This window comes from Geotrypetes seraphini, chromosome 12 (assembly GCF_902459505.1).
Source record: "Geotrypetes seraphini chromosome 12, aGeoSer1.1, whole genome shotgun sequence".
Taxonomy (NCBI): Eukaryota; Metazoa; Chordata; class Amphibia; order Gymnophiona; family Dermophiidae; genus Geotrypetes; species Geotrypetes seraphini.
In genome coordinates, this window is record NC_047095.1 from 69,303,197 (window position 1) to 69,419,194 (window position 115,998).

General features: G+C 45.1%; 1 protein-coding gene across 3 annotated transcripts; it reads left to right on the plus strand.

Moving 5' to 3' along the window:
• Window positions 1-3,081: 3,081 nt before the first annotated feature.
• CCDC24 (coiled-coil domain containing 24) lies at window positions 3,082-109,003 on the plus strand. 3 transcript variants are annotated; one of them, XM_033917180.1, is made up of 9 exons: window positions 3,082-3,100; window positions 13,415-13,625; window positions 26,760-26,938; window positions 43,042-43,209; window positions 51,393-51,479; window positions 82,305-82,359; window positions 92,386-92,446; window positions 93,873-93,987; window positions 107,171-109,003. In XM_033917180.1, exons 2-9 carry the CDS (start codon window positions 13,464-13,466, stop codon window positions 107,706-107,708), a joined length of 1,365 nt encoding a protein of 454 aa, XP_033773071.1. In that variant the 5' UTR covers window positions 3,082-3,100; window positions 13,415-13,463; the 3' UTR covers window positions 107,709-109,003. The 3 variants fall into 3 exon arrangements, with proteins under 3 accessions (XP_033773071.1, XP_033773072.1, XP_033773070.1); XM_033917179.1 differs by lacking the exon at window positions 3,082-3,100 and adding an exon at window positions 3,253-3,629; XM_033917181.1 differs by lacking the exons at window positions 3,082-3,100; window positions 43,042-43,209 and adding an exon at window positions 3,247-3,629.
• Window positions 109,004-115,998: the final 6,995 nt, after the last annotated feature.

Below are 115,998 nucleotides of genomic sequence, written 5' to 3' on the forward strand. Positions count from 1 at the left end.
TTGGGATACTACTATTATTAATTATTTTCATAGTGCTGAAAGGCGTACACAGTGCTGTACATTTTAACATAATACAATAGACAGTCCCTGCTCAAAAGAGCTTACAATCTAATTTAGACAGGGCATTTCCAGGTGGGGGAGGTTATAGTGGGTCTAGGTATATGACAGCAGTAAGGGGGAGTTTAAGAGTTGAAAGCAGTTTCAAAAAAGTGGGCATTTAGCCCATTGTACTATTACAGATTTTTGCACACACCACAAGGTAGCAGAATCGTTCACCTCAGTCACGTAGGCAGAATACGGACAGAACCTCACTTGATGAAAAAGAGGGGATCACAAAATCTGAAATAGAGACCCCACTCCTCTCCTCCCAAGAAAACCAGATTCTATAACTACGGCACCATTGGAAAAAGAGAAACAGATACGTATTTTCCACTGTACTTTGCAAAATGAAAACAGAAAAAAATATATACATTTCACAAAGAAGACATATCTGTCCTTAAAACGTAGGGGGGATTTTTGCATAGGGTTTGTGGGGGGGGGGGGGTTGTCGGGGAACATGGGGGACTGACGGGGGAGTGTTGGGGGTGGGGGTTTACAGGTGGCCTAGATACACAACTGGGTTGCTGAGGCAGGAGGGAGTGGGCATATCTCCTATTTTGCGGGGGCAGCCGTCATCATAAGAATACTGGGTCAGACTAATGGTCCATCAAGGCCAGTAGCCTATTCTCACGGTGGCCAATCCAGGTCCCTAGTACCTGGCCAAAACCCAAGGATTAGCAACATTCCATGCTACCAACCCAGGACAAGCAGTGGCTTCCCCCGTGTCTTTCTCAATAACAGACTATGGAATTTTCCTCCAGGAACTTGTCCAAACCTTTCTTAAAACCAGCTACGCTATCCACTCTTACCACAACCTCTGAAAATGCGTTCCAGAGGTTAACTATTCTCTGAGTGAAAAAATATTTCCTCCTATTGGTTGGGGGGTTCAGTGACCTGTGGTTGTCGTTGCGGTGGGGACAATGGCTATGGTTATGGTCAAGAGGGGGGACTGGCACAACTTTTTTTTTTTTTTAATGGAGCCAGATTTTGTGCATGTGTAACACGCACATTTGTGTCCATTACAAAGAAAAAATAAGATTTCCTGCCTCTCAGTTGTTTGGGCTTTCCCTGCCAGCTCTGCACGTGTGAGAGTTGCTCTTAAAGTGATTCATCGGCAGGATCAGACGAGGACTATGAAGAACCTCCACTCAAATAATTTGCAAACTTGTTTGAGCATCAGTGGCTCTTTTGTAATTGGCCCAAAAAATTGGACCGCAGCGGACCCATGCGGACTTATCGACCCAGGGCAGTGCATCTAGGCCTCCCTTAATCAGTAAAGCCATTTAAAAGCAAATTAAAAACCCTTTTAAAACAAAAATGTAGGTGCCTACCGATGCCTAGAAAAATGGCACCTTCATTGCGTCTATGGAGGCGCCTTAGAATGCCTGTCAAAGTAGGTGTGGTTAATGCTGGACATGAAGCGCCTATGTAGACACGATTCTTGTTAAAGGTAGACGCCAGAAATGTAGGTCTTTAAAACCCAGGCCTACATTCCCAGTGCCTACCTTTTGACAAACGCTGAGTCTCTGTAAACGGTGCCATTGTGTGATTGACATGCGATTGGTGGCAGTTTTTTAGGTGGCCACCGATAACAGCGCCATTACAAAATCCAGTCTTTAGTGCGGCGTTTCAATTTTTTAATATCGTAGGAAAAATAGATTACAGAAAACTTGGAAACTTGCTGGACTATGCAGGGCTGGATTAATGGGTAGGCCTAGTAGGCATGTGCCTATGGCGTGAAATAGTTAGGGGGCCCCACTGAAGGGTGACTTACCATGCCAATTTTATTTTTTGAGACGGCGATGGGCCCACCCCAACAATAGGGGCACACACACACGTCAACAACATTGGTCCTCACCCCCCCCCCCCCGACATTGATGAATGGCAACGCGGCCTCGCCCCGGCACCAACAGCAACATGGCCGGCTCTGCTCCAGGAAAGTCCCGCGATGACTGCGTCTGCCGGTCCAACCCCTTTGACGTCATGTTAGTTTGTGATTACATATTCCATACTAGATGAAGGTAATTTCTGTGTTCTGTGTGCATGAAAGACCTGTTTTTCGGTTAGCGTTGACTAGCCTTGTTTGGCGAAATGCATCAGGCATGGTTCTTGGGAGCACCTTGAATAAACCTGATTTGAATCTCCTTATTTTCTGCCAATCTTCTTTTGTTTCACGTTGGATTCTTTGGTGGACCGCTTGCCTTGTTGTTTCATTGCAAGTTAGCATAGATGAAGTGGAACGTACTAGAGGAGTTACAGATTTGGTTGTTTATACATACATATGGGTTACAGTTGGTTGACGTAGATTGAGGCAATTGAGAGGCGTTGCAAACTTGGTTATTAATATAGATTTATATTTCGGATAGTATTGCTGCTCTACAATATACTTGAACACATTTATTTATGTACAGAAAGGGTTCAGAGTTAAAGTCCTGGGTAAGTAGGTGGGAAGGGGGAATTTGTTCAGAGATGTTTGGGGGTGGCATAGAAGAAAAACTGCACTGGTATGCTTAATCTGTGTTTGTTTTGAATTTAAAAAAAAGAAATACAAGTGGAAGTAAAGAAGTAAATAAGAAAACAGATAAATGGGGACGAGACATGGGCGGGGCAGGACCAGCAGGGCCAAGTGTACTTGTGTGTCTAGGGGCCCTCAAAGAATTAATCCTGCCTTGGGACTATGTGTTTAGCCCTCAATGAAGACTACTGTTGCTTTTTTAGCAAACTTTTCATACCACCCTGTATTTATTTAGGCTCTGTGGCCAGTGGTGCAGCAACGGTGAGTGGCGCTGCTCCCCAATCCTTCCCAGCCCCACTTTCCTTCCCCAATTCCTTTTTTTAATTTTCCAGGCACCAGCAACCTCACAAACTTGCTGCCTGCATTGCGTTGGCTATCCCCCTGATATCACTTCCTAGGCTGGGACCCGGAGGTGACGTCATTAAGAGGCGACACCGATGCGGGCAGCAAGTTCGTAATGCTACTCGCACAAGGGAAATTATAGAGGTAGAGGGAAGGGGCGCACGTGCGTGGCGTGGAGGGGTGGCGGAGAGGAGGACGGGTACACTCCCTCCCCTTTACCACAGCCACTGTTTGCTCCCCGGGCTGAACTGCAGATTGTGTGGTGGTGGCTTCTAAGGGGCGGGGTCAGACCAAAGGGCAGCCTAAACTCCCGGCAGAGACCCGCCCCCTGTGACGCCTGCGAACGCCAGATGACGTCACTCGGGGCTGCGGCAGTTGCGAAGTTAAAGCAGGGCTAAAGGCGTAGCGGAAGCCGCTTGAAGAGGCGGGGTCAGGAGGCCGTTGCCGCGGAGACAGAAATGTTTATCCCCCGCATCCCCGCCCCGCCCCCTCCTCTCCTCGTTCCCACCAGGCTTTGGAACGGGAGAAGTGCGCGCGTGGGCCGCTGCTGCTGTCTAGGATGCGCGTGGCGATGCCACTTCAGGAGGGCACGTGCCGGCGGTGTGTTTGCGCGCCGAAACCCTTCGAGGTGGCGGTTCCCGATAGCTGAAGAGCAACAAAGGACCCAATAGTGGCAAGTTCTGTTTCTCAAAAACACCAAACAAGTCCTTAAAACTGTATTAGAAACAATATCAACCAGAAGTAAATAGTCATTAGCCATTCAATCATTTAGCATTCTTCCTGCACTTCTTTCAAAAGTGTCTTCGTGTAGCCGTTCCAAGTTTTTAGAAAATACCACAGTTTACCCCAGGTTTCAGGAATCTTCTCCAAGCATGAGTCTATAAAGGGTGCTGAGTTTGGGAGTGCCCTTTATAGGCGAGCGCTTAATAGAGTAACAGAGAGGGACATAGTCAAAATAGGCATCTAAATACGCATGCTAATTGGTTAGCGCACCTTAGTAAAAGAGGGGGTAGATCTAGGTCGACCCACATCCCGCCCTAACCACTCCTCCAAAAACGCCCCTTTCGGCTCTGTGCTGTATAGCGGGATTCAGAGGCCTAAAATGTCTCTGGATATGTCAAAAAAGCCATTTTGATTATCAGCACTTGGATGGACCTGTCTTTAGATCTTTAGATTTCTGTTAAATTGCTGTACATTTTCCCTTCGTTGCAGACTACTGTAAACTGCTGTAACTTCCTTGCTGACTTCTATAAATTGTTGTAATCTATCGTAAATCTGATTGTAATTTGTTGTAAATCTGCTTGTCAATGCAGATCATTTGTTAATTGATGTAAACCGCCTAGAACTCGCTGGGTATGGCGGTATATAAGAATAAAGTTATTATTATTATTATTATCCAAGTGCTAACGTGGGTGGGGTTTTAGACTTTATTTAAGTTTTGATTACAGCCCCATAGTAAATGATGGCAGATAAAGACCTGAATAGTCCATCCAGCCTGCCCAATAGTTACACGCATTATAAATTCATGATTACATTAAATTGTCTTTTTTTCTTTTCTATTTCTGGGCCATAGACCACAGAAGTCTGCCCGGTAGGTTCCAACTACTGGAGCTGCCATCGAAGGTCACTCCAGCCATCTTGTCTTTTGAGGGATCCAGACCATAAAGTCTGCCCTGCACCATCCTCGTGTTCCAAATTACTGGAGTTGCCATCAAAGCCCTTCTCAGCCTGTCTTAAACCAAATTGCAATTCACAGGACACAGTGCAAGTCTGCCTAGTCCCAACCTTAGTTCTTCTTAGTGTGGATTTTGCATGGTGCTCAAATTAAAAAATTTGGCCCTGTGTGTATAATTTCTCAGGGGTGTTCAGCCTGGTTGACAGGATCCCTGCCTTTAAGTTTCACACAGTTTAGATGTGCAGAGCCCATTTTTAAAAGCAAACCAAGTTTTGATAAAGCAGCTTTCAATTTATTATAACATGGCACTAGGGAATGTCTCTTATTAAATGAGTGTCACTTGTCTATTGCCTAATAACATTTATTCTGTATGTGCCTGTCCTAACACTCTTACATGACTGAAACAGGCAGCACACACTAACCTACGGTATATAGTACCCTCCTCCCCCCCCCCCAAAAAAAAATGCCCATAGTATTTATTTATTTATTCAGTTTTCTATACCTTTTTCTCAGGGGAGCTCAGAACGGTTTACATCAATTTATTCAGGTACTCAAGCCAAATGCTAGTAGATGACAGATGGCAAACAGAGACCTGGAAGCTGGGCGCCCTAGTAAGACAAATAGAAGCCATTTTAATTTTAGATGTGAATTTGTTGGGTATGAGCAGATGGAGGAGCAGGTGTAATGGCTGACTCTACATCTGGGAGTGGCTCAACTTGCATCTCTGGGGTGATTGCCCTACAGCTCTGTTGTAGCTTTCTCATCTGCTATATATGGAGATTTCTTTAGGAAAACTGCATGGAAAAGTCTCTCGACTGCTCTACTGACTCTAGACAACACAACGAACCCAGGAGAAATCACCTTCTCACAATGGATAGGCAAAAAGAACAGTGGAGGCGACCTCAAGGTGCTGTAAAACTTTATTTGTTCAAATACACGACATGAAGGTGTTTTGGCTAAAACAGCCTGTATCAGAAGTCTTGATGTAATGTGACTCTGATCTTGCCAGCACTATGTGTCACCTCAAATATTACATTCACTATTGTCTCTTAAAATTCAACTCTTATGAATAATGTTTTCAGCACCTTGAGGTCACCTTGACTGTTCTTTTTGCCTACTGACCCTAGATCCTCATGTGAAGGTTACCAGTGTAACTAAAATGTGGTATGAGTAAATGGTCAGCAATATACCTACTCTAAAATGTCCTGTTACAGCTTAATTAAGTAAATGTAGTTTTATTTTTGAGTAATTAGACATCTACCCCCCTCTTTTACCAAGGTGCACTAACCGTTACGTGTCCATAAACTAACATGCACGCGTTAGCGTTTAGCGCACACTAAATCGATTAGCGTGCACTAATCAGTTAGCATACCCTAGTAAAAGAGGGCATTAGCCTTGTAATTGTGTTGTACCTGTTAAGCACTGCAAGTGTTTCTATAAGATAATTCTGGTTTTTGGTTGAATTAACAATCTATCCCCAGGATCAATAAAGTTGCATTTTCAAATTTCTGATTAGCATTCACATGTTGGTATGCAAGCTATAGAACAGTGCCAGTTGTATGCATAACTTTTAATTGTTAAATTAACTACCAGTTGCCTTAAATAATTGGCATTAGTTGGTAACTATATGTGTAACTATACTGAGGTGCTATTAAACCTAACACCTCAGTGCTATATTGCACAACTACAAAGGGGGCAGATCTTACATTTGCACACATAGGTTATAGAAACCATTAAGTGCATAGCTCCTAACTGCAGGCCAACATACACTCTGTTCAATAATGTCAGTTATGCACATAATATAGAAACATGACAGCAGATAAAGGCCAAATGGCTCATCTACAACATCCATTATCTCCTCCTCTCCTTAAGAGATCCCAAGTGCCTATCCCACACTTTCTTGAATTCAGTCACAGTCTCTGTCTTCACCACCTGTTCCGGGAGACTGTTCCATGCATCTACCACCCTTTCTGTAAAAATGTATTTCCTAAGATTACTCCTGAGCCTATCACCACTTAACTTCATTATCCCAGGACAAGCAGGCAGCCTATTCTCACAGGTGGGTGACGTCATCCACGGAGCCCGGATGCGGACAGCCTCGCAAGCAGACTTGCTTGTAGAAATGTAGAAGTTTCGAGTCTGCCGCACCGCGCATGTGCGAGTGCTTTCCCGTCCTGCACAGGGCGAGTCTCCTCAGTTCTCAGTTTTCCGCGGAGCCGAGAACTCTGTCTTTGATACTCTTCGTGAAACTTCATTGCTTCGTGCCTTCTCTTCACCGTGGTTTGTCTTAGTTCTTTTGCGAATCGCTGTGTTCTTTTCTGTTAAAAAAAAAAAAAGACTTATTTTTTTAATTGACTGACTGGCGGGGCAGGTCGCTCGCCCACTGCCTGTTGGCTTTGACTTTGCAGCGGCTATCTTCCTTTCTATGTCCCGGCCAGCAACGGACTTCAAGAAGTGTAGCCAGTACCAGCGTGCGATTTCCCTCACGGACCCACACCGCTGGCATCTTCAGTCTCGGTCCTGACCACAGTCCGAAGTCGTGCCCGCGCTGTGCTACTCTTCAACCTCAAGCCCTTAAATGTCGTCGAGTTCAAGTGGAAAAGCTGTTCAGGATGGACTCATCGGCTACACCCTCGACCTCGGCTCCTGACTCGGTCCAGACTTCAACTGGAGGTCCTCCTGCTTCGACGACTCCGGCCTCGAGTCTCATCAGACCTTCCTCATTTGGATCGTCTTTGGCCTCGAGTACACCTGCTTTATCTTCCCCTGAGCTTCCCTCAGGTCAGATACCTAAGCAGAAAGTTCCTGCGGTGTTCCTCAAATTATCCAAGCACAAGTCTAAGCATGCTTCTACTGCCACCTCGGAGCCTATAGCCTCAGCAAGTGGTCCAGTTTCAGACTCGGATCCACAATTGCAGGCTTCTCTCCAGACCATATTAGAGCAGCAATTTGTTCAGTTACTGACCAAATACATGCCTGCCTCGATTCTGTTTCCTACAGTCCAGCCTAGGCAATCAGCAGTCTCCCGCAAGGTCGAGTCCCTGCCTATGCAAGGAGCCGAGTCTTTGCGAGTGTCTCGATTGGAATTTTCGCACTCTATGCAAGGAGTTGAGTCTTTGCGAGTGCCTCGACAGGAATCCTCACACTCCATACAAGGAGCCGAGTCTTTGGGAGTGCGTCGAGACTCCTCGATCCAAACCACTGAGTCTGTGGAGTTTCGATCTACAGCTTCTAGCCCTATTCATTCACCAACAGCACTGCCCGTCTCCAGGTATAGGGTGACCTCTCCTCGACCGAGACCTACTTCCAGGCATCACTCTTGTCATAGATCGAGGCCCTCATCGAGGCATCCATCGAAGCGCAGGTCTTCTGCAGAAAAGCCTTCTTCGTCCAGGCTTCCATCCAGACCTTCCAGCTCTTCGAGGCCTCCAACTCCTCGACTGAGGTCTCCGATTCCAGACCCCGAGGACTCAGCTGATTCCAATGCCTCCTCCAAGTCTGTGTATTCATTGGGATACCAGTACTCTAGAGCGGCTTCGCCTTCCTTCTCCACTTGAGGCGCTTCAAGGTCATCGAGTCCTGCACGAGGCCAGGCTATAGCAGATCAATTATCTTTTTCCTCCTTTCTTCATCAAATGGCTGACGACATGGAAATTAAATTGGCACTGGTTCTAAATATTCTAAGGAGTATTTAGAGGAAATGCATCTGCCTCAGCCTCCTGTGGAGTCCCTCAAACTTCCTCTTAATAGGCTTTTGTCTCAAACTTTCAAAAGAAATTTAGATTCCTTATGCTATACTTGCTGTTCCAGGTAAATTGGAATCGAGGTATAGTACACTACATTGCAAGGGATTTGAAAATTCACAGTTATCTCATCAATCCCTTCTTGTGAAATCTTCATTAAAGAGGACCCATCCTTCCAGAGTCTATGCCACGGTACCTCCTGGAAGAGAGGGCAAGACCATGGACAAGTTTGGCTGTCGCCTTTACCAGAATTCCATGATGGCCTCTAGAGTCCTAAATTACAAGGTTATCTTCACCACTTATTTGAAATTTCTGATTGACTGTCTTCCAAGTTTCATGAAGAACTTTGATGAACATAGGCATGTGGAGTTTCTGGAGCTGGGTGCTAGCTTGGTGCAACTCCGACTACATCTTCTCCAGTCATCTTACGATGCTTTTGAACTTTCTTCCAGTGTCACTGCTTTCTCAATAGTGATGCGCCACGTGACCTAGCCTCGCACCATTTATATGGACCCTAATCTTCAGGATAGTCTGGCTAATATTCCTGGTGCAGGCAATGACCTCTTTGAGTCCATAGAGGCCGCCACCAAGAAGTTGTCTGAGCATGAAAAATCTTTTGCTTCCATTGTCAGACCAAAGCCTAAGCCAGCTCCTGCAAAGCCTTCTCGACCTCTTCCAACTTTCCAGAAGCGTTATCCCCCAAGGGCGGCTCCTTATACTCGAGCACCCGCCAAGAAACAACAACAGCAGAAGCAACAGAAACCTCAACCTTCTGTTGCACCTAAGACTACTCAGCCTTTTTGACTGTCTCACACAGAACATAACCTCCATCGTTCTGCCTCTGTCCTCCCTTCCCCCCATAGAAGGTCATCTCCATCATTTTTACCATCGATAGGAGACCATTACATCCGACCTCTGGGTGTTGTCAATAATCATGGAAGGATACTGTCTTCATTTCTCTCAGATTCCACCAAAGCTTCCTCCAAGAAAGTATCCTTCCAATCCATCCCAGACCGCCCTTCTTCTTCAGGAAGCTCAAGCTCTGCTTCATCTCCGTGCCATCGAGGAAATTCCATTGGAACAGCAGAGCAGGGGGTTTTACTCCCGTTACTTCTTAGTTCCAAAGAAGACGGGTGATCTGCGTCCCATTCTGGATCTCAGGGCTCTCAACAATTTTTTAAATCAAAGAAAAATTTTATATGTTGTCCCTGGCATCCCTTTAGCCCCTTCTAGATCAGAACAATTGGTTGTGTTCTCTAGATCTCAAGGAAGTTTACACTCGCATCCCCATTCATCCGACCTCACGTCGGTACCTCAGATTTCGGGTGGATGCTTTTATTCAGCTCTGTCACAAAGTGTTTTCCCGCTCTTCACTCTCAGCTAGACACATGATGGTACTACTAGGTCACATGGCCTCCACAGTACATGTGACTCCTTTTGTCAGACTTCATCTCTGAATTCCTCAGTGGACCCTGGCATCTCAGTGGATGCAGGCTTGCGATCCACTATCTCGACACATTACAATCACTCCTTCGTCTCTTCACTGGTGGATGCTCTCTTCCAATCTCTCCAGAGGTTTACTGTTTCAGACGCCATCTCATCAGAAGGTCCTCACGACAGATTCTTCAACCTACACCTCACCTCGATGGTCTCCTTACTCAAGGCCATTGGACCAGCACAGATTGTCAGTGTCATATCAATCTGTTGGAACTCAGAGCGATCTTCAATGCTCTCAAAGCTTTCAACATCTTCTTCACGACCAGGTAGTCCTCATACGAACGAACAACCATGTCGCCATGTACTATGTCAACAAGCAGGGAGGAACGGGATCTCTCTCCCTTTGTCAAGAAGCTCTGAAGGTTTGGGACTGGGCAATCCTCCACAACACCTTCCTGAAAGCTGTTTACATCCAAGGGGTGAAAAACTGTTTGGCGGACAAATTGAGTCATCTTCTGCAACCTCACGAATGGACACTCAATTCCTCGCCTCTTCATCACATTTTTTCTCAGTGGGGAACTCCTCAGATAGATCTCTTTGCATCTCCCCACAACAAAAAAATGCCTCAGTTCTACTCCGGGATATATTCTCATCGCCTTGAGGCAGATGCTTTTCTACTGGAATGGATGAATCTCTTCTTATATGCATTCCATCCATTCCCAAAACTAGTCAAGTTGAAGAATGATCATGCCACCATGATTCTGAGAGCTCTGCGGTGGCCGAGACAACCTTGGTACTCCCTTCTACTTCAACTCAGCAGCAGGAAGCCATACCCTCTACCAGATTTTCCATCTCTGCTTACACAGAGTCAAGGATCTCTACTTCATCCCAACCTGCAGTCTCTACACTTGACAGCTTAGTACCTCTCAACATAACTCTAGAAATCAAAATGTAGTAAAAATGAGCCAAGTATAGGACAATCAAGCCATTTGTGACATCACTGATAAGGGTGGCTCTTATTGGTGGAATGAGGCATTATGATGTCACAATACCAGCTCTGGTTAACAGAGGCTGAAGCTTTTCACACTATCAAAAGGATGTGAAGAGGATGGAGTCGATTCAGAGAATGGCCACTAGGATGGTCTCGGGACTTAAAGACATCCCATATGAAGAACGCCTGATCAGACTGCGCTTATATTCTCTGGAGGAGCGCAGAGAAAGGGGGGACATGATAGAAACATTTAAATACATCATGGGTCACATCAAAGTGGAGGAGGAAATCTTTTTTCTGAAGGGTCCCACGGCGACAAGAGGGCATCCACTGAAACTTAAGGGGGGAAGATTTCATGGTGACACCAGGAAATACTTCTTCACCGAACGGGTGATTGATCGATGGAATGATCTTCCCCGCCAGGTGGTCGAGGCCTGTAGCGGGCTCGACTTCAAGAGACGATGGGACAAACAGGTGGGAGTACTACGGAGTTATGCTCAAACGATAGATACTCCAGGGAAGAAGGGTTCTTGAGTGGGAAGAAGTGTTCTTGAGTAGGCAGACTAGTTGGGAGGGAGGGTTCTTGAGTGTGCAGACTTGTTGGGCCATTGGCCCTTTTCTGCCGTCATATTCTATGTTTCTCTGTTTCTAACTCCTCTCCAGTTTTCTCAACCTGTAAGAGACATTTTGGAGGCTTCTAGAAAGCCTGCCATTAGAGAATGCTACCACCAAAAATGGACTAGATACCTCCTTGGCTTCTGTCTTGGATTATCTTTTGCACTTGACTACTTCGGGCCCATCTCAGTGCAATTGCTGCTTTTCATCAGCCTATTGAAGGGAAACCCCTCTCTGCTCATCCGATGGTTTCCAAATTTATGAAAGGACTTTTCAATGTCAAACCTCCTCTCATACCGCCTCCAGTGGTTTAAGATCTCAAAGTTGTTCTTGCTCAATTGATGAAGCCTCCATTTGAACCAATGTCTACGGCTCATCTGAAGTATCTCACTTGGACAGTGGTGTTTCTCATTGCCCTCACATCTGTTCAAAGAGTCAGTGAGCTGCAAGCTTTAGTTGTTAATCCACCTTTCAGTTTTCCATCATGACAAGGTGGTTCTCTGTACTCATCCTAAATTCTTACCTAAAGTCAATTCAGAATTTCATCTTAACCAATCTATTCTACTTCCAATGTTTTTTTCCAAGGCCTTATTCTCATCCTGTAGAAACAGCTCTTTATACTCTGGACTGTAAACGTGCTTTGTCCTTCTACTTGGAATGCACCAAACCACACAGAACTGCTCCTCAACTTTTTGTCTCCTTCAATCCAAACAAGTTGGGACATCCAATTTCTAAGTGTACCATTTCCAACTGGATGACTGTTTATATATCTTTCTGCTATGCCCAGGCTGGACAGAGTCGAGTCACAGCCCACAAAGTCAGAGCCATGACGGCTTCAGTAGCTTTCCTCAGATCCACTCCTATTGAGGACATTTGCAAAGCTGCCACCTGGTCCTCGGTTCATACTTTCACCTCTCACTATTGTCTGGATGTCTTCTCCAGATGGGATGGCCATTTTGGACAGAGAGAATTACAAAACGTATTCTCCTAAGTTGCCAACACTCCCACCATCCCATTATGGTTAGCTTGGAGGTCACCCACATGTGAGAATAGGCTGCGTGGTTGTCCAGGGACAGCAGGCAGCTATTCTCACAACCCACCCACCTCCCCTGGTTAGCTTGCCAGATTTTAAGGCCAGATGGGATAGACATGTGGGATCTATCCGCAAAGATAGATAAGGAGGGTCACTGGAGTGGGCAGACTTGATGGGCTGTGGCCCTTATCTGCCGTCTATTTCTATGTTTCTATGTTCTTAGCTAGCTATCTAAACTGAGGAGACGTGCGCCCTGACTCGGGCAGGAAGGTACTCGCGAATGCGCAGTGCAGCACTCGCAAACTGTTTCAAAGTTCTTCAAGCAAGTCTGCTTGCGAGGCTGCCCGCTGCGGGGCTCCGTGGATGATGTCACCCATATGTTGAGAATATCTGACTGCTGTCCCTGGATAACAACTGTTACGGTAAGTAACTGTGCTTTCTATGCCCTCTCATTCCAGAGCTTCCTTTCCAATAAAAGAGACTTGACTCCTGCACATTTATATGACGTAGGTATTTAAATGTCTCTATCAAATCTCCCCTCTCCCGCTTTTCCTCCAAAGTATACATATTGAAATCTTTAAATCTATCCCTGTACGCCTTATGGTGTTTCTCCACTCGGTCCTGGTGTCCCCCCCTGCCAGTCAGGTTTTCAGGATATCCACAATGAATAGTCATAAACTTCATTTGCATACACAGCCTCCATTATATGCAAATTTCTTTCATGCATATTCATTGTGGATATTCTGAAAACCTGACTGGCAAGGGGGGACTCCAGGACCGAGTGGAGAAACACTGATGTAGACCACAAACCATTATAGAATTGATGTTTAAAACCCAAATTTTCCATGCCTAATTTTCGGTGCTCTTTTTTGAATCTATTCCTTAGAATGTGAATCTGATTTAATTTTCAAGTAGTTCTATATTGAATGGCACATGGGATGACCAGGACCTTTTCCATTGGCAGGTTGTATCTAGAAGAGCCAGTGCCTCAGAGCGCATTACTGCTAGTCTTTATGTCTCCTGATGACAAGGACAGCGGCTTTGGGGAGGTCTTTGAGCCTCCTTTGTCCCTGTGGAAATTGGTAGAGGAGCATGTGCCAGCCAGTGAGAGGCTGGAGATCAGGAAGATACTGGGAGAACACGCCATTGACCTGAGCCTGGAGTTACACAGAGAGGTAATGCACAGGGCTTCATTATTATACTTAAGTCTTGTAGATTTTACATGGCATCTTCAAAACCCTATTTATTAAATAGCTTAAAAGCAAATTACATCACTTCCTGCAAGGTCCTGCTTCCTGCTTCCTGCTTGCCTCACTGACTAGTCACATGACATTCTAAGACACACCCTCTTACCACTTCTCCCACCCAACCATTTCCTGTGAAAATGTGGAAACTTTTTGAAGAGCCCTTATATAAACTTTTCAATCTGGTCCTCGTTTCCCTTCCTAGGTTCGTACTGTAGATTCTGCTTGTTCTACACTACTTTTGTTTATCTGAGCTGAGGATCCCTGGTGCTTATCGCATGTGTGCTTGAATTTTGGATGGGTATAAGCCAGGGATCTCAAAGTCCCTCCTTGAGGGCCGCAATCCAGTTGAGTTTTCAGGATTTCCCCAATGAATATGCATTGAAAGCAGTGCATATACATAGATCTCATGCATATTCATTGGGGAAATCCTGAAAACCCGACTGGATTGCGGCCCTCAAGGAGGGACTTTGAGACCCCTGGTATAAGTAGTTGCTGTTTTGGTTTGATACTTGGTGGAAGAGGAAAGCGTCTGGCAGGTGCTGGGGTTGTGAAGGTTATAGAGGAGACTGGGGTACTCCAAAGGTGAAACTGCTTTTATATGAGAAAGCAGAATAGATAGTGAGCAGTGGGGGAGGTTGTCTCAAGAAAATGCATCTTTATAATGGATTAAGGGATAATAATAATAACAGTTTATATACCGCAGGACCGTGAAGTTCTGTGCAGTTTAGAATGATTAAAAAATGTTACAGATTGAGTAGTACTAACAGAGTTAAAGTTTAGCGGTCAGTTGTTGTGGGGAAAGATTGTGTAGTGCAGCTGCCTACGTACTTTAGGAACAAATATGTTTTTAGGTGTTTCCTAAATTCCCCATAAGTATTTGCAAGCATGAGTTATTGTTTCAGATCTTTATCCCATAATGCTGCCTGATATGAGAAGAGATGTTGATAATGTCTTTTTTAAATTTACATCCTCTAACTGGTGGGGAGACAAAATTCAAGTTTGAGCTTCTCATATGTTGATTGGTTGAAAAAGAGAAAAGGTCAGTTATATATCTGGGGGCTAGGCCAAAAAGTACCTTAAAGCAGAAACATCCAAACTTAAACTTCACATGTGCCTCCATCGGCAGCCAGTGCAGGAGTCGGTAGGAAGGAGTTACATGATTGAACCTCTTCAGCTGAAAAATCAGCCCGACCGCTGCATTTTGCAATAGTTGTAATCGCTGCAAGTTCTAGGTAATTGCCAGATAAGCAATATTGCAATAGTCAAGTTGGCTTAGTATAAGGGATTGTACCATAATTCTGAATGATGAAGCATCAAAATAGAAACATAGAAACATAGAAAGATGACGGCAGAAAAGGGCCAAGGCCCATCAAGTCTGCCCACTCTATAGACCCTCCCCTTAAGATTAGCCAATGTTTTGCCCTGACCCACGTAGTGATCCCACATGGGCGTCCCATTTATTCTTAAAATCTGGCACGCTGCTGGCCTCGATTACCTGTACTGGAAGCTTGTTCCATTGATCAATCACTCGCTCCGTGAAGAAATACTTCCTGGTGTCGCCGTGAAATTTCCCGCCCTTGAGTTTGAGCGGGTGCCCCCTTGTGGTTGAGGGGCCTCTGAGAAGGAAAATGTTATCTTCCACTTCTATACGTCCGGTGACATATTTAAACGTCTCAATCATGTCTCCCCTCTCCCTGCGTTCCTCGAGAGTGTAGAGCTGCAAATTGTTTAGTCTTGCTTCGTACGAGAGACCTTTAAGCCCTGAGACCATTCTGGTGGCCATCCTTTGGACCGACTCAACCCTCTGCACGTCTTTGCGGTAATGTGGCTTCCAGAATTGCACGCAGTATTCTAGATGAGGTCTCACCATGGTCCTGTACAGTGGCATTATGACAGCAGGCTTTCTGCTGACGAAACTTCTACGGATGCAACCCAGCATCTGCCTTGCCCTTGAGGAAGCCTTCTCCACCTGATTGGCAGATTTCACGTCTGCACTAATGATTACTCCTAAATCTCGTTCCGCTGAAGTCCTGGTCAAGGTCTCCCCGTTTAAAGTATAAGTTCTGCACGGGTTTCTGCTACCTAGGTGCATGACCTTACACTTCCCAGCATTGAAGCCCAGCTGCCAGGTTGAGGACCAGCATTCCAATGCACGCAGGTCCTGCGCCATACTATCTTGTAAATTGCTCTCGCTTACCATATTACATAGTTTGGCGTCGTTGGCGAATAATGTTACTTTACCTTGAAGCCCTTGAGTCAGATCTCCTATGAATATGTTGAAGAGGAGCGGACCCAAGACCGAGCCCTGCGGCACCCCGCTGGTCACCTCCGATGTCTCAGAGAAAGTACCGTTAACCATCACCCTCTGAAGTCTGCCACTCAGCCAATCATTCACCCATGCCGTTAGAGTCTCTCCTAACCCCATCGATTTCATCTTGTTTAACAGTCTGCGATGTGGGACGCTGTCAAAAGCTTTACTGAAGTCTAGGTACACTGTGTCCAGTGAATCTCCTTCGTCCAGTCTTTTTGTTACCCAGTCAAAGAAGCTGATGAGGTTTGATTGGCAGGACCTACCCTTGGTGAATCCATGTTGATTGGGGTCCCGTAGATTCCCTTTGTCCAAGACCGTGTCCAATTGGCGTTTGATCAGTGTTTCCATAAGTTTGCATACTATCGATGTCAGACTCACCGGTCTGTAATTTGCAGCCTCTGTCCTGCAACCCTTTTGTGCAGAGGAACGATGTTAGCTGTTTTCCAGTCCAAGGGGACTATCCCTGTACTCAGTGAGAGATTGAATAGCTCGGCCAACGGTTCTGCAAGGACATCACCTATCTCCATGAGCACTCTGGGGTGCAGATTGTCCGGTCCCATGGCTTTGTCCACCTTGAGTTTTGTTAGCTCAAAGTAAACCTCGCTGGGTGTGAATTTAAAATTCCGAAACGGGTCTTTTGTGTTTGACTGTGGCTTCAATTGAGGGCCGGACCCTGGCGCCTCGCAGGTGAAGACCGAGCAGAAGTATTCATTCAGTAGTTCAGCTTTTTCGGGATCCGATTCTGCGTAATTCCCGTCCGTTTTTCTCAGGCGTACTATCCCGTCTGTGTTTTTTTCCTGTCACTGATATACCGGAAGAAGGATTTGTCCCCTTTCTTAATGTTGTTTGCTAGAGTTTCTTCCACTCGAAGTTTGGCCTCCCTGACTGCCGTTTTGACCTCTGTGGACTTGATCCTGTGTAGCAGTTGATCTTCGCTTTTCCCCGTGCGTTTGAAGGAAGCAAATGCGTTTTTCTTCTCCTTAACGAGACGTGAGATCTCTGTGGTGAACCACTGGGGTTTGTCGTTTCTTCGCCGTTTATGTGATGATTTTATGTAAAGGCCGGTTGCCTCATGTATGACAGATTTCAGGGATGACCACATATCCTCCACATTCCCTGTCTTAGTTTGGTCCTGGAGCGCCTGATGGACGAAAACTCCCATGCGTGCAAAGTCTGTTCCTCGGAAGTTGAGTACCTTTGTTTTAGTGTTTGATCTATGGAAACCTTTCCTCAGGTGGAACCATACCATGTTATGATCGCTGGAGGCTAGCTTATCTCCCACGAAGACTTCTGAGACGCTTTCCCCATTGGTGAGTACTAGGTCAAGGATCGTTTGGGCCCTGGTGGGCTCCATTACCATTTGATTGAGGAGTGCTCCCCTTATGGAGGCTAATAGCCTCTTGCTGCCGCTGGTTGTTGCTGAAGGTGTGCTCCAGTCTACATCCGGCATATTGAAGTCTCCCATTAGTACAACGTCCCCCCGTAGAGCGATATTTTCTATGTCTTCGATTAGTTCCGTGTCCTTGTCTTCCGGTTGTCTTGGAGGTCTATATACTACACCAAGATACAGGCATTTCTCTCTCCCTCTGGCCAGGTTCACCCAGAGGGATTCCCCGGTGTACTTAACGTCCGTGATTCTGGTGGTTTTGATGCCTTCTTTAATGTATAGTGCTACCCCTCCGCCTAACCTGCCCTCTCTGTCTCAACGAAGTAAACTGTAACCCGGTATAGCCATATCCCACCCATGAGAGTCCGTGAACCAGGTCTCGGATATCGCCACCACATCTAGGTCGGCATTCACTATCTCGGTCTCCAATTGCAGAATTTTATTTCCTAAACTGTGTGCATTGACATACATGGCCCTCCATCCCTTGTGTTTGCTAGGGCTGTCATGCGTATTATGGGTGCTTACCTTGGGCTCAGAAGAGCGGTTGTGTCTCGCCTCCACAGGATGATTCCTTACTGCTCTGGAATGTGAGTGGATACCCTCCCCCAACTTACCTAGTTTAAAGCCCTGCAAAGTAGGCGGGCTAGACGGTGGCCAAGTACGTTTTTACCTCTTCTGGTCAGGTGAAATCCGTCCGGTCCCTGCAGTCCCTGGAGTGCCTTTCCATGGTCTAGGAATCCAAAGTTCATCTCTATGCACCAGTTGCGAAGCCACTCGTTGGTACGTTGGATGCGTTCTTCCCTGGCTCTTCCTCTGTCTCTAACTGGGAGGATGGATGAGAAGACCACCTGTGCACCTGTTTGCTTCAGCTTCCTACCCAGGGCTCTGAAGTAATCGGGTATGTTCTCTGAGGTGTTCCTTGCAGTGTCGTTCGTACATGGATAAGAAGCATAGGGAAATGGTCATTAGGTTTTAGTAGTTTATCGAGACAGGTGGTGACGTCACGAATCCTGGCTCCAGGGAGACAGCAGACCTCCCTTGACTGCAAATCTGGTCTGCAAATTGGACCCTTGGTTCCTCGCAGCATGGAGTCCCCAATGACTACCACTCTGCGCTCCTTCCGGGGGGGCTGATCAGCGTGTTTTGGAGTCCAAGTTGTGTGCTGGGTGTCTACTCGAGCCTCTTCCGCTATCTCCTCGGTAGTAATGTCCTGCAAGATGTGATATCTGTTTTTCAGGCTAAGTTGTTGTGAAGAAGTAGAGCTACCCTGTTTGGGACAAGAAGAAGAAAAAGGAAGTGAGAAAAGGGGGGGGGGGGGTTTCTGTGTTTTCCCGTGGAGGAGGTTACCAGCTGCCAGGGGCCGGCATCCCCTATCATTTCTTGCACCCCAATCGTGGAATTTAAAACTGGAGACTTGGGTGTCTCGAGGATGGATCCGTCATGGGTCAGCTCTGCCAAATGGGAAATCTCCTTGATGGCTCCGTCGATGAAGGCCTCGTCCTCCCTGATGCTCCTTAAGCGCTGCACCTCCTCCCTGAGGCTCCATAGTTCCTGTAGGATGTCTTTGTTCAGCTGCTCCATTAGCGCAAAATATGCGCTAATGGACCGAAGCTTCTGACCAAAGAGTCCACCTGGTCTTTCATGGTTAGGCCCTTGTCTAGTATTACTCCCAGTACCTTCATAGTAGATTGGATAGGGTAACTAAGTTTGTTGATGCGCAGTGATGTTTTAGTATCAAGTGGGTGTGGCGAGGCTTCGAAGAATTTTGTTTTTCTGAGTTTAGCTTCAGTCTAAATTCCGTCATCCATTGTTCATCGCATTTAGTACTTCTGTTGCCATAGGAGTAACTTCGGAGAGAGAGGTAGTGAATGGGATAATGATCGTGAAGTCATCTGCGTAACTAAAAAATTTTATCCCTAGTTGGGACAATTGCGCACCTAGTGATGACATGTAAACATTGATAATGGGATAATGGGAACTCCTGTGGAACGCCAGATGGATTATTCCAAGTGTCAGAGAGATTGTAGTTAAAGCGTACTTGAAAGGTGCGGGACGTAAGGAAACCTCGGAACCAGTCTAACACCTCATCTTTGATACCAATTACATCTAAGCATTGTAACAGTTTCCCATGGTTCACTAAGTCAAAGGCGGAGCTCATATCAAATTGCATAATCAGAGCATTAAGGCCTGGTATAGAATAGAGAGTTGCGCGGGGACAGAAATCTCACCCGTCCCCGTGAGGAATCCCTCCGTCCCCACACGTCCCCATGAGGAATCCCTCCGTCCCCTCTTGTCCCCGTGAGGAATCCCCTTCGTCCTCGCCCATCCCTATAAACTTCAGAAATAGTTATTTCATTTAATTATGCTACTGAATTAAAGGCTCTGGTAGAGACCCATTTTCAAATAAGCAAAAACACTTTATTAATTTGGAAAAATACATACTTTGTAAACGGGTTTCTACCAGAGCCTCTAATGTAAATATAAAATATAAATACTCAGCTGATGAGAACCCCCAAGCTGTCAGCTGAGGACTTCCTTTGCAGTTGGCCGAGGGTCCCTTTTGCCAATCTTGGCAGGCAGCAGTAGTGTCCGAGTCACAGATGCTGACACCTCAGTGGCTCATGGATGCTGCTAGCGACTGCTGTGCTTGGTGGAAGGGAGTTCTGGCTGTCTCTAGAGGAAGTACTCTGCTGGCAGTGCTTGGGGATCCCCACTAGCCATAGCAAGGGTCAGCAAGTACTTCAACACTGTAGAAATAAAACCAGAAATGCATTTCCTTTTCTATTGAACACAATACAAAAACATCTGCTATATACATTTCCCAAAGCTAACATATTTTAGTCGATAAATTCAGTTTTTTACCTTTGTTGTCTGGAAATTTATTTTTCCATCAAATTGGTCCCAGTTTCTTATTTCTGCTTTCCAATCTTCTGTAAATTCTTGTCCAGCATTTATCCCTTTCTCATCTTTTGTGCCTGCCCACCAGCCCCATGCTCAACATTTCTCCTTCTGTTCTATCACCCCTCTCCAGCACCATGCCACATCTCTCCCTCCATTCCCTTCACCACTGTCCAACATTCCTCCCTCTTGCATTTCTTTCAGTGTGTCCCACTGTTCCCTTGCCACCACGTTTCTCACTCTCTTCTTTCTCTTTCCTATCATATTCTGTACCTCACTCCTTTCCTATGACCAAAAATTCTCCTCTTTCTTCCATTCCCCCTGTGTATACAATCATCTCTCTTTCCCGCTCACTGACACACCCACACCCAATGCTCCCTTTCTATTCCCTCACCCACCTCAGCTTCTCTTTCCCTCCCTTCCTCTCTCCCCAGTTCATGCCTTCTGTGTTCAAAAACACAATCCCTCCCCCACTTCAGCAACTCTTTCCCTCCCTTCCTCCATCCTCTTCATCCCACCCCTTCATTCGAGTCCAGATAACAGCAGGGTTGGTGGCAGCCTGCAGCATGCTATATGTAGCCGACCTGGACGTTTTCCCCCGAAGTCAGAGCAGACATCAGAGGGAAGGCTTCATGTCAGTCTGGTGACTGCTGAGGTGTCAGGTGGGAGGGGGTAGAAGTAGGAGGTGAGAGGAGACAGATTGTAGATAGAAAGGGGGAGGGATCAGACACACTGGATGAATAGGAAAAGATAACAGACAAGCTGGAATGCCTGGTGAGAGAAAAAAAGACAAATGATGGATGTAAAGGAGAGGGGAGGAAGACACTGAATGGAAGGGAGGAGAAGGGGAGGATGCGGATGGAAGGGAGGAAATAGAAAAATGGGGCAGACACTGAATAGAAGGGACAGCAATGTTCTCCCTAGGGCCTTTTAGCCGGGCGGTCCGCCCAGCTAATTTAGATGAGCGCATGGCTATCTTCCGCTCGTGAATTCTGCTGCTGCCTGCTGCTCAACATTAAAAAACAAATAAAAACCGCTTGGAGATTTCACGCCTTAGCCCATAGCGAACTTATGCTCCAGGGCTCTAACGTGTGCGTGCCGGCTTTCCTTCTCTTCCCTCCGAAACCGGAAGTTATGTCCATGGGGGGGGGAAGAGAAGGGAAGCCGGCACGCACACGTTAGAGCCCCAGAGCATGCGATCGCTATGGGCTAAGCCGGCACTAGCCTGCAATTTGTATTTGGTGTGTGTATGCGATGGGCGGCTCCCGTTCCCGATCAGGAAGACGGGCCTGGGGAGGTAAAAAATTGCTTTGGGGAAATGCAGCGCCGGCATGCTTCCTGCCTTCCTGCTGCCGCTGTCATTTTCTATGCTCTATATCTTGGACTAGCAGCAGCACCGCTCTCTCCTAATAAAGAAAGTAACACCCCCCCCCCCCCGACAAAAACAGGCGATTTTCAAACCCTCCCCGTAACACTAGCCTGCAATTTATATTTTGTGGGTGTATGCGCTGGGCGGCTCCCATTCCCGATCAGGAAGATGAGCCTGGGGAGGTAGAAAATTGCTTTGGGGAAACTTGTTTCAAGGTAAAAGAATGTGAAAACGTCACTTATCAACTCGAGGATATTTCCGTAAAGGAAATTAAATGTTTCCAGTGTGGTGCCAAGCTGATTTGGATCGCCTCTCTTCACGTCTTGAGAGGCGAAACGTTTTTCACCCGCCCTGGTTTTTTTGCGTTACCTGCTTGTGAAGTAAATCTTAAAAGTAGTGCCCCTTGCTTTCCCAGGCAGGGGAAAAAGTTATAAACCAATGATGAGGAACTGTTTGTATGTTCATTTTCAGTCCCTTAGTACAGAGGTTCCCAACACATGATATGTAGCACTGGCAAGCTTCCTGCCTTCTTGCTGCCACTGTTATTTTCTATTCTCTATACCCTGGACTAGTAGCAGCACCGCTTTCTTCTTATTCTAATTTGCCTGAAAGCTGCAGTAGTGTTATCGAATCGATTCTCTTCTGCAGCCTTGGGGATTTTGCTAGGCCGCTCCACCTCCAATGATGTAACTTCCTTCTTCCTCGGAGGCCCCGAGGCTGCTGGAGGGAATTTACTCGCTAAAGCTACGGCAGCAGTCAGGCAAGTTACAATAGAGAGCCTGTTAATCGGGAGGGGGGAGTGGTGCCAATGGACCTGAGAGATAAGAGGGAGGGGTGCTGATAGAAGGAGACGAAAAGAGGAGAGGAGGGAGTGGTGCTTCTAGACCTGGGAGGTGAATGGGTAAGGGAAGGGAGAGGAGCCCTGCTAGTCATAGAAGAGAGGTGCTGCTGGCCCTGGGGGTGGAAAGGAGAGGTGTTGCAGCTAGTCAGTGGGGGAAACGGAAGTAGAGGGGAGGGGGAGGTTTTGTTGGAGCTGAGTGGTGGAGGGAGGTGAGAGGGAGAGGTGCTGCTGGATTGGGAACAGAAGAGAGTGCTGCTGGACTTAAAATGGAAGAGTGAAAGCTGCAGCAGGACTGAGGGGAGAGCAGTGGAGGAGGAGAGTGGATAGGGGAAGGGGGAAGAGCAGTGGAGGAGGAGAGTGAGAGGGAAGGGGGAAGAAAAATGCTGCTGCTGCACCCAACTGGGGAGAGAGAGGGAAGGAAGGAGAAGAAAGACCAGGAAGGGAGAGGAGAGGAAAGAGAGATGCCAAAACCATGGGAAGGAGGGAAAGGAAAGGCGATACTAGACAATGGAGGGAGAGATGTCAGGGCATGGGGGGAAGAGGGAGATGCCAGACCAGGGGAAAGGAAGGAGGGAGGTTGAGAAAGGAAGGAGAGGAGATGCCAGATAATGAAGGGGGAGAGGAGAGAGATGCTAGAGCAAGGATGAGGGAAGGGAAACTAAGGAGACAAATGTCAGACCAGAGGGAAAGGAAGGAGAGGAGGTGCCAGAGCAGAGAGGGAGAGATAGGAGAGGGAGAGATGCCAGAGCATGGGGGGGAGGGAAGGGAAGGAGATAGAGATGCCAGACCATGGGGTGGAGTGGACAGGAAGGACGGAAAGTAGAAGAGAGAGATGCCAGAGCATAGGGGAGGGAGTGGAGACAGAAAAATGGAGAGGGGATGAAGCTGAAATGAATCATGTATAAAGGAGAGAAAGGGCACAGGATATACAGCTTATTGAAGGGACATAAAAAGAGGGAAGATGCCGTATGGAAGAGAGAGAGGGCGGACACTAGATGGAAAGGGCAGAGAGAGGGTGGACAGTGGATGGAAGGGGCAGAGAGAGGGTGGACAGTAGATGGAAGAGGTAGAGAGAGCAAAGGCTGGGTGGAAGGGGCAAAGGTAGAGGGCAGATGTTGCATCAAAGGGAGAGAGGACAAATGCTGTATAGAAAGAAAAGAGCGAAGAGAAGATGATTAAAGCAGAAACTACAAAAGGTAGAAAGAGATATTTTTTGTTGCTTTACATAGAATCAAGTAGTATTGTAACTGTATTGATAAAATTTTATAAATAGGAAATGGAAATAAGGCTATTTCTTTTGGACTAAACCCCTTTCCTCAGGTCAGGACAGGATATCATAACAGCTGCATATTGTACTGTCTTGAAGAAAGATTTGGCCTCTGAAAGCTAACTGAAAAATGCATTAGTCCAATAAAATTGTATTTTCTTATTTCTTGTTATTTGTTTTATTTCTATTTGTTTTTAAAGTGGTGATTGTTATGTATCAGTTTTTTTCAAATTTACATCTACTGTCTTTATATTTTGTACAGTATTAGGGGACATATGTCACTGTTTCTGTGGTGTTGCATTAATTTAACTTTTGTCTACATATTTCTATTTTTAAATTGTGATTATTCCATATTGGGTGAGAGTGTTTCTCTGTTCTGTGTGTATGAAAAGGACATGGTTTTCTGTTAGCACTGACTACAAAATCAATTGACTGTGCAGGATCTGACTTGTTTAGTTTTACAATTCGTGTGTTGGTGCTCTAGTGCAGTGTTCTTCAACCGCCAGTCTGTGGAATGGTGCCGGTCTGCAGAAATTTTCTGCCAGTCCGCAGGGCTGGCACCTCCATCGGGCCCAAGACAGTGTTTTGCAGTGATCAACGCAGCGTCTTCGGGCTGGCTCCCTTGGTGCTGCAGTGCACAAAGCCGTGGGAAAAGGTTCCTACCCACATCCTACACCTCAACCAGAAGCCTTCTCTCTTGTCATATACTAGGTACACCACTGGATTTAATGACCCTATTCTAACCACCAAATTTCCCTGTCCCACCCCACCCGGCTACTTTTTCATACCACCCGGCTGGAAAAAAATTCTGGGGAGAACACTGGGACAGAAAGAGAAATGAAGCAGATGCTGGGCTGAAAGGGGGGAGAGAAAGATGGGCAGATGCTGGATGGAAGGGGGAGGGAGAAGGGTGGATGATGGATGGGGTGACAGAGGGGGCAGAAAGGAGGAAGAGAGGAGACAGATCAGATGCTGGGCAGAAGCAGGAGAGCGAGGGGCAGATGCTGGATGGAAAAAGGGGGAAGGGCAGATGCTGGATGGAAAGGATAAAGAGAGAGAGGACATATGCTGGATGGAAATGGAGGAGCGGGAAGTTCTGGAGAGAAAGGAACCTCAGGTCAGCATCTGAATGGCCGTGCAAGTCTACATGGATCCAAATGGTGCCATATGCGGCTAAACACCCCCCACTGTCCATTGTGCCTTCTGGAAGCCAGTATTGTGGTTTTCTCCCTCTAGAATGGGACAGACTCCGTGCTTTGCCGGCAGAGTGGTGAGCCAGCACGATGGCGCAATCAACCCCCCCTCCCAAGTGTCCTCCACCCAGAACAGTCCCGAATCTGGGTTCCCAGTAGCTGAGCGGTGAGCCGGTGCTGTGAGGGAGTCCGGCCTACCAAGGCATCCCCTACTAAGAACGGAACCAACTCTGCATTCCCGGCCTTTGTGTGAGGAAGGTCTGGTGCCCCAGAGAAAGGAGACCTGCAGCCATAGAGCAAACAGGCAGCACGTACATAGCTGAGAGCTTTGCTTGCTGATCTCGCCCCGCCGTGCCACTGGAACAATCAGCAAGCAAGGCATTCAGCTGTGTACTGCTGAGCTCATTGCTGAGCATGGCTGTTTCCGCCGTGGCACCGGACTTGTCTCTCAGCTGCATCGCCAGAATTTAGGTAGGCCTCAGTAAATCAAATCCTGTTTCCGTCCCCGTGGGAATCTCGTGGGCCGGGAAGCATCTGCGCACAATCCCCGTTCCCGTGCAGACCTCTAGTATAGAATTCGTGGATGGGACGGAAGGATGCCCTTTACTGATAGCGGCAGGTAGGAGACTCTCATTTGGTGTGGCACCTAGAGTGTTTGCCAGGGCTGGAACATCTTGAGCATTATTAGATGCCATGAACTTACTGTATTTTTCGCTCTGTAAGACGCAACTGACTATAAGACACACCCACATATAGAGGAAGAAAACCCAAGAAAAAAAATTCTGTCTCCCCTCTGATGGTCTAGTGTTAGGCCTGGACAGGGTACAGGGCACGTCTAGTGGTGGGCATGTGCAATGCCAGCCAGCCCCCCCTCCCCATACCTTTTTTTTCATAGCGGCTTTTTTTTCATAGCGCGCTTTTTGCGCTCCTGCCTTGCTGGACGGCTGCCTCCTGATCGGTTCCCCTGCTCTCTTCTGGCAGAGGCAGAGCGGTGCACGAGGCAGGTGCATGCTTTTTGCGTGCCTGCCTGGTTCCGCACCACACTCTGAATGGCTGCTGTTAGTTCTCGTGGGACTCGTGACAACTGACGGCACAAAAGCCCTCCAGATGGACCCTGAGACGTCAGTCCCCACTGCCAGCAGGGAAGAGGGCCGGAGAGGAGAGGCGCTGACGCCAACTGATTGCCTACAGGAAATGCCTTTCACCATGAGAGTCACGTCCTGTAGGCAGTAAGCCGGTGCCTCTTCTCCTCCCCAGTGTGCCGTGGCACACCTGAAATCTCAGGAGGCACACAATTTGCGATACACTGCTTTAAACAGCTGTACCCCTCCGATTCAAGACCAATAGCAATAATATGAACATGGAGGTGAGCGTGACCAGCACCAGTACAGGACCACTTGCACAAAGGCTGGAAGGACTTTGGATAGTGTCTGTGTGTTCTTCTGCTGTCTATGAAGATCCTTTGTTACCGGTAAGCAACTCTACTTTCTCGGGTCATAACTCACCAGGGAGCTGCTGAACCCCAAAATAACCAGCTAGTTCTAGTCTGTTACCTGTGGATGAACTTACTGTTATGTATGTTGTAGTTCTCTACCAACATTCCTTATGCCATAATTTGACTCTAGATGGTATACAAAGTAATTAAATACATGAACTCATTTTGTGCCAGACCTAACTGAAAGTTTGCTTAAATCCAGCCAGTCATGCAACTAACTTCTCCTCCTTGTCCCTCCATGTGTGCATACTGCAATTTTGTTGGCACTGCACGAGTGATAAGCGAATGACCTCTCTTTCAGGTAGACACCTGGTTAAAGGTGCGGCATGAACTGCGGTCAGGTACATTCTATGGAGATCGGCTTCCTGGGCCAAGTAGCAGACCTGCCTTAGCTGATCCGCCGCTGATCAAGGACATGTTGAAAGAAGAGATCCGGCTGCTGTTGATGAGTGTTCGGCAGAGGGCTCACAGTGAGGGCAGGTAAGAACAAAGAAGGGGTAAAGAGAGCACCACAAACCAGCACATTAGCCAAATTGAGGGTACAAGAGAACGCCACAGGGGAGAGCTGGTGCAAGGATGGTGGGGGACCTAGCCTTTTAGATTCTTCCTTGACATTTGATCTTCAGGTTAGTAAATTTGTATAAAAATACTTTTTTAAGCTTAAGCCAATGAGAGCTATTCACTTTTATTTTATTTGAAGTCTGTTTTCTGTATTGGCACAAGCATTGATTTGTCTCGATTTGACTACTGCAATGCACTCTGCATTGGTGTTTCTAATACACTTGGGAAGAAGTTCCAACAGTTACTATATTATACTATAGGTTACAATGTAATTTTATAAATCTAAGTGTTTTGAAAATACACCTCTAAAGTCTTATATTCTGCTTTTATGCCTTTAGAATGCATAGTGGACCACAGTAAGGGAATTACAAATAATTTCATTCAAGAAGCTTGCATTATCTTAGCCTTTTGGAACTCAATTTGGGATCAAGTAAATTGTTTATTGGAAAAGCATGTGGCATTATCTTATGATACAGCATTATTTGGTATGTCTATGAGGAAAAAGAGCCAAATATCATCACATAACAATAAACTTTTATTGATAATGACAAGAGTCGCCATTCAGCATATCACAAGTAATTGGAAAAATTACAGTAGACTCAATTACAATTTCTGGTGGAACTCATTATATCACATATATAAAATGGAAAGAGAAATAGCTATACAACAAGGAAGCTATAAGAAATTTCATAAAATTTGGGAGCCATTAACTTCTTATTGTATTGAGTAAACACCATTTTCTATTGTAATATACACCGTCTAATGATTGGGGGGAGGGGGTAGTATATTTTACATTTTTCTTATTGGGGAAATAATAGAGGAATGATGGGAGGGGAGGGTGGTAATTTTATGCATTGTAAGATAAATCAGAAAGATTGTCAAGTGATGTGTTTAATTTTTTTGTTTTATTGTTTGTGCACTTGATGTAAGTTTCTCCCTTCTTGTCCTTCGTCCCTTCAGTTGGTCTCTGTTCCCTCCCCTCTCCCTCCTCGAGTTCAGCATCTCTTTCCCTCCTTGCCACCAATGCAGGACCTCTATCCTTCCTTCCTCCATGCCCCACCCATCCAGTTCTTCTTTTTTTCTCCATGCCCCCATGCCCAACCTCCTTCCCTCCCCTTGATGCAGCACCTCGCTCCCTCATTGTTCCAAGTCCATTGCTTCATTCCCTCTCCTTACCCCCTCCCCATGTATCTCCTATTTCTCTCCTTGCCCCCCTCAAGGTAGCAACTCTTTTCCTCCATCCATTATCTTCCCTCTTTCTCTGCCCTTCCATCAAGCATCTGCCCTTTTTCTCTCCACTCCTTCCATCCAGTGTTTGCCCTTCGTACACCACTGCCCCACCCCATGGTCTGGCATCTGTTTCCTTACCTTCCATCTGTTCTTCCCTTTTTCTTCCTCCCATGCTCTGGCATCTCTGCTTTCTTTCCTTTTTTCCCTCTCAACTCCACCCCATCCTATTGTCTGGAATCCCTATTTCCTTCCCTTCCATCTCTGTCTCCCCTCCCTCTATAGTTTGACATCTCTCTCTTCTCTGCTTCCCTTCCCGCCATCCTCCATGGTCTGGCATCTCTCTCTCTTCTCCCTTCCTTTCCCTGGTCTTTCTTCTTCCTTCCTCCCTCCCTCCCTCCCAATTTGATGGCTTTCTCCTTTACCCTAGCCTCACCCCAGTCAAATGTGACATTTCTTCCCCCCTCCCCCCTTGGGATGGGTACCTCTTTCTCTCTCTTTTGAGCTACTGACAGCATCAGTCAGTTGTTCATGCTGTCTTCGTTGGCCCTGGAATCAATCCCTCTGCTTCATCTTCCTGTCCTGCAGAGGGAAAGCTTCCAGGGCTGCCAAAGGCAGCGTGTTCATCTAATTGATGCTGCTGGTGGCTTGAAGATTGCAGGCAGCAGAACGGGAAGGGACCAAAGCACCCCCAGAGATGAGGTAATTGCATTAATTGCAATTAATTTTATCAATTGGCATTAAAGATACCCCTCATCGGAAGGTCCTCACGACAGATTCCTCGACCTACGCTTGGGGAGCTCATCTTGACGGTCACTGTACTCGAGGCCACTGGTCCAGCATGGATCATCAGTATCATATCAATCTGTTGGCACTCAGAGCGATCTTCAATGCACTCAATGCTTTTTAGGATCTTCTTTGGATAATCAAGTTGTCATGTACTTCGTCAACAAGCAGGGAGGAACAGGATTTCTTCCTCTTTGTCAGGAAGCTCAAAGGGTATGGGACTGGAAGATCCATCACAACACCTTGCTGAAAGCTGTTTACATTCAAGGAGAGAAAAACTGTCTGGTGGACAACTTGAGTCGTCTTCTGCAACCTCACAAATGGACACTCAATTCCTTGCCTCTTCATCACATTTTTTCTCAGTGGGGAACTCCTCAGATAAATTTCTTTGCATCTCCCCACAACCACAAACTGCATCAGTTCTGCTCCAGGATATATTCTTCTCATCGCCTCGAGGCAGATGCTTTCCTTCTGGAATGGATGAATCTCTACCTGTATGCGTTCCCTCCATTCCCTCTTATTCTCAAGACTCTTGTCAAGCTCAAGAACGATCATGCTACCATGATTCTAATAGCTCCTCGGTGGCCCAGGCAACCCTGGTTCTCCCTTCTTCTTCAACTCAGCAGCAGGGAGCCATACCTTCTACCAGTTTTTCCATCTCTGCTTACACAGAGTCAAGGATCTCTACTTAATCCCAACCTGCAGTCTCTACACTTGACAGCTTGGTATCTCTCAACATAAGTCCCCTTCAGTTTTCTCAACCTGTTCGGGACATTTTAGAGGCTTCCAGAAAACCTGCCACTAGACAATGCTACCACCAAAAATGGACTAGATTTTCTACGTGGTGCATCTCTCATGACAAGAAGCCTCGAGATACCTCAAGTCTACATCCGTTTGAGTCCATCTTAGTGCAATTGCTGCGTTCCATCAGCCTATCGAAGGGAAACCCCTTTCTGCTCATCCCATGGTTTTCAGATTCAAGAAAGGACTTTTCAATGTCAAACCTCCTCTCAAACCGCTCCAGTGGTTTGGGATCTCAATGTTGTTCTTGCTCAATTGATGAAGCCTCCTTTTGAGCCAATGCATACAGCTCATCTGAAATATATCACTTGCGAGGCTGTCTGCATCCGGGCTCCGTGGATGATGTTTGCTTGTAGGCCGTTCTGAGCTCTGGGAGAATGGGATATAAATCGAAATAAATAAATGTGAGAATAGCTGCCTGCTGTCCCTAGATAACAACTGTTACGGTAAGTAACTGTGCTTTATGGTATGCTAAACAGCTTTAGACCAATTTCTGGGATTAAACGGTTTATAAGAGGTTAGATTAGATTAGAATCAGACTTAACTTCCCCTAAACATTAAGCTGAACTGTTATGATCATCACACAAATGGGCTGTGGCTCACTTGTTGAGTGGCTGCCTCTGCACCCAGAGGTTGTGAGATCAAATCCCAGTGCCAGATGTTGTGAGATCAAATCCCAGTGCTGCTCCTTGTGACCCTGGGCAAGTTACTTAATCCTATAGTGCCCACTGCTTTGAATTCTAAAGTCATAAAAAGGTGGTATACAAGTCCCCATTCCCTTTCATCAAGCCCAGCATCCTGTTTCCAACAGTGGCCAACCCAGATCCCAAGTACCTGGCAGAAACCCAAAGAACAGCAACATTCCAGAGCTGAGATTGTGATGTCCTAATGCCTCATTCCACCAATGCCTAAGAGCCAAACCCAGTGATGTCACAATGGCTCAGTTGTCCTATACTTGGTTCACATAAGAATATAAGAGTTGCCATACTGAGACAGATTGAAGGTGTGGCTCACTGGTAGAGCTGCTGCCTCTGCACCTAGAGGCTGTGAGATCAAATCCCGGTGCTGCTCCTTCTGACCCTGGGCGAGTCACTTAATCCTCCAGTGCCCACCACTTTGAATGTCAGCTTTGAAATGCCAAAGTCATAAAAAGGCAGTTTACAAGTCCCCATTCCCTTTCCCTGTACAATTGCAAAGTTAAAGTCTGTGCTGATGGAGTTTGTGTGGCTGTCAGGATCTTGACCGAAGCTTTTCTTTGCTGCTCCTGAGAAGCTGTTGCCCTAGGTGACCGCCTGGTCCTTCCTAATGACCTTCAACAGTAATGAACCGTAATGGCTGGGGCAGGTGAGCCATGAGAAGTAGGCTGAATTAGTCTAAGCAGGTGGTGATGAGAAAAGAAGGAACAACAAGTTTTAACACAGGTTTAGATTGTATCGAGGAGCATTAAAGATGACCCCCCTGGAGCAGTTGTAAATCTATGCGAGAGGACTTGCACACTATTGAGGGTAATTCTGAGAGTTTGTTTTATAAAACCTTATGTTCTCATGTTGCCTTTTTAAAATAAATGATGCATGAATGTGCTCAGAAATCATAATTACAAGAGACCTTTTGGCTCAAAGGTGAGAGTTATTGCTGGCCACAGTTTGACCTGTCTTTACAAAGGACTGCCTCTGAGGGTACATTGTCAGTGTATGAAGATCACTTCCTCCTTTTAACCCACTAATCTCATCTCCAGTATAATGGGGGCCTTAATGTCCCATTCTGCCCTTTCTCAGCAACCCTGCTGGGTTGGAAGGCAGCAGCTGGGGATGATAAATGTTGCAGCATCCTCCATTAACTTTCTTTTGTCCAGTGAGGTTACATCCTCTGTGACCTTTCCCATTGAGCCCCCCTGGAAGTGGGGCCAGAGGAAGGGACTGTTTATGGCCTCCTGATTGTCATCTTGGTGTGAGATGGCCTTATGCCTTTGTGCTGCCTCTATCTGAAGCTCTTGACACTGAAATGCAGAAAGACATGAAGAGAGGCCAAGGCGGCAGAGAAAAAGGAAAATGCCAAGGCTTCCATTCCTGCTTGATTTCCGATCTGTAGAAAAGAGCCTTGCACAGGCTCAATCAGAGTGATTCTCATTTATCTCGTAGAGAGAAGGTGTCAGCCCATCTGATGGCTTCATTGCCTGGTACATGGCACCTATTTTTCCGCCAGAGGAATTGAAAAGGACAAAGCTCCTGTAAACCTCACATCCTGCAGAGGGGAATTCTGTCAGACCCTCTTGCTTGGCCAGGAATGCTCTGACATTAGAGGTGTATCTAGGTGAAGGGTACAAGGGGAGTGAAATGGTGGCTGTGGGAACTGGGCCTGCAGCCTCGCACTGACAAGAATTTGAAAAATATAAACTACTCCTCTCCCCATGTCTCACCCAACCCCTTAGAAACCCCCCTCCCTTCCCCCAAATGAAAACCAAAAGAATATACAGTTATATGATCCAAGAAAGAACCTGGTGGACTCTTATCCAGGTCTGGAGAATAAATAAGAACTAAAAAAGTAGAAAACCTTAAATTAACAAGAAGGATCCAGCTATGTGCATGACGAGGCATGACTCTCATCCTGGGTGATTACAACCCACCTTATGGGGTTGAGCCACTTAGTCATATTTATTTATTTATTTTGTTTTCAATCCCATTGTCCCCCAAAGAGCTCAGAATGGCTTACAGGTTAAACACACATATTATATAGTTGACAGTGTAGGCAACGGAACACTTTTTTGTTTGGGGAGGCCCAAAAGCTCCATGGTAGGAGGAACCAATGGACAGCAACAGAAGAATTTACAGAAGATAGGAAAGCGGAAAAAAGAAACTGGGACCAACTTTATGGAAAAATAAGTCTCCAGACAACAAAGGTAAAACACGGAATTTATTGACTAAAATATGTTAGCTTTGGGAAATGTATATAGCAGATGTCTTTGTATTGTGTTCAAAAGAAAAGGAAATGCATTTCTGGTTTTATTTCTACAGTGTTGAAGTACTTGCTGACCCTTGCTGTGACTGGTGGGGATCCCCAAGCACCGCCAGCAGAGGACCTCCTTTAGAGACGGCCAGAACTCCCCTCCACCAAGCACAGCAGTCGCTGGCAACATCCATGAGGTGCCAGCATCTGTGACTCAGGGACGCTACTGCTGCCTGGCAAGCTTGGCAAAAGGGACCCCCGGCCAACTGCAAAGGAAGTCCTCAGCTGACAGCTTGGGGGTTCTCATCAGCTGAGTATTTATATTTTATATTTACATTAGAGGCTCTGGTAGAAACCCGTTTACAAAGTATGTATTCTTCCCAATTAATATTTCCAAATTAATAAAGTCTCTTTGCTCATTTGTAAATGGGTTTCTACCAGAGCCTTTAATTCAGTAGCATAATTAAATGAAATAACTATTTCTGTAGTTTATAGGGATGGGCGGGGACGGAGGGGATTCTTCACGGGGATGGGTGGGGATGGAGGGAATTCCTAATGGGGACGGGTGTGGACAGAGGATTCCTCGCGGGGACGGGTGGGATTCCTTATGGGGACGGGTGGGATTTTGGCGGGGACAGGTGGGATTTCTGTCCCCGCGCAACTCTCTACCTTCCAGTGGTCTGACAACTCTCTCCTTCCATCACCCTTCTCCAGAATCTGACATCTCTCACTTCTTTGAGTTATCTGTCCTCAATCCCAGTGTAATATTTTTCTTTCCCTCTTCTCCACCACTATCATGTCTAACAATTCTCCCTCTTCTTCTTTTCCCCATGTATACCATCTCTCTTTCCTTCCCTCTCCATGCACCTGTGTACAACAATTTGATATTCTGCCTTTTTTTAATCCTTCCATCACAATTCCCAATTTCAATTCACCCGAAGAACAATTACTAACTTGGAATTCTTCTTTACAATCTCTTCTAGATAACAAAGCACCAATAATTTCCAAAACTCTTCCCCTCCGCAGACTCTCTAACCCCTGGTATATGGAAGAACTCTCCCTCTTGAAAAAACAACTACGTTCATTAGAAAGAAAATGGCGACTTTGTACCAAATCCTATACAAATTTGCAACACTACAGAGAAAAGGCTTCTCTCTATAAAAATAAAATTAATCTTGCTAAAAACAATTACTATTCCAACAAAATTTATAAAGCAAAAAATCCTTCCATCTTATATACTATTCTAAAATCCATTACCCCTGAGACCAAAAGAAGCAACACTAATCAAAAGTCCACTCTCAAAGCCCAGGAATTGGCAGATTATTTCTGCCAAAAAATCAGCACCATTCGAAATATTTTCTATCCTAACACATTAGGTAACCCTATGAACAACTGCGAAATTGAACCTATACCTACAGCCAAATGTACTAATTTTAAGATCCCTTCCTTAAGACATAGAATCCCTTTTTCAAAAAATCAATATAAAAGGTTCATGTTCTGAAATTATTCCCCCGTTTTATCTAAAAAAATTATTCTCCTGCTTTGGTACTTTCATTCATTCTCTTGTCCTAAAAAGTTTACTTACTGCATCTGTTCCTCTTCTTTGGAAAACCGCCATTATCACCCCAATATTAAAAGACTACAAAATCAGCCCAGATGAGGTGTCAAATTATCGTCCAATTGCCAATATACCTTTCCTTGCCAAATTAACTGAAAAACTGGTATTCGATCAACTTTCAGATTTTGTTGAATCCACAAATGCACTTCACCCAAATCAAACTGGTTTTTGAAAATTTCACAATACAGAATACTCAATGATAGGACTAATAAACAATATTCACTACTATTTAGGTCATCACAAATCAGTAGTTCTTTTCTCATTAGACCTATCTGTAGCCTTTGATACAATTGATCATGATTTATTACTCATACGACTAAAATCCTTAGGTATCGACGACCAAGTTTTAAATTGGTTTATCTCATTTCTTTCCAACCGTTCTTCAATTGTCAGGTACAATGACGAAAATTCCAAAGCCTATTCCTTAACCTGTCTAATCAGCCAATCGGGATGCACGTTTTTAAAAAAAAAAATGCTCCCCAGGCAGGCTGCCCGGGAGAGGCGTCCTATACTAAACGCCGATTCTGTAACCGGCGTCTTTAGAGAATCAGGTTAAATTAGACGCGGCCGCTATACTTATGGCAGCAAGGGATCTCCCTGCTGCAATATGTATAGCGGCCGCGGTTGTTGCGGCCGCTTGTCCCATCACCGACAGGAGAATGCCTAACTCCTCCTGTCGGAACCCCGAGCCCCCTCCCCCCCCAAACTCGTAATCGCCGACAGGAGGATGCCCAACTCCTCCTGTCGGAACCCCAGAACCCCCTCCCCCCCAAACTCGTAATCGCCGACAGGACAGTATGCCTCCCTTCCTTTTCCCCCCTATCCATCAGCACCTCTTCCTGCTCCCCCTGTCCAGCAGTAGACCTCCCTTCCTTCCTTTCCCCCCCACCCCCTGTCCATCAGCACCTCTTCCTGATCCCCCTGTCCAGCAGTAGGCTTTCCTTCCTTTTTCCCCCCTGTCCATTAGCACCTCTTCCTGCTCCCCTTGTGCAGCAGTAGGCCTCCCTTCCTTTCCCCAACCCCCACCAAAGCAGAATCTCCCCTCTGTCTATCCCCCCCAACAGTCCAGCATCTCCCATCAATCCATCCTCACCTCTGTCTGCCGTTCGCCATGTGGTCGATCCGCTGCCGACAGGCGGGGTCCAGCTCCGGTGCGTCGCTCGCACACTACAGCGGGAGCAGCGCCACCAGCAGCAGTGCCCTTTTCGAGGGAGCGGGACAGGCTTCTGAGGAGCTTCGGGGGCTGCTGAGACGGCAGAGACGGAGCGGCCGAGCTGAACTGGCGTCCCCCAACCCTCCCCGGTGCCAGCGACGCTCTCCCTCTCAGCGAGCCGGGCTGTAAAAAAAGGAGACTGTGACGTATAAGCGCGCATGCGCACTCGTGCCGTCGCAACGGAACAGGGAACACGCGGCACGAGTGCGCATGCGCGCTTAACATTTTATTATTATTGATTCCCTGGTTATAGCCAAAATTGATTATTGCAATTCTCTTTTACTCAATATCACACAAAAGGAAAAAAAAAGACTCCAAATAATTCAAAATACGGCTGTTAAACTTATCCATAATGCCAAAAAATATGACCACGTCACACCCTTAATGATTGATTCCCATTGGCTCCCAATTAGTCACTGCATCACCTTCAAGGTATTATTTTTAGTATATAAAACGTTAATTTTTAACGAACCTCAATTTGTAACTAAAATGCTCATCCCTCATAATACCCCCGATCTCTTCGGTCGACTTCTCAAAACCTCTTAACCATCCCTTCCCTGAAAATTGTAGGCACTAGGAGACACGATATGTTTTCGGTAATGGCCCCTCAACTTTGGAACTCACTACCTCAGTATATTAGAGAAGAAAAAGATCTTACTTCCTTTAAAAAATCTTTAAAAACTTATCTTTTTAAAGATGCATTCAACATTTGATTTCTAGACCTACGACCATATGCTTTAGGTCTTAAATTTATTACCCCCCTCTCGCTTTTTTCCTTTTTGTTTATTCTCTCTAACAAAAAATTGTAACTTTCTCCCCCTACCCTCCATGACTCATGTCTGTTTAAATTTGTAAATTTTATGTTATTTTGTCTGTGTTCACAATTATGTTTTTAGGAAGTTGTACATCACTTAGCAAATTGAATAAGCGATTCATCAAATATTAATAAAAACTTGAAACTTGAACTTGAAACTTTTTCTCTTCCCAGCACCCCATCCATGCATCATCTGTCCTTCCCAACCTCCTCCCAGCCTATGCAACATCTATCCTTCCCTGTCTCCCCCCAGGCAGTGCAAAATCTGTCCTTCTAACCTCCTCCCAGCCCATGCAACATCTGTCCTTCCCTGTTTCCCCCAGCCTATGCAGAATCTGTCCTTCCCAACCCCCTCCCAGCCTGAGCAACATATGTTCTTGCCTGCCTTCCCAGCTGCCCTCCCATGCCATATCCCTTTCCAACTATCCTATCCTATTCTATATATTTTATTTATTTAAAAATTTATATACACATAAAACTATGCGGTTTACAAAATTACATGCATACATATATATCTCTGCCTTTCTTTTTGCTTCTTCCCTTTTAGTATCTCATTTCCCTTTCCTTCACAGCACCCCATGTCCAACTACACTCTTTTTCTATCCCTTCAGACCATCACTAGTTCCCCATTGTTTCTGACCCTATAAGTCCTTCCCCTTCACTCCCCACCTGGCACGTCTTTGAAACAACTCCCCGATTCTACTTAAAAAAACAACAACCCCAAAACACAGTCCTGGAGGCTTTTTGGCCCAGCATGTCTTCCCTCTTCACCTCCATTTGCATTTTTGTTACAGGGGAATGCCGGCTGTGGCAGCGACTTTGAAACGCAGCCTGCGGCCTTCCTCATCGCGTTCCTTGTGCCATGGGCCGTCCAGGCTGAAAAAAGAAGTTGTGTCATTGGGGTGGAACACGGCACAAGGAACTCGGGGAGGGAGGCCGCAGGCTGTGTTTCAGAGGCACTGCTGCAGCTGACATTCCCCTGTAACAAAAATGACAGCGATTTAGGACCGGCATGCTTAGCTGCCCTTTTCGAACCCCCTCTTCTAATGCCGGCCCTGCAGCTCCGGACTTCCCCATCCCCACACCAGCTCTGCAGCTCCACCACCAACCAGCTCCTCACACTTCCTCTTCATGATGTCATGCGGGGTCGCTATTATTTTAAAGGCAGCCGTGGCACAGCATCCACCAAATGAGACTTCTAAAGTCGACCTGCCCCAGAACTGTTGATTCAACAGCCCCCTCCTAGGCGGGAACAGGAAGATGCTGCTGAATCAAGAGTTCCGGGGCAGGCCGACGGCAGAAGTCTCATCTAGTGAAAGCTGGGCCGTGGTTGCCTTTATAATAATAGCGATGGTGGAGTGGCCGGGCAGGAAGGAAGGAAGAGGAGGAGGAAAGCGTGGGGATATCCCCAGATTCAGGAAGGGGTGCAAAAAGAATCGAACAAAAGACCCGGCGTGGATAACCAAAACAGTGAAGGAAGCGATAGGCAATAAGAAAAATTCATTCAAGAAATGGAAAAAGGACAAAACTGAGGGGAACTGGAAAGAGCACAAGAAGCATCAAAAAGAATGTCACCGTGAGGTTCGGAAAGCCAAAAGAGAGTATGAAGAGAGGCTAGCCAGGGAAGCAAGAAATTTCAAACCATTCTTCAGATATGTTAAAGGGAAGCAGCCGGCTAGAGAGGAAGTGGGACCGCTGGATGACGGAGACAGGAAGGGAGTGGTGAAGGAGGAGAAGGTAGTGGCAGAAAGGCTTAACATGTTCTTCTCGTCTGTATTTACAAACGAAAACACGTCCAACATACCGGATCCTGAGCAATTCTTCAACGGAAGTCAAGCAGAAAAATTAACATCCATAGAAGTGAGCCTTGAGGACGTTCATAGGCAGATAGAAAAACTAAAAACTGACAAATCCCCGGGTCCGGATGGCATACATCCTAGGGTTCTGAAGGAATTAAAGGAGGAGATAGCAGAACTACTGCAGCAAATTTGCAACTTATCCCTGAAAACAGGCGAGATCCCGGAAGATTGGAAGATAGCCAACGTTACGCCCATCTTTAAAAAGGGATCAAGAGGTGACCCGGGAAACTACAGGCCGGTGAGCCTGACTTCGGTTCCAGGGAAAATGGCAGAAGCACTGATAAAAGAAAACATCGATCAACATTTTGAAAAACATGAACTTCTGATAACCAGCCAGCATGGTTTCTGCAAGGGAAGATCGTGCCTAACAAACTTATTGCACTTCTTCGAAGGAATCAACAAACGGATGGACAAAGGAGACCCCATAGACATCATATATCTAGATTTCCAAAAAGCCTTTGACAAGGTGCCCCATGAACGTCTACTCCGGAAATTGAAGAACCATGGGGTGGAAGGAGACGTACATAGATGGATCAGAAACTGGTTGGAGGGTAGAAAACAAAGGGTAGGAGTGAAGGGTCACTACTCCGACTGGAGGAGGGTCACGAGTGGTGTCCCGCAGGGCTCGGTGCTCGGGCCACTGCTATTTAATATCTTCATAAATGATCTAGAAACAGGGACGAAGTGCGAGATAATAAAATTTGCGGACGACACCAAACTATTTAATGGAGCTCAGACTACAGGACTGCGAAGAATTGCAAAGGGACTTGAACAAACTAGAAGAATGGGCGGCGAAATGGCAGATGAAGTTCAACATTGAGAAATGTAAAGTATTACATGTGGGGAGCAGAAACTCGAGGTACAACTATACAATGGGAGGGATGTTATTGAATAAGAGTACCCAGGAAAGGGACTTGGGGGTAATGGTGGACATGACAATGAAGCCGTCGGCACAGTGTGCAGCGGCCGCTAAGAGAGCGAATAGAATGCTTGGTATAATCAAAAAGGGTATTATAGCCAGAACGAAAGAAGTTATCCTGCCGTTGTATCGGGCGATGGTGCGCCCGCATTTGGAGTACTGCGTCCAATATTGGTCGCCGTACCTTAAGAAGGATATGGCGTTAGTCGAGAGGGTTCAGAGGAGAGCGACACGTCTGATAAAAGGTATGGAAAACCTGTCATATTCTGAGAGATTGGAGAAGCTGGGTCTCTTTTCCCTGGAGAAGAGGAGACTTAGAGGAGATATGATAGAGACTTATAAGATCATGAAGGGCATAGAGAGAGTAAAGAGGGACAGATTCTTCAAACTTTCTAATAACAAAAGAACAAGAGGGCATTCGGAAAAGCTGATAGGAGACAGATTCAAAACAAATGCTAGGAAGTTCTTCTTTACCCAACGTGTGGTGGACACCTGGAATGCGCTTCCAGAGGACATAATAGGGCAGAGTACGGTACTGGGATTCAAGAAAGGATTGGATAAATTCCTACTGGAAATGGGGATAGAGGGGTATAGATAGAAGATTACTACACAGGTCCGGGACCTGTTGGGCCACCGCGTGAGCGGACTGCTGGGCATGATGGACCTCGGGTCTGACCCAGCAGAGGCATTTCTTATGTTCTTATGTTCTTATGGAACCGAAGCATCAGGAATTTTTGGGGAGGCCACGGTCCCTGTGGTCCCCCCCATTCTGACTCCTATGGTTGACAGGTTATAATTTGATATAATTACAGAACAAGTTTTACTATACAAGGTTGTATCCTAACTTGATACAAACTAGGGGTCTAAAACCAACAAATACAGAGTTTACAGGTTACCATTTGCCATAGTTATCCTTTATCCCAGGACAAGCAGGCAGCCTATTCTCACATATGGGTGATGTCATCCACGGAGCCCGGATGCGGACAGCCTCGCAAGCAGACTTGCTTGTAGAAAACTTAGAAGTTTCAAGTCTGCCGCACTGCGCATGTGCGAGTGCCTTCCTGCCCAGCACAGGGTGAGTCTCCTCGGTTCTCAGTTTTTAGCGTGCCTTCTCTTCACCGCGGTTTGTGTTAGTTATTTTCGCGAATCACTGTGCTCATTTCTTTATTTTCTGTTACTTTAAAAATAAAAAAAGTTTTATTTTTTTCCTCAACTGACTGGTGGGCTGGGTCGCGCGCCCGCAACCTGCGGGCTTCGACTTCGCAGCAGCTATTTTTTCTCTTATGTCCCGGCCAGTCACAGGCTTCAAGAAGTGTACCCAGTGCCATCGTGTGATTTCCCTCACAGACCCACGCCGCTGGTATCTTCGCTGTCTCGGGCCAGACCATAGTCCGAAGTCGTGCCTGCGCTGTGCTACTCTTCAACCTCGAGCCCTTAAACGTCATCGGGTTCAAGTGGAAAAGCTGTTCAAGATGGACTCTTCAGCTACACCCTTGACCTCTGACTCGGTTCAGGCTTCAGCTGGAGTTCCAGCAGCCTCGGGGCCTCTGCTAGGCTGACCTGCCTCCGAGGAAGAAGGAAGTTGCATCATCGGAGGTGGGGCAGCCTAGCAAAATCCCCAAAGCTGCAGAAGGGAATTGACTCGCTAAAGCTATGGAAGCTGTCAGGCAAATTATAATAAGGAGAGAGCGATGCAGCTGCTACTCCAGGCTAGTGTTATGGGGAGGGTTTGAAAAATCGCCTGGTTTTTTGGGAGGGGAGGTTCTTTTTTTTTTACTTTTTTTGGCTGGAGTCGAACACGGAACTTCAGGCTGTGCCAAGTCAGGCTGGGGAATCCCCAAGCCGGTGAGAGGGGTTTTTAAAAATGCTTGAGTGGCGTCAGCGGGAGCAGCAGGATTCGCACCCGGCTAAAAAGCGCTAGGGAGAACATTGCAGTCTCCTGCCTCAGAGATAGAAAATGTCCAAGAGCCGGAGCTGCAGCTTTAGGTTAGCGGCGTGGGGAGGAGGGTTGGGCCCCGAATCAAAGATGCCGATTTTTAAAAAATACACATCGATTTGAATCAGAAATCGGGCAGCACTACTGCAGACCATCCTCAAAATAACTGGTTTTGCGTTTTGCAATTAGTTCTGATACTCAGGGGCACTAAGGCCATGATTCTAGGAATGGCGCTCTAAGTTAGGCAGACAAGGGATGCGTCCTTCCAGCCTGTAAAACAAAGATCCTAGCTTTGGCATGTAAACAACGCCTTCCTCAGGGGACACTAAGGGCTCTTTTTATGAAGGTGCACTAGCGGTTTTAGTGCACGTTACAATGCCACGTGCGTGAGGCGCTAACGCCGCCATAGAGCTGGTGTTAGTATTTTCCGTGTAGCGTGGGGCATTGTAGCACGCGCAAAAAATGCTAGCACACCTTTGTTAAAGGAGCCCTAAATGGACATATAAAACAAATATAAAAATAAAATACATGTAAAATGTATCTAGAAATATAATGACATGAACATATAAACTATAGCATAAAGTAAATATGTGTTATAACAAAACCATTAAGAAATAAATATACATTTGAAAATAATGGGGTGAATAATGTTGGAATCCTCAATGAAGGAGGTAGCTAGGCCAGCTTCCTTATTAGCTACGGTGGTTTTGTCACCCGATAAGAACTGGATATTAAAGTTGTACTTCAAGAAGAGACATAAAGAATTTCTAGGACTCAAAGTTCAGAAATTTCCTGATGTGACAAAAGAAACTCAGAAACGTAGGAAGGAATTTTTGCTTCTTAAGCCAGGGGTCATTACAATGGGGGCATTATTCTTATTACGATACCCATGCAAATGTATTGTAAAGTATAAGTCCTGTAATTACATTTTCTTTGAACCTTCGCTGTCGACGGGATTTCTCTCCAGGAAACGCCTTGAAGGGGAGATAGTAATCTATTAGACACTCTTGTATCATTCTCAGCTATCCGCCTAATTGGTAATTGGATATTCTCTTTTCTCTTTATTTTGTTTTCTCACTCATACATAACATAGTAGATGACGCAGATAAAGACCCGAATGGTCCATCCAGTCTGCCCAACCTGATTCAATTTAAATTTTTTCTTCTTAGCTATTTCTCGGCAGATTGCATCTTGGATCTCTACATTAGGGACTTTAAAGTGATTAAGTGAATAATTCTGCATCTAATTATTTTTCTTTTGGTTTATATTAATGATGTCTTAATTATGTTCTGTACAAGAAGTTTATTCTTGATAATTTGTTTAAATTAAAAAAAATAAATGATTAAAACAAAACCCCAACACATATTGAATAAAGCAAACAATAAATGCAAGTGAAAACTAAAAGCATACGCGAATACCCTCCTGCTCGACGAGAGCAGGCAGCAGGGGGTGAGGATGGGTGGAACTGGGCGGACCTGGGGGGCAGTCTAGGGGTCCGTATTTTACTAAAGTAAAATCTGGTAACCCTACTTGTGGACAAATGTGAGGTTGAGAGAGGGAAAGTATGTGCAGGCGTTTCATTCTCCACTGCATGCTTGAGCCTGTGTGCTTGCAAGCTTTTTGTGCATTTTGAAAAGCACTTGCAAGAGGAGCAATTTGATTGCCACGGCAGCTTCCTGTGACTCTGGGCAAGTCACTTAACCCTCCATTGCCCCCAGGTACAAAATAAGGACCTGCATATAATATGTTAACTGCTTTGACTTTAATCACAGAAAGGTGATATATCGAATCCCATCCCCCACCTGCACTAGCTTTTGGCATTGGCCTTCAGTCTCTCTTTCACAGCAACCCTCCTATGTAGAGCGAAGAGAGCTAACCTGTGAGTGGTTCTGTGTTGCTCTTCTAGAGATGAAAACAAGGCCATCGCTAAGTACAACCCCAAGGTTGTTCATTTTGTGATGAGCTCCAGTCGATCTGGAAGCAGAATTTGTCAACTCGGAAGTGCAATAGGAAAACATGGTGTGGAGGAAGTTCCCAGCAGGATCCAGACTGCAAGAGACAGTAAGGACGAAAGGTTGGTATTATTTATTAATTTGTATACCATACTGGGACAGACCAAAGGTCCATCAAGCCCAGTATCCTGTTTCCAACAGTGACCCAGCCAGATCCCATGTAGCAAAACAAATTCCATGCTGCTTATCCTAGGAACAAGCAGTGAATTTCTCCAAGCCATCTCAATAATGGTCTATGGACTTCCCTTTTAGGAAATTATCCAAACCTTTTTTAAACCCCGCAAAGCTAACTGATTTTACCACATTCTACAGCAAGAAATTCCAGAGTTTAATTACACGTTGTGTGAAAAAATATTTTCTCTGGTTTCTTTTAAATCTACTACTTAGTAGCTTCATCGCATGTCCCCTAGCATTTTTGGAAGAGTGAACAAGCAATTCACATCTACCCTTTCCATTCCACTTAGTATTTTACAAACCTCTATCATATCACCTCTGATCCGTCCTCTTCTCCGAGCTGAAGAGCCATAGTTAATTTAGCCTTTCCTCATAGGGAACGCATCCCAAACCTTTTATTATTTTCATTGCCCTTCTCTGTACCTTTTCTAATTCCGCTATATCTTTTTTGAGATACGGTGACCGGAACTGCACACAGTATTCGAGGTGCGGCCATACCATAGAGCAATACAAGGGCATTATAACATTTTCTTCTTTTGTTTTTCATTCCTTTTCTGATAATTCCTAACATTCGATTTGCTTATCTGTCCCAAGGGCTCACAATCTAATGATGGTATTATGTTGTGGGGATCTGAGACAATTTTCTCTACTTAGCCAAATGCAAGTCTCAGCTTAGTTTTTCACAGATCAGAAGCGTGTTGTCAGCTGAATCTCTCACATGTAGGCTATGTAAAACATTTTCACTTATTCACCATTATTCTTACTTCACATCCTAAAATCAGCTAACTGTTCATTTTAGTGGCCTGAATACCTCCTCCCTACAGGAATTCCTCTGAAAATCACGATGTAATATATTGCCATAGATTCTTACATAGTTTGGATCAAGCCTCCAACTCCAACATTCAGCTCTAGACCAAGGTGCAGTGGCCGAAATGTGTATAACTGAAGTAATATGGGATGCTGAAGGCTAGAAGTGAAATGAGTTAGCAGATGTGGGGTGTGATATGTGCATGTATGAACATGTATAACCGCACTTCTTAATGGGTTCACCACTAGGGTTACCAGACGTCCGGATTTCTCTGGACATGTCCTTTTTGAAGACATGTCCAGGGGTCCTGACGGCTTTTAAGTTAGGCGCCGAAATAGGCACTGTTCAGCCCGATTCAAAGTCAAATTGGGCACTGTTTAGTGAATCACACTGAGCAGCACCTATTTTGGAGGCGCCCAATAAATAGGCCAGCTCTAGGCACAACTAAAAGTTAGGCGCCCCTGCGAGCGCTTAAGCACGCTTAGCAGCGATTCTGTAATAAGGCACCTAACAGGTAGCCACGCCCATGCCAAACATGAAGAGCGCCTATTTTTATGAAGGCCGCCTAAATTTTTAGAGGCACCTTATTACAGAATTGCTCTTTCTTGATAGGCACCTAAGTTTCAATTATTGCTGATTTAAAAAGCTTAATTGAGCTTATTATTTAATTTAGACAGGCGCCTATCTAGTTGGGCGCCTCAAAGTAAACATAATTAAGACATAAAACAACCAGTTTCAAGTGGACACATAAGGAAATAATGGTGCTCCTGTTGAGAAGAAACACAGAGACAGTTCAGGTTTTTGTACCATATGAAATACCAGGGGTCATCATCCCACGAGAATGAAGGTACAGAGTCAGGAGTTAGAATTTCTTTAAGCTAGAGGCTCTAATTTTTGCTCAGTATATCTTGCAATTGCAAAGATATTACACAGCCTGAGAATGTATGTTTTGTATTTTTTTCTGTGGAACCAAGGATCTGGATGAAGGCAAATTTATTCAGTGGACAATGTGAGCAATCCCAGAAATAGTCCCAAACAGAAGTATAGCATAATCCAAAAGGGATTCCACGAGCAATATAAGCAATCCCAAATGAAAATGGCATTCATTGAGTCCTTCTGGATTATACTTGAGACTTGGATTTGCTCTGTGAAGATGGGATACTGGGCTAGATGGACCATTTGTCTGATCCAGTAAGGCTATTCTTATGTTCTTATTTCTGGGATTTGCCTTCATCCAGAGATTGTTTCTTTTGCTTTTTTGTGGAACATATTGGTCATTGTTTTTTGCTGTACAATTCTTTTCTCATGTGCTCTGCCCCTTTTGCAAAAACACTCTATGGAAGTTAAGTCATAGAGTGATATGGCTTCAAATATATGCATATAAACTGGCATTCTAATCTTTTACATGATAATGAGTGCATAAACGTGAGCTCCTGGATTATAGAATTGTCTCCATCATTTCGACAACAAGAATGTGTGAAAATCACCAAAATATTGGCTTATGTGTGCAAGTGTAAATGCCAGCATTCCACTTTTGTATTATTTTGTAACCTAATGCCTAAATGTAATAGGGTGGAGTCTGAAGGCAGGCTTATGCATGGGTGGAGTCTAGGCAGGTTGTGGGCACCCAGTTACATACAAAATATTTCAGCACTATAATTTACACATGGCACCAGCTCAAGTAGTTATAAAATGACTGATCCTATCATAGAAAAGGGCAGTGCCATATCTAGACCTGGTATTTTGGGTGGACCCAGAGTTAATCAACTTCCCTCCTCTTTCTAGTAGCTCAGTATCTCCCCTGCCCTTCCCAGCCACCTCATAGATATAGAAAATAAACTTAGACCTTTCCTTCAGCGCCTCTTCTTCTTGGATCCATCCAACATCTCTTCCTCTCTCTTCTCTCCCACCCCTTTGTCCTGGTCCTAACATGTCTGTATCTCTCTCCCCACTCCCAGATCAGATCTGCTCCCATCCCACCACTGGCAAATAAGCAACTGCCCCTTCTCTGGTCACCCATATGTGCCACATACACACATATATGCTGATATTTTGGTCATTTTTGTGTGTCCTTGGTGGACATCTTCATTTAAAAAAGCCAGCGCACAGCACCTACATTGCCCAGCCAGATCGGGCCGGCGTGGGAGCCCTGCTCCGCCCCCCCCGATCCAGCAGGAGGACATCTTCATTTAAAAAAGCCAGCGCACAGCACCTACATTGCCCAGCCAGATCGGGCCGGCGTGGGAGCCCTGCTCCGCCCCCCCCCCCCCCGATCCAGCAGGAGGACATCTTCATTTAAAAAAGCCAGCGCACAGCACCTACATTGCCCAGCCAGATCGGGCCGGCGTGGGAGCCCTGCTCCGCCCCCTCCGATCCAGCAGGAGGACATCTTCATTTAAAAAAGCCAGCGCACAGCACCTACATTGCCCAGCCAGATCGGGCCGGCGTGGGAGCCCTGCGCCGCCCCCCCCGATCCAGCAGGAGGACATCTTCATTTAAAAAAGCCAGCGCACAGCACCTACATTGCCCAGCCAGATCGGGCCGGCGTGGGAGCCCTGCTCCGCCTCCCCCGATCCAGCAGGAGGACATCTTCATTTAAAAAAGCCAGCGCACAGCACCTACATTGCCCAGCCAGATCGGGCCGGCGTGGGAGCCCTGCTCCGCCTCCCCCGATCCAGCAGGAGGACATCTTCATTTAAAAAAGCCAGCGCACAGCACCTACATTGCCCAGCCAGATCGGGCCGGCGTGGGAGCCCTGCTCCGCCCCCCCGATCCAGCAGGAGGACATCTTCATTTAAAAAAGCCAGCGCACAGCACCTACATTGCCCAGCCAGATCGGGCCGGCGTGGGAGCCCTGCTCTGCCCCCCCCCCCGATCCAGCAGGAGGACATCTTCATTTAAAAAAGCCAGCGCACAGCACCTACATTGCCCAGCCAGATCGGGCCGGCGTGGGAGCCCTGCTCCGCCTCCCCCGATCCAGCAGGAGGACATCTTCATTTAAAAAAGCCAGCGCACAGCACCTACATTGCCCAGCCAGATCGGGCCGGCGTGGGAGCCCTGCTCCGCCCCCCCCGATCCAGCAGGAGGACATCTTCATTTTAAAAAGCCAGCGCACAGCACCTACATTGTCCAGCCAGATCGGGCCGGCGTGGGAGCCCTGCTCCGCCCCCCCCGATCCAGCAGGAGGACATCTTCATTTAAAAAAGCCAGCGCACAGCACCTACATTGCCCAGCCAGATCGGGCCGGCGTGGGAGCCCTGCTCCGCCCCCCCCCCGATCCAGCAGGAGGACATCTTCATTTAAAAAAGCCAGCGCCAACGGCGCACCACCGTTCGGCGCGCCGACGTGGAGCACCTGAGGGAAGCACTAGCGAGGAACACCTACGCCCCAAAGACCGCTCCACCGGATCACCTACCGACTACCAACACAAGGTAAGGAGCGTGAAACCCGCTCCTCCCCCCTCCCAGCACGGGAAAAAACCACACCACTCAAACCCTACACAGTCCTATTATAATATATTCGCAATCTTTTGCAAATGTATTATTAACAAAGACAGAAAACCTACTTGGACAGATAACCAACAAAAAATCAATACCAGTATAACTTCAACAGCAAACATGAAGCTCCTATCAATCCTACTGATATATTTGCTATGTAATAAAGTTAAAAATGTTATATCACTCCATCCAAAGCCTCACTCAGCTCACGAACCTGACACACCCATTAGGCACCTAATTAACCAACAGGTAGAAAGAGTAAATCATATTAAAATAATCACAAGTAACAATAGACCCCGCCGTACCTTCAAAAAAAGACCAAGAGAGATAAAACTCATCAAAAGCAATACACCCACCACACCTATCACAACTACCTCCATTCCCTGCGCCTACCTCAACACTAGATCAGTAAGGAACAAAGCTTTCTTAATCAAAGACTGGATCGAATGCAAGAAGCTAGCCTGCCTCTTTCTAACGGAAACATGGTTACTATCCGAAGAGGATCCAATACTAAATGACCTAATACCAGATAACTACAAAATCCACATGTTAAATCGTGAAGAGCGTAGAGGGGGAGGACTAGCAGTCATTCACAAGGAAGAACTCGAACTTAAATTAGTAGACTCCAAGATAACCAACCAACTGGAAACACTAGCATGCAAAATTAGCAACAAAGACCTAGAAGAATACCTCTCCTGTATCCTATTTTATGTACCGCCAAAATGCTGGTCAAAGGCCAGAGAAGACCTCTATGAATTCATCCTACATAACTCAATCACTCCGTCTTACAATATTATAGCAGGAGACGTAAACCTACACTTAGAAAATGAGGACAATCCTGACGCAAAAGAGTTTAAAAACTTCCTATCCTCACTCAACTTCATTCCCCCTTCATCCACACAAACCCATGAAAAAGGTCACCAGCTAGATTTGGTAACTATGTCCTCTAAAGAAATCCTAAACCCCGCTATTTCCATATCGAATGGCATCTGGATCCACGACATCTGGTCCGACCATTTCACCTATTACTTCAATTTAATCTGGAACCAACCAAAAGAAAAAAACTCACCCAAAGATAAGAAAAGAACATCTCACAAGGGGCCACATTAACCCAGAGGAATACTGGGCCCACTACGAAGCGCTCGAGGAAACAAACGAAGAGGGTGAATTCTGGGAACAGTGGTCAAAAACAAGCACATCCATCTTAGACAAAATAGCTCCTAAACGAAACAGAACAAACCGCTCAAATAAATATAACAACTGGTTCGACTCCAAATTACTAAAAATGAAACAATCAATACGACGACTAGAAAGGATCTGGAACAAATCAGACGATATATCCGACAGGAACAATTGGAGATCAAACATAAAGGAATACAAACAACTGATAAAAGAAAAAAGGAAAACATTCTACTCATCCATAATACACATATCCAATACAAGTCCAAAAGGAACTAACACTCCTGAATTGTTCAAACTAGTAAAAAATTTATTTGACACCACACGCCACAGTCAATCCCCGCACGACAAAAAACTTCCAACAGCAGACGATCTAGCACAACACTTTGACTCAAAAATTGTGAACCTAAGGAACAACTGCCCAACAAACAACACAGATGAACAGCAAATAGCCAACATACACGAAAATGAAACACCAGCTGACATGTTTTGGAACTCCTTTCAGGACCTAGAATGGAATAACTTCATAAAACTCTATATCAAATACACTAAATCAAACTGCATCCTAGACCCCTGTCCTCCCAACATAATGAAAGCAGCCCCTTTAGACTTTAAAATAACACTATGGACTCACATGTCTAATAATTTCAAAAACAGAAAATTCCTATCAAAAAATGGTCACATCATAATCACCCCAATTCCAAAAAAACGTAAACTACCCCTAACATCAGTAACTAACTATAGACCAGTAGCATCCATCCCATTTTTCGTAAAAATAATGGAAGGTTTGGTACAAACCCAATTGATGAACTACCTGGATCAGTTCTCGTTGCTACATGAAACCCAGTCAGGCTTCAGACCGCTGTTTAGTACGGAGACGGTGATTGCAGCGATCCTAGATTACATACGCAACTTATTCAGCAAGGGCCACAAAGCTTTAGTCATGCAATTCGACATGAGCTCGGCCTTCGACTTAGTGGATCACAAAAAATTACTACAATGCTTAGACGCAATCGGCATCGGAGGCGAGGTGCTGGACTGGTTTCGAGGATTCCTTACGACCCGCACCTATCAAGTGCGCTTCAATTGTAACCTCTCCAAAATATGGAGAAACCCATCAGGCGTACCACAGGGGTCCCCACTATCCCCACTCCTCTTCAACGTCTACATAGCTTCACTGGGTACGCAGCTGACACAGCGAGGCGTAAAAGTATTTAGTTATGCAGACGACTTCACAATCATTATCCCGTTTACTACCTCGCCCTCCGAAGTCACCCCCACAGCAACTGAAGCGCTAAACATGATGGAACAATGGACCACAGATTTCAAACTAAAGCTCAATGCAGAGAAAACTAAATTCTTTATAGCCTCGCCACACGTACATAACACGACAAAATCACTACACATTAACAATCTCAACTACCCTATTCAACCAACGATGAAGATTCTAGGAGTAATACTAGACCAAGAACTAACCATGAAAGACCATATAGACTCCCTAATCAAAAGAGGGTTTTTCACTCTCTGGAAACTTAGGTCCATTAAGGCGTACTTCCACACTTCAGCCTTCAGAATTCTAGTACAATCCCTAATATTAAGCCACCTAGATTATTTCAACATCACCCATCTGACAATCCCCCAGAAGCAAATGCAAAGACTACAACTGATACAAAACGCAGCAGTCAGGATGATTCTCGGGTTGAAGAAGTCCGACCATATAACCCCTTCCTACAGACTCCTACACTGGCTGCCGATGAAGGCACGCACGAAGTTCAAGCTAGGATGTCTCTGCTTCAAGGTATTAAACGGTCTAGCCCCTAAATATATTACAGACCTCTTCTCATTCCCAACCAACAGACACAAAAGAAAAACACACCTGGAATTTGTCTCCCCTCCGGCTAGAGGGTGTAAATATAAGAGATACCATCAACAACTACTATCGTACCAGGCAGCCACATGGGGTAAAGACTTAGAAAAACTAATTGCACACACAAACAACTATGGCGAATTCAGGAAACACCTAAAAACCTACCTGTTCTTGAAATACCTAGGTAACGAACCAGAACATCAGCCCCCCTCATAATACCACCACATACCCGACCCTGTAAATTGTAAACCCCAACCCTAATCACTAACCATGAACACACCATTCAATTCATGGAATATTTCTAAATTTTGTGTTAGCAGCATGGCACTTCCTAGTCTTGCAGCACACAAACTGTTGTTAATATTACTAATGTTGGAATTACCAGATGTACAATGCTATACCCTTTAATTCCCTGTATGTACAGTTTCTCTTTATTGTATTTACAGTTTCTCTTGATTGTAAACCGCCTAGAAGTCGCAAGATTGTTGGCGGTATATAAGAATAAAGTTATTATTATTATTATTATTTTTATTATTATTAAATGTTGGCCCTCTCCCATTTTAGCAGAACTATCACCTTTCTTCTCTAGTTTGTAGGCGACCAGGCCTAGCTTTCCTTACAGCCTTTCCAGTGACTGAAAATGTTTCCTAAAGCTCCGTGTCCACTTGCTTGTGCTCCCATAGCCTCTGGTAATGGCATGCTTTTCTTTCCTCCTGCCAGAACAGGCTCCAGCTTAGAAGACACCCTGGAGACCATCAAAGAGAAGCTGAACATTTCTTCTATAGATGAGGTTGTGGCTCACCTCCGGTGAGTATGTGATAAATATGTTGTACTAGCAGGGTTACCTGGTGTGTTATTGGGAATGAATGACAAACAAAGTCATAAACTCTGTAAAATATATGTCTGTCTGTCCAAATTAGATTGTAAGCTCTTCTGAGCAGGGATTTTCTATTAAATGTTAAATGTACAGTGCTGCATATGCTTTTCATTGCTATATAAATGATAAATAGTAATGCTAGTAGATTGGGGAAAATTAAGAAACCTCGAATGGAACCTGTAGGGCTCATAATAAAAACAGAAATACGCAAGTCTAAAATCCCACCCAAATCGGCACTTGGACGACCTTAAAGACAGGTCATCCAATTGCTGATAATCGAAATAGGTTTTAGATGTATCTAAAAACAGCTTAGGCCTTTTCAGTGCCACTATACATCCAGAGCTGAAAGGGGCATTTTAGGAGGAGTAGTGAAGGCAGGACATGGGCTGACCTAGACTTAGTCTTACTGCAAGTATAACCGAAAGTTTAACAAAACTGCCTAGACGGAACTTAACAGGTCTAAGTGCCCAGAAGGTATCCAAAGTGACCAGATAACCACTGCAGACACACACTGCCATAAAAATCGGAATAAAAACGTACATAATTGCTTCCAGAACATCAGCACCTGGCATAGGAAAGCCTAGTAGAGCTGCACAGAGGTGGCTTAAGTAGTCTGGGGGGTGGGCTAGTGAACCATAGAGAGGAGGACCCAGGCACATAAGCCACTCTTACTACTGCATTCATGGTGAAATATGTGCACCCTCCAAAACCTCCCCATACCCTATTGTACTGCTATATAGGTGGTACCTGCAGCCATAATTTATAATAATAATAATAATTTATATTTTTGTATACCGCCCAACCAATAGTTCTGGGCGGTTCACATCAAGAGAACTGAGACATTTCAATAAAAACACAATAGTAAAAATTATCTTACAAATTTTCCAAACAAATGGGTTTTCATTGACTTCCTAAAAGCATAATAGGAATGTGAGTGAGCAATCAAAATAAAGTTTTATTTTATTTTTCTTTCCAGCTTATGATTTATCTTTAATCTTATCTATTGTTTTGCCTTTTGTCTTTGTTTTGTTCTATTTCTATCATTTAAATTTCTCCAGAATTCTACTGTTCAACGGCTCCCCCTTCTGCTTCTATTCCTTTCTCTCCTCTCTTCTACCTTCCAAAGTATTTAGATCAATGCTGTCTTGTTAAAATGTTTATTTTATTTTTATTTTTCCTCTAACTCTACTTTTCACTTCTCTATTACCCTCCAGGTACTTTAGTTAGATTGTGAGCCTTCGGGACAGTAAGGGAATTTTTCAAGTACCTTTCTTATTTCTAATCTTAATGTATATTTTCTGTAAACCGCTTAGAACCTAACGGATGTAGCGGTATATAAGAAATAAATTACATTACATTACATTACATTACATCCAAGAATTCATTCTTCCAGCTTGAAAAGCCAGTGTCTTATTCAAAAAACTTTTAAAATGACAGGCTTTGGGAGTAGGATACATAAACATACCAGAATTTCTTGAATAATTTCAATTGAGAAGCTAAAAATGATGGTAATAAACCAGAGTGCTTTAAAACAGATGCTACCAAAATTAAAAATGACTCTGATCTCAAAAGGGATTTGCAAATAGAATGAACTTACATGATCATACTTTCTCAGACTGAAGATTAAACGTACTGCTGTGTTTTGTACCAAGCGCAGTCTAGATTGTATTTTCTTGGTTGACCCCCCAGATAGATGATATTAGAATAATCTAAGGTAGATAAAATGGTGGATTGTACTAGTATCCTAAAAGAAGCCTATTCAAAATACTTTTTTATAGTTCTTAATTTCTAGGTGGGTGTAGTAGGTTTTGGGGGGCTCACCATGACCTATAAGGGAGTTGTGGTGAGATGTTTATGTGGCACCTGTAAGGTGCCCCACTACTGTGTTGCCATGTCTGGGTGTCCAGTCCATCACTTTGCTGGCCCCTCCCACGTCCAAAAGGTCTTGTTCTAGGTGTTTTTGACTTGGACAAATTTTTGGATGAGAATGGGTATAAAGATAGACAACTTAGTGATCTGGACGATCAAACGACTGGATGTAGAAGTAGACAATTCTTGAAAACAAAAAAAAAATATTTTGGACGTATTTTTCGAGAATGGACTTTGGACATGTCTGACTTTGGGCGACTAGCAACTTAGGCCCAAAATGGACTTAGAAGTATTTTTTGATTATGCCTCTCTGTGCTTCTAATTTTCCAAATTCTTAATCTTTTCTTAAAAATAAACTTTTATCCTGGGAAGCTATAGTTATAGTGTAGATTTTTCTAGGTTATCAATTCTAATAGTTTGTCATTTTATGCTTTAAGTTTTGCAGCTTGTTCACAGAATTCTTGAGCCTGTTGAGGAAAGGGTACAGTTTAGGGCAGTGGTCTCAAGCTCACGGCCTGGAGGCCACATGTGGCCCGCCAGGTACTATTTTGAGGCCCTCGATATGTTTATCATAATCACAAAAGTAAAATAAAACAGTTGATCATATGTCTCTTTAGCTATAAATGACAATATTAGTATTAAGATTTATAAACTATAAAGAGTTTTACCTCATGTAAAATTGTCATTTCTTTAATAAGACATTAGCTATTTTTTTCTGAGGCCCTCCAAGTACCAACAAATCCAAAATATGGCCCTTCAAACGGTTTGAGTTTGAGACCACTGATTTAGGGGATGAAGAACATTTGTGCACAAAAGAGGAGCAGGACTTGGGTGTGATAGTATGTGATGATGTGAAGGTGATCTAAACCTCAGACAATGGGGAAATATACACATTATCTGCCATTGTGCTTCTATAACCATAGAGCTCTATGACCTCACAATGCAGATGTAAAGAGCTTTAGCCAATAGGAAGAAGAGGAGATAGTAGATACAGCAGATAGTCAGACTGGATGGGTCATTTGGCCTCTTATCTGCCATCATGTTTCTGTTTCACCTTTTGAGGTGCCTTTTCCACCAGTGGCTTCTTTTAACTCAGTTTCTGTGTGATATTTTTCTTCTAACCCCATGTTTTAAAGAAAAAGTCTCCAAGTGTACAATCTTTCCTCCCTTACTGCCTTCAGCCCCTTTTTCAGCATTGTTAGATTTCTGGTTATATTGCTGTTTGGTTTGCCAACTCTAACCAGCCTTAAAAAAAAATCAATCCGTGCACAATTTTGTGGACAATAAAAAGCGAGACTGCAGACATTCCCTGAAAAGCCCCCGGCAGACACATATGTTTTTGGACTTAATTTTGGCTTACCACAGGAGCTGAAGTTGCATATTTGTAAGATATCGTAAATGAGAGAAATTTGGCAGCTCTTCTGATGAACAATACCCACAGCACTGTGAATTTGAATCGGGGCCCAGGAAAGACTTTGCTTCTGTTGTGTAAAGCAAAGCTAGCCAGCATGTCCTGTGCAAATGAAAATGTATGCCATCTTATTTATTTAAAATATTTATATTCTGTGCTACCAAATCTTCTAAGTGGATGACATCAATTACATATGAGCATACTCATAACATACAAGAACAAATTCATACAAAACAAATAATCATCTAAACCACTGTTTTTCAACTTATTCAAGCCAAGTACCCCCTAAAGCTAACAAATATCAACAGAGTCCCACCCCTGACCCCACCCCCACAATAATAGTACTAATTTTAATGTAATTTCTTCCATTCATTTTTCATAACATATAATATAATCTTATTAATTCATAATGGTTGCCACAAATTTTTTTTTAAAAACCCAATACAAAGCACACTATAAACAGAGAAAATGTTAATTATCAATTATATTTGGGGGAGTTTCAAAGAGATCAAGACAGATGACTTTACAATATGCAATGTCACCTCAGTAACAACTTTAGAAAAATAGACAAATATAGTGCAAAATAAAGACAGCAGATATAAATTTTCAAAACTGACACATTTTGATCACTAAATCGAACATTCTTAGTCTTAACCATCCCTTTTTTAATAATTCCCAGCATCCTGTTTGCTTTTTTGGCCGCCGCTGCACATTACATGGAAGGTTTCATTGTATTGTCTACAATGACACCCAGATCTTTTTCTTGGGCACCAACTCCCAAGGTGGACCCTAGCATCTGGTAGCTGTGATTCAGGTTATTCTTCCCAATGTGCATCACTTTGCATTTGTCCACATTAAATTTCATCTGCCATTTGGACGCCCAGTCTTCCAATTTCCTAAGGTCTGCCTGCATTTTTTCACAATCCGCATGCGTTTTAACAACTTTGAACAGTTTAGTATCATCTGCAAATTTAATCACCTCACTCATCTTTCCAATTTCCAGATCACTTATAAATAAGTTAAATAGCACCAGTCCCAGTACAGGCCCCTGTGGCACTCCACATTTAATCCTACCCTCTGTTTTCTATCCGATAACCAATTCCTAATCCACAACTGACTCTTTAATTTTCTCAGGAGCCTTTCATGGTGAACTTTATCAAAAACATTCTGAAAATCTAAATTCACTATATCAACCGGCTCACCTTTATCCACATATTTATTCACACCTTCAAAGAAGTCAAGCAAATTGGTGAGGCAAGATCTCCCTTGGCTGAACCCATGCTGACTCTGTCTCATTAAATCATGTTTGTCTATGTGTTCCACAATTTTATTTTTTATAATTGTTTCCACTATTTTGCCCGGCACCGAAGTGAGGCTTACTGGTCTGTAATTTCTCGGATCTCCCCTGGAGCCATTTTAAAAAATCAGCATAACATTGGCCACCCTACAGTCTTCAGGTACTACAGATGATTTTATCAACAGGTTACAGATCACTAACAGCAGGTCAGCAATTTCATGTTTGAGTTCTTTTAGTACCCTGTAATGTATACCTTCCAGTCCAGGTGATTTATCACTTTTTAACTTGTCGTGGCTTAGCACATCTTCCAGATTCACTGAGATTTCTTTCAATTTCTCCACATCACCCTTGAAAACCATTTCCGGTTCAGGGTTGATATCTTATATCTTCCGTAAAGACCGAAACAAAGAATTCATTCAATTTCTCCGCAATGGCCTTATCCTTCCTGAATGCCCCTTTTGCTCCTTGATCATCCAACGGTTCCACAGATTCCCTCACAGGTTTTCTGCTTTCTGATGCACCTAAAAAAATTGCTTTGAGTTTTTGCCTCTTTTGCAAGTTTTTCTTCATATTCTTTCTTAGCTGTCTTTATCAATGCTTTGCATCTAACGTGCCAGTGCTTGTGTCTCTTCTTATTTTCTTCATTAGGATCCTTTTTCCATTCTTTAAATTATTATTATTATTTTTTTTTGCTCTAATAGCCTCTCTCACTTCACCTTTTAACCACGTGTGTGCTAAGCTCTCTCCCTGATAGAAATTTGGAGAGACAATGTGATTCCCCTTGGCATTGTTTTTGGCCATGGGTAAGCGGAAAAAGACTTTGTGGACTGGTCCTCCAGTGGCTGCACCCCTGACGTGCCTCATTCAAACTACTATTTCAGGGATAGTTTCTTGCCATATGACGGAGGTGCTTCTGGCTTCAGGGGAATTCCGGATCTAGTGGTGGACCTTAGTGCTGATTGGGCTTTGTTAAGCCCAGAATTGAGACAGGCCCCTCTCCAACCCGGAAGGATGAGCCCAGCAGGAGTGGAGGTTTGTTTATCTTCCCAAGGGGAGTTGGCAATGCGTAGCTCTGGAGGAGCAGCAAAGGGAAACTCGTTGGAGGATTGCCCTGCTGTGGCCCTGAGACCGGCAACCTGCATGGGAGCTAAGGAAGGAAATTCTTCTGGGAGTGAGAGCTTGCAGTCTGGAGAGATGGTGAAATCTGCCATAATTAATATGGATGTGCTGTGGAGGGCTATTGAAGTTATGGACTCCAGCCTTAAAAACAACATATCTATGTTGAGGAATGATTGCGGTAATATCAACTCTATGGTAAATACTCAAAGTGAAATTCTGCGGGAACATGGTGAGAGTATTAAAAAACATGAACAATTTAATCAAATTAAAATGTTAGAAGTAGATATCATTAAGGAGAAGTTTTATATACAGAAAAAGTTGGAATATATGGAAAATAATCAGAGGAAAAATAATTTGAGAATTTTGAATTCTCCAAGATCTCCAGTAGTGCCACCAATTCTGAGAGCCCAATATCTCACTATTAAGTATAAACCAGAAAATTCTCCAACTGGCAATACTGGAGAAGTTTGTGGAGAGATGAACTTAACTAACTTCCTGGAAAATTCTGTGGAAGTGATTACTGGGAGAACAACTCTTATCGTGATGTTTGCTTTGGCGTATGATATTTAATTCTTCGTACTTATTTCAGGCATAGTAATGAGCAATTTCTCGATTTGTCAATCTGTTTGTTTCCTGATATATCACAAGTATCACTTTTTGGCTTAGAGTTCTCGCTCTGGGGAGCCACTTTTATATTAACACTTCCTATAAAATGCTGTGCTTTGTTGGTAAAAATTTTCTTTTTTTGAACTGAAGCAATTACTGGACTTTATTGTGGCAAAAGAGGGGGGGGGTGGAGTAGTGATTAGATCAGTAACTTCATGCACAGATTAACATGAACTGGCTGCTGGTTTAGCACTTCCGATGCTGTCTTCTTTGAAAATGTAAAAGAATTTGCTTCTGTATTGTTACTTTTCTTGGCCCCTAAGAGATAGTGGACTAAATAATGGAAAAATTTCTGTTTTTTGGGTGATTTCCCCCCCCCCCCCTTTTCACCATATATAATTTCCTTGATATTCCTGAATCTGTATTCAAGTATTGATAAGCTTGTCTTTAACCCCCTCTTTTATGAACGCATAGCGCGGGTTTTAGCACCAGCAGTGGCGGTAACTGCTCCGATGCTCATAGGAATTCTATGCGTGTTGGAGCAGTTACCACCGCTGCCTAATACCTTGCTGGATGAAGCAGCCAGCAAGCAAAGGAGGGTGCCATGACTTGCCCAAAGTTAGAAAGCAGGATTTGAGCCCTGGGTTCTCAGGCTTCTGCTCTAATCCATAGGCTCCACTCTTCTGTATAAGATAAGCCCAATGAACCTGAACATCCCAGTGATCATTCAGGTTTCATGACCATATGAGTGAAGGAGGAGGCTCATGATTAGAACAGTGTAGTGGAGACCAGAGAAATCCATTTCAAAAGTCATTTAAACCCCTATTGTCTCAGGAACAAGTTTTAGACTGTAATCCTCCAGGGAAGGGAATGTAACTCGCCTTGAACTACACTGAAAAGGCCTGAACTAAATCCAAAATAAATACACCTGAGAATCATGGAAGAGAGCTCAGTGTCTGTATGAGTTGATGACTTCTCCTTACAATTTCATGAAGAAATTCCCTTTCCACATTCCATGGCACCTTGTTTTTCTGAACACAAACATATCTATAAGAGCTCCACACCCAAGGTACCTGACCCTTCCAGAGACAGGATAACATGCCAACATCATGGAGATGTGAACTGTATTAAATACTCTGAAAACTTTCAGAAACTGAATGACCAACACAGCACCTTAGTTCAGGTAGTCATATATTACCTGACTCAGCAAGAAAGTGTGGTTTCCTACTATTTATGTTGGGAAGACACAAGCTTCTGGGTCCTCCTGAACAGACCTAAGATCAAGACATGGGAGATGGAATCTTCCTGGAGTGGTGAAAGCACTTGGTTGATCTATTTTTGATAGCCCTTAATTAACAGGAAAGTACTAGTATTCTCCATGACTTTGAAGGACATAACCTCCTGTAGCCAAGATCCCAATAGCACTGTTTTGGCTGAGACAGATGTGTATTATAGGGCCCATCAGATTAGGATCTACTCTTAGCCTAACGAGAGAGAACCAAGATTTGTAACGCCATGGAGAGAGTCATTCTATGGCCCTCACAGCTGGGATATGGAATAAGCCAGATAGAGGTGAATAAGAGAGAGGAGGATTGGTAGATGCCTGGACATGGATAAAAGAGTGAAAAAGGTAGACAGATGAGCTAAAGAGGGGCAGACTAGAGAATGACATGGGAACAAATTTTTCCCCATCTCCGCAGGAACTCAATTACCCCGTCCTGTCCCCGCTGGTTTTGTCACTCTTCTTGCCCCATTCATGTAAATCTGCCTTAACCGCACAAGCCGGACACTTATGACTTTAAAGTGTTTGAGGCTTGTGCGGATGAGGACGGAGCTTAGGCATTGGTGAGATGAGGCATTATGACATCACAATCTGAGCTCTAGAATGTTGCTACTTAATGATTTGAAAGTTTTGAGCTTGTGCAGATGAGGATGGCGCTCAGGCATTGGTGGGATGAAGCATTATGACATCACAATCTGAGCTCTAAAATGTTGCTACTTAGGATTTTAAAGGGTTTGAGGCTCGTGCAGATGAGGATGGAACTTGCAGGAATGGGGCAGGGACTAGAAAAGAACTTGTTGGGATGGGAAAATGAGTTCCTACGGGGACGGGGAAAAATTTGGCCCTGTGTCATTGTCTAGTGCAGACGTGCAGTATAATAATCATTTTGGCTTTTTTATGGTGCTCTGCCTTTCCTGATAGTGAATTGATGGGTTAAGGTACATGGAAGACAGCCAGGCAGTGACAGTATAGATGAGGGTTAGAAGAGCAGAGAAAGGCCGCTGTGTCTGTTTGCATTCCCATTGGTCCTCTGCCAAGTGCAGTCATCTTGTTTTGCATCGTTCAGCCTAATTTCTACCTGGGGTGGCCTTGTCCTTCCAGTCCTGTCTAGATCCCTTTCCTCCTCCCCCTTCCATAAACAGGGCTGCAGTGGAATGTGGAGCCTACTCACCCAAGTCCAACTCTACAGGGAATGACTGTATGGGGAAATGGGGGGGGGGAGGTTGGAAAGAGCCTTTTTGGGGAGTAAAGAACAAAGAAGGAATTGTTCAAAAATGAGGACCAGATTCAGGGAGTTCCTTATAGTAATTGAACCAGGGGAAAAAAGGAATCTGACCCCAACTCCTCTCTGCTATTAACCCCAGATTACCCTGGGCTGACTGAGTTAGGAAATGGAATTGGTATTCATAGTGGAGCTGAGTTGACTATAGATATTCATTGTTTATTTCCTTCTTTCACTGAATCATTGTGTAGCTAGAAGGGAATCATAACGGGGCTGTGCCTGACCATCATTAAACCTAGTCTGTTATTTGTGGAGCGGTGATTGAAATGAAATGCTCCCTAGGGATGGAAGCTAGGGTATGCATTCCTCAGTCTGCATTTGGTTTGCTTTCACCTTAAATCATGTGGAATGCACACTAAGCTACAATTGAACATGAATTCAAGTTCATTTGATATTTGATAGACCACCCATCGGTACAGCCATTGGAGTGGTTCACAGTCAATTCACAATCTAATCGGTATTTTCCCTATTTGTCCCAGTGGGCTCACAATCTATTGATCAACGTGAGCTAAAAAGTTCAAATGTGCATTATCCTTTTTTAAAAAAATTGAAGCCAATATGTAAAATGAACAGAATAAAAATTGAAGAATTGTGGGAAAAGTTTGAAATGGCCTAAGAAAGAACTGAAAATTTTTCAACCCACATTCCCAGTGGAAGAGTATACCTGTCTGACAAGCAAATGCTTCCTCTGATGAGAAAGATGATTAACCCTTTGAGATCTACTCCCACATCTAGCTTTTGTGATCACTAAATGAACTCTGTCTTTGTATTCCTTCTCTCCTAGTTTTCTGTTCCCTCCTTTTCTCTCTGATTTTCTTGTTTGTGTATATACTTATCTAGTAAAGCCCAGTGCTCAGCTTTCAAGGCAGTAAGTTGGATGACCCCTCACCTGTGGGGCTGGCTGAGTGGGTGAAAGAAGTACCCAGAGTTAATGCTTTCAGTCCGATGTTTTTGAAGATGTTCCTTGGTGACATAGACAATCTGGCATCTCTCTCCCCTCTTTCCTCTCCCCCCACTTTGTGGTCTGGCATCTCTCTGTATTTCCCTTCCCCTCCCCCCTGCCTTAGTCTGGAATCCCTCTCTCCCTCCTTCTTCCTTTCCTGGTCTGACATCTCTCTCTTCTACCTCCTCCCCATCCACTTTCTCCATCCAGTGATCTGATATCACTCTCCTTCCCTTCTCACCCCTCTCCTGTGGTCTGGCATCTTTACCTGCCCCTTCCATTCCCTCACCTGGAGGTCTGGCATCTTTTCTTCCCATCCCTGCGGTTTAGCATCTCTTACCCTTCCCATGCTATTCTTCCCCCCTCCCCCCGGGATCTGGTGCTTGCTCATCCGGCACTGCTGTAAGTCTTCGGGCTGTTGGCAGTGTAACTTAACATGCTGCCTTTGGTGACCCAGAAGCTTTCTTTCAAACATATGTGGACTATTATTTGTCAATTTTTTTTATAGTGGAAATCAACCAATAAATCATCATTATCCCAGGACAAGCAGGCAGCCTGTTCTCACATATGGGTGATGTCACCGACGGAGCTTCGATGTGGTAGCCTCACAAGCAGACTTGCTTGAAGAAACCAGAAGTTTTGAGTCAGCCGCACTGCGCAAGTGCGAGTGCCTTCCCGCCCAGCACAGAGCGCGTCTCCTCAGTTCTCAGTTTTCCACGGAGCCGAGAAGTCCGTCTTTGACTCTCTGCGTTTAATTTTATTATTTTGTGCCTTCTCTCACCGCGAGAATCACTGTGTTACTTTCTTTACAGTTTAAAAAAACAAAAAGAAAGAAGACTTATTTTACTTTTTATTTTTCTTCAATGACTGACTGGCGGGCCAGGCCCCACAACCGCAGCCTTCAGGCTTCAACTTTATTGCAACTCTCTTTCCTTCTATGTTCCGGCGGGTCACGGGGTTCAAGAGGTGTAGCCACTACCACCGTGTCATTTCTCTCACGAATAGGGCCTGTACATCATCTGAAGTCGTGTGAGCGCTGGGCTATCTTTCAACCTCGAGTCCTTCAACGTCATCGAGTTTTCTTGGAGAAATTCTTCAGCATAAACTCCTCGGTGACATCCTTCTCGATCAGCCCATCCTCGTTTGGACATTGCCACTTTGGAGTCTTTAGCCTCAGCAAGTGGTCCGGTTTCAGACGCGGATCCACCTTTGCAGGCTTCTCTCCAGACCATGTTGGAGCAGCAATTTGTTCAGTTATTGAGCAAATATGGATCTGCCTCGACAATGCCTCTTCTAATTCAGCCCGGGCAATCGAGGTTGAGTCCCTGCTTGTGTCCCGAGCTGAAGCTTTGCACTCTATGCAAGGAGTAGAGTCTTTGCGAGTGTCTGGTCTGGCATATACACACTCGATGTAAGGAGCAGAGTCTTTGCGAGTGTCTGGTCTGGCATATACACACTCGATGCAAGGAGCAGAGTCTTTGCGAGTGTCTGGTCTAGCATATACACACTCGATGCAAGGAGCAGAGTCTTTGTGAGTGTCTGGTCTGGCATATACACACTCGATGCAAGGAGCAGAGTCTTTGCGAGTGTCTCGATTGGAACCTCCACATTCTATGCAAGGAGCAGAGTCTTTGCAAGTGTCTGGTTTGGCATCTATACACTTGATGCAAGGAGTAGATTCTTTGCGAGTGTCTCAAGTGGAACCTTCACACTCTATGCAAGGAGTAGATTTTTTGCGAGTGTCTCGATTGGAACTTTCACACTCCATACAAGGAACAGAGTCTTTGGGAGTGCTTCGAGATTTCTTGATCCAAACTACTGAGTTTCGATCTATAGCTTCGAGCCCTATCTATTCACCAGCAGCGTTGCCTGTTTCCATACATAGGGCGAAGTTTCCTCGATCCTCGAGCTTTGCTTTCAAGCATCACTCTCGTTGCCGATCGAAGCCTTCATTGAGACATCTCTCGAGGTGCAAATCTTCTAAGGGCAGCCTTCTTCGTTTGGGCTTCATGCCAGACTTTTCAGTTCTTCGAGGCCCCCAACTCCTCAATCCAGGGCACCGCTTCGGACCCTGAGGAATCAGCTGCTTCCATTGCCTCCTCCAAGTCTTCATATTCTTTGGATTGTCACTTCTCCAGAGAGGCTTTACCTTTGTTCTCCGCTCGAGGCATCTCGAGGTCATCGAGCCCTTATCGAGCCAAGGCCTTAGCGGATCAGCTGATGATGTGAAAATTCAGTTCGATGCTGGTTCTAAATACTCTAAGGAGTATTTCCAGGTCCTGCATCTACCTCACCCTCCTGCAGAATCATTTAAGCTTCCTCTTGACAAGCTTTTATCTCAAGCTTTCAACCGTTGTCTGTAGACTCCTTCTATACCTGCTGTTCCAGGCATCCTGGTCTCGAGGTATAGATCTCTGTATTGCAAAGGGTTTGGGAATTCACAATTATCTCTCCAATCCCTCCTTCTGGAGTTCCTTTTGAATGGAACCCATCATTCCAAGGTCTATCCTACTGTTCCTTCTGAAAGGGCGGGTCAGACTATAGACAAGTTTGGACGCCGTCTTTATCAAGATCCTTCTTGATCTTCTTCCAGGTTTCCTGAAGCACCTGGATTTACATACACATTTCGAGTTCCAAGACATAAGAACATAAGCACTGCATCCGCTGGGTCAGACCCAAGGTCCATCATGCCCAGCAGTCCGCTCAAGCGGCGGCCCAACAGGTCCAGGACCTGCACAGTAATCTTCTATCTATACCCTTCTATCCCATTTTCCAGCAGGAAATTGTCCAATCCTTTCTTGAACCCCAGTACCGTACTCTGCCCTATTACGTCCTCTGGAAGCGCATTCCAGGTGTCTAGTCTACCACACGTTGGGTAAAGAAGAACTTCCTAGCATTTGTTTTAAATCTGTCCCCTTTCAACTTCTCCGAATGCCCTCTTGTTTTTTTATTTTTTGAAAGTTTGAAGAATCTGTCCCTCTCCACTCTCTCTGTGCCCTTCAAGATCTTGTAAGTCTCTATCATATCCCCTCTAAGTCTCCTCTTCTCCAGGGAAAAGAGTACCAGTTTCTCCAATCTCTCAGCGTATGAAAGGTTTTCCATCCCTTTTATCAGACGTGTCGCTCTCCTCTGAACCCTCTCTAGTAACGCGATGTCTTTCTTAAGGTACGGCGACCAATATTGGATGCAGTACTCCAGATGCAGGCGCACCATCGCCCGATACAACAGCAGGATAACTTCTTTCGTTCTGGTAGCGATGCCCTTCTTGATTATACCTAGCATTCTATTCGCTCTCTTAGCGGCCGCTGCGCACTGTGCCATCGGCTTCATTGTCATGTTCACCATTACCCCCAAGTCCCTTTCTTGGGTACTCTCTTTCACTAACATCCCTACCATCATATAGTTGTACCTCGGGTTTCTGCTTCCCACAGGTAATACTTTACATTTCTCAACGTTGAACTTCATCTGCCATCTCGTTGCCCATTCTCCTAGTTTGTTCAAGTCCTTTTGCAATTCTTCGTAGTCCTCTTTAGTCCAAGCTCTACTAAATAGTTTGGTGTCGTCCGCAAATTTTACTATCTCACACTTCGTCCCTGATTCTAGATCATTTATGAATATATTAAATAGCAGCGGCCCGAGCACCAAGCCCTGCGGGACCCCACTCGTTACCCTCCTCCAGTCCGAGTAGTGGCCCTTCATTCCTACCCTCTGTTTCCTACCCGCCAACTAGTTTCTGATCCATCTATGTACGTCTCCTTCCACCCCATGGTTCTTCAGTTTCCGGAGTAGGCGTTCATGGGGCACCTTGTCAAAGGCTTTTTGGAAATCTAGATATATGAAACATAGAAATGACGGCAGAAAAGGGCCATGGCCACACCAAAACCCACCCCCTATCTACCTCCCTGAAGAGATCCGACATGCCAATCCCATTTTTTCTTAAAATCTGGCACGCTGTTGGCCTCAATTACCTGTTGTGGTAGACTATTCCAGCGATCAACCACCCTTTCGGTGAAGAAGTATTTTCTTGTATCGCCATGAAATTTCTCACCCTTGATTTTCCATGGATGCCATCTAGTCGCCGTGGGTCCTTTAAGAAAAAAAGAGATCTTCTTCTACCTCGATACGGCCCGTGATATATTTGAACGTCTCGATCATGTCTCCCCTCTCTCTGCAACTTATCCAGCCGTTCCTCATACGGGAGATCCTTGAGACCTGAAACCATTCTGGTGGCCATTCGCTGAACCGACTTAACTCTCCGCACATCCTTTTGATAATGCGGCCTCCAGAATTGCACACAGTATTCCAGATGGGGTCTCACCATAGATCTGTACAATGGCATAGTAACCTGGGGCTTACAGCTGATGAAAACTTCTACGGATACAACCCATGATTTGCCTAGCCTTGGAGGAAGCTTTCTTCACTTGATTGGCAGTCTTCATGTCTTCGCTAATGATCACGCCCAAGTTGCGTTCTGCTACAGTCCTTGCTAGGATCTCGTCATTTAGGGTGTAAGTCCTGCATGGATTTTTGCCACCAAGGTGCATGACCTTGCATTTTTTGGCATTGAAACTTAGTTGCCAAGTCTTTGACCAATGTTCAAGCAGGAGTAGGTCATGCATCATACTGTCAGGCATTTTGTCGGGCATTGTGCTAACGACCGATGAGCTTTTGCCTACAATGTTGCATAGTTTGGCGTCATCGGCAAATAATGTAATTTTACCTCGAAGCCCCTCAGTCAAGTCACTTATGAAGATGTTAAATAGGATCGGGCCCAAGACCGAGCCCTGCGGCACTCCGCTGATCACCTCCGTCGTTTCGGAGAGGGTACCATTAACCACTACCCTCTGTTGTCTACCCCCAAGCTAGTCCCTAACCCATGCGATTAATGTTACACCCAATCCCATCGAACTCATCTTGCTCAGTAACCTGCGGTGTGGGGCGCTATCAAACGCTTTGCTGAAGTCCAAGTATACGATGTCCAGGGATTCCCCTATATCCAACTTCCTTGTTACTCAGTCAAAGAAGCTGATCAGATTTGATTGACAGGACCTTCCTTTCGTAAAACCATGTTGATGGGGATCCTGTAGTTTCTCCTCGTTCAGGATTATATCCAATTTGCGATTGATTAGCGTTTCCATAAGTTTACTTATTATTGATGTGAGGCTCACCGGTCTGTAATTCTCAGCCTCTGTCCTGCTTCCCTTTTTGTGGAGTGGAATGACATTAGCTGTCTTCCAATCCAACGGAACTCTTCCTGTACTTAGGGAAAGATTAAAGAGGTCTCCTTTGTCCATCCGTTTGTTAATTCCTTCGAAGAAGTGCAATAAGTTCGTTAGGCATGATCTCCCCTTGCAGAAACCATGTTGGCTGGTTATCGGAAGTTTGCTTCTTTCAAAATGTTCATCGATGTTTTCTTTTATTAGTGCTTCCGCCATTTTCCCCGGAACAGAGGTCAAACTCACCGGTCTGTAGTTTCCCGGGTCACCTCTTGATCCCTTTTTAAAGATGGGCGTAACGTTGGCTATCTTCCACTCCTCCGGGATCACGCCCGTTTTCAGGGATAGATTGTAAATTTGCTGCAGTAGTTCCACTATTTCCTCCTTTAGTTCCTTCAGAACCCTTGGATGGATTCCATCCGGACCCGGGGATTTGTCAGTTTTTAATTTTTCTATCTGCCTGCGTAGGTCCTCAAGGCTCACTTCCATGGATGTTAATTTTTCTGCTTGATCTCCATTGAAGAATTGATCGGGTTCCGGTATGTTGGATGTGTCTTCATTTGTAAATACAGACGAAAAGAACATGTTAAGTCTTTCTGCTACTTCTTTCTCCTCCTTCACCACACCCTTCCTGTCTCCGTCGTCCAGCGGTCCCACCTCCTCCCTAGCCAGCTTCTTCCCTTTAACATATCTAAAGAACGGTTTAAATTTCGTGCTTCCCTGGCTAGCCTCTCTTCATACTCTCTTTTGGCTTTTCGAACCACACAGTAACATTCTTTTTGATACTTCCTGTGCTCTTTCCAGTTCTCCTCAGTTTTGTCCTTTTTCCATTTCTTGAATGAATTTTTCTTATTTCCTATCGCTTCCATCACTATTTTAGTTATCCACGCCAGGTCCTTTGTTCGACTTTTTTTGCACCTCTTTCTGAATCTAGGGATATACAGATTTTGTGCTTCGCTCACCATGTCCCTGAAATAAAGACCAGGCATGTTCTACCGTTTTCCAGTTCCTGGAAGTGTTCCTAAGTTTCTTCCTTACCATTTCCCTCATTGCTTCTTAGTTTCCTTTCCTGAAGTTAAAGGTTGTCACTATGGTTCTCTTTCCTTTTGGTATTCCAACCTCAACCTTGAACTTGATCATATTGTGATCGCTTTTTCCCAACGGTCCCACTACTTTTACTTCCTTTGCAGGTCCTCTTAACCCATTTAGGATTAAATCCAGAGTGGCATTTCCTCTCGTAGGTTCTCTAACAAGCTGCTCCATGAAGCAATCTTGTGTAGCCTCCAGAAATTCTGTCTCCCTAGCGCATCTTGAGTTTCCAAGACTCCAGTCTATCCCGGGGTAGTTGAAATCTCCCATAATAACTGTGCTACTCTGTCACAACTCAGATTGCATCTTCTCCAGTCATCTTATGATGCCTTGAACTGTCGGTTAGGGCCACTGTTTCTCTGTAGCACTGCGCCGCTGGGCCTTGCTTCGCACCATTACCATAGTTCCTAATCTTCAGGTCTGTCTGGCTAACATTCCTTGTCAGAGCCATGGCTTCTTTCATGAATCTATAGAGGCTGCCACCAGGAAGTGTGGGACAATAAAAAATCTTTTTCTTCCATTGTCAGACCATAACCACTGTCAGCTCCTGCAAAACAAGCCCCTTCCAAGGAACCGCAGCAACAGAAGCAACAGAAACCTCAACCTTCTGCTGCACCTAAGGCTTTGCAGCCTTTTTTGACTGTCTTAACAGAGCATACCCTTCATCGTTCTGCCTCTGTCCTTTTTCAATAATCAAGATTGGACACTCTCTTCCTTTCCCTCAGGTTCCACCAGAGCTTCCTCTAAGAGAGTATCCTTCCATTCCATTCCGGACCGCCCTTCTTCTTTAGGAAGTTACAGCTCTGCTTCGTCTCTGTGCCATCGAGGAAGTTCCCTCGAACAGCCAAGCAGAGGTTTTTACTCCCGTTTCTTCCTAAGTTCCAACGAAGACAGGTGATCTGAGAACCTTTTTCAATATAGATCAGAATGATTGCTTCTGTTCTCTGGATCTCAAGGAGGTTTCTACTCACATCCTCTCTCATCCATCCTCCCGTCAGTATCTTAGATTTTGGGTGGAGCGTCTGCATTCTCAATACAGAGTGCTACCCTTTGGCCTGGAATCATCTCCTAGCACTTGAGCAGGAGGGACTGGGCCCTGCATCCGCTCTCTTTCAGCCTGCCTCCCTCCTGACCACCGGGGATCGCCGGTAAGCTCCCTGCCTGTGCAGGGTTGATCGGGATGACTTTGCCCACTCTGCCTCGGATCTCCCAGCGTCGGTTTGCCTCAGTCCGTTGTGGGCTGTCGAAAGTCTTCCCAGCGTTTCTTCAGGCAGAGGAAGGAAGAAGCCTCCTCCATTTTGTCCCTCCTTCCTCCACCCGACAACACTTGAGCAGGAGGGACCGGGCCCTGCATCCGCTCTCTTTGAGCGTACCTCCCTCCTGACCACCGGGAATCGCCAGTAAGCTCCCTGCCTGTGCAGGGTTGATCAGGCTAACTTTGCCCACTCTGCCTCGGATCTCCCAGCGTCGGATTGCCTCAGCCTGTTGTGGGCTGTCGAAAGTCTCCCCAGCGTTTCTTCAGGCAGAGGAAGGAGGAAGCCTTCTCCATTTTGTCCCTCCTTCCTCCGTCCCTCATCCCAATTCAGAAAAGACCGTTCTGACTTACCTACCAGGTGCTACTCCCCTCTCTTACCCCATTCAAACCTCTTACAGGACAGTATCCAGCTGTTTAATATTATCCAGTCGCCTACTTATCCAGTTTATCTAGATCTCCAGCTGTTCTGATTTTTACCCTACCTATTATATTGTAAATGTCACTTATTACTCCTACATGTTACTATCTTGCTGCCAAGTTGAATCTCCAGCTGCTCTGATTCCTACCCTACCTATTGTTGATCATCCAGTTTATAATCTAGCTGACTACCCAGTTTACTATCCAGCCGATTATCCAGTTTAGATATCATAGTTCACCCACCGCCAAGGATCGGGCTCCATGCCATCCCTCTTCCTCTTCTGACTCAAAACTGCTCAACTCTTTCCCCGATCAAGCTCTCAAAAAAAAATCCCAAAAAAACAAAAAACCTTAAGGTTCACCTTCCCTCTTGTATCTCCTGCCTCTACTAGATACCATCTTTCTCTCCCGCCTTAAACCTTCTCAAAGGTTAAATTAGCCCCAAACTCTTCCCAGTACTGACACCTCCTCTCTCTGAAACTCCCACACGCGAATCCAAACCAGCACTACCTCCCAGCCCCCCAAAGACTCCCAACTCTCATCATGAAGCCGCCTTCATGGCTCTTTTTCCTCCTACTCTGCTCTTCTCCCTACACCACCCCCTCCTTGAAACCTCCTTCTCCCAACCTTCCCGACCTCTCAATTGACTCTAACATCTGCCCTGGCCTCAGATTCCCCACGTTATTACGCACCAGAAACCATCCCTCCAAAAAAAAAAACCTTGAAGAGTCAACCACGTATCTTTAAAGACTGTTCCCCCTGCCAATCTCCCCAACCTTACCTCTGACTCGCTCACCCCAGTCCCAACACTCTATTACAATGCCAGATCCGTTTGCAACAAGATTCAAATCCTGAAGGATCTACTCGAGGATTCTGACCCGGGATTCCTGTGCATTACGGAAACATGGATCACAAAAGATGACATATTTACACAAAATGAACTCTGCTCCCACGGTTACCAAGGTCTCTTCTCCCCCAGAACTAACCGAAAAGGAGGCGGCCTGGCACTACTTTACAAATCATTCTTCAATGTCCAGCTCATCGAAAAGAGCAGCCACACCTCTCTAGAATACATGCTTGCTTCAGTCAATGACGAACTCCAACCTCACCCACTGGGTATCCTACTTCTATATCGCCCACCCACCCCTTGGAACAAATTCTCTGATCTCATTCTCGACACCATCTCAAACGCCTTCCTCAAATTCCAAAAATTATTGATCATTGGGGACATCAATCTCCACCTCGACGACAACACCAGCAAGGATACGATTGAACTGAAAAGCTTCCTCACCTCTCTTGGTTCCCCCCCCCCTTCACCATCCCCAACCCACGAAAGGGACACACTCTAGACCTCATTAGTTTCCTGGATCTTACGCCTACAAAACCTCAGCCGATGACACTCGCTGGGAACATGTCCCCTGGTCCGACCACTTCCTTGGGACCTTCTGTCTCCCCATTTTCATGTCGCATCTTGGGGCTCCACCCCACCCCTCTAATTCCATTACCTTTCTGAGGAGTAGTGGCTCGTGGCCAGTAGGGGGTGATGTTTATGGGACGGTAATGGAATGGATATCAGAACATGATAGTGCAGTATTAAGTGCAGTATTATGTGTCAGTTAAGGCCACGCCCAAAGAGAAGTGTACGAAAAACGGGTGAATAAAAATCTGAATATAAATGTAGCCAAGGCCAGAAAAACACACTACAGATTAATATAAGGGAAGGTATAATAATATTCTTTTTATGTACTTTGCTATTAGGCTAGATCATGAAGGAAATTAAGAGATACATGGACTCCATTTTGATTGCTGTCTTTTCTATATCTTCTCTGTCTTTGGAATCCATTTTGTGGTCAGTTGTGTCCAAGTCTTTGTTCTTAGCATCGTGGTGTTAATTGATATCAGATGTAGGCTAACTAGGAAAAAATATCCCAAACTAAGATATAACAGGTATTAAATATGAATGAATCAAGTTATGAATGAGGGGCCCCAAAAGTGTGTGATTATGTGTATTGTGTGACTGTATTGAACAAAAGAATGGGTTTTGAAAAAACATATATATATTTGCAACCTAAAGAAATTCAAAGGGCACAACATCTGGAAATTAGCAGTCTCTAGTATAGAGAGGGGGAAACCAGCCCCTCCTCCTCCTTTTCTAGGAAGGCTTCTGTGTAAAGACAATGAAATTTGAAACTGTCAGCTCATGGAGAGGACTGAGAACATTTCAGCACCTATTCAAATTTCTCTTAATACACTTTTTTTGGAAAGGATAAAAAGAATATTGATTGAAAATGTTATAAAATGTAAATGTATATTCAGAAATGAATATAAGCAAACAAATGTAATTTTCTGAAACTTTTGAACGTAGAGGAATTTCTTTGTTTAACTTTAAACACCACCTATGATATTTTATTGGTTGTCAAACTGATGATGTCACACTGAGCCAAAAGTATATAATAGAGTGACTTGAGATCTTAAACTGAGCACGTTATCAGAACGCCAGCATTTTGGCAACTATAATGTTCTCCCGCTAATGCAACGGCTAACGCAATTATGCTTTATTCTTTTGGTGTCATGATTGAACAAATAAAAACAATAATTATATTTTGGTAACAAAACCTTTGCGTTTAGCGTCAATTTGCATGTTTTTTATTATTTTTCACACCTTGAGCTTATGAGTGCGCGGGCGTCAAATGTCCCTTGCTCACTTTCGCAAAAAAATTTCAAGCGACCTGTTCTGGACTGAATTTCTCAAACAATTCTCCTCTGCCCCTAAGCCTGCAGACTCAGAAACTGACTGGCACAACTGGATCGCCCTCTCCGAGTCCACCTACCACTCCCTTGCCCCCCGTTCTACCAAATCCATCTCCTATCCTCACAAAGCCCCTTGGTACCTCCCATATCACAGAGAACTAAAGCAGAAATGCCGAGCCCTGGAGCGCAAATGGAAAAAAGCAAGGAAGAACTTCTACGGTGATAAAATCTCCAGATCCAACAACCAGAGTAGTACACTTTTCAACATCTGGCGCTCCCTAACTTCCAAAAAAGACTCCACCTCTCTCCCCTCCTCTCCCTCAGCCGAAGTCCTAGCAAAATTCTTCAATGAAAAGGTCACTACCTTACGATGCTCCTTCCCACCTGCAGTCTCCTACAACTCCCTGGTGCTCACTGACTCCAACCCTACTCCAACGGTCTCTAGCCTTATCCCACCTGACAGATCCTGGACTGCCTTTGAGCACGTATCCGATTCCCTCATCCTTAAACTCTGCCTCAAATTGAAATCTTGCAATTGCTCTTTAGACCCTTTCCCTTCCTATCTCTATGAAGAAATACCCACTCAGGCCATCTCTTCCATTACCAAACTCTTAAACTCCGCCCTACATTCGGGCCTTTTCTCCCCAGAAATGGGCCATATCGCCTTAACCCCTCTACTGAAAAAAACAGACCTCGACCCTTCCACACCATCCAGCTATTGCCCAATAGCAAATATCCCTCTCCTTACCAAGATGCTCGAATCCATCATATCGACCCAACTCTCATCTTATCTTGAGAGATTCTCCATTCTCCTACCTTACCAATTTGGCTTTCATCCCAACTTCAGCACCGAATCCCTATTGACCTCCCTAATTTCTAAAGTTCAGCATCTTCACTCTCGCAACAAGTTTGCCGTCCTCCTGCAATTTGACCTCTGCTGCTTTAGACGTTGTCCACCACGATATTCTAATTTACTAACTCTCCGAGATTGGCATCTCCTCTACTGTCCTTGAATGGTTCTCAAAATTCCTTCGTTCCCGATCCTACATTGTCAACATGAATGGCACCTCATCCTCCCCCTGGAAACCAATCTGTGGAGTCCCGCAAGGCTCACCTCTATCTCCTATCCTTTTCAACATCTATATGTCCTCTCTAAAACTCTTCCACCTATCCCCCCTCGAAACAATTTACACTTATGCTGATGACAACCGACTCGAACCTTACTAATCTCTCAGAGAACATATCCTCTTGTATTTCGAACCTCCAATCTTGGGCCCACACCGTCCAAATGAAATTGAATGAATCCAAGACAAAACTACTCTGGCTCGGCCCAAAATTAGCTCAGCTACCCTCCTCAATCCCACTGTCCTCCGGCCCCACTCTGCAGCTCGAATTCTCCAGCAAGGTCCTGAGCATCATCATTGACTCTTCATTGTCCTTCAATGACCACCTCAACTCCCTGGTAAAAAAAAATGCTTTTTCAGCCTACACATACTGAGGAAAGTAAGATCCTACTTCCAGCAAAAGCATTTTACCGTTCTCGTCCAATCCATCATCCTCTCTAGACTGGATTATTGGAATTCTATCTTCATAAGCCTAACGAAGAAAAACCTTCACAGACTCCAACGGATTCAGAATGCCGCGGCTAAGCTTATCTTTGCAAAAAGCAAATTTGATCACGTCTCACCGCTCCTGTTCAAGCTTCATTGGCTTCCGATAATTTCCAGAGTCCACTTCAAATGCATCTGCCTAACTTTCAAGATCCTCCACGGCATTCTTCCTCCATTTATTCCACTTTCTTGGAACTCCTCAAAACTTAATATCACCAGAACTACCCAAAAGTTGAAACTATCCTTCCCTTCATCAAAAGGCATTTCCCACCCAGGAAAGCTGGGGATTTCCCTCCCCTTCAGATTCACCGAGCTCCGGAACAACCTTACCTCCCCTCTTCAGAACCTGAGCTCTCTCCAACTTTTCCGTAAACATCTGAAAACCTGGCTTTTCTCAAAAATGTAACACTCTCCCCTCCTTTGATATCCTAGTCCTTTGATATCTTAGTCCTCCAAACTCTCTTCTTTCCTCCTATCCTCTTCCTTTCCCCGAAGTTCCTTTTTCATCTCAATTCCTGTAAACCGTGCTGAGCTCTATGACTGTGGAGATGGTGTGGTACATAAACCTAAGGTTTAGTTTAGTTTAGTTAGTTCAGAGTCTTCACCAAGTGCCTGGTGGTGGTAGCAGCAGCTCTAACGAACCATGGTCTTCAGGTGTTTCCTTACCTAGCTGACTGGCTCATCAAGGATTCCACATCTCAGGAGGTTATTGTAGCGACCCAATGGACTAAGTGGTTCCTACACAGTTTGGGATTCAAAATCAACTTTCCCAAATCCCAACTTGAGCCCTCACAGAATCTACAATTCATCGAAGCTATTCTGGATGCTATCCAACTCGGAGCATTCCTTCCGCAACAACGTCTGGAAGCTCTCCTTCAACTCTGTCATACAGTGTCTTCCCGCTCTTCCATCTCAGCGAGACACATGATGGTACTACTAGGTCACATGGCCTCCACAGTACACGTGACTCCTTTTGCCAGACTTCACCTCACAATTCCTCAGTGGACCCTGGCATCTCAATGGACGCAGGCTTGCGACCCACTTTCTTGACACATATCAGTCATTCCTTCATTGAAGTAGTCTCTCTGTTGGTGGATGCTCTCTTCCGATCTCTCCAGAGGCTTGCTTTTTCAAAAGCCCCCCCCCCCCCCATCAGAAGGTCTTCATGACAGATTCTTCGACCTACGCTTGGGGCGCTCATCTCGATGGTTTCTGTACGCAAGGTCATTGGACCAGTACGGATCGTCACTATTCAATCAATCTGTTGGAACTCAGAGTGATTTTCAAGACTCTCAACGCTTTTCACCATCTTCTCCACGACCAGGTAGTCCTCATTCGGACAGACATCCAAGTCGCCATATACTATGTCAACAAACAGGGAGGGACAGTTCTTCCTCCCTTTTTCAAGAAGTTCTGAAGGTTTGGGACTGGGCAATCCACCACAACACCTTCCTCAAAGCTGCCTACATCCAAGGGGCGAAAAATTGCTTGGCAGACAACTTGAGTCGTCTTCTACAACCTTACGAATGGACACTCCATTCCTCGCCTCTTCATCACATTTTTTCTCAGTGAGGAATGCCTCAGATAGATCTCTTTGCAGCTCCCCACAACCACAAACTGCCTCAGTTCTGCTGCAGGATATATTCTCCTCATCGCCTCGAGACAGATGCTTTTCTTTTGAAATGGACAAATCTCTTCCTCTATGCATTCCCTCCATTCCCTCTCATTCTCAAGACTCTGGTCAAGTTGAACAACGATCATGCCACCATGATTCTGATTGCTCCTTGGTGGCCGACAACCTTGGTACTCCCTTCTACTTCAACTCAGCAGCAGGGAGCCATGCCTTCTACCAGTTTTTCCATCTCTGCTTACACAGAGTCAAGGATCTCTGCTTCATCCCAACCTGCAGTCTCTACACCTGACAGCTGGGTACCTCTCAACATAACTCCTCTTCAGGTTTCTCAACCTGTAAGAGACATTTTAGAGGCTTCTAGGAATCCTACCACTAGACAATGCTATTACCAAAAATGGACTAGATTTTCTATGCGTTGTTTTTTCCAAAATAAGGAGTCTCAACATTCCTCCTTATCTTCTGTTTTGGACTACCTTTTGCACTTATCCACCTCTGGCCTCAAGTCTACATCGATCCGAGTCCATCTCAGTGCAATTGCAGCTTTCCATCAGCCTATTGAAGGGAAACCCCTCTCTGCTCATCCAGTGGTTTCCAGATTCATGAAAGGACCTTCAATGTCAATCCTCCTCTCAAATCGCCTCCTGTGGTTTGGGACCTCAATGTTGTTCTTGCTCAATCGATGAAGCCTCCATTTGAACCAATGCTACGGCTCATCTCAAGTCTCTCACTTGGAAAGTGGTGTTTCTCATTGCTCTCACTTCTGCTTGAAGAGTCAGTGAGCTGCAAGCTTTAGTTGCTGATCCACCTTTCACTGTCTTCCATCCTGACAAGGTGGTCCTACGTACTCATCCTAAATTCCTCCCTAAAGTGGTATTGGAATTTCATCTCAACCAATCCATTATTCTTCCAGTGTTCTTTCCAAAGTCTTATTCTTATCCTGGAGAATCACACAGAACTACTCCTCAACTTTTTGTCTCTTTCGATCCAAACAAGTTGGGACATCCTCTCTCTCAACGTACCATCTCCAACTGGATGGCTGCTTGTATCTCTTTCTACTATGCCCAGGCTGGATTACTCTTACACAGTAGAGTCACAGCCCATAAGGTCAGAGCAATGGCAGCTTCAGTAGCTTTCCTCAGATCTACACCTGTTGAGGAAATTTGCAAGGCTGCCACTTGGTCCTTGGTTCATACTTTAACTTCTCACTATTGTCTGGATGTTTTCTCCAGACGGGATGGCCATTTTGGCCAGGCAGTGTTACAAAATTTATTCTCCTGAATTGCCAACACTCCCACCATCCCATTCTGGTTAGCTTGGAGGTCACCCATATGTGAGAATAGGCTGCCTGCTTGTCCTGGGATAAAGCACAGTTACTTACCGTAACAGGTGTTATCCAGGGACAACAGGCAGCTATTCTCACAACCCACCCATTCTGGTTGGCTTCTCTACTAGCTATCTGAACTGAGGAGACGCGCCCTGTGCTGGGCGGGAAGGCACTCGCGCATGCGCGGTGCGGCTGACTCGAAACTTCTGGTTTCTTCAAGCAAGTCTGCTTGTGAGGCTTCTGCATCGAGGCTCTGTCGGTGACATCACCCATATGTGAGAATAGCTGCCTGCTGTCCCTGGATAACACCTGTTATGGTTAAGTAACTGTGCTTTAAGAACATCTCCCTCCACAGTCTTTTGTTTTGGTTCTCGGTTTATCCCACATTCTCTCAAAGGCTAAGGCTGTCGTACATTTCTCTGAGTCCGCTTGGGTCATGCCACCTCCCTTTTATGTGTGCAGGGACTGAAGTGTTCGAGAGCGGGTACTTCTCCTCTACAAGTGACCGTGGTTGCTTGATTGCTTTCTTAATCATGTGCTGTTACAGGGCAATAGCTGGTACATTTTGTCACCTTGCCAAGTTCACAAGAGGCAGTGATGGGATTTGTACTGGGCTTCCCTGGCTGTCAGTCTGCTACTATAACCACTAGGCTACTCCTCCATACATGAGGAAAATAACCTGCACCGAACGGCAAAACGCGAGGAGGTTGTGGAAATGCTGAGTTGGTAGTGGCTAGTGTGACTGAACTTTTGAAGACACAATTAATGTCAACACATACACACACACCCCTACTCATAATCTATTTGCAACTTCCATTAGTCTTGATATTGGCTCCTCATTCTCCTGAAGAAATTACATTTAGGCACTCTTATCTTGGTGGCTTTCATTTCAAATATGACAAACCTTCAGTCTCTAGTGGTATTCTTGTGGCTCTACCACAGGGGTGTTGACTGCAAAATACATGAATATTTCTCTGACAATTTTATAGAAGAATCATGAACAAGTTCCTGGAGGAAAAGTCCATAGTCCGCTATTGAGACAGACATGGGGGGAGCCATTGCTTGTCCTGCATCAGTAGCATGGAATGTTGCTACTAGTTGGGATTCTAGAATCTTCTTGTTCTCTGGGATTCTGCATGGAATTTTGATATTCTTTGGGATTCTGTATAGAATGTTACGTCTATTAGGGCTTCTGCAAGGTGCTTGCAACCTGGATTGTCTTCTGTGGAAACTGGGAAGATGGACCTTCGGTCTGTCCCATTATGGCTATTCTAATGTTCTTATATTCACAACCCTGATAACACATGGGGAAAGTGACCTGCAGTATGCGGCAGGTACAATGCAACAATATAAGCATGGGGAAAGAAATCCTCAAGAACATGTGAGGAAAATAAACCACATTAAGTGGCAGGTACAATTCCAGAAATCTTCCTGGGCAGACCTGAAAGGTCATGCTGATAATTTTTTGCCATTATGTATTATGTTACTGTTATTTGATGGGGAATTGGAACAGACTGGAAAATGCTTCAGGCAATGCTTCAGTTCCTTGGGTTTTGTTGCTTTCCCAAATCTCCAGTGTTCCATCCCAGATGGACCCCACTGTGAAAGTGAAGCCTCTGGCAATGGTTAACTATTTTGGGCAATGATTCATGGTTGACTCTGAAACAATAGACTGTGTACAGCCCACACATCTAAATAATCCTAAAGCCAAAATAGAAAACACACAGAAATATCATTTTCTATGAATATTTGGTGCTCTCTAGAGTTAGATGTTAAATCTGATAACAAAGAAAATGAGCACTAAGGTAAGACCCCCCCCCTTTTTTTACAAAACCACGCAAGAGGTTTTTAGCACCCGCCAGCATGTTGAATGTTCTGCGCTCTCCAACGCTCATAGGAACTTTATGACTGTTGGAGCAGCACAGAGCATTCAGCACGGGCGGTATGTGAGGGGCTCACTAAAAGGTGACTCCCATCCCCTTCAGCTTATAAAGAACCAAGTATTGATCCTACCATAAGAACATAAAAATTGTCATACTGGGACAGACTGAAGGTCCATCATGCCCAGTATCCTGTTTTCCAACAGTGGCCAACCCAGGTCCCAAGTTCTTAGCTAGATCCCAAATAGTAAAACAGATTTGATGCAACTTATCCTAGGAATAAGCAGTGGATTTCTCCAAGCCATCTCAATAATGGTCTATGGACTTCTCTTATAGGAAATTATCCAAGCCTTTTTAAACCCCACTAAGCTAACTGATTTCACCACATTCTCCACCAAAAAATTCTAGAGTTTAATTGCACATTATGTGAAGAAATATTTTCTCTGGTTTGTTTTAAATCTACTACTTAGTAGCCTCATCATATTCATATGCCCCCTAGTCCTGGTATTTTTGGAAAGAGTGAACAAGCGATTCACATCTACCCTTTCCACTCCACTCAGTATTTTATAGACTTCTATCATATCACTCCTGAGACGTCTCTTCTCCAAACTTAAGAGCCCTAGCCACTTTAGCCTCTCCTCATAGGGAAGTCATCCCATCCCTTTTATAATTTTCATCGCCCTTCTCTGTACCTTTTTTCTAATGCCGCTATATTTTTTTTTGAGTTACGGCGACCAGAACTACACATAGTATTCAAGTTGCAGCCATACCATAGAGCCCTTATGATCTGCTTTTTGTCTCTTCCATCCCTCCTCCCCTCTTCTGGTGGTCCTTCAACCTTCCTGTGGGGCCTGATGGAAGCAGACTGCCTTGATTGTAGATGTATTGGAGGACCACTAGGGAGTGGGCGGAGGGGGAGGAAGAAAGGGAGAGAGATGCTAGAATCTGTGGGAAGAGAGGGTAAGGTGGTTGGACAAGGAGTGAAGCGTCCTGTTGTGCTGCATTCCCCTGAACTACAAACAAGCTGAAGCTAGATTGGGTAGACTTACCAGATGTTCAGATTTACCTGGACATGTCCTCTTTTTAGAAGATTGTCCAGGTGTCTGGATGGATTTAGAAAACCCAGCACTTTGTCTGGGTTTTGGATGGCCCCAACTCTGCCAGAGCTTGGGCCATGCGAAGATGCAATGCGATGATGTCACATGCATGTGCACATGCATGTGACATCGCGTCATATCTGCACATGCTTGGAGGCCTTTTAGACATGGTCCCGAGCTCCAGCAAGATGAGGAGCTGTGGTTGTATGGGGTGGGGCTGGGGTAGAATAGGTTGGGCCAGGGGTGGAATGGGGCGGGGCTAGTGGTGCAGTGGGGCGGGACTACATGTTTATTGTGTTTGTCTTGGTGAAACATGTCTAGCATTTTAAAATATGTATCCATGTAATTTTGTAAACCACATAGTTTTTATGTGGTATATAAATTTTTAAATAAATAAAATAATATGGTAACCCTAGGAATGGAGAAAGGATGGTAACCCTTTTTGGGGGGATGGCAGTTGCCATCCCTTAGTGATACCTATGTTAAAAATACCTGTGGTCCCAGAAAGCAAGAGCCAATGGAGCGGGCAAGAATGCCAGTGATTAGGATGAGCTTGGGAAGAGTGCTGGAGGAGGGAATAGTTTTGGGGAAACATCCTGTGGTGAATCTGGCCTGTTTGACACGAGCAGTTGGAAAGGAATGGCCTTGCTGTTAAAGAGCTTTGTTTGCTTTGTCCTACAGTGTGAAATATGGGTCTAGATTTCCAACCGGATACTCAACAATCATCCTTTCTAATCTACATAATCCATACAGCTCATTTTCTCTTGGACAATTGAGTTTGACAAACTTTTTAAAGCAGAATGGTTACCTATAAAAGATTATATTTTGATTGCTTCTGAGCGAGTACAAGTATTTTCCTAACTTTTTAGTAACAAGAGCATATAGGTATAGGGTGTGCAACAGAGTCTTCTTCTCTTTCTTTAATAAGGTTTGTTTTTAAAAATTGAAGTTCACTCATCACAAAACACTGGAAAAGAGACAAACATGCGCCTACAGAAGCACAAGAACCACATAAAACAACAGAGTACAGTGTTCTCACAAAGCAACAAGCAATATATCAGTGCAAATATAGCAACTCAGTATAACCTCACTTTATACACTTTTTAATAACAACAACTCCCTCCCCCATCAGCCCACCAGCACAACAAAGCTCCAGAATACATAAAGCTCATATGTTTCAACTCCAAGAAAGGTAGAGGCTTTCTCTAACATGGAATATGATGTCTTCAGCCTATACAACATATGACTGGAAGATATTTGATATAAAGTGAAACTGTAACCCTGTGGTTTGCCTTGATTTCATCTAGAGAATGACACGGGGAAAAATTTGTCCCTGTCTCTGCTCTGTCCCCGTGAGCTCGTCCCTGTCCTGTCCCCGCGATCTCAGTCCCTGTCCCCGTCCCATCCCTGCAAACCATCTGATCCCATCTGCACAAGCCTCGAATAGTTTTATACTGAACTTATTTTATTAAAGTATAAAAAGAAACAATATTCTGTACAATTGTCATTTTATAAATCAAAGTTCTGGCTGCTGAACTAGAGAAAGAGATCTTCAGCTGGCAGAGCTTTGTTTATAAATGTTTATCAACACAACTAATATACTACTTTATCCTAAAGCAAAAAAAGAAAAGAAATAGAAATGTTTTTTCTACCTTTGTTGTCTGGTTTCTGCTTTCTTCATCTTCTCGTCATTCTGTTCCTTCCATCCACTGTCTGCCTTCTCTCTGCCTCTTCCATATGGCATCTGTTCTGTTACTATGCCTCTCCCTTCCACTCCCCCATTGGTCTAGCACCCATCTCCTTCAGAGTCTTCTCCCCTCTCCTAACCATTAACATGCAGTATCTGCTCCTCCCTCCTCTTCCTCTCTCTCTCCACTTCTTTCCAGCGTTTTCCCCTCTCCTCTCTCCTATCCATTTCCATGCAGCGTGTTCCCCCCTCTCTCTCCTACCCATTTCCATGCAGCGTCTGTTCCTTTCTCTCCTCCCCCTCTATCTCCACTTCCCTTTGCACGGTCCAGCAGCCCCCTTCTTCCTTCCTCCCTCCCTTCCCCTTCATGACAATTTTAATTTTTCTTGTCTCCCAGCGGCACGAGCCTTTCAATAAGTCGTGGGCGGCTGCCTGAAAGTTCTTCTCTGACGCAACTTCCTGTTTACAGTTGCGTCAGAGGAGAAGATTCAAGCACCCGTACGCGACTTGTTGAAAGGCTCATGCCACTGGGAGACAAGAAAAATTAAAATTGCCACAAAGGTGAGGGGAAGGGAGGAAGAGAGATGCCCGGATGGCGGCGATCAGAAGGAAGGAGAGAGGGGGCTGCTGGACTGCACGATCAGTGACCGTGTGTGTTCCCTCACTTCACTGCAGAGACAAGGCCATTCACCATTCCATAGGGCGGTGAATGGCCTTGTCCCCGTACCCATGGCGACTACTTTTTTTCTCTTCTCATTTCGGCGGGTTTCCCACGGCTAGCTGCAGGTAACAGCCACCGTGTCATTCTCTAATTTAATCAACTGCTCTGATAGTTTCAGGTCCAAGGCACTGTAAACAGTCAGACAGGCTGGGAAGCTGCTGAAATATTCTTTCAGTGTATTTTACCTGTAGGTTTTCTAATGCTTTCTGAGCCGATAGACAGGCTTCCACAATCACCATTAAAGCCATATCATCTTCTCTTCCCAGATCTGTTTTGGAGGAGGAGTGCCAATCTCTGAAGAGAGAGATCGCTTTCCTGCAGGTAAGGGAATCATCACAGAAAGAAAGGTCATGGTCCTGTTGCTATTGTAGGTACTTGGGATCTAGCTAGGTATTTGGGACTTGGGTCAGCCACTGTTGGAAACAGGATACTGGGTTTGATGGACCTTCGGTCTGTTCCAGTACTGCAATTCTTATGTTCTTATGTGAGCCAAGTAATAATAATCAGTTTATATACCGCAAGGCCGTAAAGTTCTATGCGGTTTACAATAGCTAAAAAAAAACCCCAAACAATAAAAGAAGTTGAATAGAACTAAAAAAGTTAAAAGCCAATAATTAGAGACACTAAAATGATCAAAATAGTGCATAATAAAATTTTTACAAATTAGCTGCCTAAATACTACGAAAACAGATATGTTTTTAGATGTTTCCTAAATTCCCCATAAGTGTCAGTAAGCAAAAGCAATTGTTCTAAATCCTTACCCCAATCAAGCCATTGTGACATCACTGATGAGTTTGGCTCTTAGGCATTGGTGGAATGAGGCATTATGACATCACAATATGAGCTCTGGAATGTTGCTACTCTTTGGGTTTCTACCAAGTACTTGGGACCTGGATTGGTCACTGTTGGAAACAGGATACTGGGCTTGAGGGACCTTCGGTCTGTCCAAGTATGGCAATTCTTAAGTTCTTACTTTACCATAGATGCACCTGAAACACACTGCAGATGTTTTGCAGTTGGGTAGGCCAAGCCCTGGTCTGGTCTGGGAGTGTATTTGTGAAAAGTACCAGCTTCATATTAAGGAACCCAGGCCATCTTTTGCTCATTTAAACTTTTGGAGTCGGATGACGGCGGCGACCTCGGGAGACCCTTGAGAAAGCACAGTTTATGTGCGAAACATGTCGGGTCTGGCTCCCCAGGTTTGGCTGAGATAAGTACTATCCCAAAGTTTGATCACTATCAATAAGTATAATATAATAGTGGTGTATTTAAGAGATGACCAGATCAAAATTATAACAACGAAGTTAAAAAATGCAAAAATAAAGTAAAAACACTTAAGCTGGTTAAACTCAGAAAAGACAGCCAATGATGAAGCACCACACAATGCTTCCCGCGATCTAAATAATTTTTGCGGTGGAGTGGTGGGGCTGAGGCGTCCTTTCCAATACTATATAGACACGAGCAACAAAATAATATCCAGCCCACTTAGGGTAATGCAGCTTTATTAAACACTGGCACCAGTGATGGTGCTGATTGCTGGAAGTCACGGCAGCCACTTTGACATGGGAGTCACTCCTGCTGCAACTAGGGCTAGACCACCAGGCCAATATGGTAGGCCTGGGAGGGAAGGGTTATGGGAGGATCTGAGAGAAGGGCTTCTTCTGATTAGGGGATGAAGGACTGAGGAAGGGAGACCTCTTTCGGTTCAGTAGTTAGGAGGAGAACCACAGGGCATAGGAAAAGAGTTTTGGTTTCCTGGCCTAAATTTAATAAGTCCAAAGGTGAATTTTGAGCCGGTTTTGGTGCTGGATGCTGTTAAAGAATCATCTTTCAGCACACATCCTCAGGGTGTTTAAATGAAGGTGCCCAGTTGTAGAATTTCTCCCTATGTGCATTGCCGTAGAGCAGTTTCATCAGCAGTGCTCTAAAGGCAAAACAGTACCCTCACCCTGACAACTCCCCCATATTCCTTTAAGAACCTGTCTATGACCTCCCCTAGCTCTTATTGGGGGGGGGGAGGGTGTCCCTGTCATCTAGTGGAGAAAGTTAAGATCTCTAGATACAGGCAATCCCTGAGTTACAGACGCCCGACTTAAGTACGACTCATATACTTAAGAACGCAGTTGCGACTTCATTTGATTTCACTGAGAAATTTCCAGTGGCAGAGACTCCTCCACTTCTGAAAAAGATTCAGGAATGATGCATGGCCACATTAAGAACAGTGTGAGGTTGTTTATGCTGTACCTTAGAGGGAACACTGGGACAGTTGGCCCTTTTGTCAGCTGGGAGCAGAGGTAAGCAGCAAGAACCTTAAAATCTACCAGTTCTGAGTTACATACAAATCTGACATAACTGGTTCTTAACCTGGGGACTGCCTGCACTCCTGCCCTTTTGCTGGCCTGAGTTCAAAATGGCATTTCTGACCCCTTGTGGTTGTCTTGCGATATTACCGCTAGGGCCAAGCAGCCAAATAAACTTCATTTGCTTAGTTTGATTCTCTTGAACTGCAAGCAGCACTTGCCATTCGTCATGCTCTAGCACCTCAGGGTTCAGTCTCATGCTGGAGTGGGCCTACAACATGCATAATGGAATTATGATGTATAGGATGGTGCCGCAGTGTGCAGTAAGGGGCTTTGGTGTGGTTACAGTGTGGGGTGTATTAAGGAGCTGGTGGATGGACAGGACTAGGATGCCCTTTCCTTCTTCTTTCCCATCCTGAGTTAATCTCTTATAATGTCCTGCTAAACATCTGCAGCCTCCCCCCCTTCCTCCCTCCAGGGATTTTTTAATGAGTTGTGAGAGTTGAAATCATTCTTTTCAGCTTTGCTTTTGGCCATCTGCTGTATTTCATTGTCTCTCTCAATCTTTCTTTCAAAGAGAGATAAAACTGCTGACAATTTTCTCTTTCTCTTTCTCCCCCCTTCTTTCCCAGATTCAGTTAACCCCTTCTTGGCTGTTCTATTATCCATGGCTTACCTTTGTCTTATCTCTTCCTGAGTGATGTCTCTCTGGGTTATTGGATTTGCCTAAGAGTGTGGATTGCAGCTGCTGCCATGGGGGGCTCCTCTAAGGCTAATGCTGTAGTCCTGTTTGTGGTGGTGGTGGGGCATAAGAATAGCCCTACTGGGTCAGATCAGTGGTCCATCAAGCCCAGTAACCTGTTCTCACAGTGGTCAATCCAGGTCACTAGTACCTGGCCTAAACCCAATGTGTAGCAATATTCTATGCTACCAATTCAGGGCAAGCAGTGGCTTCCCCCTTGTCTTTGTCAATAACAGACTATGGATTTTTCCTCCAGGAACTTGTCCAAACCTTTCTTAAAATCAGCTACGCTATCTGCTCTTACCACAACCTCTGGCAACGCATTCTAGAGCTTAACTATTCTCCGAGTGAAAAAATATTTCCTCCTATTGGTTTTAAAAAGTATTTCCCTGTAACTTCAAGCGTCCCTTAGTCTTTTCACCCCCCTCTCACTGCAAATGAGAAGTTTTTTTTTACCTCTCTCTTCTGACAGTATGTACTTCTCCCTTTGGAAACAGTTTTTACTTTTAAAACCACAAATAAAGGACCATCTAGGCAGCTGAAGAGTTTGGTGAAGTAACAGAGGTCTCTCTGTAGGACAAATGAGCGCTCATAAGGACAGCAGAATAGCTGGCATGATATATCGAATCACATACAGACTCATGTGCAAACTCAGTTTGGTTATATACCTTCTGAAGACCACATTTCCATCAAGTCATACCCTTGGCTCAGACTGCCTGATAACTTTCAGGGGAAGACAGAAAAGTGCTGTGCATTTGAAGCATGGTCTACAGCAGAGAAAACACAATCCTCACTACAGTTATGACAATGAACCCTATTCCTATAGCGTCAAAACAAATCCATCAGTTTTTAAATCAGCTAAAAGCTTCCAAGGACAAGGGAACCGATCTTCTCTCCAAACCATATGTCATAATCATAAATCTACACGAACGCAAGCCAAGATATCTGTGTCATGAACCCTAATGAAATAATGTGAATCCTGGATATGGCCCGGGTCTTCTAAATTGTAAATCGCATTGAACTTCTAGGGCATATTAGCGAGCCATAAATACTCATGTAATGTAGTACTGGCTTTCTCTGTTGCCAAACGTTTGTGTAAGGAATCCTTTGTACTAATGACAGTATCGAATGCATTATCCTTCCCCCCTCTCTTTATTTCTGAAGGAGGGTAGATCAGTTTCCTCCTCGTTGCTTTTGGAGAATAGAGATCATCTGTGAGATAAAGTCTCTCAGTAGACTAGTGTGGGTAAACATTTTTGAGCAGTATTTGCCTTAAAGTTGATAGTCTTGGTCCGAAAAGTCTCTTGGCACACATTAGACACAGAGAGGTTACGTGTAAAAGCCATCGTATTTGTGCAAATGACTAGAAAACAGCTTTCTCTCCAGATAGCCAAAACTATACTGTATTTAGGGAGGAGGCCTTCAGAAGTGGGACTGACCCAGCAGCAGCAATTCTTATATCCCGCGTTATACAAAGCGAGTTAGAACTGATCCATACACAGTTAAAACAACTTTGCATACAGTACAAACAGATCAGACAAGCAAAACCTATCAGCGACCAGTGCTTGCATTTATCAAAAAAACTTAACTCCCATATCTCTTCATAACTCCCCCATAACTTCTTCAATAATTTTAGAATTATGCAAATTAGGGATAACAAATCAAGACAGCAATGTTAAAAATAGGTAAGGTGACAGTGGTCAGAAAATATTATTATTGTAAAGCAATGCTACCCTCTGCTGGTGTCCTTCAGAACTGCAAATTACCTTCCATCTAGTCTTTTGTGTTTGTGGATGACAAAGATGTTAACATACATAATAGATTGCAAACAATTTTTATTGACTGAAAAACAGGCGGAACCATAGGAAAACAGTAGTATACAAAAGACCGCGAACAGAGGCGGGAGATCCGCTAATACAAAGCATAACATTAGTTTCAAGTTTTATTAAAATTTGATAAATTGCTTAATCTTAATACAAAGCGATGAACAAGTCTAAAACCATGTAATACATCTCTCAATACAAGGAGACAGCATCATTAACATAGACCAATTATTAGACATAAACAAAACCAAAAGGGAAATGGGGGAAGAAATACAATATGTGACGGTAAATGAGACGCATAAGGAATAAACGATAGGGGAGGAAATAACATCAACTAAAAATCTGGCTGAGATTAAAATGGCAATGAAGTTCTAAAAAAGTTAGCAGTTAAAAGCATCTTTAAAAAGAAAGCATTTCAACTTGCTTTTAAATCTATCAATAACATTACAAAGTCATGTGTCATTTGCATCCACCCACTAACCCCAGAAAACCCAGAACTCACCTTCAATCCTCCCCCCCCTCTCCAAGCATGGAGGGGGTTGCAAAGATATCACCTGGGTGCACGGGAGTCCGAGGATCCCCAGAGCCTGAAAAGCCCATGGAAGGTCCAGACAAGCCAGTCCTAAGAAGAGAAAAAAAACCCTACGCAAGGTTCCCCCAGGGTCTAGACTCTGATGACCCCAGGGCACTCGGCAGGGCTGGGCACCTCCTCCAAAAAAACAGACCTCCCCCCATCTTCCCCCCTCAGAGCAGAGAGATACAAAGATCCAGAACAGACTAAGGTACACCCAACAGTTAAGCTAGGGTATTGATTATAAGGCTGCACCCCCCTAGGAGACAAGGAGCGCAAGGAAAAAGCCACAATAACCCTTGATAGTGAGACTCTCTTGGACTTCTTCCAATCCAAAGTACAAACCATCTGCAATAATCTTGACACCAACACCAACCCCCATCCAGCTTACCCCCAGCACCCCCAGCCTAACCCCCAAGTACCTCATCCTCTACCACTCTCCCCCAACTTCATATGGCCATCCATGCTGAGGTTCATGAAACCCCAAGAGAACTCAAGCTCTCCAGCATCATCCTCGACCCCTGCCCATCCAGCCTCCTACTGTCCACAGAAGACGCCATGGCAGAATCTATCCTCCCCATCATTAACTTCTCCCTCTCCACAGGAACAGTACCTCTCAGCTGGAAATTGGCTATTATCAAACCCACTCTCAAAAAACCTACCCTCGACCCTAACAAACCCAGCAACTACCGCCCAGTCTCCAACATCCCATTTGTCTCCAAACTCCTAGAACGAATAGAATTCCAAACTATATTGATTATTTAAATTTTTCCATTCAGGGAACCCTACCTGAATGGCCTGCTTCAGTTCTATAACTTTGTGATTTATTAAGTCCAAATTTATGTTGCAACTGTGAAAAGTCAAGCAGCTTACCATTAGATATAACATCATCTTAAAAAAAATTAAAAAAAAATTCGTCTTGACGCTATGGTGGCTGAATGTGTATGAGCGGGAGTTGGAGCCTTGAGAAAGCCCATCATTTCATACGGGCGAAACATGTCGGTGTCTTTACATAAACTCCCCCGCACAGCGTCTTGCTAACAAGCTAACAGCTTTAAGCTAAGTATTCTTAGTATTGAATTATTTATATATTAAATTGCATTAAAAAGTATAATATCAAAAACTAATCGGTTCCTATGAGGAGTGGGAGCGTAAAGCCACTCACTATGAGAATAATTGAGTGTGTGGTGGCCCGCTGAGGAACGGTGAATAATTAATGAGTTAAATTACTGAATGAAGATAGTTAATACAGCGAGATAATTTCCCTCTGTTGAACCATATCTATAATCGCAGAGGAAACATGAGTCGCCATTCCAACCATAACCAATCTGGGATATTTTCAATGAGCTCTGGGAGGATCCAATACATACCTTGGTGCAAAATATAGGCTTGATGATACCTATAAAAATTGGGAAAATTTACCCGTTCCTCTGTAATTGGTTTTTGTAAAGATACTAAAGCAACTCTAGGAGTTTTACCCAGCCAAATAAATTTTGTAAGAATACTATTTAACTTTTAATAGAAGGACCCCTTAAAGAAAACTGGTAACATACCCATTTGATAACAAATCACAGGCAATATCATCATTTTAATAAAAACATTGCAACTACTGTATAGTCCAAATGCACTCCATTGTGTATGTGAGCTTGTACACCGTTCTGAGCTACTGGGAGTTCGGGATAAAAATCTAAATAAATAAATAAAAAAGAAGCAGAAAACAACGGTGACGTTTAAGAGAGCCCTCAACCTCCCAAAGAACTAACGCATGGAGGTGGGATCTCCACTGCCAAAAAGACGGGTGGTTCGAAGAGGTCCATTGTTGCATTATACACCCAATAGTTACACAGTAAATTCATGATTAAATAAAATAGTCTTTTTGCTTTGATATTAAAAAAAAAACAAACTATTAAAAACACAAAGTCTCTACCTCCTTCTACTACCTCTGCCAACTGAGAAGGATCAAACCCTACATCTCCACACCTGACCTAGCCCAACTCCTCTATGCCTATGTCCTCTCCAGGATGGATTACTGCAACTCCCTATTTAATTGAGTAGCCAAAAAAGATCTCAAGCACCTCCAGCATGTACAAAATGCAGCAATCCGCCTCCTACATAGCCTCAACTACCACGATCCCATCTCCCCAGTCCTCCGTACTGAACACTGGCTTCCAATTAACCAACGCTGTGCATTCAAGGCCCTGGTAATAGCGCATAAAAGAATTTACTCCACCACCCCTACCTTCCTAAAATCCAAGCTAACCCTGTACACCCCCACCTGCCCCCTCCTCTCAGAAATGAGAAACGCCTATGCATCCCCCCAGGAAGGTCCCTCCTGTCAGAAACCGCCCGCAAATACTCCTATAGCCACTTCATCCCCCAACTCTGGAACCAACTCCCCCCACAAATCAGACTACAGAACTCATTGATGACCTTCTGGAAAGTGGTAAAGACCCTCCTCTTCAACTAAAATTCCACCACAGTCTACGCCTCACCCCCTTAAACCCCCTCCCCTCTCTTCTCCACTCGAAACTTCTACTTAAATTGCTGTACAGTCCATTGCTTTACTTATATTACTATATAGTCCTTGTATTTAAACTACTGTATAGTCTTTGTACTGTCCAAATGTACTCCACTGTGTATGTGAGCTTGTAGACCGTTCTGAGCTACTGGGAGAACGGGAAAAAAATCTAAATAAATAAATAAAAAAGAAGCAGAAAACAACGGTGACGTTTAAGAGAGCCCTCCACCTCCCAAAGAACTAACGCATGGAGGTGGGATCTCCACTGCCAAAAAGACGGGGGGGGGGGGGGGGGTGTTTCGAAGAGGCCCATTGTTGCATTATACACCTGCAAGCCAGGAGCCACAGATGTTAATAAGAATCCATCCAGTCTGCCCAATAGTTACATAGTAAGTTCATGATTAAATAAAATTGTCTTTTTGCTTTGATATTTCTGGGTCATAGATTGTAAAATCCACCCAGTTAGGGTTGCCAGATTTTCCAATTGGAACGGACCCCCTAGGCCCGCCCAGTCCCGCCCCCACTGCCTGCTCTTGTTGGGCAGGGAGGAAGTCTGTGCATGCGCAGATGCCATGTGATGATGTCATTCGCGGACTTCCTCCCTGCCTGACACGATTTGAGGAGGCTTTTCAAAACCCGGACAAAGTGCCAGGTTTTGAAAAGCTATCCGGACCCCCAGGACATGTCTGGAGAAATCCGGACGTCTGGTACTGTCCTTAGCTTCCAACTACTGGAGTTGCCATCAGAGCTCACTACAGCCTATCCAACTATCTCATTGTTTGTGGGATACGTATCGTAAGTGTTTCAAGTTACTGGAGTTGCCATCAATGTTCTCCCTTGTCCAATTGCCATATACAGGACACAGACCTGCCTTAGTTCTTCAATAAACACCATTCATTTTCTAATTCAAGATCTTTCTGAATTTTAACACCATTTTCCTCTTCACCACCTCCTTCAAGAGGACGTTCCAGGCATCCACCACCCTCTCTATGAAAAAGAATTTCCTAACATTACTCCTGAGTCTACCATCCCACAACCTCAAGTTATGCCCTCTAGTTTGACCATTTCCCTTTTCTGGAGAAGATTTGGTTCTATATTAATACCTTTTAAGTACTTAAATGTCTGTATCGTATCACCCCCGTCCCACCTCTCCTCTTCTCTAGAGTATACTGTACATCAGTGTGTCGCTAACTGTATGCCTCCTGAGATTTCAGGTGTGACGTGATACACTGGGGAAGAGGAGAGGTGCTGGTGCCGGATGACTGTCTACAGGACGTGCCTCTTGCAAAGAGAGGCACGACCTGTAAGTGATTTCCCGACGCCAGCACCTCTTCTCTCTGCTGGCCCTTCTCTCCAACGCAGGTCCTTTTCTCGGTTCAAGGCCCGTTTGAAGGGCCTTTGCGTATGTGCGCTCACATCATCACGCCAACACTTCCAGGTGTCTCGAGCCGGGGACACTAGCCCTGGTTCAAAAAAGTTTGCGAGACACTGGTGTACATATTTAGGTCTTCCAGTCTTTTCTCATACATCCTTTGGTGCAAACCCCTTTGCCATTTTTGTCACCTTCCTCTGTTGTTATATTTGAACTTTTCTTCAGATGCGTGGACTTCATATACCAAAAAGTATATATATTTTTTCTTATAATAAGAATTTGTATTAATGTGAATCTTCTGTTCTCTTGACTTTATTTCTTGTTCTTTGGTTCTGCTTCATAGATTTCCTTTCATGTTGGTAAAATCCCAAGCAATATCCCCCTAATTTTATAAAAGTGTTGAAAATTGTGTGTGGAAATTTGAGCCCATGTTCAATTTGCACATGCAATAATTAAGATTGTAAGAAGCAATTACTGGTGCTAAATTTAGGCGGGGGATCTGCACCTACATTTTACATGTGAGTTAAAAAATAAAAGGGGTCCCAGGCACATTGGGGGCATTTCTTTAAGTCACTCACGTAGTTATAGAATAAGGGTATCTGTGCTTACGCCATGTTTTCATTGGTGCAGTTGGATGTGATTTCTGGGCTGCAACACTAATTCTATAAGCTGCACCTAACTTTAAGCGCTTTTTTCGGACCCTGGTTCTTAATGTTGCAGGCTGGGGGGATGGGGATCAGAAGGAGAGGGACTGTGTTGAGGGTGGCTGGGAAGCAATATATTTAAGTTAATGTGAGTGCTGGCCAGTGCCAGTTCATTTACCACTGGCTATTCAGTCAGGTGCCCAGACCACTACTATTGGTTGAAATTAGCTCTTTTCTTTAGTATCATGTTGAATTATTGAACTATCTGTCTTGTGTAATTTGCAAGATAAAGGTAGCCTGATAATCTTGACTTACGATGTATCACAAAGATCTCTGGGACAGAGAAGAAAGATATGTGACCTGGCTGTCTTTTGTAGAGCTTTATTATGCGGGAGAAGGATTATACAGATCTGATGGCCCCAGACCCTACACTGACAGGTGAGTCAGGGAGAGGGATTTACTCTGTACCTGAATGAATGCTTGAATGGCTAAGGTCAGCTTGACACCAGACTGAGTGACTGTACACTTCACTTTACCAGGACCAGGGTTCTCTACCTTGGCTTTCTTTGAGTTTCTCATTTTCACTCCAGGTTTCTAGATTCAAATCTTCACAACTGGAGTTCCAGTAAGGCTAGTCTGCTACCCCCAGCTATTTGTTTTCATGTGACCCGTTTCCTACAGTCTTGACTCAGTGTTTTCTTATATCTCAGTGTTCAGCCCTTACGCTAATGAAGGGCACTCTGACCATGGCTGTAAATGATGAAGCTGAGCTGTTCAGTATCATGAGAGGCACTTCTTTGCTTGGCTAGGATGTTCCCAATCAAGAGCAGACTTGCTTCACAAGCACAGATTGGAAGAAAACCATGATGCTGAGCATCGTGAGGGTTTAATGTGCAGATATATTCTTTTTATAAACTGCTTGTATGCACATAAATTAACCTGGACCAAATATAGCTCTTTCCAATGCAGGCTGGGGAAGAATTAGTAATTTATAAACTACATGAAAATTAAGCAAAAAAAGCATGTATACCAAGGATCTGTTGTCAATATATGTACATAAATTCCCTGGAGTAATGTTCAGATGTGTTATTGAAAATTAACTGCTACGTACACATGCATGGCAAAGCATGCAAAACCCAATTTTAAAATTATCCATTGTGAGATCAAGTTCCACACTTGTTTGCCTGAATAAATACTAATTTATCTGAGTAAAATGAGGTATCTGGAAATTGCTCAATTTATCTGGGTTCAGAAGAAGAGCAGATTTAAATTAGATTAGAGGGGAGGAAGAGCTTATGCACCTGGGATTTTCTTTCTCAGCTATCTGCACAACCGCTGCAGGCTGGGCCCTTATTGTTAGTGTTTGTGCATTAGTTGGAGTGCAAGAGTAGTCTGGTGATTACTGCTGCAGCCCGAGGACTTGGGGAATTGGGTTCGATTCTCGCTGCAGCTCCTTGTGACCCTGGGCAAGTCCCAGGTACAAAATAAATGCATATATATGATATACAAACTGCTTTCATTATAACCACAGAAAGGTGGCATATCAAGTCCCTTCCCTTACCATAACTAAAGCTTAAGCGAACATGGTAAACTCACCTGCCAGATTTGCTACTACATTACAACCCCAAATTACCCCCCTCTCTGTTGAGCTTTTTGTGAGGTGAATGAATCTTTTCCTAGCTATGGCTGAACTTCATGAAGCGTTGGCTGCTAGTGCAGGAAAAGCAAATGGGAAAAGTAGCAATGTAGCTCTTTAATAAGCTCTGTGTTCTGCTGCTTTCTGTGAGCATGGGACGAGGCTATCTCTCATTCCTGAGTGGATGGTGAATTCCTGAGTACTCTGCTTTCTTTTTTTCCTGCTTAGAACTGAAGGAGGAGAGGCGAGTGATTAAACAGGACCTGCAGTTGAAGCCATGGGTAAGAAGCTCTCGCCCATCACACAAGGCAGTGTTACCCAAGAATGCAGATGAGAGTATCAGGTAATGCATTCAGAGGGGGGATCCAGAAAGATAAGCAAAATCCTCTAGGACACAGGTGCTGGTCAAATCCGGCCTGCCTGGTCATTTTAAGCAGCCCACGGTCTGATGCCCCCAGTTTTACCTTGTGGCCGGCACCCTCCTCCTCATAGACATAATGTGCACGGAGCTGCATGCAACAGCTCCTCGTGCGTCCCACACCTCATTCAGAAGCATTCCCTATGACTTTGCAATGTCAGAGAGAAGGCTTCCTGTTCAGGTGCAGGACGCACGAGGAGCCGCTGCATGTGGCTCCGTGCATACTACGGCTTTGAGGAGGGAGCCGGCCACAAGGTAAAACTGGGGGCATCGGACCGTGGGCCGCATAAAACGACCAGGTTGGAGCTGGTCAGAAGGTTAGATACCCGCCGGAGGGAGGCACAGCATGGAGGGAGGGAGACAACAAAGGTAGGGGGAATGGTTTTATTTTCAAGTTAGTGTCAGAATTGTGTCAATTTTGAGCATTTTAATCTGCTGTCTATCTTTTGCACTGCTCAGGAAGAAATACATTTGTTTCTTTTTCTCTGGGGGTTGTACTGCGTGCAGAATCTTGAATCTTAAAAAATATATTAGTACTCTTAGTTTTTGGTCCCATATTTGCATAGGGGTTATCTGTGTTCTGGTAGGAATGAATGTTGAGAAGCCTACAGTGTGTTTTGTGGTTAACCATTATCATTATAGAAACATAGAAGATGACTACAGATAAGGGCCATAGCCCATCAGGTCTGCCTACTCTACTGACCCACCCCCAAGTCTACTATCCTAGGGATCCCACTCCTGGTGACAGGTTACCTTGTTTTAACCCTCTAAGGGATCCCACATGGGCATCCCATTTGCTCTTAAATTCTTGCACGCTGTTTGCCTCGATCACCTGCACGGGGAGCTCGTTCCAAGGATCAACCACTCTCTCGGTGAAGAAATATTTCCTGGTGTCGCCATGAAATTTCCCGCCCCTGAGTTTGAGCGGATGCCCTCTTGTGGCTGAGGGTCCTTTGAGAAAGAGAATCTCTTCTTCCATCTCGATACGGCCGGTAATATACTTAAACGTCTCGATCATGTCTCCTCTCTCCCTACGTTCCTCGAGTGAGTACAGCCGCAAATTTTTCAGCCTTTCCTCGTACGATAGATCCTTGAGCCCTGAGACCATCCTGGTGGCCATCCGTTGCACCGACTCTACTCTCAGCACATCTTTTCGGTAGTGTTAATAAGATTATATTGTGTGTGTATATATGTGTATATATGAAAAATGAATGGAAAAAATGGTGTTATAATTAGTATTATTATCCCAGGACAAGCAGGCATGATATTCTCACATGTGGGTGACGTCATCTACGGAGCCCCGATGCGGAAGCATTTTCAAGCAAACTTGATTGAAGATTTAAGTTTGCTCTGCTGCTCCACGCATGCGTGCCTTCCTGCTCCACTAGGGGGTGCATCCCCTCGTGGTCTCCAGTTCAAAATTTTCCGCTGAGCCTAGAAGTTGTGTTTTTTCAGGCTCTGCCCCAACTGCCTTCTAGCACCGCGATTTTCTTGTTTTTTCATCGTTTAAGTCGCTGTGCGCAAAAGTTTTACCTTCTTCAACTTGATTCCTGCTTCGTTTGATCGACCCGGAGGCTTCCGGGTCCCCGTGGCCGCGTGGCTACTCGAGCCGCGGCCACTTTCGATTCTATGTCCCGGCCCTTGTCCGGCTTTAAAAAGTGCACCCGGTGCGAGCGGCTTCTTTCCATCACAGACCCGCATCGCCGGTGCATCCTCTGCCTGGGGGCCGCTCATCCAACCGACTCCTGCCCCCAGTGCGCTACTTTCCAGAACCGGGCCCTCCGTCGAAGGAAAGCCCACATGGCGGATCTTTTCGCCCCAGACCAACCCTCTACCTCGGCCTCGAGGTCGGCCCCGGCCTCGGCCCCGGCCTTGACCTCGGCATTGCCTCGAGACTCGACTCCGAAGTCCTCGGGACAACAGAAAGCCTCGGCTCCGGGTAAGTCCCCTCTTCAGGTTCTGTACCAGTGAAGAAACCAACCTCGGGGACACCGGCGACGCATGGCGGAAGTCCCATGCTTACAGTCCCGACGAAGCCCTCCAAGCCTTCGGGCCGTGCCTCCACCACACGGGAATACTCTGATACGAGGTCGCCCCCGGTGGAGTGCACCGAGGCAGGGGACATGCCTTCGATGCTGTCCGTGCCCGTCTTCCAGGACCTACTCCGAGCAATGATCTCGTCGGAGCTGTCCGCTGCAATGGCCCATCTACAACCGGCCTCTGCCTCGACCTCGACCCCGCATGTGCCAGACCAGCCTGAGCCTCGCGTCGAGCCACCTCGGGGAAAAGTGCGCAAACTTCGCCACATCTCATCCTCCTCGGACTCCTCGCCGAGGCACCCGAGGCGCTCTCCCTCCACAGACCGCCACAGGGCAAAACGTCGGGCCAAACTGACAGAAACCTCGAACCGCCGTACCTCTAAGAAGGCCCGGGGTTCTCCTACTCTACGAGGACGTTCACATACACCTCGTACGGGACCGCTGAGGGTGGCAGAGTTATCACTCTCCAACCCACGCATCCTCCGAACTCCCCCTCGGACCGGGGCTCCGATCCGAGGTCTCGGGCTTTCACCGAGGGAGTCCGGGTCGAGGTCACCGATCCGACATCGATCGGTACCCCGAACCCCGGCATCGTCTCCGAGGGGCTCCTCGAGACGTCGGAGATCCACGACCCCGGAACACTTTCACAGTGCTTCCCCGGCCTCGGAGCTTGGATCGGAGCAGGAACCTTGCTACTCGAGGGAAGCCTCCCCTTCCTTCTCCACCCGACGGAGGTCTCGTTCATCAACCCCGCACGGGGCCTCGGGAACATCCCGACCATCCTTCTCACGCTTTGTCCAGGACATGGGCCACGCTTTGAATTTAGACCTCCAGTCCGACTCCAGATACTCTAAAGAATACCTAGCGGAACTGGATATGCCATCACTGCCCAGAGAGTCCCTTCGCTTGCCGCCTAACCCAATACTCCAACAGGCTCTCTTCAGGAACCTGGAGACCCCCTATATGGTCACAGCTGTGTCCTCCAAAATGGAGGCCAAATACCGCACAGTACCCTTTCCGGGATTTGAACAACCGCAGCTCTCCCACCAGTCGCTGTTAGTAGAATCCTCCCTAAAAAAGGCCCACCCCTCTCGGGTCTCAGCGGCGGTCCCCCCAGGCCGAAAAGGCCGAACCCTAGACAAGTTCGGCAGGAGACTATACCATAATGCGATGATGGCCTCTAGGGTGCAAAGCTACACTTTCACCTTCACATCCTACCTCAAACACCTCATTGGACTACTGAGAGCCTTTGAGACTGACCTACCGGCCTCCCGCCAAGGAGCGTTTAGCCTGCTCTTAGAATCCCTCTCCAACCTACGCCTCCATCTATTCCACGCGGCCTACGATGGCTTCGAACTCTCCTCCAGAGAGGCAGCCTTTGCTATCGCCATGCGCCGACTAGCTTGGCTACGCCTGGTCGACATGGACCCCAACTTACAGGACCGGTTGGCTAATCTCCCCTGCGTGGGAAAAGAACTGTTCGATGACACTATCGAGGCGGCTACAAAACGCCTCTCCGAACATGAACGCTCGTTTGCCTCCCTTGTCCGACAAAAGCCCAAACCACCCGCGTCCAGGCCGTATAGGGCCCCTCCGCGCCGCTACCCACAAAAATCCACCCCTGCCTTCTCGCGGCCCCCACCCAGGCGTCCGCAAGCCCACCACCGGGCCATGCCCAAGTCCCAACCGCCTGCGACTACCAAACCATCCCCGTCCTTTTGACGGGATACGCGGAAGGGGGCGGGCCCCCTCCGCCATAGTCCCAGGCCTCCTTCCCATCGGGGGTCGGCTCAAAGCCTTTTACCCTCGCTGGGAACAAGTCACGTCGGACGCATGGGTCCTTGGCGTGATCTCATCAGGATACTCTCTCAACTTTCGGGCCATTCCTCCGGACAACCCCCCAAGGAATTGCCCTCCCAACCGGACACAGCTACCCCTACTCCTCTCCGAAGCTCGAGACCTGCTTCGCCTGAGAGCAGTGGAGGAGGTTCCCCCCGATCAACGGGGGAAGGGCTTCTACTCCCGTTACTTCCTGGTACCGAAAAAAACGGGAGACCTACGCCCAATACTAGACTTGAGACGCCTCAACAAATTTCTGGTAAGGGAAAAATTTCGGATGCTCTCCCTACCGACACTCTACCCCCTGATCGACGAGGGCGACTGGCTCTGCTCCCTCGATCTCAAGGAGGTGTACACACATGTCCCAGTGCACCCTGCTCACCGCAAGTTCTTGCGTTTTCAGGTAGGGGACTGGCACCTACAATACCGTGTCCTCCCCTTCGTCCTAGCATCGTCACCTCGGGTTTTCACCAAGTGCCTCGTGGTAGTCGCAGCAACCTTACACTCCCAGGGCCTCCAGGTATTCCCCTACCTGGACAACTGGCTGATCAAAGCCCCGTCCAGGGAAGCGGTTATCTCAGCGACCCAACAGACTATTACCTATCTACAAAGTCTGGGGTTCGAGATAAACTACACAGTCTGGCCTCCAGTCTACATCTATCTGAGTCCATCTTAGTGTGATTACTGCTTTCCATCAGCCTCTTGAGGGGAAACCTCTGTCTGCACATCCTGTGGTTTCCCGCTTCATGAAAGGACTTTTCAATGTTAACCCACCACTCAAACCGCCTCCAGTAGTCTGGGATCTCAGTGTCATTCTGGCTCAATTGATGAAGCCTCCATTTGAAGCAATTGATAAGGCTTATCTCAAATATCTCACTTGGAAAGTCGTCTTTCTCATTGCTCTCACATCTGCTCGAAGAGTCAGTGAGTTACAAGCTTTGGTTGCAGATCCACCTTTCACAGTTTTCCACTATGACAAGGTGGTCCTTCGCACTCATCCAAAATTCTTGCCTAAAGTTGTCTCCAAATTTCATATTAATCAATCTATTGTTCTTCCAGTATTTTTTCAAAAGCCTCATTCTCACCCTGGAGAAGTTGCACTTCATACTTTGGACTGTAAACGTGCCTTGGCTTTCTACTTGCAACACACTCAATCTCACAGAACAGCCCCACAACTTTTCATCTCCTTCGATCCAAATAAGTTGGGGCATCCTGTCTTGAAGCGAACCATATCCAACTGGATGGCTGGTTGCATCTCCTTCTGCTACGCTCAGGCTGGTCTCCCTCTGCAGGGTTGAGTCACGGGCCACAAAGTTAGAGCAATGACGGTGTCTGTAGCTTTCCTCAGATCAACTCCTATTGAGGAAATCTGCAAGGCTGCCACTTGGTCCTTGGTTCATACTTTCACCTCTCATTATTGTCTGGATACTTTCTCCAGAAGGGATGGCCATTTTGGTCAGTCTGTTTTACAAAATTTGTTTTCTTAATTTGCCAACTCTCCCTCCATCCCATTATGCTTAGGTTGGAGGTCACCCACATGTTGAGAATATGCTGCCTGCTTGTCCTGGGATAAAGCACAGTTACTTACCGTAACAGTTGTTATCCAGGGACAGCAGGTAGATAATCTCACAACCCTCCCACCTCCCCTGGTTGGCTTCCTAGTTAGTTATCTGAACTGAGGTACCTCACAGGAGATGCGCGCCCTAACTCGGGCGTGAGGGCACTCACGCATGTGTGGTGCAGCACTCGTAAGCTCTTAAAAGATCTTCAAGCAAGTCCGCTTGCGAGGCTGTCCGCTGCGGGGCTCCGTTGGTGACATCACCCACATGTTGAGAATATCTGCCTGCTGTCCCTGGATAACAACTGTTACAGTAAGTAACTGTGCTTTCTCCTCCATATCAAAATCTAAAACTGAGTGGCTTTAAGACCATTTCAGGCTCTGATCCGCATAATTGGTGCATCCAGTGTCTGGGTCCTGAACATCAAGACATTACCTGTGTCCTCTGCTCCTGTATGCAAAAGAGGTCAATTAAAGCACGCAAACTACAACTCTGGTCTTTGTTACACCTTCCTTCTGCTCTTTTATATCTTAGCAGTCTGATTATTCCTTACCTTCACATTAGAGAATGACATGAAGACAAATTTTTCCCCATTCCTGCGGGACCTCATTATCCTGTTCCCATGAGTTTTTTTTCCTACTCCTGCCTCATTCTTGCAAGCTCCGTCCTCATCTGCACAAGCCTCAAACGCTTTAAAATCCTAAGTAGCAACATTCTAGAGCTCAGATTGTGATGTCATAATGCCTCATTCCACCAATGCCTAAGCTCCGTCCTCATCTGAACAAGCCTCAAATGCTTTAAAATCCTAAGTAGCAACATTCTAGAGCTCAGATTGTGATGTCATAATGCCTCATTCCACCAATGCCTAAGCTCCGTCCTCATCTGCACAAGCCTCAAACACTTTAAAATCCTAAGTATCAACATTCTAGAGCTCAGATTGTGATGTCATAATGCCTCATTCCACCAATGCCTAAGCTTCGTCCTCATCTGCACAAGCCTCAAACACTTTAAAATCATAAGTAGCAACATTCTAGAGCTCAGATTGTGATGTCATAATGCCTCATTCCACCAATGCCTAAGCTCCGTCCTCATCTGCACAAGCCTCAAACACTTTAAAATCATAAGTAGCAACATTCTAGAGCTCAGATTGTGATGTCATAATGCCTCATTCCACCAATGTCTAAGCTCCGTCCTCATCTGCATAAGACACAAACACTTTAAAATCATAAGGGTTTGAGGCTTGTGTGGTTAAGGCAGAGCTTACAGGATTGGGACAGTGACAAAACTCATGGGGACGGGTGGGGAAATTGAGTTCCTACAAAGACGGGGAACAATTTGTCCCCATGCCATTCTCTACTTCACATTCTCTCTATTCGGCAAACAGCAATCTACTCTACCTTCCACCTCTCTCCTTTCTTCCTCACAAAACTCTGGAACAACCACCCACCACAGATCAGGAACCTTCCCATCCTGGCTGAATTTAAGAAATGCCTTAAAAGTCATATATTCACACAGGTGATTAGGATGTCATGTCATTGTGGGTGTTTTCTTATTTAATATTAATTCCTATGTACACTGTTTTGTTACTATGGGTATCTTTGACATTTATAATTGTTATAACAGCTGTGTAAATTATTCTGTTGTTTACTTCCGCTATATTTACCTCTCTCTCTTTGTTATTTGTGTATTATGGTCTAAACCACAGTTCTTCAACCGCTGGTCCGCGGACCGGTGCCGGTCCGCAGAAAATTCCTGCCGGTCTGCGCAGGGCCGGCGAGATGGACGTTGTTAAATTTCCTGCCCTGGTGGTCTTCGCGGAAATTTTGTTCCTCCCAGCCTCGGGCGATCAAGACAGGCTGCCGACGTCGGGCATTCCCTCTGAGTCTCGCCTATGCGAAAACAGAAAGTTGAAACAAAATAGGCGGGACTCAGAGAGGAAAGATCCCGACGTCGGCAGCCTGTCTTGATCGCTGCCCCTGCCGAGTTGCCGAAGAGGGCTGCAGGGAAAGTGTAGGTAGGAAGGAGATGGTCAGCGTGCGCGGGGGGTGTCAGGGGGGTCAGCGTGGTCAGCGTGTGGATTGGGGCCATCAGCAGCGTCTGTGCTGAAAGCCTGCCCATGTGCAGAATGCGGCGGATAGGGGCCTCTGGCTCATCTTGGGCGGCAGGGCCTGTGGTGCAAAGCTGTTTTTGCCGGCTTGAGGGGGGGTCACGAATGTGCAGGGAGCCTTCAACAGTGGCTGTCTCCTCTCCTAGCAGCTCTGTACTTACCAAGGCAGTGATTCACTTTGGCAACTTCCCCTTTCCTCAGAGGCGGCAACAGACCCAAGGCTGCCTAAGTAAATCACTGCTGCAGGCAAGTACTGAGAGCTGCTGGAAGGAGAGGAAGCCACTGTTGGAGGCTGGGAAGCTGATGGATAAAGGGAGAGCTGCTACTGCACCTGGAGGAAGGTAGAAAGAGAGATGCTGCTGGGAGGGGAAGAGGGAAAGGGATGGGAAGAGAGCTACTGTTGGATAGGAGGGAGGAGGAAGGGAGAAGGAAAAAAGGAAGGAAACAGCTGGCAGGGAGATTAGAGGAGGGAAAGGGGAGAGACAGGAATGAGAAAGTAGAGAGAGATTGATGCTGGAAAGGGGGTTAGCAGAGAAATGAGACAGGGATAAAGATGCTAGATCTAGTGTAGGAGAGATAAAAATGAAGAAAACAGTGAAGCTGGAATGAATGATGTAAAAAGGAGAGAGGAGGCACAGGCTGGATGGAAATGGGAGAGGGGCATAGAAAGAAGTCAGATACATATGGAAGGGGGACAGTGGATGGAACGGGCAGACGCTGGAAGGAAGAGTGGAAAGAAGATGAAAGCAGAGACCACAAAAGGTAGAAAAAATCATTTTATTTCTATTTTGTCATTAGAATATATCAGATTTGAAATATATATCCTGCTAGAGACATAACTGGGGACTGCAAAGCCTAACACTATTCCTGTCATGTGTGACTGCAGTATTCTGTTAGCATGATATTTCTGTGTAGCATTCTGTAATAATTTGGCTTGTTCAGTTTTCTTGATAGTAGAGGGGATATATGTGAAGGGGAGGGGAGACGGGTTTTGTTGGTCCTTGCTCTGAATATTTATAAAATGACAATTGTACAGAATATTGTTTCTTTTTATACTTTAATAAAATACGTTCAATATAAAATCATAACTGAGGCTTGTGCAGATGGGATCAGATGGTTTGTGGGGACCGAGCTTGCGGAGACGGGGCGAAAATGTGTTTTTTTATTTCGGTCTTAGTAGTTTGCCGGTCCACAAAATAATTCTTTTATTTCTGCCGGTCCACGGATGTAAAAAGGTTGAAGAACACTGGTCTAAACCACTGTGGTGTCATTGTGACCACCAGCGGTATATCAAATTTTAATAAAGATAATGCACCCTGAGCTCCAAGTAAAAAGGCATGAACTAAATATGGCTCATGCATTGAAATTTGTTTCTGGACAGACCTGTTTTCTTAGGTTACCAGATGTCTGGGGAAACCCGGACAGATTTTCCAAAGCCCATCATTTGTCCAGGTTTTGGAAAGCCCCAACAAGCTCCGGAGAACCTCTGAGCATTTGCGGATGACATCACACACATCCGCTCATTCTCCAGGCCCTCCAAACATGGCTGGAACTCGTCTGGAAGAAAAGACTTTGTGAGGGCTGGGCAGGGCTGGAGTGGAATGGGGTGGGGCTAGATGTGGAACTGGGCGGAGTCATGTGTCCGGGGTTTACTGGTGAAAAATGTTTTCTTATAGCGCTTCTCTTCTTGCTCCTCTTTCCTTTCAGGCATCATTTCTTTCCCATCCTGTCCCTGCCTTCTCCTGGCTGCATAGATATCGGCAGTGGCAGGAGCTGTCAGAAAGCTCCCCCTAATCCCCTCATAGCAGCAGATGCACTTTTGACATAAATTCTGAAGTGCCCCCCATCTCCTTATCCCCTCCCCTCTCCCTTCATCCAGCAAAACAGCCAGAGGAAAGTAACTGGGCATTCAGCTGAGCCCCAAACATGTCCTATATCAAATCCCTGGAGACCACAGCTGTGAAGATAATCCCTTAAAGATGCGACACAGGCTAGAAGTGTGTAAGGGGCAGATTCTCAAAACTCACCGTGCCTTTAATGGTGGTTGCTAAACTGGTTCTAGCCAGTTTAGCCTGCTAGTATTTTATCTCCTGATTCTCAGAACAGCTCACCATGGTTTTTTCCAAGTTTCCGCGCAGCCTTCAACTCTGCCATGCAAATGAGGGCATTAATATTAAAACAAGCACTCAGGGCAATGCTTTATCTTTGCCGGATGATTCTCCAAACGAGGCACCGAATGTTAATGACCCCAAATCACCACTGCTGTGGGAGTGCTGGTACTGTGAAGCACGCATCTGAGGCTGTGGCTCATGATAAAAATGAAAAGAAAGCACACTATTAAGATAAATTTATAGTAATGGGTAAGAAATTTCAAAAGGAAGCATCTCTAGCATGTGAATTAGAAGTGCTTCTCGAGCACGTGTATTAAAGGCATATCTTATGCGTGAACTTGTTGAAAGCTAACGTAAATGCGCTGGGCTTTTATCTCTTTTACGATATGAGTACCTAGCAGCTACAGCGTAGCGTTTCCTGATAAGTGCACACATTTACGCCTCTTTATGTGGACTATTCTGCATGTGTTCCAATCGCTATCACCAGAGAGTGGTAGAGAACTGGAATGCTCTTCCGGAGTCTATTATAAGGGAAAACACCCTCCAGGGATTCAAGACAAGGTTGGACAAGTTCCTGCTGAACAGAACGAACGAAGGTAGGGCTGGTCTCGGTTAGGGCACTGGTCTTTGACCTGGGGGCTGCTGCATGAGCGGACTGCTGGGCGCGATGGACCACTGGTCTGACCCAGCAGCAGCTGTTCTTATGATTGATCTCATGGAAATTATTCAACCCTCCGCAAACCTCATTCGCATGCGAGGTTCTTTCAGAATCGCTCATCTTTTTCTGAATTGTTAGATTTATGGTCACTACAGTGACCTGGCGGATTTTACTGGTGCGTTTTGAGAATCCAGCCCTAAGTCTAGAAAGAAATTAATAGGCTGATATTCAGTAGGAGTTGACCAGGTCCAGCCCATAAGAACATAAGAATAGCCTTGAAATTGGGACATTAGACCATCTTTTATTCTTTTGTCCATTCATCTTAACATTCTGGAAATCAATCTGGCCCCAAATTAATAGGATGTTAGAAAATCCAGTAGCCTTGACATATGATACTATATTATTTGGAACAACAATGAGAACAAGAAGTCAAATCTCATCAAGTAATAATAAACTTCTATTTATTTTAACTGGAATAGCAATACAACAAATCACATTCAATTGGAAAAAGCATGACAGGTTAAATTACACTTTCTGGTGGAATTCTGTTTGCCATATATACAAAATGGAACTCACCATAGCAACACAAAAAGGATATATTAATAAATTTCAAAAAATATGGAGACCATTAACAGAATTTTGTAAAGAATAATAATTTTCCCATGTTTAGAATTTGATTAGAAGGGAAAGGGGGGAACATATTATTGAATAATATACAATATATAAAAATTTAAATGTATAATATAACTAATGGAATTCTGATTGAAAGGGAGGGGGAGGGATGGGATATTATTATTATAATTAAAAAGAAAAATGTAACTTTAATATTCTGATATATTAATTGCATCTATTTTTAAAAAAAAAAAAGTTTTAAAGAATTTATCAATATGTAAGCTTATCAAGTGTATATATATAAGTTTATATAAAGAATATGTAATTCACTTGTTGTAAAATAAGAAAATGAATAAAAAAATTCAAATGAAAGAATAGCCTTACTGGGTCAGACCAATGGTCCATCAAGCCCAGTAGCCCGTTCTCACGGTGGCCAATCCAGGTCACTAGTATCTAGCCAAAATCCAAGGAGTAGCAATATTCCGTGCTACTGATCCAGGGCAAGCAATGGCTTCCCCTATGTCTTTCTTAACAGACTGTGGACTTTTCCTCTAGGAAATTGGCTAAACCTTTCTTAAAACCAGCTACGCTCTCCGTTCTTACCACAACCTCTGGCAATGCGTTCCAGATCTTAACTATTCTCTGAGTGAAAAAAAAGTTTCCTCCTATTGGTTTAAAAGTATTTCCCTGTAACTTCATCGAGTGTTCCCTAGTCTTTGTAATTTTTGACAGAGTGAAAAATCGATACACTTGTATCCGTTCTACTCCACTCAGGACTTTTTAGACTTCAATCATATCTCCCCTCAGCCATCTCTTTTCCAAGCTAAAGAGCCCTAACTGTTTTAGTCTTTCCTCATACTAGAGGAGTTCCATCCCCTTTATCATCTTGGTCACTCTTCTTTGAACCTTTTCTAGTGCCACTATATCTTTCTTGAAATAAGGAGACCAGATGAGGTTGCACCATGGAGCAATATAGAGGCATTATGACATTCTTAGTCTTGTTAACCATCCCTTTTTTAATAATTCCTAGCATCCCGTTTGCTTTTTTGGCCACCATCGCACATTGGGCGGAAGGTTTCATTGTATTGTCTACAATGACACCCAGATCCTTTTCGTGGCGCTAATTCCCAAGGTGGACCCTAGCATCTAGTAACTGCCCAGATGTTCAGCAGCATGTAATTGGTAAGCAGCACTGGATATCTGCTCTAAGCACTGTGGCACTATCCACTTAGTTCTGGAGTGGTCCTGGGCAAAGCTGTATTCTGAATATATATCAGCAATACCCAGATAACTTCTGGGGGCCACCAATGACCCAAATCTTCTGCACCAATATCTAGGTATGATCTGATGCTGAACATTTGCTTCTAGATAAGTCTATAGTGGCCAGCATTTCACAATATCGACCTTCAGTTTTTGAACCCTCTTCACACTGGTTTCTTAGAAGGAGCTATTTTATGCACACAGTCACACCATCGGATCCATCAAAAAAGAACTGCGATTCAAATGTGAGTTGCCCCACAAGATGCAATCCTGAGTGATCTCTTACTGTCGGCTCCTATGGGCTTCAGGTCTTTTGTTTTTCCTGGCTGCTGCCATCAACCTGAAGCCTGAGGAGACACCAGGTGGAAGCAATACAGGAAGTAAGAGCAAGGGGAGAGATAGAGATAGGGATAATAAGAACGGATGTGGGGATAAGGGAGGAAAGGAAGGGAACTGAGTGACTTGGGATTAAGAGTGAGAGATACTTGGGGATGGGTCAGAGGAGAGAGAGAGAGAGAAGGGTGGTAAAAGGGAAGGAGAAGATAGGAGAAAGAGAGAGAGACTGGGCAGAGCATGGAGTGAAAGGGAGGCTTAGTAGAGTATGAAAAGGTGAAGACAAAAGGGTAAGACTGAGAGAAGTTTCACTCAATGTCTTTGTTCTGGCCTCCCACATTTCACCTCTTGTCTTGCTCTTTGTGCTACACCCTTCCCCCTAGTGAACCCCACTACTACTGTTCATTCTGGTTCTGTCCTCGAGGTAGTAAGGAACCTCAGCCCATCGTAGAGTTGCTGTAATTCTCCCTGTTAGCTCAGGAACTGTGGTGGCGAGATGTTCTCTCTGCAGTGACTGCAGTTACAAGATCTTGAACCTCTAGCAGAGTCTAACACCTGTCTTATACCTCTCTCTTTATTTTTATTCACAGGCCAGTTGATTTGATGTTTCAATCCTCAGCAGCAGAAATGTTTCATGGTGGAATTTCCTGTTCTCACCCAGACTCGGTTTCCTTAAAAAATACTAGAGGGTCTAAAGTGTCATCCTGCCTAGTAGGTTTGAAGTTTAAAAATCATACATTTAAAGCATCAAGAGCCTCGATTTGCAGTGGTGCCCATGGACATAGACCTAAGGTGATCCCACTGAAATGTGCACCTCCTACATCAGACAAGGCCAGAGGACAAGAACAGGTGGCTGCTGAGGTGGTCTGTGTACTCCCAGGAAATTCTGGCTATAGTGCAATTACTCTGGACTCCAGGACATCTTCAAATGAGTCTTTCCAAATGCGAGCATCATCATGTCCGTCAGCAGACTCCATTCTTGGCCAACTGCCTCATATCAGGTTGAAGCTCTCAGGTGTGAAGACAGCTATAGTTCCTACACCTCCCTCCAACCAGCGATCATCTTTCTCGTCCTCCGCTATAGCTTATCGTAAAATGAGGTGTTTACAGTCAAATAGTGCCACCTAGTAGAAAATAGGTTCACAGGAAACAGAGCAAGAAGAGAAATATCACATTTAGTACCAATCTCTGCATCTTATTCTTGTTTGTAAGTCTGAGTGTGAAAGGAAATAATATGTCATCCATCAACTGAAACAGTCTAGCACAAGCGTAGTCATAATTGTTCTGGGTCTTGCACTATAAACATTATTCAAGTGTTGGATTTGTTGATCAGAAGCATCATTGCTCCTGTGTTGGATTCTCCCACTGTAAGCGTCACTCATTCATGTGCTGGTCCTTGTCACTGAAGGCATCATCATTCACGCGCTTATCCCTTCCACTGCTAGTGCCATCGTTCATGTGCCAGACTTTGCCATGGGGGGGGGGACAATTTATCAAAGGGTGCTAAGCGCTAAAGTCACCCATAGAAATATAATGGGCATCTTTAGCTGTTAGCTCACACTAACGCACTTGGTGCCATTTGATAAATTCCCACCTTAATGTCTCATCATCCATGCCTTAGGCTTTTACATTGCAACTGTTTTAATTAACACCTGGGCTGTTTCTCAGAAAACATTATTATTGAAGTGTTGGCCTTTTCCATTTCAAACATCATCATCCATGCACTGAGTTCTTCCATCATTAATCTATATGCTGTAATTTTTCACTGTAAGCATTGTCATTCAAGTACTGCAAGCGTCTTCGTCTCTATTTCAGGGCTCATTGTCCAAATGTTAGGCTCCTCTACTGCAAGCATCATTGTCCAAGTACTTGTCTCTTCCGCTTCAAATTTTGTTATTGTCTAAATACCAAGTTCTTCCACTGCAGTCATCATTGTCTACGGCTAGATTTTTCCACTGCACGCACTGCACGCACTGCACGCAGTAGGATCTGCATGTAAGGCTCTTCCATTGCCAGCCTCACTATCCATGTACTCATTTCATCTATATAAAAATTTTTCATTGATTGCAAATGCGATCATCCATATATTGAGGCTTTTCCACAAGGCTTATCCTTGTACTTTGAGGTCTAGCATACAGTCTATGCTTTGTTCACACCCTGAGCTCAGGCCAAGCCTCCTTAATGATGTCTATCTATCTCCTCTCTACACAACATTCCTTAATGATGTCTATTTATCTCCTCTCTACACAACATCCAGCATTGGCCAGAGAATTAATTATGCATCAAAGAGAGAAATAGTCTGGTTCTATGTGCTCCACAATATCTAATTGAACCGTTGTTATTCAGTAATATGACATGGGCAGAATTGTCCTGGAAATGGAGAAAATTTCTGACCTAATAAATGCAACAGAACTTCCAGTGTCCCTCAGACTTACTTTCATTTGTGAAGTAGTGTTAAATGACTCACATGGATGATGCCATCGACAAGGGAAATGTTCCATGCCAGCTAGCCACTGTTTTTTTTTTTTGGTTTGTTTTTTAACGTTCAAGCATAAACCTTTTTATTTATATGTTATAGCAGAGCCTTTAACTTCATGAAGAAAATGTTTCTAATACATCATCACTTTGAATGCTCATCAATTTTATTTCTTACACAAACTTAAAAGCCATATGTAGTGGTTCTTCGAAAGTATCTGCTTCCTCAAGGACTGCATATCATAAGCCCAAACCTGGTCCATGCCACACCCTTCAGAACATGTTGGTAACCAATGAGGAAAGGGGAAGCGACAGACAATCACTCTAGCATCATAAGGCAATTCAGTAGATAATTTATCTTCTAGTGTTTCCATCACATTTGGAGCCAGAAAAACGGTCACATTGTTATAACTTGACAAATTTGCCTTCCAAAAGTCTTCTTCGCAAAGCTTGCTTATGTCGAAGACAGACCCTTCAGCCACAGTTTTGATGACTTCCTAGGTGTCATTTCTATGGTGCTGTTGGACAGTGTTTTCTATGTGACCGTAAAGTGTCCTGTGAGTACCATATAATGGGTTACCCCCAGCTTTGATCAATTAAAGTCTGTGAGAGAGAGGCTTTCCAAAGCGTTCATGAGTCATAAGTCAGGGAAAAGTAGATAACTTTAGGAACACACAGCTGTGTAGGGTCTGTAATGCACAGGAGCTATAACCTGGCAAAATTGTGTTCACATGTGCCACTGTTCTAAGCACAGCAGCTGCAATAAGTCAAAGAACTAACAGTGCTTCAGAACTGTTTCATATCTATCGTGTAAAAATAAACAGCTGCACCATGTCCTACATTACATCATGGAGTTATTTTCATGTTTTAGGGACATGGTCATTTTTTTTAAGTCATTTGACAAGAGTGCTTCTAAACATCTGACAAGACCCACATTGGGAAGTTTCCTTTGTAGTTCTGTGCTGTTCTTACTGCTGAGAACTTGGTAGAGATGCCCAATCTCTCCTGCCGCGATCTCCCGAACCCTCCTACAATGTTTCCCAGTAGGACCCCTGAGACTCAGTGGCCTAGTGACTGCGCCGTGCACCCTGTCACTCTTCCCTGCTACGCTGTGCGCCCCCCCCTTTTTTTCACTGATGCTCAAGCTCCACCCCCCCCCTTCCCCTGTGTACCTCGTGACATGTTTTTCTGGCACAAGCAGCATTGTCCACCTCATGTTGGCTTTGGCTCCCTTCTGATGTCACATTCTGGTTCTATGAACTGGAAGTGACATCAGAAGGGAGCTGAGGCTGGCATGAGCAGCAAGTGGAAGATGCTCATGCCAACAAACATTTAAAGAGGTATGCGGGGGGGGGGGGGAGGAAGGAGGAAAAGCACCAGCACACACACCCTGAAACATCCTCCCCCTTACTATGCCATTGCTGAGACTTTTATGCCTACCCTCTACAAACCCATTGAATGTCTCCTGAGCTTATGGCCTGTTCTTGCAGAGGTTTCTGTGAGTGCAAATGATATAAGAACATAAGAATTGCCGCTGCTGGGTCAGACCAGTGGTCCATTGTGCCCAGCAGTCCGCTCCCGCGGCGGCCCTTAGGTCAAAGACCAGTGCTCTAACTGAGGCCCTACCTGCGTACGTTCTGGCTCAGCAGGAACTTGTCTAACTTGTCTTGAATCCCTGAAGGGTGTTTTCCCCTATAACAGCCTCCGGAAGAGTGTTCCAGTTTTCTACCACTCACAGGGTGAAGAAGAACTTCTTTATGTTTGTATGGAATCTATCCCCTTTAAACTTTAGAGTGCTCTCTTGTTCTCTCTACCTTGGAGAGGGTGAACAATCTATCTTTATCTACTAAGTATTCCCTTCATTATCTTGAATGTTTCGATCATGTCCCCTCTCAGTCTCCTCTTTTCAAGGGAGAAGAGGCCCAGTTTCTCTAATCTCTCACTGTACCTTGTGGAAAACGTTTGCAAGAAATTGAGCAATGGAAACCCTGCAGGAAAGATATCTACAGTTATCCCAGGACAAGCAGGCAGCATATTCTCACAGTGGGTGACGTCACCGACTGTTCTGCCACATGTTTATCTAGCAAGGGTATGTAGAAGTCACCTCCACCAAAGCTTCAGAGTAATATGATTCTTTATTGCATAAACATCAGATAATATACAAATAATGCAGATAGACATCAGATATTATACAAGATATCAGAAGAGAATATCTATATACACCAAATAGAATACTTCACCATGTCTGGCACACCCCCTTCCATTACTGATCGGGAATCTGATTGATCAAGGGAAAGGACCCAATCCACAGCACTCCCGAGGCTGCAGCAAGATTCAAAGTCCATTCTGTGACTCTCAGTCTTATATAGCACAGAAAGTGCTGAATATCTTACCCACACAGACACTGCTGTTTCTGCAGTAACAACAGGTGTCTCCCTTATCTCCTAACTTTCACAGATGGAATATTAACCGCTGCTCAAACCTTCCCTTACCATGAGAACTCTTCCTCGGCAAGACATGAAACAGTATAAGATATATGACACAGGCTGATAACAACTTGCTCTCAAGAAAAGGCTGCCTAATTGTCTGGCACAGATGTAAGGCAAGGATTGCAGCTAAAAAGCAAGCAGACATGAAGATTCACACCTATTAGCCAAAGTGGCCACATATAACTGCCAAAGGCTGCCCTGGCCAGCCATGGCATAACACCAATGGAGCCCCGCGGCGGATAGCCTCGAAAGCTTGAAAATCTTTATAAGAGCTTCCGAGTACTGCAGTGCGCATGCACGAGTGCCTTCCCGCCCGAGTTAGGGCATGCGTCTCCTGTGAGGTACCTCAGTTCAACATTTTCCGTAGAGCCGAGAAGTCCTCTTCTTTTCAGCTCTGCAGCCTTCATTGCCTTCTCTCACCGCGGCTTTTTATTATTTTTATTATGTTGCTTTGCTTGCGTTTTCCATTCGAATTCTTTTATTTAAAAAAAACTTTTATTTTTGTTTTTTTGGTTTTTCTTCCGGCCTAGGCCTAGCTGCTCACCTCATTTGATACGTCGGACTTTGTTTTTTCTGTGTCTCGGCCTCTTACCGGGTTCAAAAAGTGTAAAACCATTTCAATCACCGATCCTCACAGTCGGTGTATTGCTTGTTTGGGTCCTGAACATTGCCCCTTCATCGATGCCCTGCCAAGCTTTTCAAACTTTTTGCCACTATGGACCAACCGCCTGAGAAGGTCTCGACCTTGGCTGCGGGGACGGCCTCGACATCTAAGTCCTCGACCTCAATTCCAGCTTCTGCCTCCACCAAGGCCTCGACCTCGACATCTTCGGTCTCGAAGACCTCGATGGCAGCTCCTATGAAGTCTTCCTCGACGGGTAAGTCTCCTGTCTCTCCTTCAGGTACTTCTAAGAAGCCTCCAGAGTCTCAGGCATCCCAGGCCGTATCTACGGTCTTGCCAGCCTCTTCTAGACCTCCAGCTAAGCGTGCCTCCAAGCATCGGGAATACTCATCCTCGAGGTTGCCCTCCTTGGAGCGCACTGCTGCACCTTCGAGACCTGATCCCTTTGTCTCAGTGCCTATGTTCGAGGACATGTAAAAAGCCATTCTGACCACTCAGATCTCCTTGGTCATGGCTCAATTCCTCCTGTCCTCGACCCTGCTTCCTACGAGCCAGCCTGAACAGCAGTCTGAGACTCCTGTAGCAGCATCTCGAGGCAAGCCTCGGAAGTCTTGCCGGTTCTCATCTAGTGACTCTTCACCTACTCCTCGGACACAGTCTCCTCCACCTTAACCGAAGCATCACTCGAGGATTCGAGGCATCTCGCTTCCAAGCGTCCTCAGGAGACATCTCTACAGCAGAAACCCTCTCCTCCTCTGGATACTGAGTCTTCTATGCCTCGTTTATCCAAGGCTACTGAGGCTTCTTCCAAATCTAAACATAAGTCTCGCAAGCCTATTACACCGGCTGCTTCTCCTCGCACTCCATCGAGGTCGAAAACTCTTCCATCGAGATCACCTCCGAGGGAGACTTCTCCTCCTGCCTTGATCCACTCTGTCCCTCGAACCCCAGAGACTTCACCATCGAGGTTTTTGAAGCGCAAACACTCAGTGACTCCTCCTCAAGCAGGTAGTGACTCCTTCCTCAATCACTGTGCGCCTGGACTCTAAGCCTCTGTCTCAATATTCCAAAGAGGTTTCTCCTTCCTATTCAGTTGTCCCTCGATCTCACTCTCCTTCTCCTGAAGGTGCCTCGACCTCGAAGTCTGCCTCTTTTGTCAGGTTCGTCTTCGACATGGGAAAAACTCTTCAACTGGATCTCCACTCTGATTCCAAGTATATCCCGGAATACTTGGCCCACATGGAGTTGCCTCATCCACCCAAGGAGACATTGAGACTTCCTATGACTTCAGTATTGAAGCAAACTTTCTTAAGGAATATGGAAACTACTTGTTCCATTACAGCCATTCTATCTAAGCTGGAATCCAGGTATCGCACAGTACCTTGCAAAGGCTTCGAGAAATCTCAATTGTCCCACCAGTCTTTGGTTGTGGAATCTTCTTTAAACTAAACCTTAAGTTTATATACCGCATCATCTCCACGGATGTTGTGGAGCTCGGCACGGTTTACAAGAACTTAAAATATAGGAAGAGAAGGAAAAAAAAGGTTTAAAGAAAACTCATCCATCTAAGCTTTATGCTGCGGTCCCTCCAGGCAGGGAGGGCCGTACCATGGACAAGTTTGGCCGCAGATTATACCAGAATTCCATGACGGCTAACAGAATTCTCAATTATAACTACATTTTCACGGCTTATTTTAATCATTTCCTCAAATTGATGTTTAAGTTCTACCCATCTCTTGAGGAGCAGTGTCTTCCAGAATTCAAACAGATTATCAAAACTCTTTCTCAACTTCGGCTCTTCATGCTGCAAGCCACATATGATGCCTTTGAGCTCTCTTCCAGAGTTTCTGCTTTTGCAGTTGCCATGCGTCACCTAGGTTGGCTTCGCATTGTTGATATGGATCCCAATTTGCAAGACCATCTAGCCAACTTACCTTGCCAGGGAAATGAACTTTTTGATGATTCTATTGAAGCTGCTACAAAGCGTCTCCCTGAACATGAGCGCTCTTTCGCTTCCTTGATTCAGCCGAAGCCTAAGATTCCTCCTGCTCGGCCATACAAACAACCACCACGTTGTTATCCTCAAAAAACGACACCAGCTTTCTCCAGGCCTCCACCTAGAAGACTTTCACAGCAGCAACGACAGCAGAAAGCTCAGACTCCTGCTGCGGCTAAACCAGCTCAGTCTTTTTGACATTCCCAGTCTGAGCATACCAACCTCCCTCAGTCAGACTTCTCTTCTGCCCATAGGAGGTCGACTTCACCATTTTTATCACCAGTGGGAGATGATCACCTCAGATCTCTGGGTTCTCACCATCCTTCGGGAGGGATACTCACCACTTCCTTCAGGTGCCTCTAGATCACCCTCCAAGAGAGTGTCCTTCCAATTTGTCGCAACTTCCCCTTCTTCAGAAAGCTCAGGCTCTCCTTCGCCTTTGAGCTGTCAAGGAAGTTCTTTTGAACCAACGGGACATGGGCTTTTACTCCCTTTATTTTCTAGTCCCAAAGAAGACGGGGGATTTACGACCTATTCTGGCCTTAGAGCTCTCAACAAATTTTTAGTCAAAGAGAAGTTTCGGATGCTTTCTTTACCAACCTTATATTCACTGATGGATCAGGGAGATTGGCTATGCTCTCTGGATCTCAAAGAGGCTTACACTCGTATCCCCATTCATCCAGCCTCTCGCAAATATCTTCGATTCCGGGTGGGGAATCTTCATCTACAATACAGAGTTCTTCCTTTCGGACTCGCCTCATCCCCCAGAGTCTTCAGGAAGTGTCTGGTGGTGGCTGCTGCTCTTCGTGCCTAGGGTCTTCAAGTTTTTCCATACCTGGACGACTGGCTCATCATAGCCCCCTCTCAACAAGGGGTTATTGCAGCGACCCAACAGACTATTATGTTCCTCCAATGTCTGGGATTCGAAGTCAACTTTCCAAAATCCCAGTTGACCCCCATCTCAGTCTCTTCAATTCATTGGGGCCACTCTGGACACTATCCGACTCAGAGCGTTTCTTCCTCCTCCACGTCGAGATACCCTCATTCGCCTTTGTCATCAAGTGTCTCATCTCACATCAATTTCAGCAAGACAAATGATGGTTCTGCTCGGTCACATGGCTTCTACAGTTCACTTGACACCTTTTGCCAGACTTCACCTTCGCATGCCTCAGTGGACCCTGCCCTCTCAGTGGCAACAGGCTACCGATCCGCTTTCTCAACAAATTACATTAACTCCTTTGTTGAAGCAGTCTCTCCACTGGTGGATGCTCTCTGCCAATCTTTCCAGAGGTTTGCTGTTCCACACTCCCCCCTCATCAGAAGGTTCTCACAACAGACTCGTCAACCTACGCATGGGGAGCCCATCTCGACGGTCTCTGTATTCAAGGCCATTGGTCTCCCACAGACCGTCTGTGTAACATCAATCTGTTAGAACTCAGAGCGATTTTCAATGCTCTCAAAGCTTTTCAACACCTTCTTCACGACCAGGTAGTCCTTGTCCAGTCAGACAACCAAGTCGCCATGTACTATGTCAACAAACAGGGAGGGACGGGATCTTACTCCCTTTGTCAAGAAGCTCTGAGATTGGGCAATCCATCACAACATCTTTCTCATAGCTGTCTACATTCAAGGTCAGCACTACTGTCTGGCGGACAAATTGAGTCGTCTTATGCAACCACACGAATGGACACTCAATTCCTCGCCTCTACATCAGGTGTTTGCTCACTGGGGACTCCTCAAATAGACCTCTTTGCCTCCCCCCTCAACAACAAGCTGCCTCAGTTCTGCTCTCAAATATACTCTCCCCAGCGTTTCAAGGCAGATGCTTTCCTTCTG

What these genes read in the sequence shown, in the direction of transcription:
- CCDC24 (XM_033917180.1), top strand. Translation starts at nt 13,464, where the DNA reads ATGTCTCCTGATGACAAGGACAGCGGCTTTGGGGAGGTCTTTGAGCCT. An exon ending in AGGGCTCACAGTGAGGGCAG is followed by an intron (nt 26,939 to 43,041) that starts GTAAGAACAAAG and finishes TTGCTCTTCTAG; the next exon opens with AGATGAAAACAAGGCCATCG. An exon ending in GAGAGATCGCTTTCCTGCAG is followed by an intron (nt 82,360 to 92,385) that starts GTAAGGGAATCA and finishes TGTCTTTTGTAG; the next exon opens with AGCTTTATTATGCGGGAGAA.